The sequence below is a fragment of the Betta splendens genome, chromosome 16 (genome assembly GCF_900634795.4).
Source record: "Betta splendens chromosome 16, fBetSpl5.4, whole genome shotgun sequence".
NCBI lineage: Eukaryota > Metazoa > Chordata > Actinopteri > Anabantiformes > Osphronemidae > Betta > Betta splendens.
Genome location: NC_040896.2, coordinates 18517983 through 18660602, shown reverse-complemented (window position 1 = coordinate 18660602; position 142620 = coordinate 18517983). Strand labels below are relative to the sequence as shown.

The window sequence follows — 142620 nt, the reverse complement described above, 5'->3', positions numbered from 1 at the left end:
GCGTCCTGTGTTGCTTTTAAATGGAGATAGTGGGTCTGTGGTGTGTCACTTTGCCTGATCAAATGGAGAACACATTGAAAGAGGAACTGTGTGTGTGTGTGTGTGTGTGTGTGTGTGTGTGTGTGTGTGTGTGTGTGTGTGTGTGTGTGTGTGTGTGTGTGTGAGCAAACTGGCAGACAACATCTGGCTGTGCATCCTTTACAGCTCCTTTAACTCAGAAAAAGACAGTATTGTTTTAGGGCAATCAGTCAAACACACACACATGTCCTGCAGCCATGAGTGTTTGCAAACAGTTGTGCATTAAAACTTGACTTTAATAATGACCTAATTAGTGATAATTTGATTTCAATAATGAGTATGTGGCCATGAACACACACGCCATATGTTGGTTACTAAGCACAACCAAGCAGTCATTTCTACCACTAGACCCTGTATGTATAGCTCTAGGTTTACATAGCACCTATCGTCTTGACAACGGTGACCCATGTTTGGCTTATGACATCATCACTGGGTCTAATTAGATTGCAGGGGAAAATCCCCTTGCGCTCAGCCCAAGCAGCCAGACCACCACGCTTCACATCAGTTAGCCTTCTAGGAACCGCTGTGTGTTTGGGTGGACACACCCATTGGATGTGCACATCAGGACGCACACAGATGTTAGACATAGCGAAGCCCGTGGAGCACAGTGCGTTGATTGTGCTGAAATGCAGAAACTCAAGGCTTGTGCATCTGGGACCCAATATTTAGGCATCCATTTTTATCATGCGTTCATATCAAGACACACGCACACACATATGCAATTACGCGTCTCAGCAGCTGTGAGCAGACAGAGCCAAATAACAAAGATGTCCCAATTCTTGGAAGGAGGACGGTCGCTCCAACCTTCTCTGGGATGGACTGTACTGTGCATCATGTGACTCCTGTAAGGCAAGCTCTGTTTCCTCCTCATTGTTTTGAAAAACGCAAATTGTTCCCTAATGAGGAACATTTGAATAATAAAATCCATTGAGTTTGTGAAAACGTTCTGTCCAGCTTCACAGCTGTCACAGATTACAGAGCCGACAGACTTTTTTAAAGATGTCTAACTTCCCTAAAACACGGTGCAAACGTTACAAATTAACATTTACTTTGCAGTGATGAGAAGCAAAACATTCTGGAGCAGAGTGTCCATACCGAGCCAACTACAAGACTCATAAACAGGAACAAGGAGGAGAACTGGTAATGACTCTGTGACCAGCTTTGCGTGATTAATGACTTGCAGTATCTGTCAGTAAATTCTCCCAGTGTGTGTGTGTGTGTGTGTGTGTGTGTGTGTGTGTGTGTGTGTGTGTGTGTGTGTGTGTGTGTGTGTGTGCTGTTCAAAATGCCGAGTCGCCCTCATCGATGTCGTCCTATGGGAACCTGGGTTCTTCGTCCAATTGTCCAATTGGCACGTGAGCCAGAGCAAACAGGGTGTAACCTCCGAATGCATGAAGGCGTGAGACTCTGCCGACGTGTGGCTCCTCTGTAGCAGCGTGACTTTATCTGCAAATACATGTGCATGTGTGAAGGAGACAGAATGGGTGTGTGCCTCAATTTGTGTGTCGCCGTGAGTTCGTGGAGATACAGACAAAGTGGATGGATAGAGGAAGAAGGAAGACGAGTGCCAAGTAAAATGAGGGAAGGAGAAAAGGCAGTGGGACCGTGATGTGGCTTCATGGTTTCACGAAGGGAACGAAGAAGAGATGCAAATAAATGGAAATGGAAGCATAGACGCTGTAATTATAAACCCAATCGGCCTGGAATGATGATTTTGTCTTTCGGGTATTGGTTCATTACAAGTATGACAAAAATCACATCATAAAAATGAATCTGAGCAAAAGAATGAAACAAATAGCGGATCGCATTGAATACTGTGCATGCAATTAACCCTTAATCTTTCTGCTTTGCTTTGCCCCAAAACACTGAAACAAATGCAAGAAAATGTCCATAGAGAAGATGGTAAAGAAAAAATTCCTACGCTACGTAAGTGTCCCTAACATGTCCAGAAGAATAAAAGAAAAAAGTTAAAAAATTTTATCAAAAATTTAAAAAGCATTAAAGTGGATGAGACAAATATCCGTTAACACAACAACAAACAGAAGAGTCTGTCCATTAATATTCACAGAAAAGTGCTTGTTGTGTGGTGTCCCCCTTCTCCACGATGCCTCGTTCTCCTCCTGCAGGGCTCAAGCTGAGCCTAACGGCTCCCATGAGACCACTTCAAAGCCACTGAAACCTGTCTGCTGATGGAGCCTGGGCCGGAGTGACACACATACACAACATTCACACATTCAGGCATGTGTGCAGCTACACGCACAGAGTGCCGTCTGTCCCTGCTGCCAGCTGACATCACCTTTTTATGAAGTGCACCCTGTTTTACACTGGCTGGGGCCCTGTTTGGATTGGGCTGTGCTGTGACTTGGTGCAGGATGAAACTAATACTGCTGAAGGGAGGACTGGGGGGGGACCTGGAGCTGTGATTTACGCCTTGTAACCAGACCTGATGCTGTGGCCTGGGGTTGCTGGGGTCAGAGCTGAGGTCATTAGGCCTGGCAGAACATCTAGAACTGGAGAAGGTACTCACTGATGGAGGGAAGGATGGAGACTCAGGTTCAGGCTGTGAATCCTAGGGAGTGGGTTGGTTTCGGGCTAGGACCAGAGGTGGGAAGGGATTTTGATCTCTGAGTTTGAAATCGTTGGAGAAAAAAACAAATTAATAATTTATAGACGGCTCTAACATCAACACAGAGAGCACTTGTTGAAGGAGGAGAGAGCTATTTTACTGGCGTCCAATTCAGCCTCTTTTTTCTGAGCTGGAGTCAAACCAGCAACCACGCAGGCACCTTCCTAAGCAGACAGCGCTAGACCCGAGCTAGAGAACGCTGAAAACCCTTGACATCACCTTATATCACGTCATTAATCTCACTCATTTTGCAAAGCTAATCACGGCGCGGCCGCTGGCAGGCCGTCGTGTTGAGATAGACATTTTCCAGCAGACTCGCCCCACTTTTAAAGGATTAGGCCTGTGGAGCGCTGGTACGGCTGTACTGTAAGTCAGCCGCTCCTGACGCGGTCAGACGGTGAGTTGGAGAAAAGCTGATGAAAATTACAGATAGACATAAAGATGCAGGTTTTCCAAGTCACACGTCGCAAATGGAACGCGCAGATGCAGCTTCCCAGCAGGACCGTTTCTATTTTACCTATGAGACATCCTAAACCTGAAGCATCGTTCCAGTGCAACGATGGACTGGTTACTGGGGGCGTGTCACCTTCTCTGCGTGCTGTGAAACTGGAACAAAAACCCGCTGTGGGATGAATGCATCGCGTTTCCATGGATACCGTGTTGCTTCCTTCCATCACCGTCGCCGTCATCAATCATGAGCGATTTAGCGATTTAGCATGTGATGGTGCAACCGCTTGTCAATCATTTCAGTTTGAGCAAGCGATGACTAAAAGGCCTCGGGGGAGTTGACGCGTGGAACTTTGTGGCTCTGCATGTTGTTGATCAGCGCTCACAGTCACAAACACACGTCTCACGTGCAGTAGCCACTGGCTATTTACGAGGTGGTTCTGTCCACCACCAAATCCCGATGCTCTCAGGAGCGTCGGGAATGCTGGCGCAGGCGATGTCAGTCGTAAAGGGAGGAAGACCCGCACTGTCATCGCAAGGCACGAACAAACGAGGCCGACGTCTTCGATGTGTAAGTGAACGGCAGCGGAGAGCAGGTGCAGTCATCACACTCAGCATTCAGCAGCAATCACACTTTTTGGCAAATTGGTATCATTAGAGCCGGAGACGCTTAAAAACGAATGATGTGGATATAATGGGACTGGGGTAGAAATGGATGGATTCGCGGAACGCTTTATTTTCCCGAGCTTCTAGGAACGCTCTGAAGGGAGCGGGCGTTTGCCAACAGGAAGCGCTTACAGAGATCATGGTCATTTTTACTTGGTCGGCAGTGGAATGTGTTTATCGCACACTGACACGTTTTCGAAACAGATTAGCCCCGTTTTCTGTCAAAGGGGCTGTCAGCGAGGCCAGCGGGTTCCAGAAACTGTTAGTCAGCCGTGCCCCCTGAGTTTAGGCATAAAATCAAATGAAGGATGAAGAAAAGCAGCCATAATTCCCCCTCTGTGTCAGAATCATGTTTGGGAGCTGTGATGGACTCTAAATGTAGGTGTGTGATACATCGCCATGTCCAGAGGGTTGTTTTTATCGAAGAAAACCTTTCAGTGTGAGAATAGATGTGTGTCCTTTTTATTAACACTGTGACTTTTGCCCCACATTTGAGGAAACATCCTCTGCTGATCCGTTTTACTGTCGCCTTCCCGTCTCCTTTTTGTCATGATCTGTGTTTTTGTTTCTAGTTGTATCATGTTTCACGCCATGTCCTGTGTAACACTACTTCCTGTTTTATTTTGGTAGTCTCCTGGTTTCTGTTCCTGCTTTAGCTTTACTTCCGGTTTTTGTCTTGTCACAGCTGTCCCTGCTCCACCTGATCGTTATCCTCACCTGCACTGTATCAGTTAATTACTCATCTGTGTATTTAGTCACCTCCTGTTCCCGTAGTCACTTGCCAGATTGTTGAGTTGAGAATGTGTTGAGCGTCCCTAGTTTCCTGAGTTCCCTGAGTGTTCGTGTTCTCGTGTCTTATTCCTGTTCGCACCGTGTATCCTGCCCGACACTGGATTATCTACTGACCGTGAGTTTTTGCCTGTTCCCTGCCTGTACTTTTGCCGAGCCTTTTTGTGTATGACCTGGACCGTCTGACCGTGCCTTTAAGAATAAACCTTTTGTGGATTATAATATCGCCTCCGTGCTGTGCATGTGGGTTCGCCGTCTGCCTGCCCGAGTCCCCGACAGAACAATCTGGCCACACTTGGACCCAGCCAGCACTTAGCCTCCGGTCAGGTCAGTGACTGTTTTTCCCCTTGTTTTTTACGGCAAATATAACTCCCCCGCGGAAGTATGGTTTCGGTTTCATCCTCTCCGCCTCGTCGGATCGTCGTGCCTGCACCAACCTGCCCAGCTCCATGGTTATTTCCCTGGGAGGATTTCCTGCTCTCACGCGGTCCTCAGCCTCCAGTTCAGCCGCGCGCTGCTCAGTCTCCAGTTCAGCCGCGCGCTGCTCAGTCTCCAGTTCAGCCGCGCGCTGCTCAGCCTCCAAGTCAGCCGCGCGCTGCTCAGCCTCCAAGTCAGCCGCGCGCTGCTCAGTCTCCAGATCAGCCGCGCGCTGCTCAGTTTCCAGTTCAGCCGCGCGCTGCTCAGTCTCCAGATCAGCCGCGCGCTGCTCAGTCTCCAGTTCAGCCGCGCGCTGTTCAATCTCCAGCTCAATCGTGCTTTGCCCAGTCTCCAGCTCAATCGTGTTTTGCCCAGTCTCCTGCTCAATCGTGTTTTCCCCAGTCTCCAGCCCAAGCTCCAGACGCCGCGGTCCCGTTTCACCATGCGGGTCCCGGTACAGAGGTCCGGTCCACACTGCTCCCAGCGCCCCAAACGACGGACAGTCGCAGCTGCTCCGGACGGCGCCGGCGGCGGCGCGGTTCCAGGATTCCGGGTCCCGCGGTCTCGGTCATGGGGACCGAGCAGTCTCCTTCTCCGACAGAGGAGCCCCTTGATTCTCGGACTGACTGTGTCTCTCTGATAGCAGGCATCCCAGACAGCGTCGCCCGACGGGTCCACCTCCTCTGCTCTCCTCCGGTTGCGTTTCTCTTCGCCCACCTCATGAACACCGCCGATTCGGCAGCAGACCAGGGCGCGAGAGAACAACTGTTCACGGAAGCAGCCGCTCTCGTCCTGAGGGAGCCTGTCCTGCGTGAGGCCCTGCAACTCCCGGGCCTGCAGCCAGCGGCCGCTTCATGTCCCACCTCTCAGTCAGTTCAGCCTCGCCATGCTCATGCCCTGGTGCAGCCCTGTCGCCTCCAGGTCCCAGCCCAGTCGAACCTAGTCCAGACCCCAGATCAGCCGTGTGTTGCCCAGACCCCAGATCAGCCGTGTGTTGCCCAGACCCCAGATCAGCCGTGTGTTGCCCAGACCCCAGATCAGCCGTGTGTTGCCCAGACCCCAGTTCAGTCGTGTGTTGCCCAGACCCCAGTTCCGTCCTTGTCCCCGTCAGAGGGCACCGTCCGTCTGACGACTGTTAGCCCCACCCAATCAGGCCCGACGTCTCCCCCGTCGAGCTCGGCAGCTGTAAGCTGTCATGCCAGCTCCGGAGGGGACGCCGTTCCAGTCCCTGTCGGCCATGTTGCGGCCGTTCCAGTCCCTGTCGGCCATGTTGCGGCCGTTCCAGTCCCTGTCGGCCATGTTGCGGCCGTTCCAGTCCCTGTCGGCCATGTTGCGGCCGTTCCAGTCCCGGTCGGCCATGTTGCGGCCGTTCCAGCTCCTGTCGATCCGTTAAAGGTCGTTCCTGTCCCCGTCGGCTCCAGTAAGGACGCCGTTCCAGTCCCTGTCGGCCATGTTGCGGCCGTTCCAGTTCCTGTCGGCCATGTTGAGGTCGTTCCAGTTCTTGTCGGCCATGTTGAGGTCGTTCCAGTTCCTGTCGGCCATGTTGAGGTCGTTCCAGTTCCTGTCGGCCATGTTGAGGTCGTTCCAGTTCCTGTCGGCCATGTTGAGGTCGTTCCAGTTCCTGTCGGCCATGTTGAGGTCGTTCCAGTTCCTGTCGGCCATGTTGAGGTCGTTCCAGTTCCTGTCGGCCATGTTGAGGTCGTTCCAGTTCCTGTCGGCCATGTTGAGGTCGTTCCAGTTCCTGTCGGCCATGTTGAGGTCGTTCCAGTTCCTGTCGGCCATGTTGAGGTCGTTCCAGTTCCTGTCGGCCATGTTGAGGTCGTTCCAGTTCCTGTCGGCCATGTTGAGGTCGTTCCAGTTCCTGTCCCTGTCGGCCATGTTGAGGTCGTTCCAGTTCCTGTCCCTGTCGGCCATGTTGAGGTCGTTCCAGTTCCTGTCCCTGTCGGCCATGTTGAGGTCGTTCCAGTTCCTGTCCCTGTCGGCCATGTTGAGGTCGTTCCAGTTCCTGTCCCTGTCGACCAAGTTGAGGTCGTTCCAGTTCCTGTCCCTGTCGGCCAAGTTGAGGGCGTTCCCGTCGGCCAAGTAGAGGTCACCCCTGTCTCTGATCCCGTTCCCGTCGGCCCTGTAGCGGTCGTTCCAGTCCCCACTCCTGTCGGCCCTGTAGCGGTCGTTCCAGTCCCCGTCCCTGTCGGCCCTGTAGCGGTCGTTCCAGTCCCCGTTCCTGTCGGCCCTGTAGCGGTCGTTCCAGTCCCCGTTCCTGTCGGCCCTGTAGCGGTCGTTCCAGTCCCCGTTCCTGTCGGCCCTGTAGCGGTCGTTCCAGTCCCCGTCATCCTTGGAGCCGCAGTTCCTGCGCACCTCCAGGAGGAGGTCGCGCCAGTTGCAGTTCCTGCGCACCTCCAGGAGGAGGTCGCGCCAGTTGCAGTTCCTGCGCACCTCCAGGAGGAGGTCGCGCCAGTTGCAGTTCCTGCGCACCTCCAGGAGGAGGTCGCGCCAGCCGCAGTTCCTGCGCACCTCCAGGAGGAGGTCGCGCCAGCCGCAGTTCCTGCGCACCTCCAGGAGGAGGTCGCGCCAGCCGCAGTTCCTGCGCACCTCCAGGAGGAGGTCGCGCCAGCCGCAGTTCCTGCGCACCTCCAGGAGGAGGTCGCGCCAGCCGCAGTTCCTGCGCACCTCCAGGAGGAGGTCGCGCCAGCCGCAGTTCCTGCGCACCTCCAGGAGGAGGTCGCGCCAGCCGCAGTTCCTGCGCACCTCCAGGAGGAGGTCGCGCCAGCCGCAGTTCCTGCGCACCTCCAGGAGGAGGTCGCGCCAGCCGCAGTTCCTGCGCACCTCCAGGAGGAGGTCGCGCCAGCCGCAGTTCCTGCGCACCTCCAGGAGGAGGTCGCGCCAGCCGCAGTTCCTGCGCACCTCCAGGAGGAGGTCGCGCCAGCCGCAGTTCCTGCGCACCTCCAGGAGGAGGTCGCGCCAGCCGCAGTTCCTGCGCACCTCCAGGAGGAGGTCGCGCCAGCCGCAGTTCCTGCGCACCTCCAGGAGGAGGTCGCGCCAGTTGCAGTTCCTGCGCACCTCCAGGAGGAGGTCGCGCCAGTTGCAGTTCCTGCGCACCTCCAGGAGGAGGTCGCGCCAGTTGCAGTTTCTGCGCACCTCCAGGAGGAGGTCGCGCCAGTTGCAGTTTCTGCGCACCTCCAGGAGGAGGTCGCGCCAGCCGCAGTTTCTGCGCACCTCCAGGAGGGGGTCGCGCCCGTCGCAGTCCCGGCGGACCTCCAGGAGGAGGTCGCGCCCGTCGCAGTCCCGGCGGACCTCCAGGAGGAGGTCGCGCTCGTCGCAGTCCCTGCCGACCTCCAGGAGGGGGTCGCTCCCGTCGCAGTCCCTGCCGACCTCCAGGAGGGGGTCGCTCCCGTCGCAGTCCCTGTCGACCTCCAGGAGGGGGTCGCGCCCGTCGCAGTTCCTGCCGACCTCCAGGAGGGGGTCGCTCCCGTCGTAGTTCCTGCCGACCTCCAGGAGGGGGTCGCTCCCGTCGTAGTTCCTGCCGACCTCCAGGAGGGGGTCGCTCCCGTCGTAGTTCCTGTCGATCTCCAGGAGGGGGTCGCTCCCGTCCCGGCTCCGGCCGCACCAGCATCGGTTCCTGGCGGCCCGGCTCAGGCCGCACCTGCATCGGTTCCTGGCGGCCCGGCTCAGGCCGCACCTGCATCGGTTCCTGGCGGCCCGGCTCCGGCCGCACCTGCATCGGTTCCTGGCGGCCCGGCTCCGGCCGCACCTGCATCGGTTCCTGGCGGCCCGGCTCCGGCCGCACCTGCATCGGTTCCTGGCGGCCCGGCTCCGGCCGCACCTGAATCGGTTCCTGGCGGTCCGGCTCCGGCCGCACCTGCATCGGGTCCTGTCTCTCGTCGCGGTGGTCCAAGGAGGACGCCGCTGGGTCCTGTCTCTCGTCGCGGTGGTCCAAGGAGGACGCCGCTGGGTCCTGTCTCTCGTCGCGGTGGTCCAAGGAGGACGCCGCTGGGTCCTGTCTCTCGTCGCGGTGGTCCAAGGAGGACGCCGCTGGGTCCTGTCTCTCGTCGCGGTGGTCCAAGGAGGACGCCGCTGGTTCCTGTCTCTCGTCGCGGTGGTCCAAGGAGGACGCCGCTGGTTCCTGGCTCTCGTCGCGGTGGTCCAAGGAGGACGCCGCTGGTTCCTGCCTCGTCCTTGTCTCGGCCGCCGGACTGGTGGCCTCGCCCTCGGCGCCTCCTGCTGCCCGGATGGCGCTGCCTCCTGCGGCGACGTCCGCCTCGACTCCTCAGCCCATCGGATCAGCGTCCGCCTGGAGGACGTTGCCATTCGGGGTGGCCCCCGGGGACATCGGTCCAGCCCAAGGGCACTAAGAGTGCCACCCTGGCTCAGCGGCTGCTGGGCAGGGTCTCGCCACGCCATCACCCTCCGTGAGGGAATCCCTGAACTTCATGTTTTTCCTGGTCATGGACCTTTGTAGTGTATGTGGACTCTTGTTTTGGCCCTCCCCCGGTCCTCCCTCCACCCACCCTGCTCATGTACCTTGAGGGGTAGGGATTCGGTCCCTCCGCCTGGGACCACCCTCCGCCCGCCCTGGTTTGGGGGGGGGGGCTTCCGTGGGCGCCGTGGAAGGCGCCATAGGGGGGGGGGGTACTGTCATGATCTGTGTTTTTGTTTCTAGTTGTATCATGTTTCACGCCATGTCCTGTGTAACACTACTTCCTGTTTTATTTTGGTAGTCTCCTGGTTTCTGTTCCTGCTTTAGCTTTACTTCCGGTTTTTGTCTTGTCACAGCTGTCCCTGCTCCACCTGATCGTTATCCTCACCTGCACTGTATCAGTTAATTACTCATCTGTGTATTTAGTCACCTCCTGTTCCCGTAGTCACTTGCCAGATTGTTGAGTTGAGAATGTGTTGAGCGTCCCTAGTTTCCTGAGTTCCCTGAGTGTTCGTGTTCTCGTGTCTTATTCCTGTTCGCACCGTGTATCCTGCCCGACACTGGATTATCTACTGACCGTGAGTTTTTGCCTGTTCCCTGCCTGTACTTTTGCCGAGCCTTTTTGTGTATGACCTGGACCGTCTGACCGTGCCTTTAAGAATAAACCTTTTGTCCATCCATCCATCCATTTTCATCCGCTTATCCGGGGCCGGGTCGCGGGGGCAGCAGTCTAAGCAGAGAGTTCCAGACTTCCCTCTCCCCGGACACTTCCTCCAGCTCTTCCGGTGGGACCCCAAGACGTTCCCAGGCCAGCCGAGAGACGTAGTCTCTCCAGCGAGTCCTAGGTCTTCCTCGGGGCCTCCTACCGGTGGGACATGCCCGGGACACCTCCCCAGGGAGGCGTCCAGGAGGCATCCGAACTAGATGCCCGAGCCACCTCAGCTGGCTCCTCTCGATGTGGAGGAGCAGCGACTCTACTCCCGAGCTCCTCCCGGGTGACAGAGCTCCTCACCTTATCTCTAAGGGAGCGCCCAGCCACCCTGCGGAGGAAGCTCATTTCAGCCGCTTGTATCCGTGACCTTGCCCTTTCGGTCATGACCCAAAGCTCATGACCATAGGTGAGGGTAGGAACGTAGATTGACCGGTAAATTGAGAGCTTTGCCTTTCGGCTCAGCTCCCTCTTCACCACGACGGACCGATACACCGACCGCATTACTGCAGCCGCCGCACCGATCCGTCTGTCAAACTCACGCTCCCTCCTTCCCTCACTCGTGAACAAGACCCCAAGATACTTAAACTCCTCCACTTGAGGCAGGAACTCTTCTCCAACCTGGAGAGAGCAAACCACCTTTTTCCGGTCGAGAACCATGGCCTCAGATTTGGAGGAACTGATTCTCATCCCAGCCGCTTCACACTCAGCTGCAAACCGCACCAGCGCACGCTGGAGGTCCTGGCCTGATGAAGCCAACAGGACAACATCATCTGCAAAAAGCAGAGATGCAATCCTGTGGTCCCCAAACCAGACCCCCTCCGGCCCCTGGCTGCGCCTAGAAATTCTGTCCATAAAAATAATGAACAGAACCGGTGACAAAGGGCAGCCCTGCCGAAGTCCAACATGCACCGGGAACAGGTCTGACTTATTGCTGGCAATGCGAACCAAGCTCCTGCTCCGGTTGTACAGAGACCGAACAGCCCTTAGCAAAGGGCCCCGGACTCCATACTCCCGGAGCACCCCCCACAGGATGTCACGAGGGACGCGGTCGAATGCCTTCTCCAGATCCACAAAGCACATGTAGACTGGTTGGGCAAACTCCCACAAACCCTCAAGCACCCTGCTGAGGGTATAAAGCTGGTCCAGCGTTCCACGACCAGGCCGAAAACCACATTGTTCCTCCTGTATCCGAGGTTCGACTATCGGCCGAATTCTCCTCTCCAGTACCCTGGCATAGACTTTCCCAGGGAGGCTGAGAAGTGTGATCCCCCTATAGTTGGAACACACTCTCCTGTCCCCCTTTTTGTAAAGAGGGACAACCACCCCGGTTGTCCAGTCCAGAGGAACTGTCCCCCTCCTCCACGCGATGTTGCAGAGGCGTGTCACCCAAGACAGCCCCACAACATCCAGAGACTTGAGGTACTCAGGACGGATCTCATCCACCCCCGCTGCTCTGCCACCGAGGAGCTTACTAACTACCTCGGTGACCTCAGCCTGGGTGATGGGCGAGTCCGCCTCTGAGTCCCCTGCCTCTGCTTCCTCAGCAGAAGGCATGTCGGAGGGGTTGAGGAGATCCTCAAAGTACTCCTTCCACCGTCCGATAACATCCCCAGTTGAGGTCAACAGCTCCCCACCTCCACTGAAAACAGAGTTGGTAAAGAACTGCTTCCCCCTCCTGAGGCGCCGGACGGTTTGCCAGAATCTCTTTGAGGCCGAGCGATAGTCCTCCTCCATGGCCTCCCCGAACTCCTCCCAAGCCCGAGTTTTTGCCTCCGCAACGGCACGGGCTGCAGCACGCTTGGCCTGCCGGTACCCATCAGCTGCCTCAGGAGTCCTACAGGTCAACCATACCTGGTAGGACTCCTTCTTCAGCTTGATGGCGTCCCTTACCTCCGGCGTCCACCACCGGGTTCGGGGATTACCACCACGACAGGCACCGGAGACCCTGCGTCCACAGCTCCGAACGGCCCGCGTTGACAATGGAGACGGAGAACATGGTCCACTCGGACTCTATGTCTCCCACCTCCCTCGGAATCTGGTCGAAGCTCTCCCGGAGGTGTGAGTTAAAGGTCCGTCTGACAGAGGGTTCAGCCAGGCGTTCCCAACAGACCCTCACAATACGTTTGGGCCTGCCAAGTCGTTCCAGCCTCCTTCTCTGCCAGCGGATCCTACTCACCACCAGGTGGTGATCAGTTGACAGCTCAGCCCCTCTCTTCACCCGAGTGTCCAAAACATATGGCCGAAGGTCAGGTGAAACGACTACAAAGTCTATCATCGACCTCCGGCCTAGGGTGTCCTGGTGCCACGTGCACCGATGGACACCCTTATGTTCGAACATGGTGTTAGTTATGGCCAAACTGTGCCTAGCACAGAAGTCCAATAACATAACACCATTCGGGTTCAGATCAGGGAGGGCCGTTCCTCCCAATCACGCCTCTCCAGGTATCACTGTCGTTACCTACGTGGGCATTGAAATCTCCCAGAAGAACGATGGGGTCCCCAGTTGGAGCGCTTTCCAACACTCCCTCCAGGGACCCCAAGAAGGCCGGGTACTCCACACTGCCATTCGGCCCGTAAGCACAAATGACGGTGAGTGACCTATCCCCCACCCGAAGGCGCAGGGAAGCGACCCTCTCGTCCACCGGGGAAAACTCCAACACATGGCGACTAAGCTGGGGAGCTATGAGCAAGCCCACACCAGCCCGCCGCCTCTCACCGCAGGCAACTCCAGAGTAGAAAAGGGTCCAGCCCCTCTCAAGGAGTTGGGTTCCAGAGCCCAGGCTGTGTGTGGAGGTGAGCCCGACTATTTCTAGCCGGTACCGCTCGACCTCCTGCACAAGCTCAGGCTCCTTTCCCCCCAGTGACGTGACATTCCATGTCCCAATAACCAGATTGGTTATCCAGGGATTGGGGCGCCCAGGCTCCCGCCTTCGACTGCCGCCCAATCCACTCTGCACCGGCCCCCTACGGTTCCTCCCGCGGATGGTGGGTCCACTTGAGGACGGCCCCACGTCGCTCTTTCGGGCTGTGCCCGGCCGGGCCCCGTGGGAATAGGCCCGGCCACCAGGCGCTCGCATACGAGCCCCAACCCCGGGCCTGGCTCCAGGGTGGGGCCCCGGTTGCGCCATACCGGGCGACGTCTCTGGCCTTGGTGGTTTATCTTTCATAGGGGGGTTGTGAACCGCTCTTAGTCTGGCCCGTCGCCCAGGACCTGTTTGCCTTGGGAGACCCTACCAGGGGCATTTAAACCTTTTGTGGATTATAATATCGCCTCCGTGCTGTGCATGTGGGTTCGCCGTCTGCCTGCCCGAGTCCCCGACACTTTTACACTGGCTTCCAGTCTCTTTTCGGCCTCCTCATTTCCATTTCCTCCCCTCTGTACTTTCCCCTCCTTTTCTCCTCTAGCCTCTCTTTACTTTCACCCCCTGCCGTCTCTCCTCTTGGTCTGTTAGTAACTAATGTTCCTGGAGGGGGGCAGTTCAGTTTGGAGAAAGCTTTACCCCCTGCACTGACATCTGTTGCCTGCTACCAGTGAGTCACACACACATCCCAGCCTGTTTTACCCCCAACATCGTTCTCTTTAAGTGTGTTAACCCTCTCACGTTCTCACGTCTCTGTTTGTCTCTACTCCCCCCCCCTTCATGTCTTTATCTGTCCCTTCAGGACCTTTGGGTGCAGAGACCAGGGCCGAGCATGTCCCTGTAGCTCTGACTGATATGTGTGGTGCTTTAATGGGCACTGGGGATTGACTGTGAAGAACAGTTCATGTGTTTTATCTTAACTCATTTTAACTCACCACTAGTAAACGAACGCATGTGACTCATTATGTGCACTGGTTGTTTTATGTTGAAATGACCATTGACAAACTCAGCAAAACACACAAAGAGATGTGTTTTTTTTTTTTTGCTTTGTTGTCATGATCAGTTCAAACGCTTCCACATTTGCTGAGTTTTCAGTTTAAAGTTCTTGGTCCATCCAAATACTCCCTATAGAAACCCCGAGTGGCACAATACAAACTCTGTCTTACACAAGTCGTGTTTAAATTCAACTAATTTACAAAAACAAACACGTCAGGCCTTCGCAGTTATCAGCCTCATTATCCCGGTTTAATCAGGCGTCTGCAGTCGTTTGAGGTTAGAGACACGTCATGGTCTTGGTTCAGTGAAGAACCAAGTGCCTTCAGATGTACCCTGGGATAATGAGTTGCCACACAGGACACGATTAGTTTCCTTCTTGGATCCAATGTTTGTGCCCATAACACTTAAGGGAACAAACAGTAATATTTTACTTTGACGTGCTCGTACCACCCAGAGCCTGTAAACCTCCTCAAAACATACACAGAAAATACACTGTGTGTAGAAATACGCTAAGCTAAGTGACGCTCCTAATTGCCGGCATCTGATAACACACACACACACACACACACACACACACACACACACACACACACACACACACACACACACACACACACACACACACACACAGAGCACAGACTCACTGCGTAATCTTATCAGCTGACTGGACAGTTTCGTCTACATGGGTCTAATGTGTATTTTCACAGCGCTGCTCAGGCTCCAATCACACCTGCTCTTATCACAGACCTGCTGGATGTCAGACGCTATTTGGCCTTTTACAACCCAAACTCCAAAACTACACTATAACTTGATGTTAAAACAGTAAACAGTGGTGGCTGGTGTTTGGAAAAACGTCTCCAAACAGATTTTGCCGTGAACGTTATTTTCTTTATTGCAGCTGTCAGCGAGTACGATAAAAGCAGAAAGTTGCTTCCTGATGAAGAAACTTGAGACGGATTAAATCAGCCCAATCACTTTATGCTGGAGTGGGATATTACCACTGGCTGACTGGAGGGACAAACCACTCTATGCAGCACCAGCACTAGACTCCATATTTGGCCAAGGCTCCATCATACGTGTGTTGTGACTGGCGGCCACTCTGAGACGTAAAGACACAGACAAATTGAAGCGGTTTTCAATTTGTCAGCTTACGCAGACTCTGCCCAGAACGAGAAAGTAGATCTGTTATTACTCAAATAAAGCAGCAGTGGGAAACTTCAGAACCGCTCACGTTGTGCTTCTCCCTGCAGATCAGACGGAAGCTGCGATCCAGCTGGGAGCAGCAGGACGGCCGTTCTGCCAGATTGATATGATGGAATTATACAAGAAGTTAGCATGTTTGGATTCAGATTAGGATTTTTATTTATGGTCACTCTGCAGCTGATTATTGTGGTTGTGTTTGGACTTGGGGGCTGCTCATGACAGGAAATAGAATTGCTAAATCAAATTAGAAGCTGATTCATTTTTGACACAGTGACACTAAATATAATATATTAGGCAGCATTTACATTGGAGCAGACTTGGGTAAAGCATTTGTCTTCCTCTAATGCCTCGCTGCTGCTGCTGCACAAGATTTTTTGGTCATGCGCAGCACAGAATAGTGGCAAAATCACCATTCAAAGACATTTTTGAAAGAATCAGTTTGAAAAAAAGACAATTCCTAGTCCTTGTCCAGACCATCGGCTGCCCTGGTTTAAGTCAAGCCTTATCACTGTGGTAGGTACTAAGCTAATGAGCCGGTCAGGCTTACATCTGCACACACTAGACATCACACTGTGAGTCTAATCCTGGCTAATAGTGTCTAGTGAGACTAAAAGCCCCTCCAAACGCTCACACACATACCACATCTGCCCAGCTGTGCTTAGTTACAGTTACTAAGCTGAGAGTAAACAACTGCTGCTGAGGATAAGAGGTCTTGCAAACAGTGAATTGCCTTCCTTCCTTTCTCCTGGTTTGCAGCGTCAGGGTTTGTTTTCTTGCCCTCATAAGACATTTGTTGCTACACAAGAACAACAGCTTCCACAGACCTGAGGCCTGATGGAGTTTTTGATCCCATCACTACAAAGACAGGCTCTTGATGAAAGTTCCTGTTTTTATTGTCAGTGTTCGCACCACCTTTGTTTGCTGTGGCCTGACAGTTTATTTGTTTGAGTCAGTGAAGGTGATGCAGCAGCGTTAACACGTCTCAGCATGGAGAGGTCTTTTCTGGGATTGTCCTCTTTCAGATAAGCCTCCTCTGCGTGGCTTCTTGGGATGCAGGCCGTGTCTGTAAATAAACCCGGGGAAGCAAACTAAGTGGGTGATCATGTTGTTTCAGCCGTCTCAACAACACCCCCCCAGCAGCCAGAGCCTGTCTCCTGCCTGAGTGACAGTCTGCAAACACCATCAGTCACACGGCCAGTCCCTGTCTAAGGCATCCAATCAGCTGGCTGCATGACAACATGCCTGTTAACCAATCAGAGGGTCAGTTGCTGAGCCAGGCCGACACCTATAGAGCAGTCCACCAGTCAGTCAGTCAGTCATCACCTTTTGGCTCCCTCTGTCTGGAAGGACTTCCTGTTGCTGTCTTCTCCTCCCAAAACACCTGGACACAAACACACACACACACACACACACACACACACACACACACACACACACACACACACACACACACACACACACACACACACACACACAGGGCTGAGCCAAATGGCTGCTCCTCTCACTCTTTGTTCCTTTCCTTTTGAACAAGTAGCTCCGCTTCCCCCGACGTGGTCTCACATCCTCTCCACAGATGTTTCTCCTTCCCGTAATCAGACGCAGACGTTCTACCTGCACAGCTCTGCAGTTTCCCCGGCTCTCGTGTATCACGCGGTGTGAAACCGCGCGTCTCTGCGCTCTAGCACTTCCATCCAGCTTGACTCACTGTGAGCGAACACGTCTGCTGCAGGGATCGAACAGTGACCTCCAGCCACAACCTCGTCACCGCAGGGAAACTGGATCAGTTGTAGTTTAATGTAAAATAGTGTTAGGTTTCTGTTTAATCCTCTCCTAAGAGGCTGGATGTTGCAATATTTTACATTATTTTACATTACTGGACACAGAGCAGGTTTGTACTCTGGTCATGCGTAACATCAGCTTATTTATAAATAATATGCTGATAAATTAGGTGTTCTTATTTTTGCATTTACTGTATTTTTTATTTAAGAATTATAAATGCTGGAGTTTTAGGAAAACCATAAAAAAAAGGCCGACCACGACTAGACGGCAGCCCTGCTGTGGTGCATAGTAAGTCATGCATGCACACACCAAAGAAAATCCCATTTGCAACCACGTTTTCACACAGTTTCAGCAGGTGTAGCCTCAGTCCCACAAGACAAAGTCAAAGTCGTGAAAACAACCAGGAAGCAAATGGTTCTAGCTACTAAAAGCTCGTCGTTTTTCACTGCCTTGTCTAGACACAGGAACAGCTTTCCCAGAGTCTGAAATCTGTGAAAAGCATTGTGAGCGTCCTGATTTCAGGTTTGAATGTCCTCTTCTGGTTTCCCACCGTTTCCTCATCCATAAAACAAATATTTATAAATTGGGTTCATAAATCTATAACTGTGGTACAAGAAATTGTATTTCAATTATTTTCAGTTATGTTTGAGTTATCTTCAGTTATATCTTCACATTCATGCTAAATGAAAGAATGATTCATATAGTAAAGTATAAACAGCATCACATACACAGTAGCTATAGGTTTTTAGCATTACAGTAGCAGCATTGAGTCACTGTCTCAGTTCTTCTTTCCCAGCTAGTTCACTGTGTATTGGTTTCCTGGAGCCTAGACTATGTACATCATGGTAAACTGTAGCAACGGGAGCCAAACATATGGCACCAATAACGTAAAGAAACACAAGAGACATCAGGCAAAAGACAAGGAGGCCATTGAGATCTTCTCTTACAATCAGTCTGGCATATTTTCCACAAATAATAATAATATGAGTAATAAGACAGTGGTTTTCCATCCAAACATAATGCTCATGCTTAAATATTGGTTAAATGTATCATGAGGATGAGGAATCTACAGTTTATGGAAATTACATAGACAATTATGGAAATTGCAGAAGACAGCTCACATCATTGTGGATCAGCGTGTCATTGGTCAGCATCATGTTTGTTATAACAGTTTGGATTTCTAAAAAGGTGTTGAGAATTTTTGGCCATTGTACTTAGCTTCTTAACTGATTGTGGATGAGTCAAGAGAAAACATTTGCAAATACAGGACGAATGATTGCCAGATATGAAGACGGAGACGTCTGGAGAGCTGTGGCAGCATCCTGCACGAGTCTCCTCTGCAGGGAATAACTGGTGATTAGCTCCCATCCTCACTGCTTCCTCCGTAGCTCGTGTCGGTTCCTCACCACTCAGTATCTCAGTGATTTCTACTATAAAGGTTAGGACTGACTTATTCAAATCAGTAGCAGAGTTCTCTGACAGTTGAATTTGTGTTCGCTGAAAGACTGCAAAATGAAAAAGACTGAAAAAATCCCAAAATGCTGCTACCAGAATCTTAAGAACACATTTGGTCATACTACACCTAGTCTCAGATATTTGTTCTGGCTGACAGTATGTGAGGCTTTGGCTCAGGGCCTGTACCTGCAGTGATAGTGTAGACAGAGAGGAGTGGAAGCAGGGGGCAGCAAGGGGAGAATGAAAGGGATGTGTCACAGCTTCAGGAACAAAGACAGGTTTGCTGAAAGTCCTATAAGATGTCCACCATCTTAACAAACCCATTAATAGCAGCCTAGAGTCAGCTTTTCCACACGTGACAGCTTATTTTTGAACTTGCTGGCGACTGCCTTCACTTGTTCCATTACCATGCACACTTAAAGCTTCACTCGCTCACACAGGTGCTTTTGGTTATTGTGGCTGCTCAGGTTGACGATGGGTGGGGCTGCGTTGGGAATTTCATGACCTCACCAGGACTCATGATCTAACAGGAACGTTTGAGGCCTAAATTGCTGAACCTCCGCAGGTGCAGCATAACTACTCAGAGGGCGATGCGCATGTCAGTCATCTGAGCCTCGCTTTGCACTGAAGTGGAAACACCTGTGGACTGTAGGTGCATCGCATCAGCTGATTTAAAGTGATGAGAGGCACATGGGTGCACTGACATCGTGTTGTTCCCAGATACCAGTGAAGAAAATATACTGTAAGGATAACATATAGAGACTTCTGTTGGCAAATATGATCATAAAATAAAAACATTGGCTAAAATAATATTATCCCATCAACAGCTTACTGTACATTAGGAAGGAGATGGTGCACAGGTACATGAGGCTCACATGATACATTGATTTTTTACCTAATCTATTTATTATAAAGTACTAGAAAATAAAAAAATATATATATCCAAAGTTCATCCCTCCACAGACCAAAGAGGCTTCATCAATCTAACGATGGCCTAACATTGTTATTTTATTATTTTTTATTATGCAACCACTTCATGTGACACGGTTAATTATGTTGACTTGCTGTTTCATAACTACTGATGATATTATTGCGACTGCTCACGCATACAGTATACGCATATACAGTGTTAGATGACTGGCCTGCCAAGCTGTGGTCTCTAAGTGGAGGCTAGACATCTGCATCACCAGCACTATTATTATCCTGTTATGCGTCCATTACCCTCAGGCTTAGTCCATTTTTAGGACATAATGTGTGGTTTTGTGAAATCTGTTCAAATCCAATTAAATAAACTCAAAAATGCAGCGGTCAAACTAATAAACAAAAGCATTGCTATGTTCTCACTTCCAGACATTTTTATATCTGTTAAAGATTCGGGACAAAATACTGTGTCTATTGTTCAATTGGGGCAATTTTGTATATATATATATATGGATCCATTCTTACACTGCAACAGACCACAGGCCATTTACAGTCAAATAGATTTACATGTGGGGCCTTCCCACTGAAACCACGGTCTAGTTCTGCTGGCTGCTGATCGGCTCTTTCGGACACAGTCTTTCTCAATGGTTGTTTTACTATGGCGTCACCAAAGGAATGGGCGATACAGTAGACGCCGCTCGACTACACAGTAGGAACAAAGACATGAACGTTAGGAGCATGTGTGTAATACACAGGGGTGCTGCCTGGACGTCTGGATTCTTATGGTTTTGGTGATGCTGTTTCTGATTAACCACGTTGGAGGTTAGGATCTGTCGTCTGGCCTTTGCTGTCATTCTCCTCTACCACTGCTTTGGTGTTTGTGCAGCATTGTGTCTCCAGCCTTCGATTTGCCTCAGTAACCATGCGGGGGAACGCAGACTGTGGCCACGGCCATATTGCCACATTGCCCCCACCGTGGAAATGTCCAGATCAGGCCTCTCTTACTTTAAGTAACTACTGGGAGAGGCTCCAGTAGTTTAAATGCTGAGTGAGGGCTAATATACTGTATATAAACAATGAAAAATACTGCATAAGATACAGTAGATGAAGGTTGCAGTTGGTCCACTGAGAGCTTCTTGACACATGGTGGATCACAGGTAGATGTCCACAGCCACAGGTGAAGCCTTCACACCCACACTGGATGCAGATCTTCTTTCTGTTCCACCACAGAGACATGTCAGATACAAAAGAATATTCAAATCCGAGAGGAGAAACCATCACCAGGTTTGATAAAACCGACTGTCTGCTAAAGCAGGCTGGACTGACACAAATGAGTTGTGAAGCAAAGGTCAAACTTCCATTTATTCTTCCTGGGAGAACACAGCATGGACGGTGTGGTACTTGTTTGTTATGGTCCATGAACAACAATCACAACAGGATGGAAAGCAGCTGGCCGAGAACACACACGGCAACGGGGGTTTCTGTGTGTGTGTCTGTGAGCCTGTGGAAATAAACACAGGGCGAGAGTTTGGTTATGTAGGACGACGAAGGTGCGCAGCGCTAAGTGGGTGTTAATTGATTCATGTGGATCGTTGCCCATTCGCCAAAGTTTGTGTGTGCATGCGGCGGTGATGTCACTTCTTCCCTTCAAAGGTGGGAAACCGGCGTTCGTGTTGGTCCCCGTGCTTTACACACAAACACACATCTGAATGATTCATTTCCGACCGCGTCGATGATGAAAATTACACCATCATCAACAACAGAAGATATAAAAACAGCTGCCAGGGCTGAAAGTCCACATGTGCTGTTTTGACAGTTACCACAATGAAACATAGGTTGGCAACAAACGCGAAATGCAATCGCACACTGTGAGGATGGCTGCAGCGGACACACGCCATCACAGAGCTGTGTGCATCACGTGTTGTTGGCTGACGAGGGTCATGCTGGGATAACACTCAGGCCAAACCTGACTGTACAGTATGTGTAAATTCACTCTAATGCACCGTCAGATTCCTAGAAAGTCAGGTTACACTGTGTTGTTCTTATTTAAGCTTTTGAGACTTTTTTCCTGTGTGGGTCGAGGCCAAAAAACCCTTTGGTTGTTATGACAGAAGGTTTGTGTCTTAGTTTCAAGTGTAACAGATAACGTGTGTGATATTGATTTTGTTTGCTTTATAACACACCATATGGACCTTCTGGGAGTTGTGTTTTAAGGGATCGAACATGTGAACCTGCTCACAAACAGGTTTTCATGAAGCCGTAGTCGCTCCTCTTGCTTCAACCAAGAAAAACAAAACCGGAGAACCCACGTAAGAACAGGCAGAACATCCTGACTCCACCTAAAGCCACAGCCGGCCACTGGTTTCGGGCTCAGAACCTTCATCCATCTCCTTCAGTTCTTTGTTTGACTTGTGTTGGCGTCAGGTGACAGCTGAAAGTATGAATCTGAAACTACAAAACGCATCCACTCACAGGTCTTTTCCTGAGCTTTTTATTGCATGTCATCATTTTCACATAGAGTTTCACAATAGCAGAAGATGCTTTTGAACAAGTCCAAACACTGTAAATTTACAACAATTAAAGATGATGAGAATTTTGGTTTTTGTCACCATAAATGAGCTAAAGCTGCTCAGACTTTAAACACTGTTGCATAATACAACTCATGCATCTGTCAGTGTTTAGGCGTGTGTGTGTGTGTGTGTGTGTGTGTGTGTTGTCCAGTGTTTATTGTGTAATCTCCTCTATTGGTAGGATTCTATGCCATAATGTTTTATTAATATCATATGTTGTGGGCCATAAGGGCTGTAGTTTCACATTCAGCCACCTTTCCTTTTTACAGCTTTTAACACTTTTTACCAGCTGCAGGTAAAGCTGTGAAACTGTCAAAATGTAGCTTCAACTCCTTAAAAATGTATTCAGTCCCTAAGAATATATATACATATCATTTCTACAGTTTAGTCAAGCATTTATTATATGGTCACTAAATAAAAGACACATTGTGTGAGATACAGATATTGCATTAGCATGCGTTTTGGTGTTTCTGTCTGCAATTTAAAGAAATTGTTGAATTGCTGCCACAGAAATACACACCAATTGCACACTAGCTGGGATGCATCCACTGTACACATAATGGTTGGATGCAGACACTCGCACAACTGTGGAAGTTTGGTCTCCATGAATATACAGCCGGCGTTTAATGCTCCATCCACTCTCTCAGCACGAGAAACAGCCACAGCCAAGATCAATGCTGGCTCTGTGTGTGTGTGTGTGTGTGTGTGTGTGTGTGTGTGTGTGTGTGTGTGTGTGTGTGTGTGTGTGTGTGTGTGTGTGTGTGTGTGTGTGTGTGTGTGTGTGTGTGTGTGTTTTCACACACCTATTCTAGTATTTACAAATGCAACCGTGCACATGATGGTGTCTGTGTTGACACTTATTTAAAGATAACACAGACACTAAACATGACTAGAGCGTTTCCCCCTCCGTCCTCTCCTTCCTCTCTGCTGGCTGGATATTGGAGTAATTGCCCTCAGTATGAGATTTATGGAGTGGCTCACACTGACTGTGATGTTTCTAAAGATTGTGGGGGAGGGAAAGAGCCTCATGCTTCACAGCTTGGTTCCACTTAATGCTGCAATCGACACGTTTCTTTTGAAAAATCACTGACTAACCCATAATAACACTAATTTGGATGTTGAACCTGCACCAGTTGAATAAACAAGGACAATTATGAGGTGGGAGCGTGGGCTGTCAACAACACTATTCACTGATGGGATTGCAGCGCTGATCAACACCTCGTCTGCTGCAGGTGTGTGCTTTTATATTTTCATACAGTATGTTTCTTATCTTCTTTTCTCATTATTCCCAGGACTCTGAGTTGTGTTTGCTGCAGGGATTGAGGTTCCTGCACACAGGTCTTCTACCATGTGATCCAGCCTGACGTCTGCACAGTCTGCTTTAAGATCGCTGCACAGCGTTGGTATCACACACACACACACACACACACACACACACACACACACACACACACACACACACACACACACACACACACACACACACACACACACACACACACACACACGCACGCACACACACACACACACACACACACTGCATCCTCTCAGTGATAGACATGAACCGATGCTGTGTAATTCAAGATTGACCTTGAACGTGACCTGATGAGGCACAAAAGGCACAAGTGCTGTTGTTGTGACTGTTGTGTCAAGCTCCACTTTTATCCATATTGTTTCTATCTTTGTATTCACTGTGGTCCTTGAATACGAACAGTTTCGCTCACGCCCACTGGATCCATCCTTATGTTCTCTCCTGACCTACTTTTTGGTTTGTCTCAGTCTCATCAATCAGGGCCAAGACACGGCTCTGTATCGACTTTCACAGAGCTGCTCAAAAACATGTCCAACAATACAAATGAATGATGGGAATTAATCAAAAACAAATGTGACTGTGTGCTGACACAAACAAACGCAGTGACTTACTTACACTTACTGTTCAGTGCTTGCAGTACTGTACGTGCACAGGGCTCACATGCACCCAAGGTTTAGGCCAAGCACCTTCCTGTGCACTTCATCATCATGGAAATATTGTGGAAATCAAGACGATTCTGAGTGTCGCACACAAAACAGATTTTTATTACATAGCAACCGGTGTGGAAGATTATCATGTCTAGCCACTAACCAAAGGTCAGATTATGTGGATAAGTTAAAAAGATGTATTATGCGACTCATTATAAGGTCCAAGGCTTTTTTTATTCTGCAGGTCTGCCCAGCGGAAGTGTCCTTGAGTAAATCAAAGCCTGGATAACAGCCGACACTGAGAGCGTGGAGGTCCTGACCTGGGCTGCAGCCTGAGGAGCCCTGTCTCTCTGCAGCTTTACGGGTTTTCTCACAGCCGGCGGCGAGGAACACCCTGGTGAGCATCTCTGTGCCAGACCTCTCCATATGTTGGCCAGACAGCAGCGTGTGTGCTCAGGCCAGGTTGTGGTAGCAGTGGCGGCACACCCTGCGAGACAATCAGCTTCCCAATCAAGTTACTCATTTTATGTTGCTTCTGTGCTGAAATTCAATTCCAACGATTTTCATACAAATGAAGTTAGACAAACACAAAAGATTATCAAGTGTTATTATTGTTTCAAACCGTGATTTCATAGAACATTAACTGAGTCATTAATCCAAGGAGGCTCTGGCAGGTGGAGGTGCAGCGTAGAATAGCAGATGCAGGTTGGACGTGAGGCTTCTACAGAGCAGCATGTCAAGGCAGACAAGGAGGGTGCGTCTGCTTCTACCTGCCAGATGAATATCTGTGTACAGACCACGTCTGGAACCCGAGACAGATGCTTTAAATAGTGCTTTATAACCTGTCAGTAGCTATGTTGAAGGATAGATATGGTGATACACGGGTCATTTATCTCAGTGTCACAGTAAAACGAACAGGCGAAACCACAAATACCTGCACAGAACATGTAAAACCCACGAACGGATCAAAGTCTAACACAGTGTTTATAACTCTTAGACCAAACAGGGGAGAAGTTGGATTGTGATTTGCACATACAGTACATCCACATTGCTCTTACATACTGTAATTGCCATTTGCCAGGTTCAAATGGCAACCTGGCTGAGTGCTGGCGAAGCGTCTGTCTCAGAGGCATTCCTCGGTCTGGCTCTGGGGTGGGCTGCTCAAATAGGGCTTGGAGGCGAGCGAGGCTGATAAACAGACAGACAGAGTGACTGACGCAGAGCAGAGATGACCACCACACACACACCAACAAGAATGTCATTCAGCCTTCGACCACAGTCTGTGATGCTCCTGATACAATCGGCCCAGACTAATCACCACAGCAGAGGACTAAACACAGATACGACACTTTTACTAATATGGTAAAAAACTCCACTTTTAATTTATTGTTCCTTACATCAGAACAGTAACAGTAGAGAAAGACATTTCTGATTAATATCCCACCCACCAATTACAGAAAACCCAGTAATGGCTCTGTTCGCTGGCAACCAGCCCGAAACAACAGCCCAGACGGAGGATGTTTGTGTGTGATGTGAGCAAATCAGTGGCGCAGTTGGACGAGAGCTAAAGCTGCGGTTGCTTTAATTTGGCTTTTTAGAAACTACGATGACTGTGGCTCTGGGCAGGTTCTTTATAAAGCTCAACAGGTAACAGCAGGAGGAGAACGCTCCCATACTTTATTGATGGACACCTTTCAATGTTTCCTGTCCGTGTTTGCATTGGCTGGTGACCTGTCCACGATGGGCCCTGCCTCATAATGAATGAGTGCATATTAAGTAAACATTTAAATGCTGTAAAGTAATTTATCAGTTCTTAAGTTGTTCTTTTGTAGAAACAAGAACAAGCACCGTGAGACAACTCATCCTTGGACCTCTTCTGGGGCGTCTCCCTTACAGCCTGTCTAAGTCCAAGCCTCCACCTGGCCTTGAGACATGATTTAGTTGGCTTGCTCACTTTATGGGACACCGGAGACATTGTTTGACTTGTTTATTCAAACTAAAGTACTTCTTGTTAGAGATGCTTGAGGGTGTTTGACAGATTGCTTCATCTTACACAGAACCTCGAGGATGCACGAACAGACAGAGTTTTTATCGTGATGTTAATGTTTTAAACCTTACAAGTGCAACAGAAGTAGAAGTATTAGAAGTAGTCCTAATAAAAGCTTTTATAATATTATGAATGAATGCTGTAAAAAATCGGGACAGAAGAGAAGAAAAGAAGAGTATAAAAGAGTATTTAAGATATAGAAAAATGAAAATGACGTGGAAGAGTTTTTAGTAATGCTGATGTCAGCAGCTTTCAAAGGGAAAGAAACATTCAAATTGTCCTACAACTTTAACCTGAAACAGCACGATGACGTTTGAGGCAAATTACCTTCCTCCATGTCATGGTCAAATCGATTATCCCCAACATCTCAGTAACACAGACCATGTTCACAAAATCAAAGTCTAAATGTCCGTCAAACCTCCATGGTCGCACTATGATAAAGGAAGCAGAGAGAGTTCAAAGTCGGCGCATGAGGTCGAGATGAAAAGCGATCAAGAAGCAGCGAGAAGGAGACAAAATGAAGTTATGTGACCACAGGAGCAGGTTGGTGAGTGAACAGCAGGAGCGTAGACTCAACAGGGAAGAAGTATTTTGAGAAAGTAGCCTTGCAATGAATCCCTTGTTTACATCAGTGAAATTCAATCATTGACCCGCAACAGTAAAGACAAAATACTACTGGTAAAGGAGAGTGAATGTTTCTGAAGCTTGGTTGTTTTGAATTTATAAGGTAAGATATTGATAAGACATCCATACATTGCTATCCAACTATTGCTGCAGTTTTGATAAGTTAAAACTACCAATATGAAGAAATGCTGTTTTCTTCTTCTGCCACATTTGTTTAATGCTGGGCAGTTGTTAAAGAAGGGATCAAGCAGCTGAAGTACACTGATGATGTTACATTCATCTTACGATAAGATGGGGAAATTCCTTTGTTTGTAGCAATGACAAAAACAACAGACAGAGATAAAAGATAAAAAAAAAAAACAGTATTAAAATGTTTGAGAAATAATCAAGACGAAAACACATGGCACTCAAGTAAAACTGAAAAAAATACAGAAAGAGCATATTTACAGCATTTATATATGGTGCATTGCACATGTATGTGTATGGAGGTATTGCACATCATACTGTAAATACTACACAGTGTAGATTTTTCACATTACCCAGCACACAACTCCATACAGGACTACTGAGGCCACCACAGTGTCATAGAGAGTCCTTAGTAGCTGTCTGCACACAGTCTTCTCAGCAGGTGGAGGCGACTCTGGTCCTTCTTATACAGACCTTGGTGTGGATTGCCAGTCCAGTTTATTGTTGATGAACACCCAGCTATTTAAATGTGTCCACAGTCTCAATGTCTGAGCCCTGGATGTTCACCGGTGTGTGTGGTGGAGGGGACCTCCTGAAGTCCTCCTCCAATACACAGCCACCAATGGCACTGTCATTTGAGAACTTCTGTAGGTGACAGTGGTGGGGGTTGTACTGGAAGTCTGAAGTTATAGTGTGAATAGAAAAGGGGAGAGAATTCTTGTTGGGACCACTGTTACCTCTGACGCTCTAAATGCTCCAGTGGACCACAGGTGACCAAGACCAGCTTATTTTATATAGCGTTGCAAAGAAAAGTTTGCTTTGGAGACTCGACTCATTTTCTCTTTCTTCTCGTTGAACTCTCAGGTCATGCGCTCCCCATGCAGATCTGCCTCAACCTGCCTGAAGGGTAGCAATATTAGCACATATTGGTTCAATAAAATCTTCTAAATATGACCTAGTTTCTCTTGTTGTATCGCTGTGTCGATCTGAGCAGCTGCCTGCATTGTGTTAGCAAGATTGACGGGTTAGTGTGTTTGGGGGGGGGGGGCTAAGCTGCTCTCTGTGTTACCACACACTGTCAGGCCTGGCCTACATATACCAAAAAAGATAGGCAAAGAAGGATGGGGGGGGGGTGCAGGGTCAGGACGGGTCAGCATACAAAGGGAAGGGAATCGATGGAAGGAGTCGCGAAAGAAATTAGATGCAGCAGATCAGAAGAGGCCACCGAGCAGAAACGGGGCTGTGGTGAGGAAAAATATGGGGTGAAAGGGAAGAAAATGGAGGGAAGAGGAACTGAGAAGGGGGCAACACGAGGGCTGAGAGATGAAATGTATATGAAAGTACAGCTACAGATGTACAGTGATGAAAGAGGCATATGTGTAAGCAGGGAGATCTATTACATGTCACAGCCCTCCTCCCTGTTAGCTTGTGTGTTTACGGAGGACGTGTCCTCAACCCATGGATTGTGTTTGAGCAAAATGGTAAAAGTAGCATAAAGGTATTTATATTATATTGTAGTGACATGACAGCCTTAAAAAAGGTAAAGAAACATTAGGCTTTACTTTCGGAATAGGAGCAGCTCAGGAAGAACACATCATGCTGCTGATAGAGTCGTCACACACGTTTGCATTATAGGAATATGCAAAGAGACCTTCTGCATTAAGGGTCCTAGTTCAGAGACAAAACAACAAACATGCTAAACTAGCTGATAGAAAGAAGAAAGTGGAGCAGCGCAGTGTAAAGGCAAGAAGGAGCAGAATGACCCAGCAAAGAAAAACGGGTCCGGGGATGAGGGAGGAAATGGAGACAGGCCAGGCCAACAAGTTAACTCCTAAAGTTACCGGCACTGAGATATAAAGGGTCATCTTTAGAGTTTTAATGACGAATGAGACTTAACTAGACACTGCATGTCTAGTTTCTCCACAAACGCTTGTGACGTGGTGCCTAAACATCTGCCTCGTCTTTCTTCACACTCGTCCGACTGGTGAAAGGACATGTGCATTTGACCCGACTGATTCATTCATATGTGTTCATGACTGTTGCTCTGTTTAGCATGACGTCATTATCTTAAATCTGTAACTCTGCAATTGTAGGATGTATCACAGCTTTGTGGACTGGTGTGGACAGAACCACCTCATAATAATAATTACCCTCTGAGATCAGTAATGTTTTATGAATCTTGAATGAGTTGCTACTCTAGTGTTTTTAAACCTGAGTCATAATGATCTGAAACCATTGCTCTTACAGTATTTAGTTTGTAGGAAAGGTCGTCTTTATCCTTCCTTCAGGCCATGATTTAAGCCGGGCATCCGGCAGCCGGCTACAAACGTGACTGATGGAGTCTGAGAAAGTACAAATACTGTACACAAACTACAGCTTATGCCTCTGACCTTCCTCAAACACAGGGTTCAGAGAGCAGACGTTTGGAGATTCTATGCATCTTAATGTAAACATGACGCATGGGCAGACGAAGAAAACCTCATGCGCATGCAGATTTTCTTCATCCCTCTTGTTTCGGTGCAGCGGTTAAACCTGTCATCAAAACGACCAATCTGTGTTCATATGCACGGCAGCGGATCTGAGGAGGAAGCCTTCAGGAATCTAAACACATCATTAGACTCATGACCGTCCATACGCCTTGTTTGAGAGCCAGAAAGTGACACACTAAATATTTGTGTTAAATAACGGAGCGGCGTTTCGGACTGTGAAAGTCTGTGAAAACTGCTCGTGCCATCTGGTTCCCATTCTGGCTTACGTTTCCCATTTGCTTACGAATCCCACTGATAGAGTTTCACAGAGATGTGTATGATTCGCTGTTTGTGCAGCAGATTCCTGCTTTATATTGTGGGTTCAGTCTCATCATGACTTTCATAAAAACACAGCACAAATGCTTTTATGTGATGACAGCCACCCAGATATTATGGCAGAATTTCATGGCTGAGCTTTACGCTTTTGTCTTAATGGTCGAATGTGAGAACACAACCTGCACATGTGGCTTCTACTCATCATTGAAAAGGTTTTCCAACAGGCAGTTGCTCAACTCACAGCCAAAGTATTACTAATGATGCGATGAACAGATTCAAGCCTTCAGATCCTGGAAATCACAAAACAACAGTTAGACAATAATAATAGTAGATCAAGTGCTACTTCTGTGGGATCAGTGCTGAATATGGAGCTGGATCATTAAACGTAGCCGCATCATCACAATAAAGAATATTTCGCAATAGTTCACAGAAAGAGGCCACAAGCTTCTCTGAATCAGACGCTCTGAAGCCAAATCTCCATTCAGCTCTGTGTGAGAACTGGAGCTGAACTGAAAGAAAAGCCAAACATCAAAACAAGTGAACATATTTGCCATGTCTGTCTTCTTGGCCTTATGTGCTGTTTGGTGCGAGCTTCAATTCAAGTGATCATACTCAATGTAGGACAGTATGAAGTTTAAATCTGAAGGACAAAACCTTAAATAAAATACGCCTGGGCGGGATAATCAATAAAACATATTTTTTATTGTTTTTTTGTATTATTATTATTACTGTGTCAGAGACTCGGGCAGGCGGCGAACCCACATGCACAGCACAGAGGCAGGATTACGATCAGAAAGGTTTATTCTTAAGGCACGGTCAGACGGTCCAGGTCATACACGAAATGGCTCGACAAAAGTACAGGCAGGGAACAGGCAAAAACTCACGGTCAGTAGATACTCCAGGGTCAGGCAGGATACATGGTGCAAACAGGAATAAACACGAAAAACACGAACACGCAGGGAACTCAGGAGACTAGGGACGCTCAACTCACAAGAAACACGAACACTCAGGGAACTCGAATACGGCAATCTGGCAGGGAACTAAGGACACAGGTGGTGGTTAAATACACAGTGACTTGATGACTAACAGAGTGCAGGTGTGGGTAATGAGCAGGGACAGCTGTGACAAGACAAGAAACCGGAAGTAAAGCTAGAACACAAAACAGAGACCGGGAGACTACCAAAATAAAACAGGAAACGGAAACTGGAACCAAAATAAGACAAGCAGGACATGACGTGAAAACAGGGAACAACTAGAAACAAAGACACGGATCATGACAGTACCCCCCCCCCCCTATGGCGCCTTCCACGGCGCCTACGGAAGCCTCCCCCCCCAAACCAGGGCGGGCGGAGGGTGGTCCCAGGCGGAGGGACCGAATCCCTACCCCTCAAGGTACATGAGCAGGGTGGGTGGAGGGAGGACCGGAGGAGGGCCAAAACAAGAGTCCACACGAAAACCTCAAAGTCCATGAACAGGAAAATAAAAAAAAAGTCCAGGGATTCCGTCACGGAGGGTGACGGCGTGGCGAGATCCTGCTCAGCAGCCGCTGAGCCAGGATGGCACTCTTAGTGCCCTTGAGCTGGGACGATGTCCCCGGGGACCACCCCGCATGGCAGCGTCCACCAGGCGGACGCTGATCCAGGCGGTTGAGGAGTCGAGGCGGACGGCGCCGCAGGAGGCAGCGCCATCCCAGCAGCAGGATGCGCCGAGGGCGAGGCCACCAGTCCGGCAGCAAAGGCAGAGACGAGGCAGGAACCAGCGGCGTCCTCCTTGGACCACCGCGACGAGAGGCAGGAACCGAAGCAGATGCGGCCGGAGCCGGACCGCCAGGGACCGATGCAGATGCGACCGGAGCCGGACCGCCAGGAACCGATGCAGATGCGGCAGGAGCTACGGCGGGAGCGACCCCCTCCTGGAGGTCGGCAGGAGCTACGGCGGGAGCGACCCCCTCCTGGAGGTCGGCAGGAGCTACGGCGGGAGCGACCCCCTCCTGGAGGTCGGCAGGAACTACGACGGGAGCGACCCCCTCCTGGAGGTCGGCAGGAACTACGACGGGAGCGACCCCCTCCTGGAGGTCGGCAGGAACTACGACGGGAGCGACCCCCTCCTGGAGGTCGGCAGGAACTACGACGGGAGCGACCCCCTCCTGGAGGTCGGCAGGAACTACGACGGGAGCGACCCCCTCCTGGAGGTCGGCAGGAACTACGACGGGAGCGACCCCCTCCTGGAGGTCGGCAGGAACTACGGCGGGAGCGACCCCCTCCTGGGGGTCCGCCGGGACTGCGGCGGGCGCGACCCCCTCCTGGGGGTCCGCCGGGACTGCGGCGGGCGCGACCCCCTCCTAGGGGTCCGCCGGGACTGCGGCGGGCGCGACCCCCTCCTGGGGGTCCGCCGGGACTGCGGCGGGCGCGACCCCCTCCTGGAGGTCCGCCGGAACTGCGGCTGGCGCAACCTCCTCCTGGAGGTCCGCCGGAACTGCGGCTGGCGCAACCTCCTCCTGGAGGTCCGCCGGAACTGCGGCTGGCGCAACCTCCTCCTGGAGGTGCGCAGGAACTGCGGCTGGCGCAACCTCCTCCTGGAGGTGCGCAGGAACTGCGGCTGGCGCAACCTCCTCCTGGAGGTGCGCAGGAACTGCGGCTGGCGCAACCTCCTCCTGGAGGTGCGCAGGAACTGCGGCTGGCGCAACCTCCTCCTGGAGGTGCGCAGGAGCTGTAGCTGGCGCGACCTCCTCCTGGAGGTGCGCAGGAACTGCGACTAGCGCGACCTCCTCCTGGAGGTGCGCAGGAACTGCGGCTAGCGCGACCTCCTCCTGGAGGTGCGCAGGAACTGCGGCTAGCGCGACCTCCTCCTGGAGGTGCGCAGGAACTGCGGCTAGCGCGACCTCCTCCTGGAGGTGCGCAGGAACTGCGGCTAGCGCGACCTCCTCCTGGAGGTGCGCAGGAGCTGTAGCTGGCGCGACCTCCTCCTGGAGGTGCGCAGGAACTGCGACTAGCGCGACCTCCTCCTGGAGGTGCGCAGGAACTGCGGCTAGCGCGACCTCCTCCTGGAGGTGCGCAGGAACTGCGGCTAGCGCGACCTCCTCCTGGAGGTGCGCAGGAACTGCGGCTAGCGCGACCTCCTCCTGGAGGTGCGCAGGAACTGCGGCTAGCGCGACCTCCTCCTGGAGGTGCGCAGGAACTGCGACTGGCGCGACCTCCTCCTGGAGGTGCGCAGGAACTGCGACTGGCGCGACCTCCTCCTGGAGGTGCGCAGGAACTGCGACTGGCGCGACCTCCTCCTGGAGGTGCGCAGGAACTGCGGCTGGCGCGACCTCCTCCTGGGGACCGGCGGGCGCTGCGGCTCCACGGGTGACGGGGACTGGAACGACCGCTACAGGGCCGACAGGAACGGGGACTGGAACGACCGCTACAGGGTCGACAGGAACGGGGACTGGAACGACCGCTACAGGGCCGACAGGAACGGGGACTGGAACGACCGCTACAGGGCCGACAGGAACGGGGACTGGAACGACCGCTACAGGGCCGACAGGAACGGGGACTGGAACGACCGCTACAGGGTCGACAGGAACGGGGACTGGAACGACCGCTACAGGGTCGACAGGAACGGGGACTGGAACGACCGCTACAGGGTCGACAGGAACGGGGACTGGAACGACCGCTACAGGGTCGACAGGAACGGGGACTGGAACGACCGCTACAGGGTCGACAGGAACGGGGACTGGAACGACCGCTACAGGGTCGACAGGAACGGGGACTGGAACGACCGCTACAGGGTCGACAGGAACGGGGACTGGAACGACCGCTACAGGGTCGACAGGCACGGGGTCAGAGACAGGGGTGACCTCTACTTGGCCTACGGGAACGCCCTCTACTTGGCCTACGGGAACGCCCTCTACTCGGCCTACGGGAACGCCCTCTACTCGGCCTACGGGAACGCCCTCTACTCGGCCTACGGGAACGCCCTCTACTTGGCCTACGGGAACGCCCTCTACTTGGCCTACGGGAACGCCCTCTACTTGGCCTACAGGAACAGGAACTGGAACGACCTCAATTTGGTCGGCAGGGACAGGGACTGGAACGACCTCAACATGGCCGACAGGGACAGGAACTGGAACGACCTCGACATGGCCGACAGGAACTGGAACGACCTCGACATGGCCGACAGGAACTGGGACGACCTCAACATGGCCGACAGGAACTGGAACGACCTCAACATGGCCGACAGGAACTGGAACGACCTCAACATGGCCGACAGGAACTGGAACGGCGTCCTCCTCTGAGGAGCCGACAGGAACTGGAACTAGAACGGCCTCAATATGGCCGACGGGAACAGGGACGGCGTCCTCCTCTGAGGAGCCGACAGGAACTAGAACGGCCGCAACATGGCCGACAGGGACTGGAGCGGCGTCCCCTCCGGAGCTGGCATGACAGCTTACAGCTGCCGAGCTCGACGGGGGAGACGTCGGGCCTGATTGGGTGGGGTTAACAGTCGTCAGACGGACGGCGCCCTCTGACGGGGACAAGGACGGAACTGGGGTCAGGGCAACACACGACTGATCTGGGGTCTGGGCAACACACGGCTGATCTGGGGTCTGGGCAACACACGGCTGATCTGGGGTCTGGGCAACACACGGCTGATCTGGGGTCTGGGCAACACACGGCTGATCTGGGGTCTGGGCAACACACGGCTTGGCACCTGATCTGGGGTCTGGGCAACACACGGCTGATCTGGGGTCTGGACTAGGTTCGACTGGGCTGGGACCTGGAGACGACAGGGCTGCACCGGGGCATGAGTAACACACGGCTGACCTGACTGAGAGGTGGGGCATGAAGCGACCGCTGGCTGCAGGCCCGGGAGTTGCAGGGCCTCACGCAGGACAGGCTCCCTCCGGACGAGAGCGGCTGCTTCCTCGAACAGTTGTTCTCTCGCGCCCTGGTCTGTAGCCGAATTGGCGGTGTTCATGAGGTGGGCGAAGAGAAAGGCAACTGGAGGAGAGCAGAGGAGGTGGACCCGTCGGGCGACGCTGTCTGGGATGCCTGTTATCAGAGGGACACAGTCAGTCAGAGAATTAAGGGGCTCCTCTGTCGGGGAAGAAGGCTGCTCGGTCCCCATGACCGAGACCGCGGGACCCGGGATCCTGGACCCGCGCCGCCGCCGTCGCCGTCCGGAGCAGCTGCGACTGTCCGTCGTTTGAGGCGCTGGGCGCGGTGTGGACCGGACCTCTGTACCGGGATCCGCATGGTGAAACGGGGCCGCGGCGTCTGGAGCTTGGGCTGGAGACTGGGGAAAACACGATTGAGCAGGAGACTGGGCAAAGCACGATTGAGCTGGAGATTGAACAGCGCGCGGCTGAACTGGAGACTGAGCAGCGCGCGGCTGATCTGGAGACTGAGCAGCGCGCGGCTGAACTGGAAACTGAGCAGCGCGCGGCTGACTTGGAGGCTGAGCAGCGCGCGGCTGAACTGGAGACTGAGCAGCGCGCGGCTGAACTGGAGACTGAGCAGCGCGCGGCTGACTTGGAGGCTGAGCAGCGCGCGGCTGAACGGGAGACTGAGCAGCGCGCGGCTGAACTGGAGGCTGAGGACCGCGTGAGAGCAGGAAATCCTCCCAGGGAAATAACCATGGAGCTGGGCAGGTTGGTGCAGGCACGACGATCCGACGAGGCGGAGAGGATGAAACCGAAACCATACTTCCGCGGGGGAGTTATATTTGCCGTAAAAAACAAGGGGAAAAACAGTCACTGACCTGACCGGAGGCTAAGTGCTGGCTGGGTCCAAGTGTGGCCAGATTGTTCTGTCAGGGACTCGGGCAGGCGGCGAACCCACATGCACAGCACAGAGGCAGGATTACGATCAGAAAGGTTTATTCTTAAGGCACGGTCAGACGGTCCAGGTCATACACGAAATGGCTCGACAAAAGTACAGGCAGGGAACAGGCAAAAACTCACGGTCAGTAGATACTCCAGGGTCAGGCAGGATACATGGTGCAAACAGGAATAAACACGAAAAACACGAACACGCAGGGAACTCAGGAGACTAGGGACGCTCAACTCACAAGAAACACGAACACTCAGGGAACTCGAATACGGCAATCTGGCAGGGAACTAAGGACACAGGTGGTGGTTAAATACACAGTGACTTGATGACTAACAGAGTGCAGGTGTGGGTAATGAGCAGGGACAGCTGTGACAAGACAAGAAACCGGAAGTAAAGCTAGAACACAAAACAGAGACCGGGAGACTACCAAAATAAAACAGGAAACGGAAACTGGAACCAAAATAAGACAAGCAGGACATGACGTGAAAACAGGGAACAACTAGAAACAAAGACACGGATCATGACATACTGTTCATATTATTTACATCAGTATCTTATATGACATGAAAGTTGAGAGTATGTCACTATAATGAGAAATGCGTCCAAAAACAGTCTATCCTTTCTTATTAATAGAAAATATACAACATATGACAATCTCCATATTGGCTTCAACAAATTCCACTTCTATTCACTTGCATACACATTTTAGTGCACGTGACAAAGCCGTGGCATCCCTGCAGTATACAGATGTGACAGCTGTGCTGAGGTGCATGAGCCTGTAAAAGCGCGATTGCCAAAGCATTGAAATTTTCCAGAAGCACAGGAGGTTTCAGCACTAGGAACTACTGTGAGGCTTTCTAGAGCTAATTGCTGCGTGCCAACAGAAATAACACTGGAGCTCCTCCATTGAGCGCACGTCGTCGTACACAGCCAGTCAGAGACACCAGAGGGCCGGTTTGGTCCCCATTTACCAGGTACGGCACCAGATAACCGCCCCGGGAGGAAAGAGCGCGCGCACACACACACACACACACACACACACACACACACACACACACACACACACACACACACACACACACACACACACACACACACACACACTCACACTCGTTCAGACAGCTTGTCTTGTTCAATCCTAATTAGCATCTTAATTACACCAGTCCCTACTTCTAAACCTAACATTTATTAACTCATAGCCTAAATTACATGACCGATACAAGCGTTAAACTAAGACAATGTTTTTCTCACATGAATCTTAATCGTTTATGGATGGATTAAACAATCACAAATGACACCTGTGACCTATGAACACTGTGGACTTGGTGAAGATTATTATGGTCTCTAAAGTCTAATGTTGGCCTACATTTAAAACCATCTTTACTTCTGTGGACAGCGTGGGATCTCCCTTTCCTGACAGTTGGGGCTTTATTCCAGATGTTTTGGATCAGGACCCTTGTCCTTTAGGAGTCCTAACCTCTTCCTCGTCTCTCTCCTTCGTTCTGAGCATTGTTTCCAGAATGTCAGCTCCTCTTAGAGGATGAGGTGAAGGATGATATATTTATATATGTTACTGCATGTGCCTCACGTCTGTTGGGCAGCACCTGGAGTTTATGACATAACATTATATATAATATATTTATACATAACATTTATTTTTATAATGTTTGTCATTTTCTCTGTAATATAAAATACTATCTTTTGCTTAATTCTGTGCACTTAGCATCTAATGGATGTCTCTCTGTGAACTAAGATATGTGGCCAGACACCCGCCCACCCACCATTGCGTCCAGTGACTGGTGAACTAAGGTGACATTAGTCAGGTAAAATGGTGAGAACGTGTGCCTGAGCCCCCAACACACATCCTGCTCCACGCTAATGACTGCAGCCTGACTCTACAGGCCCCTCCTTCAACAGGCGCGCCTGCAATTTTCTGTGTGATTGCTTCCTCTGCTCTACAGATGAAAATGGTTTTCATACGACATAATGTCATTTCGCTCCTGCAGAGAAAGTGCCGGTAAGTGGGCACGGGTGTGTTTGTGTGTACGTTCACGCCGGATGCACGTTTAGGTGTGTGTCAAATGCCCCTCAAGGTTAACTGAGCGGGTTTTAATGCTCCAGTCGGTGCACTTAAAACTAAAAGTGTGTATTTGACACAGTAACCCTAAAAACCTATGGCTGGTGATTTATGAGCTGAAGGAAGATTCTCTGGGAAATTTCGTAAGTCAAATAAACGAACGATTCTGTTCACAGCGGCTGCAGCTCTGCAGACTTGCTCTGCTGTAGGACAGCGACCTGTTCCAATCAACCTCCCTCCACGGCGAATGACACGCAGTGATGGATTTCTGAAAACACTTGTGTTGTTTATTATGCAATAGTGTATAAAGTCAGTGAAGCTATTACGGCAATAGTTGGAGCAAAACTGTTTTGATTTTGCAGTTTTTAGACACTGCTGTGTTTTTGCACGGTTGACCAATTCTGAGGTTCTGGCTCCAACTGACAGGCTGCAACAGATGATTGTAGTGTTATAATGCTATTATGTAAAACCTTTGTGCTATGTTGAAGACGATGAGGCGAGGAAGAGAGATTATTTGTTCCTATAGCAATTTTAAGGAGATTTCCTGTCTCAGCCGCACAGTTGATTACATGATGACTCTAAAATTTAAGGAGGTCATTGGGGAACGAGGGCAAAGGACAGTGATGAAACTGATGTTGACAGTTTAAGGGGAGATGACGAGTGAATAACGACCAAGGTGGCGGCGGTTGTGACATTGGAGATGAACTCAAACACCAGCTTGCGATGAAGGAAGATCATATAATGAATGGGATCATTGAGCCACTGATCAAAGGAGTCGTCAGACTCGAAAGTGACGACTGAGCTGCGTCCTGACGTCGCGCTGCTCCACATGCGGGTGCCAGCTCTAGTCTTTGGCATCAAGCTGTGCGATGCAGATTGTCAACAGTGAGATCTCCTGCCCACCGCTGGGACGTCGGCCGTCCAGTGCACACACTGTACGCACACACAGTGCTGGCCAACGCTGGCTGTGCTACTCCCAATGTTTCTGGACTGTGAAATTGAGCCCAGATGCTCAATAAAGCAGTGGGAACAAGGAGATATAGTGTGTGTGTGTGTGTGTGTGTGTGTGTGTGTGTGTGTGTGTGTGTGTGTGTGTGTGTGTGTGTGTGTGTGTGTGTGTGTGTGTGTGTGTGTGTGTGTGTGTGTGTCAGCCACTCATTGATATCACTGAATTCAAGTTTACAGAAATTTTGTTGAATCCAAATTCAAAACACATTTTTAAGATTTCTGTGAGCTTTGTTGACAAATGTGTCAGAACTCGTAGATTCTGCCTGTGTCTGCTCTTGGGCCTAAAATTCTCCTTTTCCACTCACTCTCACATATTATTATTATACTAGATTATTTCCTATCTAGTAGTCCGCCCCTCGCTTCCCCTCTGATCCAAAGCCGAGAGGTCAACAACACACAGAGGAGGCGTCTCCATCGGAAAATGAGCTCACGAGATGTGAGCGTGTTCACAATGACACTCCGACATCCTGAGTTTTCGTTTCTTCTAATCAGCAGCTGGAAGTGAGGTGCGACCGTGTCCTATCTGTGTCTGTGAGTGTTATCCACTTGTCTGTAATGTAATTTTAGACGGAGCCAGGACAGTTTCCTTCACTAACTCGACACAAACGGGGGGCGGTTGAGGAGACGCGAAGCGTCGTTTTAAGTCCTGGCAGGTTTTAGTAGCAAATCTGGTTTTAATTCATTCAATCTCACAGTATATACTATGTGTAAACACAAGAGTAAGGTAAGATTGGGTCATTTGGAGTCTCACCGACGTTTTTCAACACCACAACTGAAGGTTCAAAAGACTGCATTTCTGTGAATGGACTTTTCTGGTGACTGATTTTCTGATTCCACTGCACATCAACTAAGGCCCTGACTCTAGTGCGTGTTTGCCGGCCGGTCCTAGCGCTTTATCTCCATCTTCTCACGTCCTGCCTTCCCAGAGTGTGGCCCCTTGTAATCACTTGTGTTCCACTAGAGGAGACAGAGAAGCCATCCAGTCTTATCTGGCTGCACCACCACTGCTCACACAGATATAGCGGAAATGTGTAATGGAACAGACACCAAGCATAACAGGCTACATGTAGACACTGAACTACTCTGATTTTAGTATGACATGAAATAACGATGAGTCATTTAGAATCTTTCAACCAGCTGACACCCAGCCAGGCGGCGTTGTACAGTATACTGTATACATGATGAAATCCAAGTGATGATGAATCCTCACATTCACACTCTGTTTCTACAATAGGTGCAAACATGTGAACATGACAAGCGTCAAAAGAAGAAATGAAAAGCTGACAAATTGTGGAATTACACGCAACGACATCCTTTGTCTAATCATCACCAATATATTTCATATTATATCACACTCTCTTTAAACCACCTATCGAAAGAATCGGTGCTAAATCCAATACGTCCACACACTCGCTCCAAGCTGATGTCTGTGTCCTGTTTGAGTCATATACAGTAGGTGAGACGTGATGTGCAGAGCGGGGTCACTGGACGAAAGGGGGGGGGGGTCGAACAGCCGGCGGGTCACCAGCTGTGCACTGCTCACTGCTCCCTTGTGCAGCATTCGTCCACTTTGAGGATCCTTGTCCACAGAAAAATCTGGAAAATCAACATACTATATATGTAATATATTTGTAATATTGAGGAAAAGAGTCACATACTTCTTCTCCAGGTTTTATTCCAGACATCAATAGAAAAACCACCAGTGCAACCAGCATGACCTCACCGCGGGGTGGGAGCCCGAACGCGGCTCCGCTGCCAACCAGGACTTGGGTCCCGTCCGAGGCACCGGCCAGCTTCAAATGAGTAATCATCGCTGCGGAGACAAGCTGACAAATAAGCTGATGCAGTGGGACCGACTGTTAATATATTGGGGTCAGAACCATTAGCTCGCCTCTGTGTGACGGTCCGGAGCGCAAAGCCGTGCGATGCCCTGGAACCAAAAACTGTCCACACAGCTGTTTTCATCCAAGATGTGACTTAATGTGGGCAAAGGAGCTGAAGCTCTCCAGCGAGGGCTCGACCCGCCGCTCACACCCAAAGCCTTCAGCTGCAACACGTGCTCCAGAACCAGAGCTCACCAAGTTGTGAAATCCCCCCTCTGTGCTTTGTAGAGCAGATGGGATGTTTATGTACATATAATGTGATAGCTCACATTTGCACTCGGTCCTGTAAAGACAAGGCTTTCTGTCTGCCGCGGTGCCAGAGCCCCTAAGACTGTGTGCAGGCAGACACACACAAGGCGTTAGGCAACAGCGCGAGCATGTACACATGTTTGGCTGCACTCCCTTCAGAGCGGTACTGGATGAGCTGGGCCGGATCCACTGGGGTGGCGCTGCTTCGAGGCACCGGTGGGTGAAACGAACAAACTGTGGGAGAGTCTGTGTCGTTTAAGCAAGGAAAACGCTCTAATAAATCACTACAGTACAAAGGTGGAGACGCTGGAGGGCCGTGTGTTCGCATCACGGTGTTTCTATTCATGTTGTTGCCGGGGCAACGGCACCGGGTGAAGGCTGGATCCACCCATGCGTTTGACGACGCTCGCCGCGTCAGCGTGAGTCAGAGCGGCCGGGATCACCCACACAAACGAGCGCCGGGAGCCTGTAGCGGCATCTGTGTGGGTCGACGGGGGAGCGGTTGCACAACGTGATCTTCAGGGAGGTCACCGAGGAGAGGGTCCTTGTGCTACGAGCGTCTGTTTTTTACTAGCCCTCTGTCGTTCCTGTTTCCTCCGCCCTTTGATCACGGAGTAATCTGATTACATGAATATGGCGGTATATGGACGGGGTTTAGTGGATTTATGTCTTCGGCTGGAGATGACGCTGATCACCGCAATGTTTGTTCACTTGCTTACTCTAAGTTTATCGCTTTCATCTGAGTTGATCTGGTATTATAGTGCACATATGCGGTGTGTTACTCTATTGTGCAGCCTGCTTGTGCAATCACACCATTGTTTTCTCAGCCTCTTGGTGGCTCACTACGCAGTGAGAGACACCGTAACGCTGGCTCTGCCCTCGTGCATCGTCACGAGATGTGATCATGGCTGGTACAGAATGAATTGTACTACAGCTACAATATAAAGTTTACTGCCAACATTTTATGGTCCTCCGTTTAGTCGTAGTCACTGTGGTCATTTTAATCTTCAATTAGAAACATGGAGGGGTTTGTCTGTTTCACTGCTTTGGTATCCGGTCCCCACACACTGAACCATCGTCACTCATACTTTGTGGGTGCGTTCCTTTAATAAGAGGTGTCAGTTGCACACGAGGAGTCTGATCATGTGAGCACAACAAAAGCCTTTGAACAGGGAATGAAAGTATGCACGAAGCAACACCCGTGCGTTCACAAACAGTTCACCAAGAGGATTTTGGCTTGTGGCTTCCTCACCACTCACAGGCCAACTTCATTTGGTAAACTTCACACAGCAGCGAAGCTCCATTGTGTTTATTTATTTGACGTTTCATTGACTCTTCTCTTCGACACGCCCACTGCAGTACCGTGCATCCCATGTTGTTCTTGGCTCTGATGCTGTTTGACGTATTATCAGGCCATCGTGGCTGGAAGCAGATGATACTGGCTAAGTTACCGGCTCGGACCGCGTCCACTTCATCGCCGTATCGTTCCATCTGCGACATCAAGTCACGCGTCCCGGGGCACCGAGCACATCTGGCTCTGCCCCGGCCACAGCTGGTAGCCTTCTTTTTCTCTGATGCAGCACAGGTTCAGTAGAACTAGATGCACCATGCAGAAGATTTTAGTCACACAAGAGGAATACATGATGGATGCGGTGTGGCGTTACGCCTACTGTGACCTCACTCAAAGATCGCACACAGCTAAATTATATGAAGAGATAATAAAGAAGCTAAATGGTTTCATTTTAGTGACACACACACAGTACAGTATATGAGTCACTGCAAAATGTAACATCCTGCCACTGCTGCCTTTCGTCAGGGATACAGTTCAATCAGAACCACTACCAGTTGTGGACAGTGTGGCTTCTTCAGCCTGTGGTTTGAATGCTCTACTTTCGACCAGATCAATCACATAGGAGGTAAAAATGTGTCCCCTGTACATTTTAGTCTTGTATATCTTTGTGTTTGGAGTAAGAACTTTCCTGCCAATTCTTCACAGCATCTCGCTGCGTCCTGTGTTTGATAAGGCAGCATCCCTAAACAAACCCGACCTAAATCCAGTGCATGCAAATCAATACATAAGAAACATGTGGCTCTCTAGCGTAAATGGTGGGACACGGTAGACGCAGACGGGACCATCTGAGAGAAGATCTGAATCCATTAGCTGGTAAAAAGCCTAAACATCCTGTCTGTTTGATAACCATGACAAACGCTGTGGCAATGGGTAATTCCTAACAGAAATGTACGTTAGGCTCCATGACACTGTTATTGTTTTGTTTTCCGTCCAGATTTCTAAATACTCCACGCCAAAGGGGCGGGAATCGTCATGGATGGCCACTGGGCAGCGTTTCCCTTCACCTTGAACACTTGAAAGCTTGCTGATAATGTAAGCGGATCTAGTTGCTTTGTTCCATTTCAGGACTTTCTGTCCTCTTCTTTTTGTCATGCTCCACTGCAAAATAACCAAAAGTCACTTTCATCTTGAGATATGTTCCTGATTTTAACTCCTGACCACCGTCTTCAAAGGAAGCGCCGCATACATGAAGCCCAGACAAGTTGTGGAACCTTTGGACTGGTACCATGAAGACACACGTAACACACGTAAAAGGAGGCAGCGCAGGTCTTAATTTGCATCTCCCCCATCCTCAACTCTGTCCTTTTCACTCCTTGGTTTCTCCTTCTCTGTGTTTTTCTGCCTCTGCACACATCTGCAGTTGTGTCTGCATATGAGACTCAAACTGTTGCTTCCCTTTGTTTATTAGCGAAAGCCTTCTGATTTATCGTGGGCGTCACCAACAAACACGTCCTCTCATCTGGACGTCAAGAAATGCACATGCCCGGCACTAAAGAGTGTCCAGACACACGCGCGCTCACACCACAACTGATCCAACACACATGTCCCCTTACTGCTGAGGCAATGATCAGTGAGGGTCCCACCCTTTGTCTCTGAAATCAAATCCTATGTAGTCACGCATGCAGTGTGGGGTCAGGAGACGAACAGCAGTAGCACATCATCAAGGGCCATGTGATACTGTAGGTGCAGCATCCTGTACAATGATACAGAATGCTGCACAGCTTGTCTGAAGAAAGGGTTTGGAGACCTCCACAATGAAACAGGGTTCATTATCTGGGGATCATGAATGTCATATTGTTTTCAACGCAAAGCACACTGGGATATTTTAGCGTGGACAGGCAGGTTTTGTTACTGTATTGTGTCGAACTGTTGATACCATAATAATAATATTCTATTCAATCAGTTTGGATTATTAGCTGCCATGTGGGTTTGAATATTAATATGGCAAAGTTTATTGCTTGGACTTCTATCTAACTATTTCAAGCCCCAAGTCTGTTTTGCTTTAGTTAAGTCAAAAGTCAGGAGATTTGCGATCCAAGACTGAGTCCACGCTTGGTGCTGTGTGTTGGGTAAGAGCTCCCTCCCAACAACGAAGACCGTGCAGAACCCAACACACGAGTTAACACAAGTGCACTAACCTTTGTCCTGCTTCTCTCCATCAGCTTCTGTCATTTTTCCATGTTTTCAGGTTGAGAAAAAAGCTCATTTCCAGAAATAAATTCTCAAAGGGACTGTGTTCCGCCCATGATTATCTTTCCTTTCTGTCCTTAAAACAGCCATAAATCACAGTCTATTAAAGTCTCATCTCTTCTACACTCTGAAGAATCATGAAAATGAGGCAGCATACGTAAGAATCAGCATGAGAACCAGCTTCAAGATTCCTTCATCCTGTCCAAATCGCCCACGTTAGCGCCACCAGAGCAGCCTTCCTCCCCATTTTTGCATCTTTGCCCTAATTTTTTATTTAAATTTTAATTTAAAATTGTTTTAACCATTTTCTCCTCACTTTGACTTTGAGATTGACCTTCTCCACTCATTGGCCGCTAATGACCAGTGAGGCCTATTTCTAACCGCAGACACGTTAATGGGATTCAAAATCATCAGGACTCATCACAAATGTGCATTGACATGTTTGAGAAATTGTTTTTGTTTCACACATTTTGAGCCAAACCCACAATTACTGATGCTCTGACCCCAAGAACCTTGAATAGATATCATTTTAAATAGATGACATTTCAAATTAATTTGATTTAAATGGAGACGACCTCTTTTCCTTGCCTTCCTTGTGTCCTCATTTTGCCCGTTGCCACAGTCACTGTACGTGTGTGTACAGACGCTGATGTGCAGCTCAGCCCTGCAGCAGCTTGTTGTAGGTGTTTCAAACACAGCTGACACTGGAGCCACTCTCCTCCTCAGCCTCTAAATCTTAGCACCTCCTTATCGTTTTTCTTTTCTCTCTTCATCTTCAGTATTTTCCTGATATTTTGGACGTAGCGCTGCCATAACAAATACATTGTTGCCATAGTGACCGTGTGTTTCTCACAGCCCCAGGAAAACACAACAGTGCGTTACGTGAAAGAAGCAGGACCTCCTAAGTGTTGCTTAAGACTGTATCAGCAGTGGGATTTCTTTTTTGTTTTCTTGGTTTATTTTAGTTCCATTCTGGCAAGAATTGGGTTTTCAAGGTAGTAGTTTTGTCATGTTAATCTTTTGTCAAGTGCCAAGATTTGTCCAGATTTTTTGTTCCATAAGCCTCTGTGTTTTTGTTCTGTTGCGTCATGCGTTCTCCTGTATGATTTCGCCCAGATGAGCTAAACTGCCCCTGCTCCTTGACATCTCCTGACCGACGCTGCTGACGTCTGGATAACGTAACACGTCAATGAGCGGTGAGGTGGTGTGTGTGTGTGTGTGTGTGTGTGTGTGTGTGTGTGTGTGTGTGTGTGTGTGTGTGTGTGTGTGTGTGTGTGTGTGTGTGTGTGTGTGTGTGTGTGAGGTGTGGCGGCGTTAAGAGGCTGGACGTGGCCTCGTAGACTCACTGGCCTGTTACTAGAAAGCAAGTGAAGCCCATAGGGCTTCGTTTCGCATTGTTTGGATTTTATACAAGGTATTTGTTTCAAGTCAGTAGTTTATTTGATCAGTTCACCTGAAATAACCATTATTTTCACCATCACCTGTTTCATGCGCTGTTTCAGCCTAATTTGGCCATTAGAGAAGCAGCTCCTCACATGCTGTCAGGTACGACTGTCTGCTGGTTTAGCTGTCTGCTCGTTCACATAACCCTGAGTCAAATTCCTCCAATGATTCCTGCATTACAGTTCGTAGCAGCGAATGGGTTTATGGGTGGTGAAGGTTCACTCTGAGTCCAAGATTTAGGAAGTGCTGGTACTTCTTCTTTGTGGTAGTGACAAGGAGGAATAAACACTCTGGAGAGGTTAGCGAGGTTCAAAAAAACACACACACACACACACACACACACACACACACACACACACACACACACACACACACACACACACACACACCACCCTTCGCCAAGTCACTGCTGATGATGTAAGTTAGACTAGTGTCTAGATGTCCTCTCCGGTCAAACCTATAAAACGTGATGCTCTTCTTGTCAGACTCGGTTGCAGCGGTGTTAAAAGCTTCGTTTCCCATGAGGTTTAAATAAAGATGTTACTGCAGCAGTTTAACCCTTTGAATTATTAACCCATGTCAACATCAGAGGGAACACAAGGAGCTGCGAAGGGCTCCTCAAAGGGCTGCGCTCTCATGTTAGCGGTGCTCGTTGAGCAGCAAACCCGACGTGATTAGAGCCAGTTCCTAAGTGGAAGCGCAACAGTAAACTGCCTGGCTTTGAGATGACAGGCTAATGTTTGCAGTGGACAGTGGAAAAGCGGCATGTGTAGTGTTAGGAGAAGGCTGACACGGGCTCTTGTCGGTAATGGCTACAGAATATGTCCTGTAAAGCGGGTGAGCTCATGGAAACCTTGATCTCTAACAAAGTTAGCGAGCAGGTCCCGGCTGCTTTCATGGCCGGCCTCTAATGGCTGAATCACAGGATGGCAACAAATTACCGAGGTGCTTTTAGGAGCAGCAGTAGCCAAATGATCAGCGCAGGAGACGTTTAAGTGGAGCGCAGCCGGGTCCAGTTCCCAGAAACACTGGAAAAGTTTGTGTTGTAGACGTGATCGAGCGAGAGGCCTCTTCTTTCTTCTCTTTCTCCTCGGGAGCATCTGTTAAAGGATTGCTTCGCTAATTAAATATAAACTAGCAGCATCTTAATGGAATAACTGGACTGAACTCAAATTTGATCTATGCCAAAGTGAAAACTATTTCAGTTGTATAATGTCTCCAGGTGTTTTTTTGTTTAGGGGGAATAAAGCCAGACTATCCCCAGGCCTTTAGACCAGCATGTCTTACAGTCACCTGACCCCCAGCCTCTCCTCGTCCTCCCTCTCACCTGTTGCCTGTTTACAGAAATCCTGTGTGCCTTCGCCTGTGTGCACTCTGTTTGCTCGACTGCCTCTGGACGGGTTCCTTCACCTGAACATTGGCTTTGTGTTCGCCGGATTCTGCCTGATCACCTGGTAACAATCTGTGCCCTAGATTTTGACTAACCTTAGCCGGCTCATTCCAGTCTGCCCAATTACCTGCATTAAGTGGTCAGTGAACTCACCTGTTTCAGCCCTGAACGCTCCCTCACCCACTTTCCAAACACATTAACTTGTCTTTTGGCATTTTAGCACTGTTCCACTGACAGCCCCTCTCCTACAATATGCCACCTGCTGTATGCAGCACTAGCGAGGTTTCTGGGTTGTTAGAATAATCTCTCAATGAACAGTTCAACAGCATATATTTGTAACAATTTGTGTTTTTCCTAAATATTAATATATGTATTTGACACTGATGCTGCAGGAACCACCTAAAGTACATGTGTAAGCCCTGCACATCCATTCTCATAGTCTTTGTCAGTATGAACTCTTCCTGTGAGGTCTAGTGGTTCTCAGTAGAACAATAACAACACATGAGGACCTCTCTTACTGTAGTCATCACAGTGTAATAAATTGTTTGGAGGGTTAATGGTGGGATTAGGACTGAGTAGGGGTCAGTATATGTTTGTTTCTATGGCTACAGTACTTCAGTCCCACCCCTGAGACAGCGTGCAAGCATTAACACTGAGGAGACGCATGCTGTACTGTCAACATTAAAGGCAGGGGCCAAGAGAAGGCTCCTCTGCTAGTTAACGCTTCACAGCGATCCACGTCTGTGGGAGGGAAGCACTAGACGCAGCTCTTGCTGCTGCTGCGGCTGCGGCTGCTCAAACACATGAAAACCATTTTAAACCTTCACTGCTTGACGTTACTCACTTTCACGGCCTGTTGCTTAAAGAATAAAAGCATGATTAGATGACACACCTTCTACCTAATTAGCTGGGAGGAAATCACACCACTTGAAATACATTGGGTCCAGACATCCAGTCTTTAGGACAGTTTCTACTAAAATGCTGCTATACATTTTCATATGAAGGAGCTGCTTGTTGCTCACATGGCTTTACTCAGTTATTATCTGTTCTTTGGGAGAGTCTGTAAAGTGCCGCTGTGGCTGCTTCACCTGGAGGGTGAACAGTAACAGGGCATGTTGTCTGTCTGGCTGCCTGAATGGATGATCGCATGGCTGGTTGCGTGTCAGACCGTCTGCCCACCTCTGACTTAGTATTTCATTGTGGGTTAAACTGTGTGTGCCACCCTGGATTTTTTATAGCAAGTCTGAAGAATCTGAAGAATGTATGTACGAAGAGCCAACATGTTGTTTTGATGACATAACAACATGGGTTGCAGCAAAGCTCCTCCAAGTTCAAAGACTATGATGAACCTTTTATGTCTCTCAGGTGATTGTATTAATGAAGATGTTTGCAGTTAAATCAGACTGACATGAACAAAATATTGGATTTCATAGAGATTGAGCATTTTAACTCAACAAAATGTTTTACTTACTTTCTTATTTTCCTTCGTAACCAAATGTTTTTTTCTTTGAATCACAACTGATTTACTGTATTTTCAGGGTAAAAGATCAGACTGATGCTCTTGTTAGTCAGCCAGGATGGAGAAATCAAAAGGATGAGTCACGAGAGGCTCATTAGAAATGTTTAGTCTGAAGTGAGGGGTGATGGTGTCAAGCAGTCGGCTCATATCAGAATCAAGTCATGTAAGGACACCATGGGACCTTAACCATGATTTCTGGTGGACATTTGCACAACGTAGCCTGGAAAAAAAGGGACATGAGAGGAAGAAATGAGAATGACAAAGGTATTGTAGTATGGTAGTTCATACTGTAATGAGCTTTTGAAGGTTGACAGCTTCACAGACACCTAGACATCAGACCTTTGACTGTCCACGTGTGGTGTAATCTAATAAAAGGTGAGTGTCTGGTGGTCAGGGGTTGGTCCATTTAGTCCCAGCTGCTCTGACCCTGGAGAGAGCACTTCCACGCGGATGCACCCATGTCTTGCATGTCAGAAGTGATCTAGCGTATCAGTCAGGAGCTTACATGGCTCTAACACTGTGCTGCTGCTTTCAGTGAAGAGTCCTGATTCATGTCCCACGCCTTTGTGTGTGTGTGTGTGTGTGTGTGTGTGTGTGTGTGTGTGTGTGTGTGTGTGTGTGTGTGTGTGTGTGTGTGTGTGTGTGTGTGTGTGTGTGCGTGTGTGTGCGTGTGTGTGTGTGTGTGCGTGCCCCTGGTATGATGCAATCTCCTCCTGATGCTCCAACACTGACAGCAGAGCGACGTGCTGCACAGGACTGTGTCCAGCACCGGCTTGTACTTCCAAGAGGTAACTGCTTTTATTTTTTTCTTTAATCATTTTTATGGGTCAAGAAAGGTTTTCCACGTAAGAGTAAATTCCAAGAAGTAAAACCACTAAAAAACAAGGTTTTGTTTCTTGCCCCAGTTTAAATAAACTTTAGAAAAACATAAGGTCGGTTTATGATGTTAAGTAAAATGGCAGAATGTCTCCGATAATAAACATTCTCATTAACAGAACATCTACTATACTGATACTAATACTTTACCATATCATTCTACCTACAGTATATTACTGTGTTGACCTGTGCACAGCATACATCTCACGTCATAAACGACATAACCCTTCGCTACACATCCATGTACACACGAATACATGCACAGAGCTTCCCTCTGGGCTCTCACAGCTGCACGAGCCAACGTCCACCGCACCACATAAACAGCCCTGAGCTTTGATCACTCAACACGTTGTTTACCTGCTGAGTCTCACACGGCTTCTGCTCCGCGCCGGTATCACAGGCAAAGTGAGCGAAACCATAGGTTGACCTCACGCTAAGACTTGGCCAGTATTCCCACTTTTGGTTTACATCCAAACTTCCTGTCTCCTCAGCAGCGAATGCAACTCTGGGGCCCGGGAGTGATGGGGTGTGCGTCGACAGCCATGACAAAATCTGACCTTTGAGCCCGTGTGGCTGCCAGAGAACACTCAGGTGTATGTATTTATGATGCATGGGTTAGAAAGAGAGGAAGAGCCCAAAAAACCTTTGACATGGAGAGCGGAGCTATGAGTTATGACACATGGATTAACCACAGTTACAGATAAAGAACAACAGAGAAAGAGAGGGACAGACCATATGCACAGATGACATAATGGGTCGGTTCGACTCTCAGGCGAGTGTTTGGTTTCTCTGCACACTGAAGTGATTTCAAGTCTTTGCAGGGAGTAAACCCTGTGGATATACAGTGTGCACACTGACCCTGGACAAGCTCATCCTGCTGTGAAGGCTGTTGTGTACTGCAGTGTGGCTCCGCATATGTTCCTCATATGTGTCGAGTGAGGACCATGATCTTCCAGTCCGCAGAAAAGTCTTTATGCAAATATACAGGTGCAACGTAGGTACAGTATGTTTTACGTGTCCTGCGAACAAACACGTAAGTGTTTAATAGAAGATTTGTTGAATATTATTGGACGTCAGCTCATGCTCAAGAGGGGGTGATTAGGAGGAGAGCTAACAGTTAGAGTGGTTTAAAAGTGTCTTTGTGATTTTGGTAATAAAAAATATCGGTAATAATACAGATTAGGGTTAGCGGGCAATTTTGACTAGACTCCAAGACTGTGTCCATAAACAGCTCTGCTCTGTGCCAGTGTAGGAAGTACTGTGCCCTCGAGACCCAACTTAAGGGTGTGGAGGCTGAAGTGTTGAACTGGTGCATGGCATGGTCTAACTTTTATACAAGAGACTGGAGCTTTTATCCCATTAAAGGCCTGCAATTAACCTTTTCTTGTAGTGTGTAACCAGACTCTTTTCCAGACGCAGAGCCACGTCCAGTTTCCTAACTTTAAGCCCAGTAGTGTTGTTTAATCCCTTAACATCTGCCAAGTGTTGTTCCCGCTGTGAGCAAACGACTGCACGTCGGCTCCTTAAATACAAGACTGTGTGTGTGAATCGCTGTGAACCTGGTAGTGCAGCAGTGCGAGGACAGTGGCATCAACAGTGACTAGAGCAGCGCAGGTGAAGCATCCGTCTCACAAACATACGCCAGGTAAATCAAGGCAAGCCAGGAAAACAGAGCCTCTGGAAAAGATTCAGCTGTTTAGGATTTTACTATTGATGTTTTTTTTAATCTGGGAGCGGTGTGAAAAGAACAGAGTCTGCACAGAGCAAATTATTAGTCTTGAACTCCTGGCACAAAGGCTTTTAATTTTAAATGAGTAACAACTGAACTGGGGTCATAGTCTGACTTTGCATGTGGCAAAATAAAGCTGTGGTTAATGAAGCTATGGCAGAAACATCTTTACATTGTTAAATGTGTGTTGCTTAATAATTAGCACCTGTTTCACATGTAGCAGTTTATAGGCTTCTTTGTATGTATTCTATTCACTTTACAGGCACCAATAGTTGCTTTGTTTAATGAATATGTGCTACAATATATACAATACTATTAGCAACACAGAAATGTTTATATATTGTTTATAATGTTTTTTTATGAATAAATTTATTTAAACAGAGTAAAAATTGATAAAACCTGACCATGTCAGTGACATCAGAATGTCAGGTCCTGTCATTGTCTACGAACAAGACAGTCAAATTACTTAGTCAGGTTGTCAATATAACTGTGTACTTTGGGGGGAGGTTCTGATGTAAACAATAGCTACAGTTTTGATGATAATTATTGTAAAATGTAAGTTACCTTTTTGTTTGATTGCAAGAGACTCGATAACATTTACACTTTTATTGTTTAAATTGTAATTTGTTGACAGACCATGTCATACCAATGTAGAAAAAAGCCCACTGCAAACAGTAACACAAAGGGAAAAAAAGATAGGACAATATTCTGTAAAACAGTACAAGCGGTGCTGTAGGAATTGGTGTGGTCTTCCTACACCCCCTGTCGTTCCTGTAAGTTGGGCCACAAATTCTCATCCACATCACGGTGAATATCATCTCTTGCGATGCAGCGTGGGAAGAATCTTGTGTCTTATCCAGCCTCTGCAGGCGTCTGCTGTGATGTCATCACACGCTGCATCTATGGCAGCCAGGACGGTCATTTGTGTATGTGGCTGGCGATCATAAACTTTCCATCTCCATGCTGAGAAAACCTCCTCAATAGGGTGAAGGAATGGAGAGTAGGGTGAGATGAACTCCATCCGCATCCTGTTGTGGGCTGCAAACCATTGCTTGATGATGTTGGAGTAATGAGAACTCACATTGTCCCAAACTATCACACACTTTGGCAGGTGATCTCCACTCCGACCCCTCTCTTCTTCAGGGATGAGATCTCTGTAGAGAGTTTCTAGAGTTTCTTATCACCAAGATGCTTTGTGTTGTATGGACCAATTATGGGAATATGTGTAAGCACACCGTTGACATAGAACATTGTGTTGTGCTCCAGCCATATATATACTTGCCCATTGATTGTTAATGACATGCACCTTTGTTAGAGAAAGTCAAGTCACCTTAAAGCAATTTACCAATTAAGGACATTATCATTTGAATGGATGTACCAAAAGCATTTGCAACTTGTTCAAAGTAGTGAGAAACTGCTTATATGATGTGCACACGTGACATCATGATGTGAAGATTGAACAAATAGTTTTGAGAATTTCATTCTGATCTGAGAATTGTAAAAAAACTAAAGAAACTGAGAAAAACTGTAAGTTAATTTCATATCCTTCCAGGACCTGGAACAACCCTAAAGAGTTCATGGCAATCTGTCAGTGGAGAACAGAGAAACTTCATGACATATCTACAGAATTTTAAAGTTCAAAAATGTGCCAGTATGTCCGGGAAAGCTGCCGTCATTGTTTCTGTGATGGAGGATTTTGTCAGGAACCAACTCACTGGTGATTCCTGACAATACAATGATGGTTCATTATCGTTGATCAGTTGCGTGAAAACATACCCACAGACCTGATTTCACTAAATGAGTGTTTGCATATGCATATGCATGTACATGTACGTGAGAATGTGGTGTGATCCTGAATGTCAGAGAATTTAAATTTATAATGTGCAAAAGGGAAAGGATGGATGGATGGACGGACGGACGGACGGACGGACGGACGGACGGACGGACGGACGGACGGACGGACAGACAGACAGACAGACAGACAGACAGACAGACAGACAGACAGACAGACAGATCACATCTGAAGATTTCTGTGATCATACCAATATGGTCACATAAATTGTACAGCACAGATCTGATCAGTGTCACAACTGGCTGTAAATCGCTTTATGGAGATTAGGAGAGAAGAAAAAGCATCAAACCAAAAACATCTTGATGGATTTTAACAATGCCGAGTGTGTATGATTTGAGAGCCCAGCAGTAGTGGAAAGCCCCAGAATATAATACACTCCGAAGGGTAACTAATGCGAAATAAATATGCTTCTTCTTTGCATGGCTGACCTTTGACCTCTTTGGCTGCTGTTTCTAAGATTTGGGTTTGTGTCTGCTTTGATTTAACAGAACTGCCTTTTTTTCCTTGTGTGTTGTTAGAGATTGCGTCTCTGCTCTCCTCCAGCGTACTGAGGTGGATGTTTCCCAAATGCAAGAAATGCCCACGAGTGTTTTCTGTAACACCCTGCAGGTGCTATAAGCACTTTCTCTGGGTCAGTGGCTTTGAACAACAAAGAAGTGACTCTGATACAATACAGGGATTATCGCCAGTTACCGAACAGATTGTGGCAAATGAAACAATGTCTCCTGCATCTCATTTCTTCTCCATCAAACCACTGCAGCATCATTCTAATACATTACGTCATTGTGTGAAGGAGTCAGATGTGTGTCAGCCTTCAGCACCATTATTTACTCAGTAGACACAATAGCCTGGCACAGATGTGTATTGTTCCATAGTTACAGATGAACGTTCTCTTGTGCGTGTTAATGCGCTAAAAACAACTTAATGATCTTTTTCCAAACTTACATCTCACTGAGCAGAGATGCTCATGTTGGTAGGAATCACAGTACGTCAGAATGGGGGGGTAAAACACTGACATCTGACCACACCTAGTTTAAAAATGGGCTCCAGGTGTTTCCTGCCAACTGTTAAAAGACAAACACCTGCTGTGACATCATGGCAGTCATGCAAACTGGACGTCTTTCTTACTTCAGGTGAGACGTAAAAAAACACTAGAGGTTGAATTTGAGGTTTCAAACCAACTTTCCAGAAAGTGAAAACACTTGAATGAGCATGACCGTTCAAAATGCTACAACTCAAACAATATGATTGGAATCGATCTATCTGAGAAACGCTTTCATAGCAGGTGCTGGCAAACAACACAGTGTTCATTGTGAGTTCACCTAATAGCCACACTTCTTGTGACTATTCTGTGAGTCTGAACTTCCTGACCTCGACCTCGATCTGCATCGTGGGAAGCAGAGCAATAATGAGTCCAGCCATGAAACTATTATAGTTACAAGCCAGACATCCTGACTGCCCACAGTGACTGGACAGGTTGTACAGATCAAATTCACAATAAGCCAGAACATTAAAACAAATAAAATCAATCAATCAAATGCCTTTAAAACAATGCATACGTTTGATGACTAAAATGCAGTTCAGAGTGACACGATGCTGTGAGAGAACGCGAGACTCTGCGAGAACAGCACGAGAAATTCAACAAGGCGGCGCGACACCGATAGTAAACAACAGCGCGACAAACTATCCGCCAATTTAAATAAATAACTACCTTATTTTACGGAAAATAATCAACCACCCTACCATTCTGGATAACACCAAAGAAAGTTTCGAGTACATCGACGAGTGCTTCGAGCGTCTGGTAATGGGGAAAAAGGAGACGGCTCCAAACAAGCGTTCCCGTCCGTCTGACTCACCTGAGTCACCCGGAGCTAGCTCGGCGGATAAAAACATCACGGACATCCTGGAGTCAATCGAGAAAAAAATATCAAGCTTCGACGCACGTCTGGCGCTAGTGGAACTCCTCCACAAAGAGTTTATGGCCCTCCGCGACTCCCTGGAATTTAGCCAGCAGCAGGTGATTTCTCTCGCCACCGAGAACGAGGCCCTGAAAGGAACGGTGCAGTCCCTGACGGAGGATGTGGCTCAGCTAGCGGCCGAAAATAAAAAAATAAAAGAAGGTATCATCGATCTGCAGGCCCGCAGCATGAGGGACAACCTGGTGTTCTCGGGGATTCCAGAACAGGCGGAGGAAAACACGGAAACCACAATTAAAAACTTCATTAAACAACAGATGAAGATTCCAGCGGAAGTTGTCGACAAGATGGCGTTCCACCGTTCGCATAGACTTGGAGGAAGACGACCGGATGGCCAGCGCCCCCGACCCATCGTTGCCAAGTTTCATGACTTTAAGGCGAAGGAACTGGTTAAGAGCCGGGGCAGACAGCTGAAGGGAACCGACTACAGCGTCAACGACCAGTTCCCCAAGGAGATCCTCGACCGCCGCCGCCGACTGTTCCCCATCCGTAAGAGGTTCATGGCAGAAGGCCTGCAGGGCCGTCATCAGCGTCGACAAACTGTACGTCAACGGAGAGCTCTACCGGGACCGGGAAGCAACTCCGTGGCTGTACTAGCAGGTGGTATGTAAAAACAATGGTTTAATATAAAAGGTTTGTTAAAAAAACAATAGATGCAATGCAACTATGTGTTATAACTTTACATCCAGTATTCAAACTCGTTCTCTCGCAGATGTTTCATATAAATGTTTACTGTCATTCTAATGTCACTCACTCACTCACTTTGCAAAGCGCTCACCATACGTAATCACTCACTTTCCTTTCACTTTAATTTTCCTTCCCTTTACTCTTTTTCCTTCACCTACTTTCACTCCACACTGTCTACATCCTTTTCTCTATTCTTCTCCCACGTAGTCAGCCAGCTATGTAGCCCTCCAGCAGCCACACACAAACATCTACTGCACAGGGGAAACACGTGCACATACATAGGTAACACACAACTCCGAATACACAGGTACTTAAGGTTAGCCACACACCTAAAGTCTGTCACACTACATACACACAAGACTAGTGATCCACAGCAGTCAGGTAAGATATGACACCACTGAAGATTGTCACTTGGAATGTACGTGGAATCAATAAGAAGGAGAAACGATTTAAAATGTTTAACCATTTGAAAACCCTACAAGCAGACATTGTTTTACTACAGGAAACTCATATTCCCAAAATTATAAATTACACTCTGGCATCAGCAGAGTTCCCACATGCTTACTTAGCCGGTTACAATTCTAAACAAAGAGGGGTCGCCATCCTGATAAATAAAAAGATTAACTTTACGCATAACGATACCATTGTAGATCCAGAAGGGAGATATATAATCATTAATATCTTGATAGGAAACATTGAATATTGCATAGCTAATGTGTATGGCCCTAATGCTGACGACCCCTCTTTCTTTCACAGCTTCTTCACATCACTGTCTGCTCACTCTGGTTCCAAACTTATAGTAGGAGGGGACTTTAATTTAGTATTTAACCCAGAGTTGGACAGGCTAAGCAAAGCTGTGAGCAACAGGAACTGGCAATCAGTACAGACCTTAAAACAGTACATGGATGACTTTGGTCTCTGTGACACATGGCGTTCTCTTCATCCTACATCCAGGGAATATACCTTTTTCTCACCAGTTCACCACTCTCACTCCCGTATAGATTATATTTTAGTAAATAACTCAGTCTTACAAGATGTCTCTGACACCAATATTCACTCTATCACAATCAGTGATCATGCACCAATGTCCATTTCGTTGATTAAGACAGCCACACCATCAACCAGGAATTGGAGGTTTAATACATCATTACTCAATGATCAAGACTTCATCAGTTATGTCAGGAGAGAATGGAAAACCTTTATAGAAATCAACGATACACCGGAAATCTCACCTTGTGTTCTTTGGGAGACTGGGAAGGCAGTTATGCGCGGTAGAATTATTTCATATTCATCACACAAGAAAAAAAAGGACATGTTACTTGAATTAGAATTAGAGCAAAAAATAAAATCTCTAGAGATTAAATATGCAGCCTCTCCAACCAATGATGTTCCTAGAAGACCTAAAGAATCTAAAGCTGAAATTAAATAATATAATTGATTGCAAAACTCAGTTTCAGATAGACCAATTACGCTGGGAGAACTTTGACCATGCTAATAAATGTGGTAAATTTCTAGCTAACCAATTAAAAAATAATAAAGAGAAACAAATCATCCATTCAATAACTAATAAGGAAGGCAACATTACTCGTGATCCCCATGAAATAAATGATACCTTTAAAAACTTTTACCAAGAGTTATATACGTCCCAAATAGATCCACCCACCTCAGCCATAGAGGCGTTTCTGAATAAACTAGAACTGCCAAAGCTAAATGAAGAACAATCTACAACTCTAGACTCATTGTTATCTTTGGCAGAACTACATGAAGCTCTGCAGGAGATGCCCAATAAAAAAGCTCCAGGACCAGATGGATTCCCAACTGAATTTTATAAAGAGTTCTGGTCCATGCTGGCACCCAGCTTTTACAAAATGTTAGCTGAAATTAAACAACAACATTCATTACCCACAATATGAATTCTGCCTTCATAAGCCTGCTCCAAAAACCAGGGAAAGACCCTACACTCCCATCGAGTTATAGACCAATTTCACTAATAAATGTAGATCTAAAAATAGTGTGTAAAGCACTTGCTAGAAGATTAGAAAAAATCACTCCATATATAATTCACTCTGATCAAACAGGCTTCATTAAAGGTAGACAGTCAACAAACAATATGAACAGACTAATTAATTTAATTGATTATGTCACCATCCATAACTAGAGACAGCCATCGTCTCCTTAGATGCAGAAAAAAGCTTTCGATAGAGTAAACTGGAAGTTTCTTTTAGCCACTCTGCACAAATTCGGCATTGGGGAAACATTCATAGACTGGATCCAAATATTATACAACTCAGCAAACGCTGCAGTCAGAACAAACAACCAGATCTCACCAAGGTTTAATCTGCATAGAGGGACAAGACAGGGCTGCCCACTGTCCCATCACTATTTGCAATATTTATTGAACCTCTAGCCGCAGCAATAAGACAGCATGAAGGAATTACTGGAATATCGACCAAATCAGTAAATCATAAAATAAGTTTATATGCTGACGATGTGTTACTGTTTCTCCTTGAGCCACAGACGTCTCTTCCTACAACTATCAGCCTCATAGATGAATTCGCAGGACTTTCAGAGTACTCTATTAACTGGACCAAATCTATAGTGCTACCACTTAACCTTAAGGTGACTAACATCTCCTCTACCACACTCCATTCAGGAAACATTAAATACTTGGGCATTGAATTGTCGTCTAGGCTATCAGAGCTTATTGATCTAAACTACAATCCATTATTAAAACAAATAGAAGCCAACCTCAAAAGATGGCAGTCCTTACCCATTTCACTTATGGGAAGAATTGCCACCATAAAAATGATGATCCTGCCAAAAATTAATTACATATTTTCAATGATTCCAACTCAGCCAGCCCAGGCGTGGTTTAAGACATTAGACTCCTACATCTCACAGTTTTTGTGGAAAACCAAGCCACCACGAATTAGTTTAAAAACTCTTCAAAAATCCAGACGGCTGCGGCGGCCTAGAACCTACCTAACTTCCACCACTATTTTCTTGCCAATTAGACTGAACCATGTCCACAAATGGATAAACCCATGCCAGCAGACTCCTCCTGGATAGACATTGAACAACATTTGTGGAAATATTAAAGTTGCAGATCTGCCCTTATCAGCACCAAAATCAAACATCATAGTTGTTACCAGAACATTAGCATAAAAGCATCTCTGCAAGCCTGGTGGGAGTTTCTTAAAATTAATGGGTCTTCGCTTACTCTTTGCCAAAACACACCTCTCTGGAACAATCCAGACATCATACAAAACAAAAGGCAATACACTTTCCAACTTGCATATCAAAGGGATAACACATCTGAAACCATGTTTTCACAAGAGACAAGTTTACCTCTTTTGAGAACTAGTGTCCTCACTATGAAATCACTAGTGCCAATTTCTTAGAATACCAACACTAAAGTCAATACTTAAATGCAAAAAGTAAGAATACTAGCCATCCACATGCAACCACCACCAGTAATAGAGCGATTTATGATTATATCAGGGAAAAGGACAGTATCCAAAATCTATATCTTAATTTCCAATGTAGACCAGACAGTGAGCCTTCCGATCTCTAAATGGGAAGCTGATCTCAATATCACCACTAATTACACGTTCTGGAATAACATATGTTCTAATTTATTCAGAATGACAAAAATACAAATTTACAACTAATACAATACAAAATTCTTCATAGAACTCACTATACAGGACAAAGGATGTTCCAAATGGGTCTCACAAACTCAAATATTTGCCCTCACTGTACAGATAACACAGCAGATAGATTCCTACAATGCATTCTTGGTCATGCTCACCTGTGCAGCAATTTTGGCAAGAGTATGTGAACACCTGTCAACCAAGTTTAAGCTGTCCAATCCCAGCAGCCCCTGCACTTTGTCTTCTAGGAGATCTAAGTGGGCTTGATCTAGAGACAAACTCATCACACACACTTCTTTCTGCCCTCTGTGTCGCAAAGAAATCATCCTCATGAACTGGAAAACTAAAAAAAAATTAAGCATTACTCAATACCTGAACAGCTTGTTAGATTATACCACCTTAGACACATTGTCTGCTTCATCAAATCAATGACCAAAACTATACTCTGATTGATTCCATTTCCAGGTAAGGATGCGTGGGGCTCGGGTGCTGCGTCATGTCTGGCACAGTGGTGGTGGGGGGGTGACTAGTGGTTGGTGGTGCCTGCCTGCCTAAGGAACCGGGACAAACGGGTTGGTGGAACTCAGGGCTGGCCGCATGGGTCCCCTGCGGTGGGGGTGTGGTGGCTGCTGGGACCGGGCGGCCCTGTGCCGGGGTTGAGACCATTTTGAGGGTTGGCGTGTGCCTGTCTCCGGGGAGCCGGAGGCGGGCCTCCCTGCCGGTGTGCGGGGGCGGACCTGGGGGTGGAGACCTGGGTAACTGCGTCCGGGGGACTCCCTCTGGGGGTGCCTGCCTGTGCCCGGAGGGGTGTCTCTCCCCTGGGGCGCTGCCCCTGCTCGGGTGGGGCGCTGCCTGCCCTAGCGGTCCGACGCCCTCTGGTAACTGCTCGGGCCCGTTGCAGGGGGGGTTGGCGGACTACTCAGGCTAGAACCTTCATTGGGCCCTGGGCGGAGGCTGGCCCTCAATGCACAACCGCAGAGTATGTGTGTGGGTTTGAGTGTCACACTACACGGGGCGAAGCATGGGCATACTTGAGCGAGAGAATGGGTAAGGTGTGAAAGAAGGGTGAGGATGGCTCTGGCTGTGCTGCGTGTGGCGCCTGGGCAGTAGTACTGCGGTCCCTGGGTCCGGCTGTCCCTTCCTGGCTGGGGTTGTGGGGGGTGGTGGGATAGGTAGCAGAGCCAGTCGGGAACCTGGCTCTGCGGACCCTGGTGCTCTGCTTCCCAACTAACATTTCTCCGCATTCATCCACTTAGGTCTGCAAGGGGCGTCCTGCTGATGGAGGGACCAGGGCTACTGGGAAGTGGTTCCGTCCCTTCCAAGTGGGATGCTCTGCAGTTTTAATTGCATTAGTCATACACACTTGTCCAGGAATCTGGGGGCTCCTTCCGGGGGGGCCAGTAGACTTCCCATTGATGGCTCTGTCTGCTGGACCCCCGGAGAATTGGGTATCTCCCAAAGTTCCTCATACTTAGCTACATACACATACATTTAGGGCCGGGGGTGGGCTCTTTCACTGGGGCCTGGGGCTCAGGCCAGTTGTGGCCTCGGCCACTGGCCCTGATGGAGAGATCACCACCCAGTTTTAACTGCAAAAAGACATTTAGGGCGAGGGGGGGGCACTGTCCGCGGGGACACACCGTCAGCCAGCGGTTGTGCTCCTGGAGGTGTCACCCACCTTCAGTGCACTTTAGTTCCACACACTCACGTCCAAGCTGGGTTGCAGGGTTCTGGGGGTACCTATTTCTACTGCCCTCTGCCTCCCCCGGGTTGGGGGGGTTGGTCGGGGCTCGGGAGGAGCTTGCGGTCCCTGCCTGGGGCCACATGGACGGCAGGCCGGAGACCTACCCTCCCCACGATTGTGATCAAGCGAATGGTGTGGGTGGGAGAATGTATCTGAGAGTGCATTGGTTCACGTATGATTGACTAGTTTGTTGTGAGAGAGTCTATGGGGTGTTGTGTGTTGATGTGATGATGTGTGTTGACATGTGGATGGGTGTATGCGTCTGTTTTGTGTGAGTTGGTATGCGTGTGGTGCGGTGTGAAGTGTGTGGGGTGCCGGTTTTTTCGCCCAGGGTACGATGATCGTCTGCCTGGGTGGACCTCTTTTCTGCTGACCCCACCAATTGCTGCTGGCCTTGTGCTGCAGGCCGCTTAGCGCCAGGGGTGAGGTCGGGCCGATGGGGTAGGCCCCGCTCCGCCCGTGTGGGGGTGGTGGGCTGGGGGCGGCCCCACTCTGGGCGCGGGGGCATCTCCTGGCGGGCTCCCTACGGACGTGGGTCCTCGGGCTCTACTCTTTCAGGCCGACCCTCCCGCCGGGGGGAGTGTTTGCCCCTGGTTCTCATGGGGCGGACAGCGTTGACCCCCGGTGGCCCCTCTGGCCTCGGGTGTGCTGTCTCTGTGGCTGCTGCAGCTCTGCCTGGGGGGCTCTGTGTGGGCGGCTTGGGTCGCAACACCTGCCCTCCTGGAACTGAAGGTGTGTGGGCTCCCTGGCTGCTAGGATTCCTTCCTCTGCTTGCTGGATGGGCGTAGTGGCGGAGCCCCTCACATCACCCTGGCTTCCACAATGGCATTGTTCATGCACCAACGTCTGCCTCACCCTTTGGGTGAATAATGATAAGCTACAGCCTTACTAACCTTGTAGTGGGACACTTTCCAAATCCAACTGTAAGTATTATTGATACTTATCACTACCGATATGAATAATGTGTGAATATGGAATTTGTGGTGTTGTATGTCATGACTTTTATTAAGTAGTATGGGATATGTATAATAATGCACATATGTATGTATATTGTATGTATATGTTTGTATTAGTATGTGCACATACCTTAGCACTATTATTGGTATTAGTATTAATCTCCAAGGTAAACCACAGTACAAAAATTGTTTAGTTATGAATGTGTTAGCCTAAGGTACATCCATGCTTCTTATTTATTTATTTTTTTGCTCCAATTGTTTACTTAACAGATTTGCTTGGTTTCAGCAGCTGGTTGCACCCCTTATCCCCCCTCCCCCCCACCCTCCCGCATACACACCCTAAAGCAGAAACCTAACCTGTCCACCAACACAGCAACATCACACATTTTGGATTAGCTAAATAAACCATTAAATAACCATAAATCAGGAAGAGTATATATATTCTATATATACTCTTCTTGTTAAAGCAAAGCTGTCCATCACAATATGGCATTCAGCGTAATATATGCTGCTTGCTTAACTGCTGGACAGAACAAAAAAAAAAAAAAAAAAAAAAAAAAAAAAATGCAGTTCAGCAGTGAATAAATATTACTGACCAACTTGATGTGCCTCCATTCTCTGACACCACTCGACAAAGGTGCTGCAGATAATCCTGTTTGAAAACTGTGCGTGAAGAACTCCAGTTTACAAATGAAATTTACAAAAGAGTAGAATAGTTAGTGTGCGACCTGTGATGTGGTTGCGTGGAAGACATGGGAACCTGGACAATGGTGTGGTTTCCTGTTTTAACCGGTGGAAATCGGTTTTGTCACTCTGGACTGAAGCTGGTTTAGGAGCTCCCGGGGTGTTTGTGTTGCTCAACATCTGTTCAAAGTAACAACACTGACCACGAAAGTCTGGTTCAGTGTTAGCATATGGGAGGATTCAATAGCTTACTGTGAGATAAAAGCATAGAAACGCTTTGTTTTAGATACGCGGCTTTATACCTGATTAGTAAGAATGAAAAATTAAAGACGGCAGGAACTGGATTTCAGAGGAAACAGAGCAGCCATATGTCCATACTGTTCTGTGGCTTCCTAAGGAAGAAACGTGTTCACTCTAGAATGACATTATACAGATGTAACCACTTTCTGTCTTTCTTCTATTATCTGAACTGAACTCCTCCAACCTCACACAGGAATTCTTTAGCTAATCAAATTGTGGCTGGAAGCACCTCAGGGACCTGGGCAGCAGGCTGCAGTGGTCTCTGTATCAGCGGTACAGGAACCTAGACGAAGCACAGCAGATGCTCCTTTGAAAGGCTGGTTAAAGATGCTGCAGCACCCTGCGGTGAACTCAGCCGTGATGGACAGGAGATGGACAGGATGGACAGGAGGGACGAGCTGCAGTGAGGACCACAACACAGGCACCGCGTGAAAGAAGTGTGTGTGTGTGTGTGTGTGTGTGTGTGTGTGTGTGTGTGTGTGTGTGTGTGTGTGTGTGTGTGTCACAGGTGGGCCAGATGAACACCATTCTCGCGAGGTTACTTTGCAACCACAGACTCCCTCGCGTTCCTGTAGTTGCAGTAAAAGCTGTCAGGCGTCAAAGAACTTTCCCGTAAGCTGACTGCTCCGGTGACAGTGACTGATGCGGATGCTGCTGAGGATTCCAGGCAGTGGGAGACATCAGAGCCACAGCTGAGTGTCTGGGGCTTTTAAATTCCACTAATGACTTAGCCCTTCTCCCAAAGCCAACTACACTGAGTCACCGCAAGTCGAGCTCCAACTGTTACTGTGAAGTTAGTCTTGAGCGGATTTGCATTCATGTGTTCAGCAAGGTGTTTTAGCCAAGGGCAAAATCTGTGGGACGTAGTTGATTAGACGTGTATCTAACACATTACGTACCAGCTGTTGCCCATCAGTTTGCAACCAGCAGCACGCAAACAGCAAAATGCAAGAACATCCCGTTCGGTTCAGGTGCAGTAGCTGTTGAGGGGGTTGTGGCCCAAAAGTGAGTAGAAGAACGATGTTCTCAGTAAAGAACAAAAGGCACATGATCATGATTTTCATTAATGAAGTTATGAAGTGTCAAAACATTAGTGTGGCCTCCAGCTACATGTCCCTGTAGTTGAAGCAGTCTGTAGCGCTGCTCTGCACAAAACCTGCCTTACATTAATGTTGGTCTGTGTGTTTGTCGTGTGTCTTTGTACGAGTCTAAGGACGTGTGAAGCTTTTAGACATGTGATATAAATAAGGAGGCACCATTAACCTCATCAGAAACAAGGCTCCTTGGGGTTAATTTACAGTTTAAGGAAAGGAGCCAAGGAAAATCCACAAAGAAGCCATTTACTTAAGTTCGCTAATGGTTTCCATCATTAAGGGTCGCGACCCCAAAATGGTGGTGCTATTTGTGACAGGAGTCACAAGTCACTTTGGGCAGAAAAACTGAATCTTGTTCACTGGCAGACAAACGCCAACAGAGAAAGTTGATGTCGGCTTCATTAACTTGGCAAATCACAGAAGCTAAAGCATGTGAGCATGTGAGGTTGTGTTTGAACCAACATCTACCAGAGGCTGCAGGACAGTTTCATACAGTTGGGTCTGAATTTGAAATGAGAGGGAAGTTAAGAATTGTAGCTTTAATTGGATGGTTTGATCAAAATGTGGCAATAAATTAAGGAATTCTAGCCAGTTTCACACATTCACAAATGTGAGTAACCTCTTATCACTACTCTAGTCACATCATTAAAAGCAGATGAATCCGTCACCTGGTGTCATCCGAATCGAGGAGGACGAGACCGAAGGCGGAAACACTCACCAACAAGCTGTTCAGAAAGGACTGTACAACATTTATAGATAATAAACATATGCTCCAGGGGAAGAAGGTTCAGTGTGGATGCATGAGCTTCGATTTCTGTGAGACACACAATGCCTAAAGAATTGGCTTTTTGTGTTGCAGTGCATCTCAGAGATACAGCAACTTTCTCCTTCTGTGTTTATTTGGCAGCCATCACCATAGCGATAAAGGGAATCGGTCCAAATCCAGGCTTGATGTTGCAACATTTAATCTTCTGATTGAATTACCAGGGAGGAGCAGAGGGAAGGAGACACAGGAGGAGTAATGTTCCTCTTATTCCTTAAACACTTATTGTCACTATTTAACTGTGTGGAGGTCCCAGGTGTCACCTAGGACACATTGTCATCGTTTAGTCATTTTATTAGTCTGTTTTATTGCTACATCAACCACGTTGCCACAGCCAAACTGAAAACCTTGTGAGAATTCTCCTCTGAGGACGCGCAGCTGCAATTTATATGGAGATGTCTTTATTTTTGTTTGGCAAAAAAAGCATTTAAAGCTGTGTGCCACGAAGACCCATGATGCTAATGGTAATTATTAATCTAAACACCTTCGCAAAACAAAATTATTTGGTGAGTTTTCGGATTGTTCTGCTGCCCTCAAGTGGCCGAAAGCAAAACAATTAGGTCCAGTTGTTTATGGTACACTATGTCACAGAAACAATATATTAAAATATTTATTCCATCTTAAGACAAGATCCTGAAAAGTTAAATACATATCAATGCAAACACCAGTAAGACAACTTTTTCACAAAAATGTTATGATGGAAAATAAACACCTGCTGTCCTTAAGGTACATGATCATCGTATACAAATGCAGGGAGTAAATATAGCTACTTCAGATAACAAAGAAAAATTACTTTTACCGTTTTGGCTCAGTAACAGGCCTCTGATGCCTTTAATTGTGTTATTGTAGCCGTTAAATTCCCCTTTGTGTATGCGGGCATTTCCCCACCTCCTCTTAACTTCCTGGTCTCTCCTTAATCAGCCCCACGCCCCCGAACTCACTCCGAGTGGGTTGTATACACAGTGCGGTCGCAGGTCCTGCAGCCCGTTAAACTGCATAGAAACAGTGTGAATCCCTGCATTGTTAGTAGTGGAGACCAGACCTCTGAAGGCCTTTTGCTGCGTTATTGCACAGATTCATCACCATTAGGCAAACGTGACAGAGCACGACAGCACGGTTAGGACTGCACTGGAGGAATCGTTGTATCTGAGCAAGTCTGAGGTGAAATTTAATTAAATAATCATTTCCACTAAAAATAGACCAAGGAGATGTGTGTTTTCGTGGATATGCAGATGACACTCACTTCACTGGGCATTGTGTTAAAGGCTGTAGCTAATAATGACAGACTGTGTCCATCCATCCTCTCACCTGTGACAGCTGGGACTCACTCCAACACCCTGCGACCCTCAAGACGGCCGCCAATGAAAAGCACTGGCTGCAGATCACGTGACATGAAAAAAACCAACAAATAAGACTTGTTTTATTTCTTGAAGCTCTGCTCCGTCTGTTGGCGGAGGACTGTGTGACGGCAGGAGGGACGCGGCATCCAAGAGCGATTAGGATTTTTACATTAAAGGTGTTGATACAGTAGGTGCTGCTTCCAGTTTTAATGCTTGGCTGGAATAACACACCCTGACGTGGGAGAAGCAGCCACTGTACCCGTCTCACTCAGCTTAAAGCATAGGTACAATTAATGACTGGCTGCCAGGCCCTTGCACTATAATATAATGTGCACCTGGAACAAAACAGGAAGGAAATAAATCAGAAAGAACCTGAGTCGTAACACTAAGAGGTGCTTAGGAGCCAAATGTGACACGAATACCTTGTGTGTAACGCTCTCTGCCTTGTCTTTCACCCCCACCCAGACTTACATTACTTCAGTGCAGCACCACACACACACACACACACACACACACACACACACACACACACACACACATATGAACACAACCGAGCCATTCTGCCAAGTACTGTTTATATGTTACAAATGCACCCATTTAACTTTTTATTAAAGTCATTCCACGCTGACATTATCTCCATTGTTTGTCTTTGCAGGACGTTCATAGAACCACTGTTGCGTGTAAACCCTGTAACAGTGCTTGTATTGTTATCATACGAATAGAGTTGGTTAGTTCATACTTGACTGTGCAAACAAGCATGAGCTGCCTGGAGTATATGTAAATATGCACGTTTGCATGGATAGAAATGGAATCTATTGATGTGTTAGAGGGAATGACCAGTGACTCACTTCCTACTATCTCGGCTGTGAGTGGGGCGAGAGGCGGCTCCATCTCTGGGCATCACATAGAGACAGAAAAACCACTCTAAGCGGCCTAACGGTGTCTGTGAGAGGACACAGGAGCGCCCACACAAACTACACGTTCCCTTGCCCTCTTCCAGTGTTTCTCCATCATATCAAGACACATTATGGTCACTTACCCCAGGTCGCCTGGTAGGTGTGAGGCAGACATGGATATTCCATTAATAACACTGACATATTGGTGGAAAGCTTTGATATCTGCGCCAAAGGCCTTGATTGACATATGTGCCTGACATTAAACACGTCGGCCTCCTGCTATTCGCTCCAGCTCCTGGATTCCCTCCACGTTGCTCTTGCACAGCGTCTGTTTATATACTAAACAGTTCTCCAGGCAGACAGCGCTACACGCCGCCGGGATTAAGAAGTGACACTAATAAGACCCTCAGTGGATGCTGGCACCCGGGGTTCGGTTTATGATGGCTGACAAGCTGCCACGGCTTCCACAATGCTGCTCTGTACGTTCAACACGCAGGCAGCCCGGCTACTGGCTAATTAGCTACCTGCTGAATGGTTGATTAGAGCAGGTGGATGTTATTCAGTGGGAGGGATATTGAAAAACAACATTACAAGCTGTCATGTTACTATCAAGAACTAACAGCAACATATTATCTTTGTGCTTTTTGTAGAGCGTCTTTATTTACAGTAATGCTGGGTCATAACCTAAAATAAATTGGTGAAATGGTGAAAATGAGACCTGAAACTGACCTGTGGCTCCTGGCTTCTTTAAAATTTGATGATTCATGTATTTTGGTATTACACACTATATATAGCCTGCACGCGGCAGCTCTCATCCACTTGAACTGACAGACAGAAAGATAAGGCTGCTATGAAAACAGCCCGCTGACCCACAGACCGTGGCCCGCTGTGATTTGTCCTTCGTGCCAGATGGCCTATGCGCACAGCACTGGGCTAAAATCACTTTGCGGTGCGAAACATGATATTTGAGTTCGGCAGTAGCTACAGGAGAGTGTGGCTGCTGTGTTATTTAGTGGGATTTAGTGGGGCAACGCCAGGACCCCCAGTTGATCTTAGTGTGTGTGTGTGTGTGTGTGTGTGTGTGTGTGTGTGTGTGTGTGTGTGTGTGTGTGTGTGTGTGTGATACAGTAGCTCACACATGGACGGAAGACATGAAGATGCATGAAGAGCTGTGTAATGTGTGTACAATGATGAAGGTCCATTGATTGTTGGGGGCTTTAGATTTCTGTGCCTAGATTCATGTCCATGTTGTGGCATTTTTCTGCTTGTCAAATAAATTACTTTTCAAATGTCATGATGATCTTGTATTCGTTTAAAATGACACAGACACACACACAATCCCTCCTGCCTGTGACCACCCACCCACTGCTCTGATCTCTCTGCAGGAAGTTACTAATCGCTTGGTCAGACTTGATCATCATGTAAACACAGATGCCGCGTCCCCTCGTTTGAAAGCCCTGGCTTCTGCCTTTAGCAAAATGTATCATTGTGCTTAGTTAGGAATTCCCTCATCATTAGTGGCTTATTCACACCAGGAAGCTTTATAACATCATGCACGAAGTCTTGAAGGTATTCCAATAAAGGATTGTTTTTCAGCGACACGAGCTTCTCCTTCATCAGTGCGCAGTCACTTCCAAAAGTCCGTAGCACCATGACATCTGTGTTACATTGTGCATCAGTCTCACCACTATGCTGCAGACGGTGCCTGTGCTCGTTAACTTACACCCAAACATCTCTCATCACCTCCCATGGGAATATTTTGGACTGCTAACGCAGTCAGCACAATTCAAGGAGACTTATACATGGATCCCAACATGAAGCGAGACAGGACAAAGGCTCAAATCACCATCATTTACATTATTTACTATTATTTATTATTCATTTTCACAAGTGACTGATGTTGCCTATGAAGTTTATGGCTAAAAACACCATCAAACTACTGGAATCAACACACATTTAATACAATTGTGCCATTGTTCTTTAATAAAAATGCTAAATCAGACCATAGAGAAACTTTATTTTGCTGCTTGTTTTGCAGAAGGATTTCATTATTCCAACACCCGGTGCTGTGCATTTAAACCATGAAGACAGTGCCAAGTGATACATTATATGTAGTTTTACAAAAGAATTGAAGTAAAAAAAACGTCTTTGTCACTAATGATCTCCCTGTTGAGGCAAAATGGCCTCACTGAACTCTGGAAGGTTTCGGCCAAGTCATAAACGCAAGCACGGTGTAAAGTGATGAGTCCAGTACAGCTTCACATCTACTGAACCTGAACCTGACGTAAATGACAAAGGCAGCAGCTTCACATGAACGACGGGCGTTTCTCCCACCTTTTGCTTCGTGTGGACGTGTAATCAGACCCCGTTGCTGCAGCCGATGGCCTCGGACCGTGCAGCTCGCGTGAGGCCCTGACCGACGCTCTGACTGTAAACGCACGTCCGTGTGTCCGTTTGCTGGCGCGCTGCGTCCGCTGGCGCTCAGCCAAAAGGGATTGCAACATCAACATGTCACGCTACACGTACTCATGTGCGCGCGTATTTGCGCACAAAAACAAATATGGGGTCACGTACATGTGCTTTGCTTTCCTTCCCCGGCACCACTCCATCACAACTAATGCACATGCACAGTATGTTCCCGCTAGAAGTCATTCCCTCCAGAAACACTCAGTATCTAACTTGGCCCCGCTTCGAAATGATTTTACATCTTATTATTGATTTATACGTTGGGGTCTTTCATGACCTCATAGTCAGAAGGTGAGCAGCTGGAAAACAATACTCAGCGTTGCTTCGAGAATAGCAAACACATTGTAGACGCTGAGCGGCCGGTGCTACGAGGCCAGTGAATCATGATGACCACTGCTGTTATCGCCTTTAATATGCATATTTCGCAACTGGCGTTAGCGCTTCGAGCCGCCTGAGGGATTTTGAGCATATGTTGAAGCTTAATCCGATTGTTGCACTTCTTCCAGCGGAGGAGTTGGAACGCGCGGCACCGAGGGAGGACATCGGAGCTCTGGCAACGCTTCTCGCCTTCGACGAACAGCGACGGTGTCGGTTGCGCTCTGTGTGGTCGATATCCGGTGTTGTAATGAAAACACGCACGAGGCTTGAAGCTAATGTGTTTAGATTTATTAGATGTTTCTTTGTCAGAGCTTCATCCATCAAGTCAGACTTAACGCTGACACTAAATGCACTTCATCCATCTTGGACACGGAGACGCTTTCAGTTTGATAAATGTCAGATCTTTGATTTAACTCTTGTATTTTTTGTATAATTTTGACATTTTGCATTTCGCCACAGTGGAACGCTTCCAGAAGATGTGCTGTTTGATTTGGTGGCTGCACTCCACTCGCTACCTAATGTCAAACCATGCGCTTCGTCCGCTCTTCTGGGTCTGAGCGGAAGGAAGTGTGTCGGCGCTCGCATTGCTGCCGGTTCTTCCTCCTCACACAGAGACGCTAAAGCTAGCAGGCTAATTAGTGTTTTGCCTTTGGTTTTTCTCTAATGACCCCATGGTGCTGCGCGTCCTGATTGGCCCTGGAACGGCGGGTCGGCGCCTAATGAGATCAACACAATTACTGCCATTCCTGCCATGCATCGCTCTCTCCACGCGCCGAGATTAAGCAGAAGACACACACACACACACAGAAATGCACACAGTCAAACAAACAGAATTGTACACAAATACTGTTCTAATCTCTGGTGTGAATCTAATTGTCATGCTGTTGGTTAATGACAAGGTCGTGTTTGAAAAAGCTTTAATTTTGGAAGTTAAATAAGAGACTTGAAGGAACTAAAAATAAAAACCTATGTGCTTTGTTTACAGGCAGAACTAGAAAACCTATTTCACCTCAGATGTTTTGAAAAGCGCCACACAGATTATGGTTTAATATGTAAATCACGTTTCCTCAGACTTCCTGTAACAGCTAAACATTACAGCTGATTTCCCCTCTTTAGTGGCAGCCTAGAAAAGATACACAATGTGCTGCTGTTTTAGAAAAGCACATTCATTTATCAAAAGCAGCCCGTCAGGTTATTTGATAGTTCAGGAAACTCCTTTGTGAAATCCAATGTCCTTGGTCCCGGTCTTGTTTACTGTCACTACGTTTTTCATACTCCTCTGTAAAACAATACAAAATGTGCTTATTTATGCCATTAATACTGTTTGTTGCCAACATGTTTCATAATGTGCATGTCAGAAAAGTGACCTTACACATAAGCTTTTAATTACAAGCTGAATGTTGAGCTGAGCATTAAGTCGCTAAAGAGACTGATATTGTCGCCTGGAGGCACATCTGAATTTAGATGTAAAGCAATTGTGAGCGCGAGCACATGTGGGTTTGTCAGATAACCGACAAAACAAAAAATGCTAATACGACTGCATGTCACTTTATAGGGTGATAATATGCCACTGTTGTGTTAGCTTCGCCCCCAAGTGGTCAAAAGAATGGGTGAGGATCTGCTTGAGTTTAGTGTAAGTGAAGCCAGGACGGCGATCTGTCACGTCACTGTGATATATAGGTCAGTATATCACGGGATGGGAGACGGAGGAAGGACGGACCGCTTCGAATTACGCCGACAGACACAAAAGCAGCAACGAGCAAAAGTGTGGGAGAGCGAACGAGTGTCCAGACTCAAGCGAGCTTCATCTGCCGTCCATTTGTCTCCAATTGTCTCCAGCCCCCTCCGGCTCCAGCTCCCCCCCCCCCCCCCTCTGACGGGGTTACCTCCAGTAGCCTCGCTGCTCTGCGGCCGCCTGCGTGCGTAAGCGGGACGAGGCGGTGCGGTACGTGCCTGGCTGCACACGTACCTATCGTGCATTGTGGGGAACATGTGTGCATGCGTGTACCCGGCCCCCCGCTGCTTTCCTCCACAGTGGGCCACCACCAAGGCAGCGCTTCCCCCCCCCCCCCCACACACACACACACACACACACCCTGTACGGCATCAGGATACACACTCAGACTGAACAAAACCCCCACAGTCTGACCCTCAGTCCACCGAGGGTTTGGAAATGGTTATATCCCCATGGCTGCATGGGTATAATGAGGACTGAGGGGATTTCAGCATGCTACAGTAGATCAAAAGATGCTTTAATCCACATTCTCTGAGAAAATAAAAATAAGTGAGTTTACCATGTTGTCAGATTTTAGACGGCATTGAGTCTCTTAATAACATGAGTCATGATTTTCCAAACTCTAGACTATATAGTTTTTCATCGCTTTTCTTCGTTAGTCATATGTTTATGTTCATTACGGCAAACTGGGAAATCATATCTCAGTTAAACGATCAAAAGGTTTCCTACAACGCGCAAGTGTGTTTGTTTTTCACAACGTGCGTTCATCGTGATGCATCAGTTAATCAGTTAGTTGTTTTAACTGCCTTTCACATCCAGATGATGTCACCATCCACACACACACACACACACACACACACACACACACACACACACACACACACACACACACACACACACACACGCTTTGTCAATTCATGTTCTCCTAGTCACTGGTGTTTGAACCTCTGATTGGTTGTGGTTCCCCAAGGGTGAACTCGTATTGAATCATTTGGACTTCACATCCTGTTAGACCACCCATTGACGAAGGACTGAGCATGACCTCTGACCTCTGATGCACATCGCGCCTTTTCCACAGCCTTTCACAGAAACAGACAAGGTTGCTGAAACAAACTGGAATGTAAATGAAAAAGTTAAAAGCCTCATCAACCGAGGACCATGAATACTTGTACAAGCCACTGCATCAGTGCAGTAGTTATAATATTAGTGCATAGGTAAGTCTGAGTAAAAGACAGGCGTGACTGCCTGTCCTCCCCAGAGGTTGTGACGTACAATCATTTATATGATTTAGGAAACTAATACCTTTTGTTGCTCCATTCGTTTTCTTGTCCTAGTGACATCTTTGGTTCTGACAACAAATCCATTTGAGGTCCATGTGTTTGTTAAGGTGACATCGGGGCATCCAGAGGCTGACCACTGCCGCTCTGTTACCGAAACCGGACGTGAGTCATTCTTCATTGTGACATGGTGATGTTGATTGTACATTTGCATTTCGACACTGTGCCATAGTAGACTGGCCCGTGGACACGGTTACCTCAGTTGCTGCAGATGCTGGTAGGTAGCAGCGCTGTGGTTCACCTTCTCAGAGCAGCTCCAGATGTGCAGATGTTATTTGAGGTCAGCGCGGGGACAGCGGCTGACCAAGCGACAGCTCCAACGGAGGTGGGGAAAGGGAAGACTCCTCTGACCGTTGCACCCACACAGGCCTACGCACCCACCACTAGAAAGGAGGAGGCTTACTGTGGGCACATTTACAGGAACACCGTACTCAGCAGCAGCCGACAGCCTCTGATCGCCAGGAAGATTTATGAGGGATTAGGTTTCAGTTTGGGCTTGTGAATATCCTAGTAAGTGCTAATACTCTGATCTTATCGGCCCTTGACACAAATGTGCGATTGTGCAACTGTGTTATCTAGGAAAGTATTAGGACTTGACAAGGCAGGTCAAGGCTGGTGTTAGGGTGAATGGATCAGTATGCCCAGAACTACACAGACAGCAGGAAATAACAATGAGATATTATACTATAGCACCCATCCCATCAACCAATGGGAACGTGGGTGAAATTCATCCATGTGTCTCACAAATGGGTCTCAGCTGGCAAGACGCTGTACATCTGTCGCATTATTGTGTGAGGTTTGCCAGGTTTTTCTAACCTCTGTTGCTGTTTCTGTGGAGCGGAGCTATTACTTTACTCTGGCTTTACCTTGAGGAGGCAACACTGTGTGTTCACAGATGCTGTGCGTTCAGCAGCAGTGTGTGTGTCTTCACAAAGGGGCCTGAAGGGACTGTGTGCCCAGTCCGTTTTATCCATGTCAGCATCTTTGTGTGTTTCACAGATCCACCATCTCTTAGCTTTGCTCTGTATAGATAGTATAGAACCGTATTAAGACATTTCTGTGGGACTGGTGGACCTAAAAGAGCCGTGCTGGGTCTGAGCAGAGTGCCGGTGTCCTCAATGACCAGCCAAATGAATTTGTTATGAAACAGCAAACAGCGTGATGTCAGGTAGCTCTGCAGGGCATCAAACAATTTTCCCCTCCAGTGACTACACCCATTGACTGGTCTCACTGTCCAGTATCGAAGCCGCGTCTCCGACGATGGGTCAGTCATTCAGTTAAAGTCTGAGTGAATCAAGCTGGAATAAATCCTGCTCCTCAGGTGAGTCCGATTCAAGTTGACCGGCTCAGGGTGCGGTCGCAGCAGTGCCTCCATTCACTCCTTCGCTGTAAACGGACACCATTAGTCAGTGGAGTCCTTAAGCCACTTTAGCCCAATTAACTTTCCTTTACACGCAACACACCCAGCTGGAAGGCTCATGTTTGGGTTTGTGCAGACAGAAGAAGAAAAGGAGAGGGAGACTGTAAGCAGAACAAGATGTGAGGAGAGACGCTTTCTTTTCATGTTTGTACATTTGCATCTTTTCATCTTGCATTTAGTACAGACTGTATTATTGTGTGATGTTGGTATAATAATTAAAGACTTTTGTGGCGTGGAGGTCGCCACAGTATAGTGTGGTGTAGATGAGAAAGACCCAGGGAGTGAAAGGAGGGATATGGGAATGATAAAAGAAGAGAGACGCCGAAAGGTCACATGAGGTGAGAGGGAAGAGTTAAAATGACTGAGGGAGGAGTGGGAAAGGAAGAGGAAAGGAAGCCAGTCGGTGAAGCAGAACCCTGGTGCTGGTTTTGTTCTGTATCCCACGGTAATTTGTAACATTTTAAGCCTTACTGGGTTGTTTTTTTTCTTATATGCCTAAGCTGACGAAATGTACACTGGCTTTGTCCCCCCCCCCGTACCAGAAACACTGAAATAGGATGTGAAAGTTGAAACTTTAAAATGATGCTGAGACATCTGTGATCAGGGACCAGAACAATAACACAGACAAACAGATAAATCACCAAAAAATGCTGTGGCTTCCAAATGACAGAGGAGAGAGGAAGACGGAGAAACCGTTCCGTATATATTTCCATGAGAAATATATACAGAACCAGGCAACACAACAAGGTGGAGAAATGCTGTGAAGATGCAGCATTGTGTAGGAAATTATAGCCTTGCTCCCAAACACTACAATGCAGCCCTGATCCAAACTATTTACTAAAGTCTTTCCTTCATTTTGATGCTGGCTGTTAAATTCCAGGCAGACAAGCCAGCGGAGGCTCTTTGAAACACTATACACACAGAAATGAGAGGGGAAACCCGGCACACTGCAACAGCTTACACCACGTCGGCCTCTTATTCTTTGATTACAGACCAAGGAGCCTGAATGCATCATATCTATGTAAACCAGACAGATGCACGCTGAAACCGAAGAAGGCGCACGTGCAAATGTCATGTGTGAGAGGAGGAAGCGTCGCCTCGGTGACAGAGCGACGCAGGCGTCATGGCTGCTTCACGTCCAGCATTCCTGCTGCGCTCGGTGAGCCACAAAGGCAGCATTGTTGCTGTGCACAGGTTGCTTTCAAGGACTGGAGCCGAACTAAGGTAAACGTCACATTGCTGCACTTTTGTGGGGGGATTCTAATCAGACGCCTGAACCGCCTTTTCAAATCAAAGGAGCAATGCTTCTACTTAGAACTACCTCCACCATCCTCCATCTGACTGCTTATGTGTGAGAAGGGGTCAGCGGTGCTCAGCTGAGGAAACAAGTTTATCATCCAACAGCCAGACTTTAGTTTAGGGGAAAGTAATTTCACACAGTTGATTCAGGAGGCAGGTATGAGCTCCCATGGGTCACACTCCCGTCAGGTCGCTGCATCATCCTGAGACGTGCCACAACTGCCACACATTCACACATTTAACCTAAATAGAATAATAACAACAGTAATTGTTAAGTTACGGCTTGGTTTTAACAGAAGCTTCTACGTGAATATCAAACAGGTTTTATGGAGCTTCTGTTGTCACTGTTGTTCTTGTCCTGCGTGTCTATTTTTACCAGACTCTAAGGTGCCAACATGACTGATGATGACTCAGAAATGGGATGTTAAAAAAAACAAGCTTGTTTGATCTCTCCTATATACAGATGCACAGACTCGGTTGCTCTGCCGGTGTCCTTGAGCATGGAACATTTCCGCTTCAGTCTGTTGCTGGGTTTGAAACGATGAATAGAAAGAAAAAACAGACGTCGGCTTCTCAGACAGATGACGCAGCACAGGAGAGCCGGCTCCTCAGGACAGGACTCAGCATCCATCTACTGTACGTGTGTGTTTTTGATTATTACAGTGGCCGCTCCATCAGACTCTAGGAATCTGTATCACTGTAACACACAGAGGTGACACTGACATCACACGAGCATCATCAGAGGCATCTCTTAACTAAAGACGCAGATTTCAAAGACTAAAAGGAAGCGGTTTCAAACAAGTTCTTCCCATTTATGTCACTGTGGTTAATATTTTGATGCCAAGGTTTTGTCAAGTGACAAACCTTAAACCACCAGATACGTGTTTCACAGAAATGGAAATGGATGGTTTGTAGGATAGATGGCCTTCTTCCTCTTTTTTATGTGCCTTGGGAAAACGCAACACTGCCAAGCTTTGTGCATTGTGCCTCTGCCTTGCTCAATTAAAAAGAATGTTGTTTTTGTCTTGCACAACAAAAGAATTATGTTTAAACTGAAGAAAGCCGAGATGAACAGGAAAGGGAGGTAAGAACAGCGGTGCGGTTTCTCTGCTACAGTATGATTTGTGGACTTTCAGGCTGTCAGACGGTGGACTTGTCTTCAGCAGGTTAATGAAAGTAGACTGGAGGCGTAAAAAGCGCATTTGTGATCGCGTACTTTCCCACATTATGGGAAATAAATTTAGAGGCCAAGAAAACCATGGCTCCTTTGAAGACTAATGAACCAAAGAGCTGGAATCAAGCTTTTCACCAAAGCCAACAAGACAATAATCAGCACTGTTTAAGAAGCAGAGCTCCACTTTAAAACAGTTTAATCCAACACCACATGGCCCTCGGGGATTTTATGTATTTGCCAGATCCACCAGCGCTGTTAACTTAATTGAACCTCTTCTCTTTTCTTACTTACATGAGCTAATTTGCCAGAACACAGGAGCACAGATGCAACACCAGGGTCTCTCTAGCTGGACGATTCATGATGCTGATGTCCTGTCCTCTCATTGTTTCTGACTCCGACTTCGTGCTTCTCGCTTGCCCTATGATAGCTGCATCGCCAGCACAACCTGCACAAACAACACACATTGCAGCACATTGACAAAAGTGACTCTGCTAAAACAAAAATTAAATCGACACGTTTATAAATATTCATCATTTGTCAATATTAAAAATTTCTTTCTACCCATTAATTAATGTTACTTTGTTTCTAAATCAACACACATGCGGTTTTACATTAGTTAGTCTATTCAGACTGAGGTAGGACCAAAGCAGTTGTCAGTTTTAATTTTCCGCCATTAACAAACAGCCTGTTAACATAAACTCTGTGCTCATTGTTTCCAACCAAACCATTTGATGACGGCTCCACCAAAGGTGCCTGAAAAAGCATTCAACAGCTCAGACCCACACTGAGGCTGTAAGGATCCGCAATTCATCCAAGTGAGTTTGGATAAATTGCAGCATTCACATTTCGCCCTTTGGCAGACATGCAAGCATGCAAGCGAGCAAGCAAAAAGCAATCACAGCACCATCTAGTGACCTTTTGTGTCAAGCACATTCATGAGAAAAGGCCTTTCATGATCTCGGTGCTGAAAATACTGCCTCTGTGCTCAAACGTACATTTTTAGAAAGGGTTTACTTTGAGTAGAATGACAAAAGGAAATCTGTGAGTACAATAACACAAGGTCGTGTAACAGCATAAAATATTTATTGCGACAAAAATAGTTTGAAGCTGACTGTGTGGCTGGTTGGTCTGAGCTTCTGCTGTGGACGAGCTAGTTTTCAGTGACAAAAGGTCAAGTTGAGCTGCTCTGTTATGTGTGACATCACCTCTAATGAAGTTCGGAAGGAGCCCAGAGTGGCAATAAAACCCCCCCTTCTCTCATTCTAAGTGTAATTATGGGCTCCATTTCAAATGGAAACAAACCCTGACGTCATCTATTTTATCTGGCCACGTCTCTGTGCTGCTGTCGGTCTCGGAGAAACCAGCGAGCAAATTGTTCTCACCGGCACCGGCGGTCGGTTTGTTATGATGTGAATCAGCCTGCGGAACAATACCAGGACTTACGACACCCCGTCAGCTCCATCTGCACCGGCCGACCTTCAGAGTCCGCATTCAGCGACTGGCTGCTCGCGCGGCCCCAAGTGATGATCAAAGCATTTATTGATCAAAACATTTATGAGCGTTGAGGTATACGTTGAGTCGCTGCAAGAAAGCACTAAGCAGCAGGGACGTCTCCAGGGATCTGACAGCGTCACAGTACAGCATTCTACAGTAGAGGCCCAGGCAGACACTGCCGCTGTGTTTCCCTCCTTAAGCTGCTGAAATGTAAAAGTTGCCCAACCCTGTGTCTAGATACAGTCGCTAAATATTTACTTTTCAAAGAAGAGGTTTAGCTAAGAGGCGGTTGGCAATTAGCAGCGTCGAAACTAATCACATGATGGATGTTTTGCTCTCAGCTGAGACCTAAATATTAATCATTCCTGGCTCGTGAGAGGTTTCTGTGTTGTGACTGGGAGAGAATAATACGAGTGAATTATTAAGGCATTCTGGAGGAGAAATAACGGCTCTTGATCTCGAATGCGTTCTGGCATTTCGGCTTATTACAGTCATAAAATTGTTGGTGACATCTAATTTATGAGCTTTACTTTTATATTTGTTTTTACCCAGCCGAGGGAATTTAGTCTACACGCAAGCAGCGGCATTAAGAGTATTCAAGGAGACTATCAGCAGCCCAGCTGACATTCAAGCCTTTTCTTCTGACCCGAGCTATTTTTACATCCACCTAATGGTTACAAATGATATCTACAAATATGCTGCGCCTGAATAAACAACGATTTCATCACTACTCGTATAATCATGTTCTCAGCTTTGCTGTTATAGGCAGCCCATCACAATCCAAGACGCTAACGCCTGGCCCCCAAAGCTTATTATTTAAAGTCATTTGTGGTTAAAACTGGCAACCAGTACTAAACCAGTAACGTCAGCATTTTTAAGCGAATCCGACCCCCCAGCTCTAAACCTCAGTAAAGGAGCCTATTCAGCACAAAGGTGCAACATTTTATGATCAATTTACTCTGAATTAGTTTATTTCATTAATTTGAAGAACTGATATTTATACTGGCACCAGTGGCTGGTTTGAATAATGTACATCAGCCCTTACACAGAGAAACACAAATGCCACACAGACACAGGATCCAGTGTCTGTTCAGCGCTGTTGTGTTGAAGGAACCTTTGTTTGAATGTTGCTCATTGTCATGGTAATTACACTGTATTACACTGACTTGGCGTTTGTCATATTCACATAGCTGCATCTTAACTGCGATGTCGCTACTGCAGCCCTGATTTCAGCTGTTTAGCTTCAAACGGGCCTCTCCAGAGCATGTGACAGCAAACGGGCCCCAGAAATGCACTGGATCAAATTGTTTTCTTTTATTACAGATTCCTTCATTTACAGACGCTGATGATGATACATGGACTGCGTTGAGGCCTGATGCCGATTTGCCGCGCGTTTATGCTGCCGCTGCAGGGTCATCCCTGTGTATCCAAGTGCAATCAAGCGAATTCTCGCCTCGTCCTTCGCAGCTGTACGGCACTTTTTAGACCCCGCGAGTAATTAGTTAGACGAAGGCTGGGAGACGTGCATGGGCCAAGGTCATTATCAATTATCACGAGGATCCAGTGGAGGTCACTGTTGTGTATGAGCTCACGGGGACGCGTGTGTGTGTGTGCGCGCGCGCGCGCCTGTGCGTGTGTCACTTCAGGGCACTTTCACTCCGCAGAATAAACGGCGCTGACCTCGGACTAACCTTCGCGGCAGCTTGCGGAGGGGGTTTGGTGAGCGCGAGGGCTGTGACGTGTGCAGGCGGCGAAGCACCACAGCTTCCACCGGTGAAAGCACTGCAGCAGCTCCTCACCTCACGCGTTCACGCGCCCAGACAGCGGGGAGAGTGAGCCGGGAGGGTGGGGGGTGGAGGTGGTGGTGGTGGTGGGCGGGGGGTACGGACGCTCCCCCCACCCCCTAGCCCTCCCCCCTCGGAATACTGAAATATTCAATGAGCTCCCGGCGGAGATTCAGGCAGGCACCAGCGCGGGGGGACCGCTCGACGACACCGGGACGCGGGTCATTCATTTCCACGGCAGCGGACATGCTTCCCGCAGCCACGAGCACGTCTCCTCAGGTCTGGACACACAGTTGTTTCACTTTCGCCCGCCGGCGCGTGAACTTTTCACGGCCAACGCACTATGGATCCGCTACGGACGGACACCGGCGCTCCGGTACGGCATGCAAATACGTACTCTGACGTCGGTGATCATGTGGCTTTTGGCGTAGATCCTCCTTGTGATCGCCAATTCTTCTCTTTCCTGTCGCCTGTTGTCTGCTCGGTTATTGGGCCGCCGCGAGAGTGTTTCAAACAGAACCGGCGTGCTCGCGCGTTCAACGGGGGGGCCTCGGGGATTGTACCGCGCTACGCGAGCATCGCGCCAAAACGGTGGGCAGGTAAGAAATGGAGAAACTCTTCCTCTGGTTTTCAAACGAGCCACGGCGGCTCTCGCTCCCGGTCTGCCGTCAACTTAACGCAGCGCGTAGTTGTTTATTTGTGCCTCCCCGACACCCCCGCGCCTCCGCTATGAATATTTTAACTTGTCTGGTCGCGTGAACTTTGCCTGCCCCTTGTCGTCTACACCTGCGTGCGCGAGACAATGTGTCCGCCAAGTTGCTAATTGGACGTTTTCGCCCCCGCGTTTTGTTGTTTAAGTTTCACTTTAATGCGTAGCGGCGGCGACGAAAAGGCAGAGAGGGGAGACATCGTGTCTACTTTTCCTCCTCCCCGTGTCGACATAACCAGCAAAACATGGCCGTCCTTTGCCGACATGTTGTTACGTCGATGGCGAGAGGGGCACATTTGGGGAGAGAGTGTTTTTTTTCTTCCCGCGCCCCTCTGTCACATCTCGGGGTTTGCCGGCGGAAACGGCCGCCAAACTCGCCGCCGGCGCCACCGCAGCCGCTCGCCGTCCGCGGGGCTGAGGTTCGGGAGCAACTTTTGGAGTCCGACGTTGTTTATGACTTTGATTTTTGCGACTCTGTGATGTAGGCGCGACGTTACCCCTGGTGATGCCTCCTCCCCTCCGAGACCGCGGCTCCGCGCTGCGCCGCATGCGGACGCCAGCGCTCCGTCACTGCAGCAGGCCCCGAACTGGAGTGAAAAGTCAGGCGTGGTTCGTTTAATTCGGGATATCAACTTTGCTTAGTGTCCCGGTCTGTAGGCAGCCGGTGCCGCACTTCTCTGGAGTCCGCGCCGTGTCCTCGCTGCCCCCGGTAAAATGCTCGGTGTGGACTGTTTTTCGTCGCATCTCGGCTTTATGTTTGTCCTAAGATGACATTTCAGTGTTGAATCATAGACGGTGAACCCGAAACGTGGCACATAATTCTGATCACAGACACCGAAGTGCCACCGTTCAAACTCCGTGGTGATGCCCTGAAAACGAGCTCTGGTGTCCATCAGCAGCTTTTCAGTGTTCTAGTTTTTTCCATCATTATGTAATATGATAATAAATCACATGTACTGCATTGAATGGCTTTTGCTGTTTATAATGCTTATGAAGTTTAAATGAACTTATATTATAAGTACTATGTTATATTGGTTGGAGCGCATCCTCCATCAGGCCAGAGGTCAATCGGTGCCAGACTTGTTTACTTGGAGTGATTTTGTACTTTTGTATGTGCTAATAGAGCCAAACGGTGATCAGGAATCAGCTGCAATATTGGCTACAAGTTGAACAAAGCTAAATTATGTTGGTGATGCTGTATATTTTCCAAAGATAAAATTTCGTGCCAGTGATTGTAATACACCTGAAATTGAGCGACGTTGTCAGGAGAAATGTTGCATCATCAGCTGTGTTGAGAGTGAAGCAAATCGTGTGGTGTTGGTTGATTTAACAGACATATTGTGAAATATTTCAGTTCAAAAAGGCACAATTTCATCCCTCAGTAAAACCCTACAGGTGGACCTTCAGATTAAAAAGCATGTTAAGGATAGGAGCTGTCTCCGAGCTTTTCTGTGTTCACATACTGTGTGCGTGTGATGAAATACCTTCATTAGACAACGTTATGTTAGCATTGAAATGACCTTTTCTATTGTGTTCCCTCACTAAAAGATGTAAGTGGTTTTGATCACAGTGCAGTTAACCTGCCTGTCAAACCTGTTACCAGCTATTCCTCTGGGTATAGACTTGGCTCTGCTCGCGAAGCCACGCACTCCTGCTCTTTCTATGTGAAGAGAATTTTTGGCTCATGTTCTTCACATGGTTCTCGCCTGTGATCTGCCAGTTCATACACAATATTTTATAATTCGTAATGACAACCGATTCATTTTTATTGGTGGCTGAGCGATCAAAGGCTTCCTCGTGATAAAAGTGCACCGTTAAGTTTCAGATCACACGCAGGCGGTTGCTGACTGTGCCATGTCTAGCGCAACATTTATGCAGAATAATGGAGGATAACCCGCTAAGAATGTTGCAATGCATATATGTAATTATTTATTTATGAATGCATGCAATTAATGGCCTAATAAAATGAGATTCAGCCAAATCTTAATAGCCTTTGCTTATCCACTTGGAAGTGTAGTATAGAAGAATAGTAGATAAACCCCACAAATTGATTTTCTGTCTAGAAAACATTTTGACAGGTGCAAGATTAAGTCTGTTATACTTAAAATATTACCCAGTATTGTTGTTCCTTCTGTTGTCTTCACAGAATTAATGCGAAGTGAAAATCATTAGCTTTATTTCCAGTAAGGTGTTCGTCAGTTTTCATTTTTGAAGAAGTGGCCTATAAATCTAAACGTACGCTTGTTGAATCTCCTATCTTTCCAGTCTTGCCCAACCATGCGCCGTTTCTCAATGTACTGTGGCCTCTTATAATGTCACAGCCAAAACATCCAGCTGTGAAGTGATCTGCTCTGTTTGTTCCCAGAGGCTTTCATTCGCTTACTGTAGTCAGACGGTGGAAAACGGGCAAGAATCAGTCCCTGACATTCATTTAAATTGAAAATCACAGCGCATCAACAGGAGGATTAAAGGAAAAAACAAAGTACATGAAGATGTTTCTATTCAGATAAATGTCTATACACAGTCTGTACAATAGAGCCTCAGTATCAAAGCCAAAGGTGTCATTTAGAATCAAAATACATTTATTATAATATCATAAAATCTAATTTTATACGACACCCGAATCTGTTTTTGTTACACTTTCATGGCAAAATATATTGAATAGTCAAATTTAATTTATAAATGGATGTATGAAAACTGATTGTTGACAGTTATCATCGCAGCAGATGTTTCATGTGTCAATCAGAGATTGTCTTGTGTAGTTTGTGTCTGCTAACTGGAGCTCGTGCTAAGCACAACATTGACAGTGAAAACATTCTAATTGGAATAATTAAATCAATTGTGTTTACATGTGCAGGTGTGTATAGCTATAGTGTTTGAAGTCACAGCTTCATAACAGGATGTTAAACAGTATTGTCAGTACCGTACATCCAGTAATTGCGTAGTTCAAACATTTTGATTGATATTAAAAGGGTATTTTAACATTATATTTATTTAGATAAATATACTAGTATTTAAATAAATACTACTGTATTTATTGTATTCTATGCTTCACATTGATCTTTCCTGCAGCACCAAGAAAGATGTTGATTAATTCAAAAGGAAAAAAAAAATGTTAGGCATGTTTTATGTCTAACATGACATGCTGTCACTCAGCTGTGAATGTCTTCACACCCTCATTGAAGTAATTTGGAAGCATTACTGTGTAATGACGTATAACCTGAACTATTCTGATTATTATACTGTCTGCTAGAGTCCAATAGACATATGGCTCCAAATTGTTTATTACCAACAAATTCATTTCACTGTGAACAGCAGAAATTGTGCAGACTTGCCTGTAGCAACTTAAGTAAAAATTGATACACCCCATAGCATAAAAATAATGAGTGTTTCTTATGCTATTGACCTTGTACTTGTTTTATAGGACAGTATAGGGAGACTATAGTGATGGGATGTTGTATTTAAGTTGTCGAAAATAGCTTTGTATGAGTAATGGACAGATGGTTGGCTGTGTAGAAATATATTATGCTGAGGCTTTTTTATTCTTTTTGGCTTGTGAGACAAAAGCACCAGTGTAGTGGGTGTATCTTTTTGTTAGCTTGTTGTTAAGTGACACTTAATATGTGACTGGTATACTTAGAGCTGTGCTGTTCAACCTACGGCAGGTTTCAACACATTTGGGTTTTGCCATTTCCGAGGTGAGCATCACACCTCCACATCCAACCGAGCGCCCTGTAATGGCTGTCCATTCTCTTGGTGAAACACTGGAGTGAGTCACCACGGTTGGCGAAGGGAGGCTGTTGTCATCACAGCCTGTCGTGCTCAGCTTGGCTCTGTGATGACATCACCAACGTTTACGTCATGCTTTGTTCCAGTGTTTCAGGTCCAGGTCCACCTCTCTGTTGTGCCTTCGCCTGCTTCTCAGACGTGTTGTTAGGTGACTAAGGCAACCACATGGATGAGCTCATCACCTGTAGGTGGGGTTGAGAGGGAGAGCGTGATGGAGGGAAGGAGACAATTAGAGAGGCCGTGCAGAGGAGTTGCATAGGGACAAGCAAATAGGCAGCATAAAATCAGCAGCGTATAAAGCAGGACGTGATGTCTGAAGCAGAAGGGCTGATACAGAGAAAGAGACGGTTGGTCTGTACTGCACTGAAGGACAGCAGAAGAAATTCCCAATTTTTATTTGAAACTTTAGGATGTAGTTGGATGATTGGAAATCTTCTGTGGTTCTAGGAGGAAGTGGCGACATTTCCAGGTAAACCACACAAAACGGGTCACAGATTTTTGCGTGTAACAGGATTATCTGTTTGCGAAGGCATTGCCTGTCTCCAGTGCCGTAGTGGATATGGTGTCATAGTTTGGTGCCCTTTTGAAATGAAATCGCGGATAAATAGAAAGGCTGGGTTTGGTATTTAACCTGTTGGAAAACCAACCAAAGTTTTGACAAAGAAAGGAAAGAGGACACTGGAGTCAGTGAGTCTAAGCAGTGTGAATGAGAAACAAGAGAGCTTCACAGTGTGAAAGTGCAAGATAAGTGTGTGGGAGTAGAGGCGGGCAACCCGGACCTTACTATTACATATTATACCGTCTGCAGTCAGTCATTTTAGAAGACGTGTATTCATTACCCCATAATAAATATAAGACTTCACTTCTTCTATTCAGGCACTGACTTTAATTTTTTATGAATATTTCAATTAGTCATTCCAGCAACGTGCTTCTGCATCTCTAAGCATGTAGCACCAGACACGGGGCTCCTTTCCTGCAGTCACTGCGGTATTTTACAACTTGAACAACTTCTGCAGTTGACAGATTAAATTCTTCAAAGTTGGCCTTAATTTTATGCGTACAGTCGACGCGCGTACGTCATGTAGGTCGGTCCGGCTAACTCGCCAGTCCTCTGCTGTGTCCCACGCGTTTGAAATTTGCGGACGAATGGAAAGGGTAAAATAAAGTGAGGAGGCTTAGTGAAAGGCCTTCTGCACTGCACCACGTCAGCCACTGGCAGAGCTGGAACATGCCCCTCCCGCCCGCCCGACACCAATGGGGACGGGCTGGAGAGGATTCACAAGCCACACCCACTGCAGGGAAGGCAAAGATTGACAGGTGGGAAATCTGTCTGCACAGGAGCACTCAACGCTCGCTGAGACTCAAGCAAACACGAAATAAAGGAGCGCCAGAATCTCAAGGCTTTCTCATTTCCACTGAACAAGGCAGTTAAGACAAAGATTCTCCCGTCTCAAACATTCATACACACACATGTAGAGATATGCTGCAGGAATAGAAGTATATCTCCTGAACATTATTCCTTACATCCCATAGACATATATCGTGCTGTCGTTTGCAGTGACTACAGTCTGGTAGCTGTTTGCAGTTCGCAGAGCCGCCTCCCACCTCCACCGTCACTGCTGACCTAGATTGCAGGCTGCTGGTTGATGACCCTTGCCCGCTCCATTTGTGTCCCACGGTGCAAGTACTGAGACTAATAACTCTCATCTTAACATCTCTAGTCAAAAGGAGCTACATGTGCAGTTTTATTAGGGTATTGAAGTCTTGAAAGTTGACATTGTGGAGCCCATGGATTGCATAAGATGGAAAGAACACCGTTATCAGCGTCACTGGCTGCCTGTGCACAAGGCCGCGGGGAAAGTAAAAACAGGAGCACGGAGTTTGGAAAAAGGAAACTAATCAAGAGCTGCTGATATCTTGGAAGCTGTATAAAGTGCTAAATGGCATAGACAGACTATATATGTTGATTTTAATGGCCAGCAGGCAACAAAAACACATAGCTATATGTTTGTTGTAGGTTCCTCTGCACTGACTTGCCAACAAAAGCAGAACTCAATTATGCCTCTGATCGGAATGTTAAAGAAAACCATGGGTGACTGTCACACACAAGGTTTGCTCCCTCCGACTGTCACTGGGATGTGCTAAAGCTAAAGATTTGTTTTCGTGCGGTGCTGAGTGGGCGCCGTTAACCTTGCTGTCGCGCAGGAAAAGTAAAGTTGAGTCGGGTTTTAAGCATCGCTGCTGTCGTGACACTGATTGACCTCTGCAGGGTTTCTGCTCCTGGATGCGTGCACACACGCTGTCTGTTGGCTGTAAGTGTTACCATGGCAACCCAACCATCAGCTGTGGAGTGGGTGACACTTGGATATTTTTATAGTTTGCCCTTTGTGTGCGTGCCTGTGTGTGTTCAGTGAGGAGACAGGTCTGGCGATGTGAGACTTGTGGGTGGGGGGGGGGGTTTATAGGAAGGCTGGCTTACAGTCAGTCCATAATATTGTGTACAATGGTTTCATCAATATCTGTGAAAGTTTGGCAACCTGCCCTAAAAGCCATCGGTGACACTGGCATAAACGGGTCATTCCACTAAAACGCCAGCTGCAATGTGTTACATGAACTTTGAAGCATGTGCCAGTTAGCAACACATTCAGCAGAAATTGTCCAGAAATACCAGTGTTTACAGGCCATTTAGAAACACTGTTTAATTAGTGTGTCCACAAAGAGCTGATGAGTTTCTTCTGAAGTGTTAAAAGTTGCACTCGGCACAAACCGGGCAGATATATCTTTAGGCAGAACCAGAACAATCAGCCCAATGTTTCCTGTCTTGATGCTAAGCTAAGCTAGCCACCTGTCAGTTTCCTAATGCAGCAAATGGCAAATAATTATGTCTTCTTACATGCTTGTCTTTCTATTTTAAGTGCATTAAATAATACATTTACCCTTTTACCCCTTTTATAATTACCTGCAGAAATAGGGTTTAGTGACAAAACTACCATTTTCACCATTCATTAACATTTAGTCATCATCCCAGTCCAGGAAAAGTAGCACTGCTCTGTTGCTATGCAGACCACACCAGGCACTCAGACACAGTGCAGTACTTAGCTTTGCTCCAGAGCAGCCATGTGATGAGATTTAAATTAATTCTGCGACGGTCCGAAATTCTGCCTCTTCCACCCCTGCTGGGACCGTGTATTAATGGTGACGACGTCTCTCCTCACCCACACAATTCAGACACACATTGTCCTCCTCACTGCAGCGGCGGACTTGTGGAACAAGCAGTCAGGAGGGAAAAATACACACGGAACAGACAGAGATGGAGAGAATGGCAACAAAGCCGTGTGTACACTCCCTCTGCGCTGTATGCGTTGAACAGCTTTAAAGTTTAATTTAACCTCAAAGTTGGGCTCGGTTCTGCTTGGTTTGTGCTTCTGTCTTATTAGTCCTGTTCTAACTGGTTGGTTCGTACTTCATGCTAGGCTCCTGGTGTGTGACCCACGGAGGTTGCCGTTCGTATGCCTTGTTTTTATGATGGCTGCAAAACTGTGGCGCGCGCTCACCGAAGCTGCGTTTCTACTGTACATACAGTTCTGCAATTATCTGCACCAGAATCTGCCTGTCGCTGGGTTTAATCTTCATCCTGGCTGTTGTGGCACAGGACAAATAGTAGGAAGCTTTGCAAGAGACTCAAGTAAATCTCATCAGTCTGGCTGCATTATATAATTTTGTGTAGGGGACGACTATCACATAATAATAGAGCGGTAACCTTTTCCTTAACATTACAGCTACTGCAGTTACCATAGAGACCCAAAAGAAGAGCTCTTTTCCAATAATTACATAATTACAAACATCAATCATAACAAGTGTAGCTAGGGACATATGCATTGACAAGTTGCCCTGTGGGTAAGATTGACGCATTAGTGCAGAAGAGCACTTTCCCAAAGTTCCCGTTTTTGAGATCCGATTCTGAGCCATTTTTTTTCTGTACTACTTTGATTACATTAATGATACAGAGAAATGGGATCCGAGTGGAGTGTGCCGCTGTGACTCATCTGCTCACTGTCGTTGCCTCCTCACTGCTGTTTGGATGGTTATCCGTCCTATTGCACCACCGTTTCTGCTGTATCAGATCATATGTCTGTCTTCATACATTAGACAGGCTCAGTGGTGCTGAGGATTTCTATTGATTTCCCCTGTGTTCACTCCAGTTTGTATGCCAGTGTGTAGCCTAAACTGATTTCTGCCAGGGCTGATAAATGTATTTGCTGCCTGGCAGCATTAAAGGTAACTCCTTCAGAGAGATGGCTCCAGTAATATAATGCACCAATCAGACAGCAGGCAAGTACAGACAGACGGGAAGGCAAGGGGCTGCCAGGCTGAGTATTCATACAAGTTTAATGAGCATCCAGACAGTGGGGAGTTTGTGGCTCCAGCACTGAGCTCACACTGCACACAGAGGCTAACAGGCTGACTAGGTTAGACACACTAACGAACAGGTGGGAGACTAGCTGCTTGACCAGGGTCGAGCCTGCAATAATTAACGTTTACTGTGTTGAGAATAAGGTGAAAGTGATCAAGTGGCAAATTCAGACAGCAGCGTGAAACATTACTTTGAACTCTGTCTGTGCGACATTTGCAGCCAATCAAAGAGCACAGAGAAAAGACTTTTTCTCTCAAGGACACCTTTTGTCACTGCAACTGAAGACTATTGGTAGGGTAATAAATTATAGTAATAATAAAATCTGACTGACCGTTGGTTGAATATATACTATGCCTTGATTATTAATCACACTGCGCCAATTATCTTTTCCATGATGCCATTCAGTGCTCCTAGGTATCCTGCCAAGGCAGCGCGAGAAAGCCCCTCCCAGCTCTGCTGCAAATGATAGACTAGTGAGGCTGCGGGTGCCAGTGTAATTTCAGTGTTCAGCAGTCTTTACACAGACTTCTCTCTTTGTTTGAGACAGTCAGTGCACACAAGTTTAACCAGACTGCTACAACTCAAGCTGCAGAGCTGATTGTATTTATTTAGTGTACAATAATGTTTTTTTTTTCTGACTTCATCTCTTCTCAAAATTTAAATTGTCTTCAACGTTTCTTTTTCTACAGACGACTCAATAAGCAATTAGTAAAATGCAAAGCCATTTCTTTCATTTGATGCCTTCTTCTGACAATCCAGCAGCAGCCTTTACAAGCAATATACACTTTGTGTATATTACATAGTTGTAATTGTCCATAGTTTGTCTTTATGCTTGTTCATTGTTTGGGCTTTGTCAGCACTGAGGCGGTTGCAGAGGTTCAGCAGGTCACAGAAAGTGGCTCTTCAGCTGCAGCTGACAGCTGCATCTCCATTTCCTATTTGGCAGATCTTTACTGCATTTATGGATTCATGGACAAGACCCATAAAGCCAGATAGTGATCGTTGCACTATGACACCATATTTACTCTGTAGTTGTGCTACATGTGCTCTCAAGACTTTGTATTTATCTGTATAGCACTCAAAACGGGGTTAATAGTTTAATCAGAAAGCATGTAAGCTTTTCTGCTACCTGTCGAGTCTTTCTTCCCCCCATGCTCTTCATGACTGGCTTTGATTGCAATGGTAAGTGAGCCTGGTCCGTGACCTTTCCCATCGGCTTTCAGTGACTGAAGCGGAAACGGTGCAAACCTGCACACCACTTGGCAATGTGCAGGAGGGGGATTTTCCATGTTAAAAGCACTCCGCTTGACGGTTTCTCCTTCAGCCTTATCACTGTGGATTGTATTTTTTGTCGGTTATTGAACACATCAGATACAGTCCCGCATGCAGTTTGCTCATCCCTGTATGTACAGTCTCTGTCAGTGACACGGATGTAGCAGCTACTTGACTATGGCTCTACGTCCACGGTTGCTATAGCGACACCATGGTAATGAGTCTGCATTCTAATGATGCCTCAGTGGGTTGTTTGAGGAGTTGAGATATCTCGGGACAATGAGTTGAATAGCGAACGATGGCCTTAAAGCCTGAAGGGTATGGAGTGATTAATGTGTGACGGTTGGAGTGGTCCAGATGAACTATGTGACACTTTAATAATTTGATGACTGCAGGCCTTACTGACTGACTTGACCGAATAAATATAGATTTACATTTTATTATAAATGTTTGCAGTGTCCGTATTATGCTTAACTTTCAAATCCGTTTATTCATATTTATTTGTACAGAAAACCATCAAATCCCACTAGGGAACATTTGGAGAGGGGGAAAAACTCCCTGAACCTCCAGGAAAATCAGGTTCAGGGCAGGTGGTCATTTCCCTCAACTGGTTGGGGGTGAGGGGATAGTGATCAGAGTATTATTAAGTATAAAAAATATATACATGTTATCTTAATGCAGGAGCATTTTCTTTCTATTTTACATTTTTCCGTGGATAAATTGTGAGAAGGTGAAACAGCACCTTCCTACAGCACGACCTAGCTGAAATTTCCGCTGCATACTAGAGCAGGTTCTGAAGACGGGCATCCATTTAGATCGTTTGAAAAGATAACAGCTGTTTCAACCTTAGAACAGGTAAAGTTAATGTTCTGTAACGGCCAAAAAAACATTTCTGCCAGGTATCACTGTCTCTGTACACTCAGTCGAACCAGCGCCAGACGACAGTAGAAAAAAATCTCATGCTTACCTCAAGCTTTGGAGTCCCTGACTACGTGTGAACGGGCACCTGGCTTAAAATAATATGACAACTTTAGGTGTGATCGTGCCGGTAATTAAGATCTTCACACCAATGTCTTGTACCAATATTTGTTCTGAAGTACCGTGTTTGTATAGTGTTGTATATGGGAGATTTTAATTTGAAAGAGGACTTTCCCTCTTCCTCTGTGCTGACTTGGGTTTTACGGCACCTCATTATGTCCTCCATAAAAGTGCACCACTGCTGCATCGACTCATTTGATTTTTACTCATGTGAATATGAGTATGAAGCTTTAGTGTTAGGCCTCCAGAATATCAATAGACCTTTCCAGTCAGATAAGCTTCTCTCATTCGCCTCTCATTATAATATTGTCCTGGGAAAATTTTTCTTGGAGGTGTCATTTCCACACAAGCCATATGAAGAACCTTTATATGCACCTCGCGCTGCTTTTGTTTCTGGCCCCTTTCTATTCACACACAGATTTATTATTAGTCACATTCTCAGTACAACTTGTATTACTGACGGCAGCAGACCTGTCAGTTGCAAATACTTGCATACTGTCTACATTGTCAAATCATTTATCAAACTGTAATGTTGAAACTTTACCTTACTTGGCATAAATAGACCACAGTAGACCTTGTGTGAAGATGAACTGAAAAAAAAAGATCCATGTCAATTTTAAGTGGAATAACAGCTGCCAGCTCAAGTCTCAGCCAAGTAAAACTGACGAGGAATAATTGTAGCAGGTGTTTGCTGAAAGTGGCCGAAGTCCATATGGTTTCAAAAGACTGTTACTCATCATGTTAATTTTTTTTTAGTACATGTTAGAAAAATAACATACATGCTAATTCAAATATTGTTTTAATTTCCAGCAACTTATTCACTCTAAATAGTGCGGCTAAGTTGTTTTTCCAGTCCAGAAACTTTAACCCAAACAAATGTGGGAGAAACAATTGAACTCCAGCAGTTGACCTAGAGTAGTATGTAGTGCATGTTTTGTCTGACCAGCAATGGAAAAAAACAATTTTCTCTACAGTGCCAAAATCACAAAACAAAGAAAATAGTTGCTTAATCGTGAGGTTATGGACTCACCACACTGGTGAAAGTGCCACTGGATTACTTCACTCACTGTTTCTGCTGTTCATCACCATGAAGCAACACTTTTCAGTTCAAGTTCATTATTGGGTCTTTGCACTTTTTTTTAAAGCTTGCCTTTAGCACACGCATGTCCTGCCCTCCGCTGTAGGTCGGCCTTTTTTTGACCCTTTTTATTTTGAGCCATTTTAACAGCTTGCTGGATGTCGACTCTACCTCTTTTGAGTGGTGACATGCTGCTAAGCTGAAAGATTTCAGCGTGTTGCTGTACTCAAAATGGTCAAACTGTCCTGCTGTAACACCTATTCAAGACACTTGGAGACATAATGTTTTTTTTTGTTCACATTGATGTGAGATGTGTAATTGTGCAGGCCTATGTTACTCTATAATTTATATACTCTTATTGATTGTTATTTTCCATTTGTCCAGGTAATGTCCTGTCATGCAGCTGCAAGAGGTCTGTCAGGACTGGAGCTGACACAGTCAGCGAGCCCAGCCTACCCAACATCACAAGAGCCTCATCTCTACAAGATCTTTACCTTTTTCTGCTCCTCTCTATACAACCAATAACTGGGCCGCAAGTCAGCATTGGTCAGACTCATAGGCGTCCCATCATACAAACGGTGTGCTAAACCTCATACTAAAAAGGCGTGTGTGTGTGTGCTCGAACACCAGCTAGTCCTCGTAGCTGTCGTTTAGCACGCCTGGCTCAGATTCTGAGTCCTGGGCCTCTCAGCCATAACCTCCTTCACTTCATCCCTGGCCAACAACAAGAGGGCAGAAGTCCATCAGGTCCAATCGAGGATCCACAATCATCATGTCCAGTCGTCGAAAGGCATCCACGCCTTGTATGATCCGACCTGAGCAGACCATGGTGGAGCTGGATGATGAGGCAGAAGAGTCACAAGACATGGAGGTAAACGTAACATGTGCCTGCATTTTCTTTAATGCATTTCCAGCCGACTTTTTTCATCTAAATTCTGCTTTTTCTTGCCGCCAGACGACAACAACTGGGAACCATACTGAGGAGGGATCTATGGGGACACACCCCTCCTCAGAAGCAGAGCCATCCATGGACTTGGATCAATTAGACAGGGCCTCAAACCCTCCCACTGCTCCAGACAAAGCAATGACAGAGCCGCCAGACCTTTCCAAGCCTGCCCGTAGGCAGCAGGGAGGCTACGAGTGCAAATACTGTCCCTTCTCCACACAGAACCTCAACACTTTCAAAGAACACGTAGACGCCAACCACCCTAATGTCATTCTTAATCCCCTATACCTGTGTGCTGTCTGCAACTTCAACACAAAGAAGTTTGATACCCTGACGGAACACAACGAGAGATGTCACCCGGGGGAGACCAACTTCAAATTTAAACGCATCAAAATGAACAACCAGACAATCTTAGAACAGACAATAGAGGGTTGTAGTAACAATGCAGTTATTTACAACGCTTCTAACGCCATCTCTGGCAGGGGAGACGAACTATGTAACCTGCCACTCGGCAAACCCACCACAGTCAAGATTGCAAAACCAAAAATGTTGTCATCAGAAAATAAACGGACAGATTCTCAGTTGGTTAAACTGACGCCTGATCTGACCAAGAAGCCAATCACAGCTGTCAACGTAAATGGGACAGTGATCATTCCTGATTCCAGTCTGCTCAAAGCAGACGGCCTTTCTCACATCATGCCTTCTCTGCAGCGGCCTGTAAACTATACCCAGGTAGGAAACGCAATGGAGGAAGCATACGGTTATTGTGATTTAGTATTTCCCACTGATCTAATTATTTCTGTTTAAATGATTTCATGGTGTCATTTGTCAGTATCGCATGCTAAGTACATTATTTAAGACAGTTACCAAAATAGTACAATTGTAATTTTACTGTGTTAGTCTTATTTCTGTGAGGACAAGAAAAGCCCAATGCATTTTATATTGTTGTTATTTCAGGTGCCGAAGATTGCAGTGCCCCTCAACACAACCAAATACAACCCCTCCCTAGACGACAACTTGACACTCATCTCTTCCTTTAACAAGTTCCCCTATCCGACACAGGCTGAGCTGTCCTGGCTCACTGCAGCTTCAAAGCATCCGGAGGAGCAAATCAAAGTCTGGTTCACTACACAGAGGCTCAAACAGGGCATTAGCTGGTCACCTGAGGAGGTAGGAATGATAGTAATGATCATATCATAACCAAGATTATATTTTATTTGTACTAAAGTATGTTTCTAAATCAATTTATTATTTTTTTGATTTAGTTTTATTTGAAACACATCCTAAATCTGGTCCTTGATTTCTGTTTTATTTAAAAAAGGCCCTACTGTCTAAAACCATTATTCACTGTATTGATCTAGTAAGTGTAGATATTACTGTTATTTTATACAGACAAGGGGGTTAAATTGTTGATGAGAGTATAACAAGTACTTTTCTGTTTCACCAGGTGGAAGAAGCCAGAAAGAAAATGTTTAATGGTACAATCACTTCTGTGCCTCAAACCTTTACTGTGGTTTCTCCTCAAATCAAATCCCAATCATCCACCAACCACTCTGCAGCCTCTAAGCCTTCACAAACAACCCCCTCCGTGCTCCAGCCCCTCCCTTGTCAGCTTTTGGGACAGACCAGCCTGGTTCTTACTCCTGTTGTGAATGGCTCTACTGTCACCTGTGCACCACTGGCACTCACAGTTGCCAACCAGGTAGAAAACCAGGTCCTCCGGGAGTAACACAAACAGCATGCTTGCAGTTTATGCATTAGATTTTTTTCCATGAATACTACAGGTGGCGCAGTCTCTCAAGCGACCGCTCGCATCTCCTGTAATCACTACGGAAAGTAAAAGACCCTCCATTATCCAGACCATCTCAGCACCGATGGCCAAGGTGGCCTCACCTAAAGTACTGAGTTTCACAGTTGACCCTAATAAAACAGCAGAGCAGCTGTCGGTCCTGAGGTCCAGCTACACACACTGTCCTTTCCCTGAGGAGGATGAGGTAAGAAGCCATAGTAAATCTGTGTAATTGTGCTGTCATTGTCAACCTTCAGTCAGGTCCATTAATTTCAAGACTTTATGGCCTTGTTTTGTTTGAAGGCAGTTTAACTCTTAATCTGTTCACTTGTAATGAGCTAATATGGCATTATTATACACTGGACAAAAGAACAGCTGAGCAGCCACTTATCTAATAGTCAACAGTACACAATATGTTTCATAATATGTAACAGTAGATTAAAGCTGAAGTTTTAAGCACATCCCTATTTCATAGAGAGCTAAAATTGAAACTGGTGATTTTGTCTAAATATTTGACCCAACCATGACATTTTAGATATATAGATTTATGGGTTATATTTTGTGTCAGGGCTACCATTGATGAATGCCCATACTTACGGTGTGTGTTAAATCATGTTATATGACAGATTTACAGGCTGATAGAGACCACAGGGCTGTCGAGAGGAGAGATAAAGAAATGGTTCAGTGAACAGAGGCTTCTTAATCTTAAAGGTATGTTATGTTACGTGATAAATGCAACATTTGTAATTTTTCAAAAATTTGCCTTTTGTCAGATGAAAAATTGGGGCCACTGGAAATTGGCATCTCAAAAGGTAACGTTGGTTTTCTTCTTTTTTTTTTATTTTCTCTCTCTCGGGTTGAAGGGGTCCCTCCACCTCCAGTGCTGGTGAAAGCCGAGGTCTCACCAGCGCCTAAAGACGGACCTGTACGGAAAGCAGTTCCCAGCCAGTTTCCTCTGCTGGAAAGGGTGAAGGGGAAGTCATCAGAGCAGCTGAAGGCGCTCGAGGAGAGTTTCCAGAGAAGCAGTTCTCCAACTGAGGCAGCACTAGGTGTGGTGCCTACAAAACTTAAAACAAATAAACAAAGTCACATGCTGGTGAAAATAGAGTAGTAATTTCCCAAATTCAGCTGATTCCAAGTGTTATTCTGAGTTCAGACCTTTCAAATGGGCATAGGCAGCACAGTGGTGTAGTGATTAACACTGCCTCGGTTTTATATCTCCAGGTACTTCTACTTGCTCCTGCAGTCCAAGGACCAGTCAGTCAGGTTAATTGGAGATAGGTGTGAGGGCCAGTGGTTGTCTGTCTGTTTGTGGCCTTGTCCAGCATGAACCAGTGACAGCTGGGATAGGAAAGCAATAAGATGATGGATATGAACATATTTTGTATTTTTATTGGTCTTTACAAAAACAGCTAATGAGGCAAACGTCCTTTTAGGTTGTTTTTTATGTAAGTTCTGAACAACTTTCATAGAAAACAGAACAAATTTATAAAGAAGCGAGGACATTCTGAAGCTACTGAAGTAGGATAAATTGGCTTAGACTCAACTGGTCAGAGTAACAGCTGGTAGTATTCTTGCCAAGTCCGGTATCCTCCCTTTGTAACTTGGGTATTAAAACAATTTTCAGTTGCTTTTTTCAGAGCATATGACTTAATTTTTTTTACCCTAAAGGAGCTGCAGGCCCTTCTCTGGTAGGAATCCATATGACAGAAATGGTTTTAATGAGCCAATTTCCCCAGGTTTCCAAAAAGGCCCGTTTCAGGCAGCACAGCTCATCTGATCTCCTGAACTCTGTTCTACTGCAGACCAGCTGGCCCAGGAGACCAGGCTGTCTAAGACCGAGGTGGACTGCTGGTTTTCAGAGCGCAGGGCACTAAGGGACAACATGGAGAAGGCTTTACTCACCATAGCCTCAAAGAACACAGAGGACAAAGTAGACCGTCCCAAAGTCTTGCTGAATGGAGGGTCCCATCGAGAGCAGGACGGGAAACTATCACACTCCTCTCTTCACCTCCCTGCCCTCTCCTCGTCCTCCCCCCCTGTTCTTGCTGCTTCGTCCCCTCACCCACCGACCCTGTCCTCATCAGCATCTCCTCCCATCCTCACGTCGTCATCATCCTCTTCTCCCCATCCTCCCATACTGTCAGCTTCCACCAGCCCAGCTCCGATCACAAGCCGCTCCCTCAGCCTGCTCAGAGAGGTAAGAAGTGCCGAACATCACATCACAAGTTAGAACTTTAATGTAGGTGTAATGACACATCAGTGAGGCTAAAGGTAAACGCTCTATCTGTGATGATACTGAACTCAAGAAGCAGCACTGTGAATCACAGCACATAATAACATTGGCTTATACGAGAATATTTTCAGTGAGGTTAGAAACTACTGTAGGTGACTACCTGTCAGAGAGATCCTGGAGTGGTGTTGTTTTCAGAAATAACAGGATTTCACAGGATTACAAAGCTTTTGACTAGAACATACAGTCCCATTCAAAAGTATTGCATAATGTATTAGCAAGGCTACGTCATTGTGCTTTCTGCATTTAGGATATAAATGTAAATATTAGACCAAAGGGCAGAATTTTCAGCTTTTTATACTATACCTTCTGTATCGGAGCCCCATTTTAGCTAATCAGAACTATTTAAAAATAATAAAACTCTAAACATTTATTTGCGTATGTGTGCTCTTTTGAAAGACCTAAATAAAACCAGCTGTGGAAGGAGCCTGTATATCCATGAGCATCCAGCTGCAGTACTTTTAAGCTGTGCGACATGTTATGCAGGCATTTACTGATGACCTATATATTTTAGGCTACAGAAAATGATGGCTTAAAAGCGAGAGCATCAACCGTATATGTCTATATCAAACATAGCCTGTGTAATTATAGTATTGTACTGTGGAATTTAAAAATAATAGAATTAGACCAAAGTTTTGAGCCTACATAAGAGAGCTGTGGGGATTCTGCTGCTGGTGTTATGCAACAGAGGAGTTTACTTTGGACTGTAGTGGAGAAGTAAAAGGCACTATGAAATGCGAATATAAGTACTAGTACACTTAATGTACTTGTGCATGGTCTTAACAGGTAATACAGGTGTTTCCTGTCTAACAATGAAATTAATCAGGTCTTAAAATGACACATCTGTCTTGACAGATGTTCTGTCGGACCCAGTGGCCATCTCCTGATGAGTATAGCCAGCTGGAAACCCAAACAAGCCTGGGACGCACTGACATTGTTCGCTGGTTCAAGGACCACCGCTCAGCACTGAAGAACGGTGAATCTCTGGACTGGATGGAAGGTGTCCAAAGCCAAGGCCGGGACCAGAACGGGTCTGAGAAAAAGCAGGGTGTTTCATTAGAAGTCACTGCTGTGACAGGTAAACATTTAAAAATCTAATCTTTCTTCTTTTTAACATCTAGTCTCACTAGTCTCATAGCGTCTCATTTTATCAAATTAGTGATTTTTTTACATTTTCTGCTTTTGTGCATGTTTTATCTTTCAGCTGCTGCAGTGGAGGAGGCTGGTGAGAACACAGCAGCTACAGAGCAATCCAAGCTGTCTGATCAAGTCAAAGTCCAGCGGTTGAATGACCGATTAGCCCACAGTGTGGCAGATCTTGGTAGAACCAGACCGGACCAGAACAGTTTTAACACTGCAGATAATGGGAGGTGCGTGGAAAAACGGAAACTGCTTTTTTAAGCAGATATGCTGCTTTGCATTAACTACTTTTATTAGTATCATTGGCAAGAGTTTCATGCTTGGTCTATATTATTGTTTAAAAGAAGCAAGAAGAACTTTCTGTGAGTGTGTCCAGTTCTTAGTATTTAATCTTTTGTGTCTGCAGGTGGGTAAAGGTGAACGTTTCGGTTGGGGATGAGCATGAAGGTGCAGTGGAAAGACGGAGGCTTTCAACAGACTCTGATGTTATGACTTCAAAGGTCACTGGGTGACGGTAGGTTAACTTGGTGAACTATCCTGTGATACTAGGGAGTGTGAGGTTTAAATTAATTACAATAACAACTGATGTCAGGAGAGTAAAACAATTAAATCTTAAGATTTTCTGATTATTGTGGTGACTGTACAGCAAGTGCTTCTATAATTTTACTGCACATTTGTAGAACAATCTGTTGCTTTTTTTCTGCTGCAATAAAAAAGAGACAGATTTTAAGCTGCTTTATTGAGTTTCACAACAAAAACAATGAGCCAAAGGACTCCATAAACCTACAAAGAGGGTTAAGTATAGTTATAGAAAACAAGATGTTGCACAGCTGCTTGTTCGCTCAGTGCAAGCTCAGAAAGGGTCCAGCCCCCTATTACACTAACCAGATATTGGCAACAGACAGTGTAGCTGAAGATGGGGTTTTACAGCTTCACAATGTGCCTTGGCTTAAGTGAAAAGAAAAAAAATAGTGAGCTGTTGCTTTAAGAAGCCACAGCTGCAGCCTCCCGCTACCCAGGAAGTTATTAGTGGGTAATTACCTCTGATTGGTCCTTCAAAAACATGGCATGCTGGGATGGCAGGATGATGTTTGGCCTGCACCCTTATTAGCATTGCACATGTCAAAGTGTCTTTTTTGCCCACTCTAACACACATGTAATTTGTTTCAATATAGAAATGTGAAGAAGTTGTATATATTGAGAACACAGGTCAAGTGTAATGTTTGGTTTTGTTCTAGCTGGACTAAGCCATACGCTGCTGAGTCATTGACCACCAGGCGACGACTTAATGCGACCAACGGTGAAGGAACTGTCCACCTGCCCTCACAAAGCGCCAGGGACTCTGGAGTTTCACTGTTGAAGCACTGATGCAAGGTGCAGATGCTGACATTAAGAGGAGTGCCAAAGCTGGACTTGATGCATTGTTCTTACTACTACTAACTACTACCACCCTTTTTTAAGAAGCACCCTTGTAAATATTTTTCTGTATTACAAAAAATGTTTGTACAGTTTTATTGGGAGGGCAAGTTTTGTTACATTTTTTTTTAATAAGTCTGTTGGTGCGCCCAAACCTGGAATGTTTTTGTTGTTGTCTATGTTTAAAGATCAAAGTGTATGATAGTTTGTTATTCGCGGAGAACCTGTACTTTTTTTTTGGGGGGGGGGGAATCGAACTTGCACACTGCTCTTATGAGTCTTTGATGGCACTTCAATATATCTTCGCTGTAGTGAAAGATATTCTCAGACTAGTCCGCTTCATCTCAAACAGTAACTTCTCCTTTTCTCCTTCAGCGTCACTGCAACTTGCCCACATTGAATTACGCTGAAGGTGCAAATGACTCAAACGGTGCTTGAGGGGCAGTTAGGAGTGACTGCGCCCTGGGACAGTACTGCTAAGAGGCCACAGAATGAACTGCTACATGGGCAGACCAAGACTAAAAGCATTAGGGTGAATGAATAAATGCACTGTACTTCCTAACTTGTAGTAACTTTTCTAGTCAGCTGGTTATGGCATCAGCATCTGAGGCTTATTCAACATACAATACAGAATGTTCTTTCTTTTCTGACACGCAAATGATTAAGTGAAGAGAGTGGAGTGTCTATATGATCGCACCATGCTGCCTTTTCAGCTCTCTTTATCTCTGGACATTTCCTCACTGGGTAGAGTACCGACTGGTGATGGTGATTTCAGCTTGTCACATAAAACTTGAAATATTTTGACTGATCCTGACAAGGACGTTTTGGTGCAAGAGTTTCATGCATGGATAAAATATTCAGAGCTTCTTTATTTAACCCATTCTGGATTTCCGTTGCTCAGCCATGGTCTGTAAACACAGCTCTTTGTCTTCTCCCTGTTTTCTGGCTTTCGCTAGGCCCTTATATTCAAAGCAGAGTTTAGTTGAGTGGATTTCTGTACAGTCAGTTCAAAAGTCATAAGACAAAAGAATCACATGCTTTCGTGAAAACCAGCAAAAGCATTCGCAGTCTTTGCCAGATCTCATGTACTGCTCGCATGTGCTTCAGCTCCTTTTCAAAAACACTTCAAAGGGATTTCTGGGTCGGATGAAACTCCTTACAATGTTTGTGAAAAATGAAGATCAAAAAAGAAGACAAGTGCAGCTGTCATGTTTAATTTGACCATGATCCTCATTTGAACAGTAGGTGTATGGCTGTTTATTGGCTGAATGTCAAATGCCGCTGCTGCTCTAGTTTCACGTTCAGACAAGTATCTGGGATACTGTACATTTGGTTGACTAGTACAAAATACTGCTTGCAATTTTATTTTCTACTCTGCTGTAACTCAATAAACACACAAACTGCCTGTAAACGTGCCCAGTGTTCCAGTTTAAACTTGTGTGCATCAAAATGAGGAAAGATGAATGTGAATGGTGAGAATTTCAGGTGAATAACAAAGGCACTCTACAGTTGCATCAGAACATTGTGATTTTGTACAGGATAAGAGAGGTGCATTTGTCTTTGTATAGTCTGTTTCTATTCGCAGACTAAGATGCACCTCCAGAACAGTCAGTGGAATCATATGAAATCCTGCCATCCACTGGTTATATCATTTTTCCACATCGCATATGAAGCACAATGTTTTTACTCAGATCTCTACTGGCACTAAAAAAAGCCTGAGGTCCAAGCAAACCTTTAACTGAATCACATCAAGGTACCTCAGAAGGTCCACAATAGTTTTTCCTTCAGCTTTCACTGAGCAGGATTGAATAGCAGCCTCATGGGAGATATCAGTTTAAGCCTAAATGACAACTTCCAGGGCCCGTCTCGGATTCCAAGCCTCTCCAGCTTCTCTTTGGGTTGGAATTATGTTTCTGCAGGCTTCATCTTTTCTACTTGCATGTACTGTAGTGCATTGTCATTTTCAAAGCCACCTCCAACAGCAGTTGCATCCACTTTACTGCCAAACAAGTTGAACACAACTGCAATTATGGTAACGTGCCCACTGGCTCCTCTGCTCCCTTTTATTTAGGTTTGCAAAAAGGTTTAATTGTACTATTGTACCAGCATTCAGCTTTATGTGCACATCATTAAATCAGAGTGTTGGAGCACGTTCATATTAGGATTTATGGTATCATTATTGCATGAAAGTCCATGAACTGCAAATAAGAAATATAAAGAATTGGTCGTTACATTAGCTTAATTTGCAGGAATTCACAATCAAATGTCTACGTTTAGATTTTTCTTATAAGGTAAAGTTGTTAAGGCACTAACCAAGAATAATTCACAATTTCAAATTTTTATAGAACAAAACCATCCAAAAATATTTTGAAATCAGCCATAAATTATATATTGTACATACATTATTCACTCCTCTCAGCAGTCGGGACAAAGATTGAAATGCATTAAGTAAAAGATGAATGCAGCCAAACATGCAGGCATCCTTTAAGAAAACCTGATTCAGATCGTGTTAGAGCTGAGACTGGGCTGATGGGTACCTTTGACTATGGCAATGATCCAAAGCACACAAAGAGAAAGGTAGCATGGCCTCACTCAACATCTGTGGAGACATCTGGAAAGGACAGTCCACAGATGCTACATATTCAATGTAGAAAGAGTGGGATAAAGTACTGAATTCAAGGTAGGAATATTTAAGAAAGACAGAACTTTAAATTAGATTTTATGTATAAAATGTGAGGATGTTTTCATTGACATTATGTAGTATTGTCTATAAATTCACAGGTATCCAAAATATTTTTAGACAATGAAATGCTATAGTAAGAATACATGGACATAGATAATCACACACCCAGACTAATTTGTCCTTTTAATAAACTATACAAAATGAGCAAAAATATAATCTACAAAATCCTTTTAATAAACTGCTATATTTACAAAAAATGAGCAAAATCCAATCTTCTCTTCATTTTAGTTAAGATCAGATCTTACAATAGCAGAAAAACATCAGATCTGTGCCACAAAGGCTTAAAAAATGTACACCCATGTAAATTAAGACCTGGAAACCTATGTTCTTTAAAGATAAGGCTGAAAGCTCACTCCCAGTGTGTCAGTAATTACAATGTAATCTGATATGGCATGACACAGAGAGATGGGATGGAGACTAAAAGGAAAGGAACACACAAATCAAAATCAACAGGGTGCTGGTGTGCAGCTGCCTCGACAGTCAGGGTTAGGAGAAAGGGCGGAGGAGAGGAGAGAATGGAAAAAAAACAAAGCCAATGTGGGAGGAAGGGCTCAAGATTTATAACTGAAATAAAAAAATAGCTGATTTATTCATATTTAGTCAGTCTGCTTCATATGTAGTAGTAGTAGTAGTAGAGTTGACTTTATTGGGTGAAGTGAGCCTGTACCCAGAGTCTGAGTCCAGCTGCGTGATGTTTTGGTTAAAATCCATGCTTCAAATTCCTTCCTGTTTTATATCCCCGAATACTAAACATCACTATACTTTTATATGAACAGAGCTCATGTTTTTTTCCCTTCAGATAGGAGAAGCTGCAGCAAGAACTTTAACTTCATGCATCAACTGCATGGCCATTTGTTATTGGGTGCTAAGGAGGTGGTCGTAGCCACTCATTCATCGCCCAGACGAAACCCCTGGCCCCAGTTATGGCGTCCTCCTCCACCACCTCCTGCCTGCTCCTGAGCCGGTCTCCTGCTGGGAGGAGCTCCAAAGCCCGACACCCCCCCCCTCCTGTTAGGGAAGAACCGATACCTGAAGAAAGGAGAGGATGGGTTTAATACAATCCTGAATGACTTTAGCTGAACAGGAGCTGCTGTGGCCACCTGTGGCACAGTAGAATCAAACACTGGCCTATTTTGGCTTGTTGTGGAGCTACTATACATCACACCTTGAAATCCAAAAACTTACAAGAACTCTGGTGTGGTGAGGAAAGCGCGTCCTCCCAGGTCCATGGGATATTTGAACATGAGGAAAAAGTAGAGGTGCCCCACTAGGTTCCCTGTCAGTTCATTCACAAAGCTGCAAAAGTGAAGATAACTAGGTAAATACAAATATTTAAAGAGTGTGTTCAAATTCACTTTTTGAAACGGTAACTTACGAGCCTCCAATGATGAAGTTGAAGGCCAAGATAACCCAAGGTAGATAATGTGCCTGGGACAGAGCAACAGACAATACTGAAGAACTGATTCATTTATAATGACTAACTTCACATTCAGTTAAATTAGTTAAAATTATGACCACATGAAGGCACGCCATGCTATAAATACATTTATGAGACAGACCATTCGAATTAATTACTGTAAAACATTGTCCTTGCGCGATCATTTATCTGTTTTGATGTAATGTGTAATGAATCTTGATGTACCTTGAATCGTGTTCCAAACCAGAAGGACACGACCGTTTCTTTGTTAAACTGAGCCCAGACGTACAATACTGACATTATCAACGGGATCATCAGCAGCTGAAAACATAAACAATCACAAGTTCAGAAATTTGCAAGACACTTTATTTTTAGACCATCACCATAAAGTGTAACATGCTTTGCATAGAGTGGAGGTTTCCCACCTGCATGTTCATCAGGAGCCCAGTTATCTATAGCTTTAGAGTCAAGGATGGCAGTGTCATGGCTTAAAACAATCACAGCATGAGCCTTAAGATTACAGCAGCTGGCAACTGGAAGGTTTCCAGTTTAAATCCTTACACCATCTGACTCTCACCCACCACCACAGATTTAAACCTCAGCTTACCTCCCTCACTTGTTTCCCTTTAAATTTCCATATTGTGCATTAGGTGACAAAAACTAAACCCTTGAATTTTGTCTCAGAGTGTCTGTGAAAAGTCAGTTAAGCTCTTAACAAAGACACGGCACTGAGATGTGGCCTAGGCTGTACTGCTGGTGCTGCATGTGACCTAGATTAGGTTTCTCTCCTCTGCAGGGGTAGACTGACACTGGGGCACTGGCACAGAGCCACCCCAACATGCCATAGTGCTGCTGCAAAAAGAGAGACAGCTGGGTTACAAAAACCAGAAATGCAAAGCAAAACAAGAGAGTCTTAATTTACGTTGGAGTAGCAAAGAGCAAACAGGATTATGATTTACAGTTTTTTTTTTTTTTTTAAGGTACAGTTCAACAGGTTTAATACAAGCAAAAGGATACAACAATGCAGATCCAGTTGAAAAGTAGCATGAAGACATAGTCTGCGGGTCTGCCATCAAACGCCCCTGCAAGACAATACAGCAAAAAAGAACAGCGTGACTGAAAGAGCTCTGAGCACCAGATGTGTGTAAACAGCTGAGGTCAGCAGACTCACCTGTCTCTAGTCGTGTGGAGTAGTGGTAGAGGAAATAAAGATTGACCAGGTAGAGAAAGCCCGTATTAGGGGTTATAGGAAAATACAGGGTGGATGTAATTGGTCTCCAGAGCTGAAACAAACAGAAGAAACAATCACCAATACATCAACATAGCTGTGCTTGTGTTCTGGACTGAAAAAGCTTGAGGATTGCAGATAATAACTTATACACTAAAACATTAGTAATCGATTCTTGGTATTCCACTACAGAGTCTGTAAACCCAGCATTATGTGATGGTGGATATAGTGGGTATGGTGGGTATTTTTTTATTCAAATTAAAAGCATTGAAACAGTATTTAAATTCAGTGTTTTGTTTTTTAACTTTGTACTGGCTCAAATGAACAATACAACAACAACAACAAAATGAATCCCAGTAATCATGTAATAATTTGTTTACGATACCCAAGAATAAAATTGTAAAAATTGTGTGCCATTAATTAACAACACATATTGTATTGTTATTTATTTACGGATATGGGAAAGGCATTTGTACTCAAAGTAATTTTAGCAAACCAACGTTCTACGTCCTCAATCATGTATTTCAGGAGACACAATGACGTCACTGCATTACGCCACTGTTTACGTGATTTGGTTAGCGGACAGTGGAGCCCCTGTACAGCCGTGCATGACATGATCTAAGTACCTAATCATTTACAGTGCGCTATTTTAACTACTTTAACTTATTACTGCAGTGTTGGTATTTATACATTGTTTTGTTATTGTTGCTAAATTAGGGAGAAATTTGACAGCACCCGGAAGCGCTACTAACCACGTCTCGGCCTCCCATTGGCTGTTGCACAGCTGAGGCCTGTCCGTTAGCACTGCTAGCCACCTGCTAACTAACCCTTCTACATTCAAAAGGAAAGCCACCTAGTTTATTCGCTAGGTTACCCAAAATACGAGTGAATGACACCAAGACAAACTTACATGAAATCTGCTAAAGATAAGTTCCGGAGCCAACACAAGGTGTCTGATATTAATCAGTCCTAGTTTCCCAATTAAGGGAACAGCAATCGAGGCAGCAAACCAGCTTCGGGTGATGAAAGGGATGCTTCTGAACCAGTCCCCAATGTCTGACATCTTTCCATAGGATTACCGACCACTTATACCCCTAAAACAAGAACTTATCTCTGAATACGAATCACTACCCCTCAAAACAGCGACCCTTCACTGTATTTTTAGCTCTACTGCTTCACTGCTAAGTTTACATGACGTGGCTAATCTCAGGGAGCTAGCTTTGCATAATACAGCTACTGAAATCAGAGTAGACACACATGGACGTCCGGTTCAGCTTTTCAAAGTAAGACTACGTGGCTTATTACTGCCTTTACTGATATAGAGCCCACTATATATTACAGGTAAAAATAAAATCAGCACACAGTTAACAAAAGGGACAAATGGTTACATAAAAGATAATACAAGTAAACACATACAATTGCAAGATTAACTTTGAAGTTATTCTTATGAAAAACAATGACACAATAATATCAGGGTATTCGTTGTCTAACTTCCCGATAAATGCACAGATAATGAAGGCTTATGCCTATAAATATAATGTACCTCTTTTAATTTGAAACAAGACTAGAACAGGATGATACTTTATTACGAAACTCCAGTATCTTTTAGTTTACTTTTGCAATTATTGTACTTCCGGTGAAGTTTGCGACAGGTCACACTTAACCATCCGGGGGCAGCCAGCTTATAAATTCAGAGCCAGAGTTTACTCTTCCATCACAATACAATATCACATGAAAAGGATTAGGTTTAGTATCTCCTGGTTTCATGTATTTTAATAACACAAAAAGTAATTAACATTAACTCATTAAAGACTAATTTAAGAAACGTTTGTTAAGAAAACTAAAAACGACTACTCTACTACAACAAACAGTGACATTATAAAAAGAAAACCTGGCTTTTTTTTACTGGTGATTTATTTTGCACTGTGCAGCACTGTTTACAAATGCAAAATAAATATGTTAGTGCTCTCTGGTGGACACACTGTGTAATGATAATTATATGACTGAAATTATTTTATTTTTTTAACTCTCCCTTTTTTTGCTTTCCTTTTGTGACCTGCAAATGAAACACTATGAATAAAGTTTAAAAATAAAATACATGGATGCCATCACTGAGCTTTTGAACTACAAGTCCCATAATGCACTTGGTGTCAACTCCTTACGTCGGCTTTGGGCGACAAAATAACCGTCTTCAAAACACAAAAACAGTATCCCGGGATGGCAGGTCAATGGTTAACGTTTGCGTAGCGCCTGTTATACGTTAAATTGACTGCTAAAACTCTGAGGAAAATAAATGTTTTTGAGTTTTTTTAGTTGATCGTTTACATAAAATTGGGCGCATGGAATGATCTGCGTTTAAAATTCGCGCTGTTTGCGTCGCCTGGGAAAGGATTAGCCCGTTAGCTAAGTAACACTAGCCATGACAGGATAAACCCTGGTAGTAACGATAGAAAAGTAAGCGAGACGTCTTCATATTTCTTCAACATGGAGGTGACTGATATCGGAAACAAGGAAGAGGGAAAAATCTGGCATCGAAAACCAACGCCAGGCAAAGGGTGAGTTTGACATGTCGGAAGGATTGTTGAGTGACCACTTATATTCACCTGGTCCTGCAGGCAAAGACAGATTTACCTCTAATGGTTTATAATAGGTATCATGACCAATTATTCTGATCTTAAAACTACATCATAAACTGGCCATTTGATTACTATGGAGTTGTTGCGTCTTCAAGCACACTTGTTGCACCACTTGTATGGATAAGCTGTTACAATAGAAGCTTTATTCCTACAGTCTCATTTTACATTTTGTTGTTGTAGCCTGATTTAGATTCAGTTTATTTCATTGGTTGGTGAACAGTCTTAAAGTGTTTTTGTTCATAGTAGAAAATCCAGCAGTTAAAGAGTAGGCACAAATCACTATGAGGTGGTTTAGTAGCAGTTTATAGTTTCAATCTCAGTTTCTTATGCATGTCTGTTTTGGCTGTATAGTGTATTCAATATATTGTTTGTAATCTATATGGTTATATACATATATATTATATGTGTATATATACATATAATATATAGTAATATATACAGTCAGGACCATAAATATTTGGACAGAGACACATTTCTTCTAATTTTGTTTCTGTACATTACCACAGTGAATTTCTAATGAAACAACTCAGATGCCATTGAAGTGCAGACTTTCAGCTTTAATTCCATGGGTTGAACAAAAAGATTGCATAAAACTGTGAAAAACTAAAGCATTTATTAAACACAATGCCTTTATTTCATGGGCTCGCAATCTTTTTGTTCAACCCATGGAATTAAAGCTGAGAGTCTGCACTTCAATGGCATCTGAGTTGTTTCATTTAAAATTCACTGTGGTAATGTACAGAAACAAAATTTGAAAAAATGTGTCTCTGTCCAAATATTTATGGTCCTGACTGTATATATGATTTTTCCTCTTCCTCAGAGTGTTGGTGACCGTGGTTCACACTGCTCAGCAGGCCAAGACGGTGCGCTTTCTCCATGTGAGCCTTGACACTACAGGAGACTCTTTCTTGGCTGGAGATTACCATGGCAACATCTATGTCTTTGACATCATCAGAAACAGGTGATCACAACACACATAAATAATTACAATACTGATCCAAGTCTTTTAGTCATTCAAAACCAAACCCTAAATCCTGGGCTAAAAGCATATATAACATTTTGTAAGATTTGAACTGTGGAATTATGACCTGTTCTTTGTTTCCCGTGGGGAAGATTTCGTCTGGTTCAGAAGACAGGACAGGCCTGCACTTCACTGGCTTTTAGTCTCCGCAGGACGACAGAGTTCCTTGTTGCCCTCGCTGACTACACCATCAAGTGCTTTGACAAAGGTAGAATAATTAAAATAGTTAATTGTTGTGTAGGTTTTAAAGACTTTTGGTCTCTATGGTCTTCTTGTTTGGTTCTCAACATGTTACTGACATTATATTTTGTGATATCTCATTAAGACTTCCATCATTGTAGCAACAGAGAAGTGAGCCAGTATATAGAGCAGTTTATCCCATTATACGCGTTCCTACCATCACAATTATACTATAGATATAGATAAAGTTGTAATCTACTGTTTTATGTATAGATACAAAGCAGCTGGTCAGTTGGATGCGAGGTCACGAGGGAGCGGTTTCGTCCATCTCTATTCACTGCTCAGGTCGCTACGCCATCACCACATCCTCAGACACAGCTCAACTCTGGGACCTGGACACCTTCCAGAGGAAGAGGAAGCTGAACGTTAGACAGTCTGTAGGCATACAAAAGGTAAACAGTTACATAAAGGTAAAATAGGATATGTTTTTGCTCTTTTTTTTGTCATGACCACGCTACACCTTTGTTTACGTTGCAGGTGTTTTTTCTGCCTCTCAGTAACACCATCCTCAGCTGTTTCAGCGATGACTCCATCTTTGCTTGGGAGAGCGACACACTCCTGTGCAAGTACCAGCTTCCTGTCCCTAACTGTGGACCTAAAATCTCCTACAGGGCCTTTGCTGTCACATGGTCAGTCATCAGCTCAGTGATTATTAAGCTCTTAAATGTAAATTTCTTCATGAAACACTTTGCTGGACTTTGTATAAATAACAGATTTTTGTTGATAGTGATGGAAAGAGCCTTGTAGCTGGGGGACGCTCCAACCTGCTGCATCTGTGGTGTCTGGATAGCCAACAGTTGGTCAGGGTGATTCAAATGCCCACACAGGTCCGAACTGTCAGACAGCTGGAATTCCTACGAGACAGCTTTGATGGAGGAGCCAACCAGGTACAAACAGGATCAGGAGAGTCTAGAGCTTTCAAATGTAATATTCATGTATCTATAGTTTTTTTTTTTTCTGGACTTTACTACTGTTACTTTATTACTGTTTATCACTGTTACTACATATTTTTTGTCACGTTAACTTGACTCTTTAACCATTTTACAATGTTTTATGTAGATGCTAGGTGTATTGAGCCAGGACGGCATATTGCGCTTTATCAATATCCATACCTGCAAGCTGCATTTCCACATTGGTTCCCATGACAACGCTATCAGCACAGCGGCCATCAGTCCTAATGGAAGACATGTTGTTGCCATCATGGATAATGGCAGCATCAATATCTACAGTGTACAGAATCTCACACAAGAATTAAACAAGGTTACAATGGTTACTTCATTTGACAATAAGTTTTATTGATTCATTGTTGTCTATATGTTTTAAATATCCGTACTTGTCTTTGTCTCTGGGTCTCCCTCAGCCTCCTTCGTGCCAGGTGGCAATAGTGACAGCAGCTGATCAGGACTTATCAAATGTAAAGGTCAAGGTCAGATCAAACATGGTTCAGAGACCAGCAAAGAGTTCAAACAGTCGGCCACCAGTAAAGATACTCAGAGCCCCTCCTGGATCAACAGCTGAGGATAAGGAGGTAGAAACAACACACACCAATGTATATTAACTGATTTATATATGCCTGTTTGTGTTTTGTTTTTGCTCTTTGAACCACGAGTAGACACAAATTGTGTCTTTTCTTTTGACTTGATGCATAGTGTGTGTAATTTATAAATGCACGAGGTGTTAGGTTTTGTGTCTGTGTTTAAACAGAATGAACTACCAGCTGGACTAAATAAGAAGAGACTGGTCTCTCTGCTCAAGGCATTTGGAGAGTATCCAGCTAAGTACAGGTAACATCACTTGACATGCACCTGATAATCTGGAAAAAAACATACAAATTATTAAGAGCAATTTTGTATTTGTATGTTATGATGCAGGATGTTTGTGTGGCGATCGTTGTTGTATCTCCCAGAGAACCATGCGGCATACAGCAGCCTGACTGATAAAGGCCTTCATTCAGCCTTTATTACTCTGCACGATAAATACCCCATTAAAAGTCACAAGCTGCAGAGGGGACTGCAGAGGTAACTACACACACACACACACACACACACACACACACACACACACACACATCCAACACATAATTAGTCTGACCGTTTATGCATAGTTCGTTCAGAGTTTAGACCTTGTTTTCCATCCGCAGGGTTCTGTCAGCTTTGGCTCACTGGGCAGCCATCTTTGGAGAGGTGGAGTACCTTCCCCTCATGGCCTTCCCTTTTGTTAAGCTCTTCCAGAACAACCCAATGCTGTGTTTTGAGGTGGTGGCTACTGTCATAGGTACAAAATTACGTTGTTCAACTTTTTAAACTATTTACTTATAGTTTTTCCTTTTGGTCTGTTAATGGCTTCTTGACTTGCATGCTGTTTTTCAGTGAACTGGTGCCAGCATTGGTTTGAGTACTTTCCCAACCCTCCTCTGAACATCCTGAACATGGTGGAGAATGTTTTGGCTCATCATGACAAGGAGCTTCTGCAGCACCTGGTGGATTGTGGCATTACGTCACAGGTAACAGATCTGCACATTAAAACAAATGCATTCACAACTGATTAAGTTTACACATGTTTTGTTGAACCCTTTGTATCCCAGCTTTATGTCTGGCCCCTGTTGGAGACGTTGTTCTCTGAGGTTTTGACTCGCGATGAGTGGCTCAGACTATTTGACAACATTTTCTCCAACCATCCCTCGTTCCTGATTATGACCTCTGTGGCCTACATCACCTGCTGCCGCGAGCCTCTGCTGCTCTGTTCCCAGAAACAAGACTTTGAGGTACTTCCTCTCACAATCATCCCACAGTCAGAGTCAGTAACTAACAGCTGACTCACATTCCTCCAATCTCTCTTGTTTTCTTTTTCCTCAGTACTTTTTTCACCATCGTAACAACCTGGATGTGGGAGCCATGATAAAGGAGGCTTACCGACTGATGAGTAACACGCCAGCAGACGTCCATCCCAGGACTATGCTGTCTGACTTTACACCACTGACCAATGGCCAGTACCCTGTGTTCAATCAATACCCAGAATTCATAGTGGAATACCAGAGCAGAGAGCGAGAGAAGATACGACTGCAGGAGATGGAATATCTCCGTGAGAGGTCAGATTTCAGATAAGTCCAGGAATGTGTATATGCGTCCAACTAAAATTCAATTTAAAATAAGAAGTGATCGAAAAACACTAGAGCTAAGTTTGTGTGTTGTCTAAACAGACAGGAGGTGTCAGCTCTTCATGCAGATTTTGTGCGTCGCCGAGCTGAGGAGGAGGCCTATTATGCTCAGCAGGTTTTATCAAAGTTTATATTAAGCATAGATTAATTTGTAGTGTATATTGGTCAGTTCCTCATACAGGTTTTTGACATTAGTTGAACTAAATTCTTTGGCATGTTTAAACAGGAGTTGCTACAAAAGGCAGAGGAGCAGCGCAGAAACATCTTGGCACAAGAAGAGGAAAAGCTAACACAGCAGAGGGCAAAGTAAAATCTAGAAATTAATGAATAGTGGTTAATTTGTGAGAAAATGAAAGTGGTTGCAGACACTACGTGCATCCTCTGCAGGTTGACAGCCATGAAGAGAGAGCTGAAGGTGAAAGAGTTGCAGCTGCTGGATGCAACTAGAAGACGCTTCCTTAGCCACCAGCAGGACCTGAGAGCGTCACAGATACGACGACTAGACCAGGACATAAGTAGAAAGGTAGCAAGACTGTTCACTGATCAGACACGAGACGCCTGTTTGAAGTTAGTCATGGTTTCATTTTTATTATTAGCAATTAGGGATTAGTGCAGGAATACTGGATGGTAATGACATTTCACAGTAAAAGACCATTTTAAAGCTTAACAGTGAAAGCCTTCACATTAAGTGGTTACAATCCACGTCATTTATCTAACCAATACAGTGGGAGTTAGTTACACATCCCACCCACTTGCAGTACGTTTAATAACCTATAGTTTTATCGTAGATGGAACTCCGGGAGCAAGAAACAGTTGCAACAGTCCAGGATCTTGAGGTCAGACAGATGGAGCTGGAGGCTCAACGCAGGCGACTTGAACAGGTATTTATTTTTGTTTGATTTCAGAAAAATGTCTTCTATCGGACTTGACAGCTACAAACTTCAATACTACCTCCCCCAACAACCTTTGGTAGGGAGTGTTATCTGTTAAGCACTTTATGTATGAAAAGTGCTGTATAAATAATGATTCATTGTATTTATCTATCTATAAATCAATCAATCATTTCTAAATATAGATGTTTATTGAAGAAGTAAATCTGTCTGTAACTGAAATAAATATGAAGCAAATCTCATTCCTGTGTTGTTAAGTTGGTGTAATGCTGGTGTAGTAATGACTTCACTGTGTATTAATTGATGATAAGTTTTTATTTTTCCATTACCCTTAGCATCTGTTGAAGGAGCAGGCACAGTTGGGACAAGCGTTTGATGAGGAGGTGGAGGTGAGGATGAGAGAGGCAGAAAAAAAGGAGGAGAGCCATACAGCTCAGCACAGCACAGAGACAAATATTCAGGTTAGTAAAACCTGACATGAAGCCATATCTAAATATTTCTGGTATTCCATGAGCAAAAAGCCCCACAGTTTGCCAAGCAGGTGTGTGTGTGATCTTACCCAGGCCCTGGAGGAGGCCCTGACGGAGGCGTGCCAGCTGGGCTCGGAGTCAGACTGGCAAAGAGAGGTGGCACAGCTCCTGCAACAGGCCAACACCGAGCAGGAGAGGAAGAGCGAGAGACTGGCAGCGCTTCACAGGGAAGCCCTGGCAGGAAAAGACAGACTGGCTGACACCCTGAGAGACGTGGCAGGAAGAAAGGTGAGAACAACAGGAGTAGGTTTGTCGGCACGTCTGTTTACATCATGTGCTGCCTTTTGTATGTATGTTGTAATGAACATGATTTCATTTTAAGGGCTTTTGGGTTTTATTTAAATCAATACACAGATGAGTTACTAAAAAGAATATTTTAGCACATACACACATATAAGAAAATAAATATTTCCACACGCACCCCTTCCTTGGAGCCATTTTTTTTCCTGCAAGCTCGGCTCCTGTACCAGAGGCCTTGAGGGTCCTGCAGTATCTTAGCTGTTCCTAGGACTGCACCCCTCTAGACAGATCACCTCAGATGTTGTTCCTGGGTTCCTATCTCCATGGGTGCCACTTGTGCCCTCACCCTCCACATCTTCTCTATTTCTTCTTTCAGCCCTTAGTGCTTCTCCATCTTATCGTGCTTCTTCCTGATGTTGCTATCACCTGGGATGCTACATCTATCACTACAGCCTTGTTCTCTTGTTCGTCTAGTACTACTATGTCGGGTTGGTTGGCCATTAGCAGCTTGTCAGTCTGTATCTGAAAGTCCCACAGGATCTTAGCTCTGTCACTCCTCACAACCTTTGGAGGTGCGTTCCATTTGGACTTTGAGACTTCCAGCCTGTACTCAGCACAGATGTTCCTGTATACTATGCCGGCCACTTGGTTATGATGTTCCATGTATGCCCTGCCTGCTAGCATCTTGCATCCCGCTGTTATGTGCTGGATTGTTTCAGGGGCATCTTTACACAGTCTACACCTGGCGTCCTGCCTCGTATGGTAGATCCCAGCCTCTATTGATCCAGTACTCAGAGCCTGCTCCTGTGCTGCTAGGATTAGTGCCTCTGTGCTGTCTTTCAGTCCAGCTTTGTCCAGCTACTGTTAGGATTTGTCGATATCTGCCGGTGGTACATACCATGCAGGTTCCTCCACTACTTTCCCCCTTTTCCCTCCTCCTCTGGTTCCTGCTGCCTGAGGTATTCACTAAGCACGTCATCTGTTGGGACCATCTTCCTGATGTATTCATGGAGCTTAGTTGTTTCATCCTGGATGAAGATTTCTGTACACATGGTACAGTGACATGATCAACGCCTACTGGCTAAAGAAGCTCACTGCAATCCATGAGCGCCTGGCAGCACAAATGAACCAGCTGCTAAGGGATGGGACTCACCCTGAATGGCTAACCGAAGGGCGAACGATTCTGATAATGAAGGATCCCTCAAAGGGTACAGTCCCATCCAACTACCGGCCTGTCTCTCCACAACATGGAAGCTCATGTCAGGCATCATCGCAGCTAAGATAAGTGGGCACATGAGTCAATACATGAGCGAAGCACAGAAGGGCATTGGCAAGGATACCAGAGGAGCCAAATTCCAACTCCTGGTAGACAGAACAGTCGCCCAAGACTGCAGAATGCGACACACCAACCTGTGCACAGCCTGGATCGACTACAAGAAAGCCTATGACTCAATGCCACACACATGGATCACTGAATGCTTGGAGCTGTACAACATCAACAGAACTCTAAGGGCCTTCATTGCAAACTCGATGAGGTTGTGGAGAACCACCCTTGAAGCCAATGGGAAGCCACTTGCCCAAGTATCCATCAAATGTGGCATATACCAAGGAGATGCACTGTCCCCACTGCTGTTCTGCATAGGTCTGAACCCCCTCAGCCAAATAATAAACAAGACTGGCTATGGATACCGACTCCGGAACGGGGCCACCATAAGTCACCTCCTCTACATGGATGACATCAAGCTGTACGCCAAGAGTGAGCGAGACATCGACTCGCTGATCCACACCACCAGGATCTACAGCTCGGACATCGGGATGTCATTCGGACTCGAGAAATGTGGGAGGATTGGTGACAAAGAGAGGCAAGGTAATCCACACAGAAGGGGGTCTCACTCCCAGAAGGAACAATAGCAGACATTGAGGGACAATTACAAGTACCTTGGAATACCACAGGCAAACGGCAACCTTGAACAGGCAACAAGGAATGCGGCAACAGCCAAATACCTCCAACGAGTAAGGCAAGTCCTAAGAAGCCAGCTCAATGGCAAGAACAAATCCCGGGCAATAAACAGCTACGCTCTGCCAGTGATCAGATACCCTGCGGGAATAATAAGGTGGCCAAAGGAAGAGATACAGACCACAGATGTTAAGACACGAAAGCTCCTCACCATGCATGGAGGGTTCCACCCCAAATCCAGCACCCTGAGACTCGGCCTCCTTCCTGCTAGCCGCAAGGAAGGAGGCCAAGGACTAGTGAGCGTGAGAGCCACTATCCGGGATGAAACATCCAAGATCCATAAGTACATCAAGGATAAGGCCCCGACAGATGACGTGCTGAGTGAATGTCTCAGGCAGTGGAGAACAGAGGATGAGATGCTGGAAGAGGGACCATCATGGGAGGACAAGCCCTTGCACGGGATGTACCACCGGAACATAACTGAAGTGGCTGATCTCAACAAATCCTACCAATGGCTTGAAAGGGCTGGGCTGAAGGACAGCACAGAGGCACTCATCCTGGCTGCACAGGAGCAGGCCCTGAGCACCAGAGCCATAGAGGCCCAGATCTACCACACCAGACAAGACCCAAGGTGTAGACTGTGCAAAGAGGCCCCAGAGACGGTCCAGCACATAACTGCAGGGTGTAAGATGCTGGCAGGCAAAGCATACATGGAACGCCATAACCAAGTGGCTGGCATAGTATACAGGAACATCTGCGCGGAGTATGGACTGGAAACCCCAAGGTCAAAGTGGGAAACACCTCCCAAGGTGGTAGGGAACGAGCGAGCCAAGATCCTGTGGGACTTCCAGATCCAGACTGACAGAATGGTAATGGCGAACCAACCAGACATTGTGGTGGTGGATAAAGAGCAGAGGAAAGCCGTAGTGGTGGATGTGGCAATACCAAGCGATGGCAACATCAGGAAAAAGGAACATGAGAAACTAGAGAAATACCAAGGGCTCAGAGAAGAACTGGAGAAGGCTTGGAGGGTGAAGGCCACAGTGGTGCCTGTGGTGATCGGAGCACTAGGGGCTGTGATCCCCAAACTGGAGGAGTGGCTACGACAGATCCCTGGAAAAACATCCGAAATCTCAGTCCAGAAAAGTGCAGTCCTAGGAACAGCAAAGATACTGCGCAGAACCCTCAAGCTCCCTGGCCTCTGGTAGAGGACCCGAGCTTGGAAAGTGGATGAGACCACCCGCGTGGGGTGAGAATAGAGTGTGTATATATATCTGTGTGTGTGTGTGTGTGTATATATATGTGTGTATATATATGTATGTATGTATATATGTGTGTGTGTGTGTGTGTGTGTGTGTGTGTGTATATGTATATCTATATTATATATATATATATATATATATATATATATATATCTATATAATATATATATATATATATATATATATATATATATATATATATATATATATGTATGTAATATGTGCGTGTGATATGTGATTATGTGTGATAAATAATAATTTGCAGTGGGAGGAAGTGATGACTGCCAGAGAAGAGCTACAGAAGCTGCAAAAGCCCTTGTCTTTAGCAGACATAGGTATAAACACACACATACACGCACAGTTTCCCTTATGGCTTTGAGCTGTTATGCAGACTCAGATGTTATTCTAATGTTTTTTGTGGCAGGTGTCCAGAGACCGATGAAGGTGACATCGCCAGAACATTCCAAAGGAATTTCTTACAGATCTAGTGTCAACTCTGCAGTTGTACTTGAAGCCAGGGGTGCTGATCCACTGGCCAAACCCACCACTATCACCACACCAAGGCAAGCAGGGACCAACATGGTGTGTCTGAACAGCAGCTCACCTTCTGAGAGCACCTCCACCAACTGTAAGCTCCTGTGTTCTTGTTTCTTTAAGGATATACTCTATATGTCAAAACAATTTTACATTAAATGGCCATTTTGTCAAAATATTCCTGCTTGTCCTCTTTTCTCTACATTTCTTCAGTCTCCCTGGATCGAGGACGGGCCCAGCTGGACAGCAGCGAGAGAGAAATGCTGCAGGAAATCAGAAAGCTGAGAGAAAAGCTAGCAGCCAGAGCCAGAGAGGGCAGCTCCGCCTCCCCACAGTCTGTGAACACACTGTCCTCTGTCTCCCAGTGACCACATAGTGCTCCCAGTATCAGAAGAACATATTCTGGCCTGTACAACGTGCTGGAGCAACAGTGACTCAGACAGAGGAGAAAGCCCAGCGCCGTCCAAGCCGAGTCCTTCAGGCTGAATATGCTGTAATGCTTTAATGTATGTTACATTTTAAATTGCATGTATTTATGCTTTCCATTCAGAGGTTTATGGATGATGACTCACAGTAGGCATTTTATTTAACCAGTGAGTAGAATTAAATTTTTTTAATTTTTATGTTTCTCATTTAAAAACCTGTTTTGGATAAAATGTTTTAAAAATCTACTTTCATTGTTGTGTTGTTTGTAAAACGATGAATGTGTTTTGTATTTTTTAATCTTCTTAATCTTAAAACCACACTTCTCACATTTTACAGTGGTAATGTGAAGACTTGTGATTGACTGGATGTTTGAGTTCATTTTGATTTGCCATCATCTGTTTCTGCGTGTGTGGACAAGTTGTTTTTGGTAGACGGTTTGAGGCAGATGACGGATGAGGATCAGGTTGACTTCTGCAGTAATTACTTTAAACCAGATGATAATCTGTGTGTTTGTGACCATCACTGCTCTGCCTGGTCGTGCCTTCAGCTATTTCTTTGCTTTTATTCCTTTTAGTATCCAGGTGTTGTTTGACATTAGCTGAAATGACAGCCATCATCATTCCTGTCAGTCATTGGTTTCTTGCCCACCCTTCCTTTATTCGTGCTCACAATCCACCCTTTCTGAGGCCCTAGAGAGAAAAACTCCTCTTGTCTTCTCATTACTTCTGTCTTTTCCTAGCAGTAGTGTTTTTTAGCTGTCAGAGAAATGTTAGTAACCGTATAATTCAGGGTTTGAGAGTCGTGCTCAGCTGCAGTGGATCACAGGGACCTGAGCTCATCTTTCTGCCATGGATGTCAGCAGTGTGTCTGTGCTGTGGTACAAGCGGTCCAAACCTCTGGGGAAGGTGAGACGACGGGTTCAGGACCTACGCGTTCCAGCCTCCTCCATCGACTGCTCAGCCATCACACCGACGTTGGAACTGAGCCACAACGAGAGTGCGCGGCTGGCAGTCGACTGCCTGCTGAGCCAGGGGATGGAGGGCTACGAGGAGATGTTACATGCAGAGGGAGAAGTGGACTTTCTGTCCGAGCTGGAAAAGAGTTACATCCTGGCCAATGGAACAGATGGCAAAACAGGTTATGTTTTAATATTTTTGGCTAAAACGAGTCTGATTCTAGATCAAAATAAATAATTCCTAAATTAATTACATTTGATGTTAGTTACTCATTACAGCTTTTTGTGTATTACACAGATGATCCTGGTGCATGTGATGAGAGAGATTTGAAAAGCATGTCTGCTGCTTCCTTGTCTACACTGCCCTCAGACACTGAGCCCACTGTGGCAGGTAATCAAAAACATGTTGATACAAGAACTAGGAGGCAATCGTTAGGTTTTTAATGAAATTTAGCGTGCTACAAATGAGCATTTATTTTTTTCTGCATTACTGTCCAGACTTCCAAGTGACAGGTCCTGTCCTTGCTCAGCCCAGCGTTGAGATTTATTTCCAATATGACAGCAAATCAGCTGGTCTGAAAGACGTGCTTAGAGAATTCATCAGAAAGGCTAACATGGTATGTATGAAGGTGTGAGTGACAGGACAGGAGTAATCTGTGCATGCTTCTACATGTTAGAGCTCATAATGCTTAAAGGTGAGATATGCTGTGAGTGATAACCATCAGTGCATGTTTGTGGTTTGGTTCATGTGTGTGTGTGTAGGCCCTGGCCATAGTGATAGATACCTTCAGTGACGTAGAGCTGCTGTGTGACCTTCTGGAGGCGAGTAGGAAGAGGAACGTGTCGGTTTACCTGCTGCTGGACCATCACAACCTCAATCTGTTCATTAGCATGTGGCAGGACCTCAAACTCAACAGCAGCGACTTCCCAGTGAGTTTCACTCTATATCCCTCAACCTTGAACTAAACCTTAAAAAAACTGCTGCAGGAACATTTCATGAAATTCTGATTAATGCTGATGCTGTGATGCACTTAGTTACAAGCTTTTCAGTATGTGTGTATTCTTTTACTGTATGTGAAGAAACTGTCGGTACGCAGTGCTCATGGACAGACCTACTGCGCCAGGTCGGGCAGGAAGCTGACTGGTGAAATTGCAGAGAATTTAATTATGGCTGACTGGACTGAGGTTCTAACTGGCTCATTCAGGTAAAAGACAAGCTAAGAAATGCATTGTGTTTCTGAGAGAACCCACAAAACAACATTTGTTTGTGTGTGTTTGTGTGTAGTTTCTCGTGGCTGTCCTGGCAGGTCAATCGCAGTCTTGGTGTTCTTGTGAAGGGCAGTGCAGTCACTCCGTTCCATCAGGAATTCCGCCGACTCTACTTCAGCTCCACACCGGTTCCTGGCTTTGTCACCTTCATAACTCTGCCTCTTCATATTTCACATGCAATCCACCACAATAACTGTGGTATCAGTGAAAAAAAATCAAGCCACACTAAACCATTGTGCAAGCTGGATGGGCCTGAAGACGTTCAGTGCAGTCAGATCAAAACTAAAATACAGATTTTGTCTAATCCAGAAAACCCAGGAGTGGAGCACAGCAAAGGCAATGACCAACTTCAGCACAAAGTCGCAGTAGATGAACAACAACATACTAAACCTCCACAACTATATACTCCAGGAGTCAGCATCGCCACCCTGTGTAATAAGCAAACCTATGTAGATCCTCTGGAGGCAAATCAAAAGCAGGGTAATAGTCCTACCAACTGTCTGGGTCAGACTCAAGTCTCAAATATTCAGTCTCAGTTTGTGAGTCTAAACATGAGCACCATCGCTGATAAAAAGGTTCACGAGTTAAACCCCACACGGCCACCACAGAGGACTGTACGTTATCAAACAACCCTGAAGAAGCACTTGAGTCATCTTCCATCTGAGAGTCCCACAGTTCCTGCTACATCACAGCCTTTCAGCCATTCAGGTCAACACTCATGTGGGTTTAATCCTAAAGTGTCCTCCCTGGGACCCAGGCAGCACTGCCAGCCCCCCCTCCAGCCAAGTAGAACCACACACGGACATGGTCTCAAGTTGACACCAAGAGCTGAGGGAACTTTTCTCCATGCAAACGCTAAAATGTTTTCCCCAGGTTCAACAGCAAAGCTGCATCTGCAGCATCACTCCATCCAGCAGGTGAGGCCACCACTCCTGAACTGGAAGCCACAGAGTCCCACTGTGAGAACCAGACCAGTGGCACGCACCAGCTCCTTTGACTCCACCTACGGAACAGGACAGACGACAGCTGGACTGCTGGGCTGGAGGTCATCTAGAAACATGACAACACTGGGAAGAAGCAAGAGCCTGACCGAGAGATCCACCACAACACTTTATCCAAACACGACCACAATCTGACAGACTGTGAGGAAAGTGACCCTCAGACACGTTTATTAGCTTTACATTAATACAACAGGAAAGAGTAGAAAAAAAGTAGAAGTATGAATTAAGAAAGGTAGAAGGAATTTGTAGCAATTCAGCTGTGTTAAAAAAACATATTTACACAAGAGTGTGTAGTTTATTACTATTTACACTTGCTCAGGTTGAGTTATGTGCTGGAATCTTTGTGCTTTCTTCAAAATTTTAAAAAAAGGGACAAAATGTACATAAAACATCAAAGTAGAAACAATGTATTGGATGCACAGGGACTTATCTATGTAGAACACAGGCTAATTTCTGTCTAAAGTTGCTCAGCATTAAACATTAATATTTGACATATGGACACTTTATGCAACCAGTATAAGCCAGTAAACATACTGCTGGGAACTGGGGATACTTCTTATGTTATTTATTGAGTTTTGTTGGGGGTTTGTGATGTTCTGAAGACAGTCTCGGGTCTGTGTGGTATCACCTCTGTAAACAGCATCAGGACTTCAGCTCCTCATTTCTCTGATATCCATCAGTGTGTAACACTCCAATCATTAGGACCTTGTTCCACCAGCGCTCTCTGAAGCTCTGTACACACACACTGGTCAGACTTTCCCCGTCCTGGTAGTCCTCCCTCATTTTCTCTGGGATTAGGTCTTCTGACATCACCTGGAAGATTCAAGACAAAGTCTCTAACTGAGGCTCCCTCCACACAGCATGTACACACAAAACCAAGAGTGTGTCCTCACCTCAGTGAGAGCCTGCAGAGTTGCTTCTTTGGGACTGAGTCGCTGTAACGCCTCATCTGTTGAATGTAGGGCATTTTCACTGCGCTGTAGCACAAAGGACGACTGCTGCTGCTGAAGGATCCTCAACAGGAGTCTGAGAGAGATGGAAGTAACAAGACACTATGAGGTCTGCACTTGGTGAAGAGCCTGCTGATCGTCTGATGACAGTCACACACTGCACCTCGTCCTGATGAAACATATGCAAGCTTTCAGCCAGTCTGTCTTGTCCTCAGCCTCTCCATCATTCTGCTCCCCGGCTGATTTGGACCTCTCTGAGGAACAAGATCCTAGAAAGGTTAAGTTCACACAGTGAAGGCAAATCAAGATCACATTAATAATTTACTTTCAGGAAATAAAGCAGAAATTCCAGCCCACCTGTGATTTTGTTGTTCTCCAGCTGCTGTAGACACATCTGGCCTAGGTTTAACCAGTGCCAGGGGTTAAAAGGCAAAAGGCTACACAGCTGCTCCAGAGATGACATCTTTGACGCTGTGGCTCCAAAATGATCATAGATGCTGACCTTTTAGTAAAAGCTGTTAGTGAAGCCATTCTGTTATTCTTTCTATAATAATGAAGAAAACAGTAAAATGTGGCCAAAGCTCACCTTCAGTAGCAGCAGGCTGGTCAAGTGACAGGTGTTGGAGGCTTCTTTGCTCTGGACAGAGAAAATGTATAACCCACTACACAAATCATTTTGTAAGCATGAGATTTTAGACTCATTTGTTGTTTTATTCAAAAGCATTACCAGCAAGTCAGCCAACTCCAGCGCCCTGTCTCTCTGTCCCAGCTTGGTACAGCACCGGCTCATTCCCTCCAGCACATCTCGTCTGATGGTCAAATTGTTGTCAGCGATCCACTCCAGGCAGCTGCTGTACGCTTCCAAGGCTTTCTACATGGATGATGAGAACAGAAATGCTACTTATTTAAAAGTGAACGAAGCACATGATTTATTTTGATAATCATCTATGTACCTGATAGTTCCCCTGTCTCACAGCCAAGTCACCTCTAAACTTGTAAACCTTCTGCTTCTCCAACGCATCGTTTGTATCAAGAGCAGTGCTGTTACAAAACCACTGCAGAGACAAACCACATGTGATAAGGGCTTAAAGTACTACCTGGTAAATTCAATTACATGAAAACTGATAAAGCATTATTCAAATTACTGATGAACTGAAGCTCAAATAAGGTGAAGGTCAAAAAGTAAAACAGAAAAACAAACAAATTTTTCCTGAAATACATTCACGTCTTTTTAATTTGTTACAATGTTAAAATAATATAAAACCAGTGGTTGAATAATAATTAGAGTAAATATTTCTGATGATGCCCAAAGCCCATTTGAGGGTGAAGGAGCCTTGTTAAAACTGTTAAATAATGTTGCACTTAGTAGCTAGCTTTGGGTCTGTTTTCAGTCAGAAAAAAAACTGACATGATAGTCAGAAAACTATCATGTCAATAATATCTATTGTGCTAGTTTTACTCACTTTAATGGCAATTGTTGAGCAGGTTATATTGATTTGTAATGGAGACTCTCACCTCTGGTTCGCACACTTTGGCGTTGTATGAAGACAGAGACTCACACACTCGGTGTCTCGCCTCGAGAAACACAGAGTCATCAAAAGTGCTGCCGAATATTTCCATCCTGACGTCCGAGACAGGTTTAACGTTTCGTGACCATTACGCGCATAAATGGGAAAACAGCAAACTGCAGCCAAACACTGTTTAGTTCTCGCGTAGCCCCTCAGTGTAAAGTGGTCGTTTAACACAATGTCCAGTAGCGATGGTTCCGGATAGAAACGTTCCGATGTAGATAATACGCCTTGTTGACTGAACAGAATAAAGAGAATAAATAACTCCGTAGAAGTATTATGACAATCACTTATTTTCCACCTAAGCATTTAGAAGAAACAGTATTCAGCAAATGTAAATAGGATTAAAATACACATTAAATATACAAATAAATGTACAAAAATGTAAATGTAAATGTAAATCAGCAAATAGAAAATCTGTAAGATAAAAATTGGATAACTCTTCTTAAAAAAGACAGAAAAACATATAAAATTAATAAATGGTCATACATACATTTATAGTTCGGAAAAGCTTTGTGGATCTGTGGGTTGGAGTGAATATCTCCTGTTTCAGCCCATCATGTTTATCTAAAAAATCAACATATTTCAACAATCACACCATCAGTACTGGTGCAAATAAAACAACACACTGATTTCTCTTATGTGATACACATAAAATTAAATGTTTCACTGTCAGGTTTGCTGTATCAGTAATGGTTGTCTTTTCATGGCAACACTCATGTCACACTTATCTTCTCTTATTTGCTCTGGATCCCAGTTTTTGTACTGTAGAGGATGATCACCCACCCAGAACCAGAACCCTAAGGTGCAGGTGTAGTAAAGCCCCAGCCACACAAAGGGACTGGTGGAGTTCTGTAGCTCCAACTCAGCCCAGACCTGGGTCTCATTGTCATGGATATAAGCCATGTTGTGGTCTCTGCAGTAGATCAGTGAATCTAACCATGTCCTGTTGTATCTGACCTTGTATCAGCATCAAACTCGCAACCGAAAGAAAAAATGTCCAAGTGAAACAAACTACACTACTCTGTGTGAAAATGAACTAAACGCAAATCCAAGAACATCATATTCGTGTTATTTGGTTACCAAATCTGCTCCAGGCTGAGTTTTATCACAAACTTTGTTATTAACAACATTCAAATGTCTGTTTGATGTAAATATTTGCTTTGGTACAAGAGGTATTGTATTTCCACTTTATTCCTCCTGATCTCTATCATGAATATTGGTATTAATTTTACTCTGTATTTAATGCAGTAAAGTCATTCGACATATTATAAACTCTGCAAACATTTCATCTTACATTTGTGACAAAGGAAATACTATGAGGAAAAAGGAGTCAACCTCACTCACCTTGTAGCTTGTTTTTATTAGTTCATCAGCACTGATCAACACCAGAATTAGGAAAACTAACTAAGTTCAACTTACTGTAGGTCCGACATTCTGTCTCGCCAACAAATCTCATGATCATAATTCATCCAGTCTAACTCACAAACTACTATCAATAAACTACAAAATACTAATAACTGAGAGCACCAACAGCAGTAGGGTAATAAGTCTTTTATTTTTAAAGTATGAATTTTTTTAAACCACTATTTTGTTATGTCATATAAGTTTAAAATTTCATGGTCTGTGCCAAATTATTGTGTTGTACAAAAGAAGAAAGTTGATCCTGATGATGCAGGAGCTACAAATATTTCCTCATAGCTTTGTAAATCAGGCCTCCAGATGTGATCTACTGTCTTTCCATAAAATGTATGGCACCTACAGGTGTTTGTGAATAGAATGTGAGTTTTAGGAAGAACGAACAAAACAAGTTCTGTTTTAAATTCATCGAATGTTATTTCAAATATGTTTTCTTGTTTAGTCCCATGTAGTAGCTCAGATATGGTGAAAAGTTTGTAGTGGATATAGCACACACTAGTTATGAAGCTTCTTTCCTGTACGTTAATACTTGCCCATTTATTGAAGGAGAATATACAGTCAGATCATTGAATTCTTCCTACAGTATCTGTGTCTAAAAAACATTTGTAATGGACTATAAAAACTGAAAGACCACTGTCGTCATTCAGTAAAACTGCTGTGGAAATACACGTATGACTTGTTCTGCAAGAGAACAAAGAGCTGTTGAGTCTACACTTAAAGCAAAGCACACTTCTACCAAGCAGCCTGGGCCACCGTCAGCAGAAAGAAAAGCAGAAGTCAGAAATCATTTGCATTCATACGTACAGTATTTTTTACCAAAAAGCTGCAGATTTATAGTAAAAACATTCAAGCGACTACTTCTATAAATACAGAAACTGAGTGAGGACTACAGCAGAAGTATAGCGAATGATACAAACAGGAGACACATGAGCACAACAGGACAGCAGGTAAACTACTGTGACCACAATGTCAGCTTAGCTCTACTGCAAAAGGTTAACTGGGTACATGATGGCTGTGGACAATCACAACTAGGATTTTCTGATGTTTAACTTGACTTTGGTTTCCCACTAAACCCTCTCTGCCACCGTTAAAGAACTGTAATTTTATATTTTTGTACTGAAAGGTCACTTAGACAACACTGGCTGAACTCCAAAGAACATTCACAGAAACTCTACTCTATTGTACATATCATATAGGTCTGTACTGTTATCAAGCAATCGACTGATGTTCCAACAGAGCTGTAATGATTCTGTTTTCTTAGATAGAAACATATAAAAACAATTGGAACTAAACTTTCCCTACAAAGAGCAGATTTTATTTATAAATATAAAATATCATATGTACAAAATGAGCAGTTGTCCATCTTGGTTATTGCATGCATGACTAAACAATAGGTTTGTTAACATGTTGAACGTCTTCTTTGCTGTGGCCAGGCACTTGTCACACTGACAGGGTCTATGATTTAAGGTGAAGTAGCGTCACCAGCTTATAACAGCAACACCAGTGGGACAGAAAGAGGTTCTGACGCTTCCTGTGGAGCAAATGTGCCGGCATGAGGTGGGACAAGTGCTTGGTGGCAGAAGACAATGCAATTCAACACATCAATGGTTTAATTCAATCAATTTAAGGACTTAGAAATGAAGTTTCCACTGTCAGCTTCAGAGGGTTTAGGCAGCTCTTAGTATCAGCACAAAGCAGAGATCCATCATGCAACACACTTAAACAGAACCTCCGTCCAACAGTTTCTCATTTTCAAAGTCCCATATTTATCTCCTCATAATCATCTTCTGAGTCAAGAGTTGGTGAAATTCTGTTCAAACGAGGATACGAGCCATGTAGGCACATAGGTTTATTTGCAAAGCTTCATCGATCTCTCCTCTAACAGCAAAGAATGGTGATAAGGACAACGTTTAAAAAGTGTTATTTGGTTGACGTTCCACTACAGAGCGAAGGTGAAGCTTTTTCAGGCATTGCAACCATTATCTCCACTGTCATGGACTCAGGGTTTAGCAGAAGGTTAATCAACCCTGCTTTATGGAACAGACTGAAGTCTGTGCACAGCCAGGTTTGGAACCTGCAGAAAATCCTGGGAGGTGAATTCCTGCCCAGGTCAGACGTCGGCTGGTGGTCCGATGAGGCGAGGTGACGGGATCCTGAACCAGAGCCAGGACACAGATCAGGCGAGTATGAAAAGAGTAAATCCTAAGGTATCTTAAATTCCGTGACGAGGTCACGAGGTAAAAGAGGACGGGGTCCTCGTAAAATAGATTTATGATAGTTTGTCTGAATGAAGCAGCGGCAGAGTGGAAACCTAACGGTGTTAACGTAAACTCTGTGATCAGCTGAAGTAAATCAGACTATATAAATAAGTGTTACTGTTTGTCGGTCTCTAAGTAAATTTTAACTTCTTAGAGGAAGTCTCAAAGACCTTTTGTGTTGTGTGTCTGATTGAAATCAAAATTGAGAGTTTGGTTTGCTCAGACAGCTGTGTCCGCAGGAAACTAGTTCCTGTAGAAGCTTGGCACAGTCGATGATCTCTGTGAACACTGTGACTGATCGTTGATCTCAATCCTCGTAGTGAAGCAAATTAAAAAACCCTAAGGGTGAAAACCTTGAAGGTGATTCCAAATACATGTCTATAAGACATTCTCAGTCGACTATAATAATATATATATATAACTTACCACAGTGGAAAAAGAAATTTGGATTTGATAGAAATTTAAAAAAGTAGAATTGTGTAAAAGATTTGATGGATAAAATAACTGTGATAACTGAAACTGTTTAAAGAAAGAGATGGGGAATATAATAAAGGGACCAGTTAAAAATTCATGCTATATGCACGACAAGATTTTGAATTAAAAATTAACACTAAAGGGGTGTAAAACTATGGAATAAATTAAGTAAAAGCATAAAAAATATTAATGAAATGATAGAAAAATAATAGAAACGATATAATAGATATAATTTAATAATTGTTTTATATTAATATAAAAAATAACCTATAATAGAACAATAATAATATAATTGATGTGCTTAAATATAATTATAAAGGCATGCGTCAATTAAAATATAGGAAAGAACAAGCTCATTGATTAATTAGATGGAACGTTGTGGAAGTGGTGCACGAATATTAACATTCTGTTATAATTCCTTATTGATAAAATACCTTATGTGATGTATGAAACTAACAGTCTATGTTCAGATATTGAATACAAATCAATGAAATGAAGCAAAAGCAACAATGTTTGTTGTAGACAGTGAAGAATGCTATTGGCAAGATAACAGTGGACAGAGAGGACGTGACAGAAAAAGGTTTAGAGGACATGGTGGACGACCATTTAGGGTGAGAAAAGTGAGAGTGACGTTGATGAGGAAGAACCTCAAGTAAAAGTGTACTTATGTGAAAGACTGCATAATTACCCACGAGTTACCCTAACCATATTTGGCAAAAAGGAAAACCTGCACATGAGGTTGTTAACAGAGTGTATGATTGGAATCCAAAACAAAGTGTGAATACAGCTCAATGACGGTGTGGAAGAGCCCACCTTAGAGGAAATCAACAATCAGTGACAGCATGCTTTAAGTTTGGCAGAGCGACACAGCCCATACTGCACGGCTGAGGCCACAGACCAGCTGACTGTCCACAGAATGATTCTGCTGGAGCAAAGTGATGGGCGAGAGGTCGATGGGGTTCAAGTACCAGTGTAGATGACACTGAGGAGGGAGGTGAATGCACTGACACACACACACACACACACACACACACACACACACACACACACACACACACACACACACACACACACACACACACTGATGATGTCACAGCTAACAGCAATGAAGAATGCTTGCAACACATTATTAGTAATGCCTTTTGTAGCATCCCAGTTCCCCCAGGTTCACAATTTTGGTTTGCGCTTACTTACAAAGGTCAGCAATGCACATACACCAGGCTACAATAAGGTTATTGTAAAAGAGTTTTCAAAAGTAGAGAACCTAGACCAGATTTACAGGACAACCCAATACCTGGTTCTGTATTTGGCTTTGTTGATGGACCAAGCACAAAGTCGGAAACTAGAAAATTACAGAGTGGCTGTGCGGTTCTGACTGATAGTGAGACCTTGAAAGCAGAACCACTTCCCCCCACACTACAGAGCACAAGCAGCAGGAAATAATTGCACTGACTGAGACATGCAAACTCAGGTCAGATAGTTATCATCTATACTGATAGCAGATACGCACAATGAACTATTCATATATTTACCAGTCAATGGGAAAATACAGGCATGATGACATCAACGGGAAAGACCAGCAAAAATAGCCATTTGATGCACTGCACTCTCAAAAGAGAAAAAAAAAATGGAATCAAAGGACAAACTGTTAAGTTATTATTATGTTTGACGAGGGGAACCTGTTCTACCAACATCCCTCTATAAATGAGCAGCAATATTGAGCCGTGGGCTTTGCCATGTCTCAACGGGGGGATGGTCTGGATAAAAAACAAATACTATACTGCTTATGGATTTACAATTTATTCTAAAAAATGTTGTTCCCGATGCATCACATGCTGTAATATAACCCTCAATGTAACCCCCTCTCAATGTAAAAAGTAGTGTTTGACAGTTATTAACCTTTTTTTCCAAATGGATAGATTCACTAGCTGTAGCAAAAACTCTAGTAAAAGATATAATACGATTTGACACAACTGATTGTGTCTGCTTTATTTAAGATTTACAAAGGGAACTAACAATTTCCCTAACAGCCCGGGTCCATCTTTGTGTGGACTTTGCAGTTCTCCCCATGTTCGCGTGGGTTCCCTCTGGGTTCTCTGGTCCAAAGACATGCGGTTAGGTTGACTGGCTACTCTGTGTGGTTGTTTGTCTCTGTTTGGCCCTGCATTAGGCTGGCGACCTGTTTAGGGTGTACCCTGCCCTCTGGCCCCCCACGACCCCGCCCGGAATGGGTTTTTCCGGTGCAATTACTAAAATGTTTAGTTCAGGTGCTTCATGTTTTTTTTAAAGTGCAGGCTGGAGTTAAATTATTGTCTAAATACTGTTGAACAGTGTTCCTTTAAGTACAGGTCAACATAAAAGGCAAGGTGTCAGTGATTTGGTGGCCATTGCAGTCTTGTTAGGGAGAGATCAGCAGTGGGACATGCCACAGCCAAATGCTTTTGTTTTTAATATTCTGTCAGAGGATCCTGACCTCTGCCTCACAGCGGCTCTTATCACGATTGGTGACTGAACATTCAGCTTTGGCACAAGAGCCTCGTTCTGTCTAAATGCACAGAGCTCAGTTTAAAAAGTCTAATAACACAGGGTAGAATCTATCAAAAGATGAAAAACCCTTTAAAAACACAATTAGTGATGCATATCACGGTGGCATTTTATGTAAAGGTGTAGCTTCTTAAATTCCACATTTTTGACTTAGTAAATCACTTCTAGATAGAAACGTTTCAATGTAAATATTTTTTTTATTGAACAGAATAAAGAGAATTAGTTACTCCACATGTAGTATTACGAAAATCACTAATTTTAACCTAAGCATTCAGAAGAAATAGCAGACAGCAAATGCAATTAGGATTAAAATACATGTTAAATGTTACAAATCAGTATTAAATGTGAGCAAATGTGTACAAAATGCAGATGTCACACAAACATGACCCAAAGCCGTAAATAAAATATAAAAATTAGATAATTCTTCTTTAAAAAAGACTGTTAAAAGGTACACCGAGAAAACTATAATATCAATAAATGCTTATACAGACAGTTGGTAAAAGCTTTCTTGTATCTGTGGGAGAGTGAAAATCTCTTGCTTCAACACATCAGGTTCATATAAAAATCATTGTATTTAAATTGACACGAGTGCAAATAATACATGACACTGATTTCTCTTATATGATACACATGAAATTAAACTCTTTACTGTCAGGTTTGCTGTACCAGTAATGGTTGTCTTTTTTTATGGCAACACTCATGTCACACGTATCTTCTCTTATTTGCTTTGGATCCCAGTTTTCGTACTGTAGAGGACGATCATCTACCCAAACCCATGACCCCAGCGTGTAGGTGTAACGAAGGCCCAGCCACACAAAGGGACTGGTGGAGTTCTGTAGCTCCAACTCAGCCCAGACCTGGGTCTCATTGTCATGGATATAAGCCAGGTCCATGTTGTGGTCTCTGCAGTAGATCAGTGAATCTAACCATGTCCTGTTCTCTGGAATCAGCATCAAACCTGCAAATGAAAGAAGAAATGTCCAAGCTGAAACATTTTCATATATTATATGGTGAAATTCATATATATATATATACTCCATTGTTCCTGTCAAGCAAAGAAAAAAATATATTTTAATGACAACATATCAATATGAAACTTTGTAGTCTTGACTTCGAATTGGAACAATATTATTATATACTGAAGTTCTGGTATAAATTAAATATGTACCTTTCCTTATTCCATAGATCTGCACCTCACACAGAACAAGAAAGTCTTTCTGTAAATATATGGTAACATAGCGTCCCCATATTGATCCACCGTCACACTGAAAAGTGTTGTTTTGGTTCAATGTGAAGTTTGTGATGGTTTTACACCTAAAAAAAGAGAACTGTGGGTAAAATACAGTAAAGCCTGATGATTCAAATGAACATGACGGTAAATTACACGTTGCCAGTGGTGTTGCTCTTCTCAGATGAGTTCCCAATGACGATCTGAGCTCCCTCCATGTGAATATTACTTTGTTTAATGTTGTAGATCATGATGTTATATATTTCATACAGGCCCAGCAGGTCAGCGCTCCACCAGTTGTTTTTGTTCACTGCTGTATCAGCACATTCTGTCCAGAGCCCATCAACGGCTCTTTCAGAAGAGAAAATAAAAGAACCAACTGTATAGCTTGAAGACTGAGACGTTTTCCTGACTTTTATCAGGTTCTGTGTGTTTGACACAACTGTAGAGAACAAGGAAAGTCATTCAAAGTACTGGTCCAGCCACAGAAGCAAAGGACATCATGAGATATCGACTGGAGTGATGTCACAGCTACTGGCAGCTTTGACATCACTGCTACGAACAGAACACTTCAATACTTCACAATAACATTTAATTCATTTGTTTACAGCCAATTAACAACTAAGCATTTTATTAAATTGCTGTACAGTCACATTTTGTATAATAGTAATAATAATAATAAGAAGACATACTTACTGGTCAGAGACATGACAGACAACAACAGACTCCACATCATCCTGACTGTTTCTCCTTCTGTTTAGGTCAAATGTTAAATTTACATCGCATATGTAGCTGTGAAGAATTCCACAGGCATGTATGAGGCGGAACAAACACACTCAAATGCTTATCACAATATGAAGCCTTCTCAGGGCCACTACTTTGGGGCCACTACTTTGTTTGTCCTAAAATAAACAAATGCTGACTGTTTCTCCTTCTGTTTAGGTCAAATGTTAAATTCACATTACATACATAGATATGAAAAATTCCACAGGCGTCTATGATGAAGAATGAATGCACCGAGCTCACTCACCTTGTCACTTGCTCCAATGCTTATCTCAATATGACACCCTCTCAAAGCCACTACTATGTTTTCTGTGAAATGAAAATCCAAGAACATCATATTTGTGTTATTTGGTTACCAAATCTGCCACATGCTGAGTTTTATCACAAATTTTGTTATGAATAACATGCAAATGTCTCTGTATGATGTAAATATTTGCTTTAGTAAAAGAGAAATTTTATTTCCATTTTATTCCTCCTGATCCCTACCCGTATTAACTATACAACAACAATCTGTATTTAGTGACATAAATTCACAACATATTATAATCTCCACAAACATATCATCTTACATTTGTGACAAAGGAATAACTGAGAAAAAAATGACTCAAGCTCACTCACCTTGTAGCCTGTTTTCATTAGTTTACGAGCACTGATTGACACTAAAACTAGAAAAACTAACAGTTCAAATTAGGTCTAACATTTTATCTCACTGAGTCTCATGATCATAATTCATCCAGTCTCACTCACAAACTATCATTAAACTACAAAATACTAAAAACGGAGAGCACTAAAAGTAATAGTAATAAGTGTGTTTAATTTTGTTTTGTTTTTTATCAGTACTGTATGTTATTATAATCACAAGTTTTGCATTTCATGGCTTGTACTAAATTATTGTTTTGCAAAAGAAGAATAATCCGCAATGCAACTATTTGATTTCATCCCATTTGACTTTCTCAATAAGTGTTCATGATGCCTAAGTGCAAAATTCATCAATATATTTCTAAAATAATTTTCAAGGTGGCAATAGATATATCACATTTATTTAATGCAATAAAAAAGTGCATAATAATGATAAATGTTTAGTAGGTCTAAAACATGCCTAATGGAACCTAAAGGCTTGATTGAGAAACATAAAAGATTTTATAAGTGAATTTGTCATACCCGAATGAACTAAAAACACCATACTTTCTCCCTGAAAGGTCAGAGTAAACTCAGAAAATTGTTTAAACCCATCAGACTGCAAAGTCATGCAGCAGTTGTCATTTACAGTAGCTGTTATCATTTTAAAATCACTCTGTGGGATGTTTTGGGCAAAAAGCGAGTCTTCATTGCAAGCAGATAAGCATGAATTTAGATCAATTGAGCAAAGATTTTGGATCAATCACGTCTGAAGCCTCTCCTGTAGTTTTAACCAGTGTCTGTGGCAGAGCACTTCTCAGATGTAGCTCACTCTGCGGTTTCTCTTTCCATATTTTCCTTTGCTGAAAACTGTCATAAGCAAGTGTCAGTGTCAGACACACGCGCTTGTATGGCAATTTCACGGCCTCTGAAGCTTCAGAAACAGTCCTTTCATGCTGGTGTAGGGCTTGTAGTAGCTGGTGAGTCTGTCCAGAACGTGATGGCTGCAGACGTTGTGGGAGTCGGTGAGGCCTCCTTGCTGTGGTCTGTGTCCTCCTGCTGCTGTGGTATCAGAGACTCTAAAACCCAGAAGCCAGTTGTGTTTTGTATTATTTACCGTCCTCCTACTCCATATTCAGAGTTCTCAACTGAATTCTCTAAATTCTTATCTGACTTAGTTCTTAGCACAAACAAAGTCATTTTAGTGGGAGACGTTACTATTCATGTAGATGTTGACAGCAACTGTCTCAGCATTGCTTTTACAGTAACTCCTTAATAGACACCATTGGTTTTACTGAGCAGGTAAATGAACCCACTCATCGTTTTAATAATACCCTCGATCTTGTCCTTACATATGGTTCCTGTGACGGGGTTGCAATTGATAATTTAATAGTTCTTCCCCCAAACCCTCTGTTATCTGACCATTTGTCATTAACTTTTGAATTTAGCATAATTGACCTTGCAACAGCTGGAAAGAAATCTTACTAAAGCAGATGTTTATCTGACAACGCTGTTGCCAGATTTAAGCAGATGATTCCGTCATCTTTTGCTTCATCGTCTTGTAGATTCACAGAGGAGAACTGTCACGATCGCACAGATGAGGACCCACATGCACAGCACAGAGACCTCAGACAGGTAGTAGAGTTAAACGGTTTTAATTCAGTATTCGATATCTCAGACGGTCCGGGTCGTACACGGGGAATCGCAGGCTTCGGTACAGGTGGGGCAGGCAGGTTCAGGTCCAAGAACAGGCAGAGTTTCGGTAACGGGAGAACACAGATTACAGTACCGTTTAGGAGCAGGCTGTCTCGTAGTCGGGCGGTCAGGTTCGGTATTCTAGAGTTTTCCTGGCAACAGTACAGATCAGGAACAGGCGAGAGTCAGACGTCAGGAAACAAAACAGAATCCAGAAACGCGCGGGTGCTGGAAAATGATGTCTAGCATACATACGATCTGGCAAGGTGTTCTGGGACTGGTGGTGCTTAAGTATACGGTGAGTGATTATTGATACGGAGCAGGTGTGACTAATGAGGACCGGAAGTAAAGCTGGAACCGAAAACAGAAACCGGGAGACTACCAAAATAAAGACAGGAAGTGGAAACTGGAACCCAAAACATGATGATATGACTGAACAACAAAGTGCCTTCAAAATAAAACTGAAAACAGAGCCAGAACCTGACAAGAACAGTCACCTTAATCCTTATCAACAGGTTGACTGTCTTGTAGATGATGCTGCAGCTTCTCTACGTACAATGTTATTGTTATATTGATACAAATAATCATAACATTCTATTACAGAGACTAGAACATAGCATCAGAATTAAAGGAACAGCACTGGGATGGTTTAAATCCTATTTGTTGAAGAGATTCCAGTTTATTAGGTTGCATTTCTATAAATTTGTATTGTTATGCAGATGATTCTCAGCTATTTATGTCTTTTGAATCAAATGAAACAGATCAACTAGTCAAAATTCAAAGTTGTTTAAAAGGCATCAAATCCTGGATGCCCCAAAACTTCCTTCAACTAAACTTAGATAAAACCGAAATTCTTCTTGTTGGGCTTAAAAATCTGAGAGCAACACTATTGAGTCAGATAGCAAACCTGGATGGCATAACATTAGCTTCAGATTCTACTGTGAGGAACCTTTTTTCCAGAATTTCCAGAACTGCCTACTTTCACCTTAGAAATATAGCTAAAATCAGAAGCGTCCTCTCTCAGAGCGATGCAGAGAAACTGATCCATGGATTTTGTTACCTCTAGGCAGCTCCTTAAAAAGCCTACAGCTAATTCAAAATGTTGTAGCCAGAGTTCTGACAAGACTTGGAAAGAGAGATCACATTCCTCCTACATTAGCTTCTTTGCACTGGCTGCCTGTAAAATGTACGATAGAATTTAAAATTCTTCTACTCACCTACAAAGCACTTAATGATAAAGCTCCTTCTTATCTTAAAGACCTCATAGTTCCTTATGCTGCCAGCAGAACACTTCGTTCTCAGAGCGCTGGGCTTCGAGTGGTTCCTAGAGTCTTTAAATGTAGAATGAGAGGCAGAGCCTTTAGCTACCAAGCTTCTCTCTTGTGAAACCAGCACAATGTTCATGTTCGAGATGCTGACACACTCTCCACCTTTAAGATCAGGCTTAAAACCTTCCTTTTTGATAAAGCTTATACTGTAGTTAGAGATGGTTCAGGTCACTGGCAATGATTGTTAGTCACAGGAACCATCTCTGTTACGAACTCGCCCCGTCGGTTCCAAATCGGCGGGGTTTGACAGGGAACCTACCAACTCCACCCGTCGGTTCCGAACCGACGGGGCTTTGACAGAACCCTGGGGCAGGAGAGGGAATGCGGTGGAGAGAGGCGGTGACAGCACCCGCTCCAACACGGCCGACGTGCTTCCAGCACACAGCTCTGTGTAATCCCTCACACAGACACCTGGCCGCAACCGGCAGACCAGGTCGCAGGGAACACAGGAGAGGGAAAACCCCAAATGCACGACCCAAACACAGTGTCTTACCAGTTAACATAAAGTGGTTTATTTAAACACAACAAAAACTCACTGCACCGCAGGACTCAGTTCAACACAAAGGAAGAACTAAAAATCACTGCATTGCAGGAAAACGATAAACAACCTAAACTCTATCTAAACCAAACGCTCCGTACACTGCGGGCAAAAATCCTAAACATGAACACAAGACATAACGCAGGACAACTAACACCTGAACAACAGCACTGTCAAACAGGCTAAACCAAACACGCTCCGTAACACGGTTTCACTAAACATAAAACATAAGACACTCACAAACCTTGCGTGGTGACAGGACATAAAAAGAAACCCAGGAACATCACTCCATGAACTCTCCTCTCTTGAAACGCAACTTGGTGTAACATCCAGCTACAACCTCAAGTACACACCAGCAATGTGTGAAACAAAAGACATCCCTTATATACCAACCAAAACAGGTGGGTCAACTAATTACACAGGAAATTAAAAACTCAGACCCACACCAAAAAGTCCCAAGAGCGCCTCTAGCGGCATGGAGGCTGAATGTCACAATCTCTTAGTTAAGCTGCAATAGACATAGACTGCTGGGGGACTTAATTTGTACACTGAAGTCCTCTGTTTTCTTCTCTCTTCTATTCAATAACCTCCCATCACTGTTCCATGTTTAACTAACCTTGTCTCTTTCTCTCCAGTAGTTGTGCTTCTCCCCCGCTCTCTCTCTGTTTAATTTATTTATATAATCCAATGAGTTGTGTTTATTGTTCGGTGTGTTATGGAACACTGCATTCAGCATAAAATGATCAAATCTATGAACACTCTGTTCTTAGTATGTTACACTTTTCACTGAGTTGTTACATTTTAACTCCTTAGCAACAATAGAGATATTAGGGGAGACACAGGGAGAGGGATTTTCAGAACTACACTCTCGCAGGGCAACTGCACTGTTTCTGTGTACTTATCTTCTTGCAAGAATAAACCAACAGAAAGACAACTTTGATTGACTCTTATTAATTCATCAGTTCCCAACATTTGCCTCTACAATCTGGTGTCAGAAGTGGGATCCATTGGTGGTCATCGGAGGGGTTTGCTGACGGTGGAAAGATGTCGCCCTGAGTGTAGCTCAGCCTCATCCTCTACAAAAATAAACTGAGACAGGGGGCCAAAAGCTTCTCCTCTGATTTCTATCTGACAGATCCTGCGAACTTAAAAACTTTACTACAGGGGAAACTGGTGAGTCGTTAACATTTTTCCTTCTCATATGTCTGTTGGAAAGTATTAATCAGTTGACACTATTGGGAGGAGCTGCGGTCCCTGCCTGGGGCGACATGGATGGCAGGCCAGACACCTACCCTCCCCACGAATGAGATTAAGCGAATGGTGTGGGTGTGAGAATGTATCACAGAGTGCATGGGTTTACGTATGATTGACTAGTGCTTTGTGAGAGAGTTTGTGGTAGTGTGTGTTGATGTTTGTGTGGGTGTGTATCTGTGTCTGTGTCTGTGTCTGTGTGAGTGTGTATAAGTGTGGTGCGCTTGGAGTGTGGGGGGGTCCCGTTTTCCGCCCGGGGTACGTTGATCGTCTGCCTGGTTGGTCTCTTTTCTGCTGACCCCCACCAATTGCTGGCCTTGTGTTGATGGCCCGGTGTAGTGCCAGGGGATGAGGACGGGCCGATGGGGTCGGCCCCGCTCCGCTCGTGTAGGGGTGGTGGACTGGGGATGGGCCCCCCTCTGGGCGCGGGGGCATCTCCTGGTGAACTCTCTATGGACCGTGGATCCTCGGGCTCCACTCTTTCAGGCCGACCCTCCCGCCGGGGGGAGTGTTTGCCCCTGGTTCTCATGGGGCGGACAGCGTTGACCCCCGGTGGCCCACTCTGGCCTCGGGTGCTGTCTCTGTGGCTGCTGCAGCTCTGCCTGGGGGGCTCTGTGTGGGCGGCTTGGGTCGCAACACCTGCCCTCCTGGACCTGAAGGTGTGTGGGCTCTCTGGCTGCTGGGATTCCTTCCTCTGCTTGTTGGATGGGCGTAGTGGCCGAGCCCCTCACATCACCCTGGCTTCCACAAGTGGCATTGTTCATGCACCAACATCTGCCTCACCCTTTGGGTGAACAATGTTAAGCTACAGCCTTACTAACCTTGTAGTGGGACACTCAAAACCTGAGCTGATAAACAGGCTTTCCAAATCCAATTGTAAGTATTACTGACACTTATCACTACCAATATCAATAATGTGTGAATATGGAAATTGTGGTGTTGTATTTCATGGCTATTATTAAGTAGTATGAGATTATGTATAACAATGCATATGTGTATGTATATGATGTGCATATGTTTATAGGAGCATCTGCACATTGTCATGATCTGTGTTTTTGTTCTTGTCATGATCTGTGTTTTTGTTCTAGCTGATTCCTTGTCTTATTTTGGTTCCAGGTTCCGTTTCCTGTTTTATTTTGGTAGTCCCCCGGTCTCTGTTTTGTGTTCTAGCTTCACTCCCGAGTCATGTCACGTCACAGCTGTTCTTGTTTCACCCGGTCGTTATCCTCACCTGCGCTGCATCAGTAATCACTCACCCGTGTATTTAGTCACCTCCTGTTCCCGTAGTCACTTGCCAGATTGTCGTGTTTCTTGTGAATCCCTGAGCTGAGCGTCCCTAGTTTCCTGAGTCCCCGTGTTTCGTGTTTCTCGTATTTTGTTCCTGCTTGCACCGTGTATCCTGCCCGACCCTGGATTATCTACCGACCGTGAGTTTTTGCCTGTTCCCTGCCTGTACTTTTACCGAGCCTTTTTGTGCATGACCTGGACCGTCTGACCGTGCCTTTGAGAAATAAACCTCTTGTTGATTATACTCTCGCCTCCGTGCTGTGCATGTGGGTCCGCCGCCTGCCCGAGTCCCTGACAGAACAATCTGGCCACTCTTGGACCCAGCCAGCACTTAGCCTCCGGTCAGGTCAGTGACTGTTTTTCCCTTGTTTTTTTTTTTTTCGGCAAATATAACTCTCCCGCGGAAGTATGGTTTCGGTTTCCCCCTCTCCGCCTCGTCGGATCGTTGTGCCTGCACCAACCTGCCCAGCTCCATGGTTATTTCCCTGGGAGGATTTCCTGCTCTCACGCGGTCCTCAGTCTCCAGTTCAGCCGCGCGCTGCTCGGTCGCCAGTTCAGCCGCGCGCTGCTCAGTCTCCAAGTCAGCCGCGCGCTGCTCAGTCTCCAGTTCAGCCGCGCGCTGCTCAGTCTCCAAGTCAGCCGCGCGCTGCTCGGTCTCCAGTTCAGCCGCGCGCTGCTCGGTCTCCAGTTCAGCCGCGCGCTGCTCAGTCTCCAGTTCAGCCGCGCGCTGCTCAGTCTCCAGTTCAGCCGCGCGCTGCTCAGTCCCCAGTTCAGCCGCGCGCGGTTCAATCTCCAGTTCAGTCGTGTTTTCCCCAGTCTCCAGCCCAAGCTCCAGACGCCGCGGTCCCGGTTCACCATGCGGGTCCCGGTACAGAGGTCCGGTCCACACCGCTCCCAGCGCCCCAAACGACGGACAGTCGCAGCTGCTCCGGACGGCGCCGGCGGCGGCGCGGTTCCAGGATTCCGGGTCCCGCGGTCTCGGTCATGGGGACCGAGCAGTCTCCTTCTCCGACAGAGGAGCCCCTTGATTCTCTAACTGACTGTGTCTCTCTGATAGCGGGCATCCCAGACAGCGTCGCCCGACGGGTCCACCTCCTCTGCTCTCCTCCGGTGGCGTTTCTCTTCGCCCACCTCATGAACACCGCCGATTCGGCAGCAGACCAGGGCGCGAGAGAACAACGGTTCCAGGAAGCAGCCGCTCTCGTCCTGAGGGAGCCTGTCCTGCGTGAGGCCCTGCAACTCCCGGGCCTGCAGCCAGCGGCCGCTTCATGTCCCACCTCTCAGTCAGGTCAGCCTCGCCATGCTCATGCCCTGGTGCAGCCCTGTCGCCTCCAGGCCCCAGCCCAGTCGAACCTAGTCCAGACCCCAGATCAGCCGTGTGTCGCCCAGACCCCAGATCAGCCGTGTGTCGCCCAGACCCCAGATCAGCCGTGTGTCGCCCAGACCCCAGATCAGCCGTGTGTCGCCCAGACCCCAGATCAGCCGTGTGTCGCCCAGACCCCAGGTCAGCCGTGTGTCGCCCAGACCCCAGATCAGCCGTGTGTCACCCAGACCCCGGATCAGCCGTGTGTCACCCAGACCCCAGATCAGCCGTGTGTCGCCCAGACCCCAGATCAGCCGTGTGTCGCCCAGACCCCAGATCAGCCGTGTGTCGCCCAGACCCCAGATCAGCCGTGTGTCGCCCAGACCCCAGATCAGCCGTGTGTCGCCCAGACCCCAGATCAGCCGTGTGTCGCCCAGACCCCAGATCAGCCGTGTGTCGCCCAGACCCCAGATCAGTCGTGTGTTGCCCAGACCCCAGTTCCGTCCTTGTCCCCGTCAGAGGGCACCGCCCGTCTGACGATTGTTAACCCCACCCAATCAGGCCCGACGTCTTCCCCGTCGAGCTCGGCAGCTGTAAGCTGTCATGCCAGCTCCGGAGTTGACGCCGTTCCAGTCCCTGTCGGCCATGTTGCGGCCGTTCCAGCTCCTGTCGGCCATGTTGCGGCCGTTCTAGTTCCTGTCGGCTCCTCAGAGGAGGACGCCGTTCTAGTTCCTGTCGGCTCCTCAGAGGAGGACGCCGTTCCTGTTCCCGTCGGCCATATTGAGGCCGTTCTAGTTCCAGTTCCTGTCGGCTCCTCAGAGGAGGACGCCGTTCTAGTTCCTGTCGGCCACGTAGAGGTCGTTCCAGTTCCTGTCGGCCATGTTGAGGTCGTTCCAGTTCCTGTCGGCCCTGTAGAGGCCGTTCCAGTTCCTGTCGGCCATGTTGAGGTCGTTCCAGTTCCTGTCCCTGTCGACCAAATTGAGGTCGTTCCAGTTCCTGTTCCTGTCGGCCAAGTTGAGGGCGTTCCCGTAGGCCAAGTTGAGGGCGTTCCCGTAGGCCAAGTTGAGGGCGTTCCCGTAGGCCAAGTTGAGGGCGTTCCCGTAGGCCAAGTTGAGGGCGTTCCCGTAGGCCAAGTTGAGGGCGTTCCCGTAGGCCAAGTAGAGGGCGTTCCCGTAGGCCAAGTAGAGGGCGTTCCCGTAGGCCAAGTAGAGGTCACCCCTGTCTCTGACCCCGTTCCTGCCGACCCTGTAGCGGTCGTTCCAGTCCCCGTTCCTGCCGGCCCTGTAGCGGTCGTTCCAGTCCCCGTTCCTGTCGATCCTGTAGCGGCCGTTCCGGTCCCCGTTCCTGTCGACCCTGTAGCGGTCGTTCCAGTCCCCGTTCCTGTCGACCCTGTAGCGGTCGTTCCAGTCCCCGTTCCTGTCGGCCCTGTAGCGGTCGTTCCAGTCCCCGTTCCTGTCGGCCCTGTAGCGGTCGTTCCAGTCCCCATCACCCGTGGAGCCGTAGCGCCCGCCGGCCCCCAGGAGGAGGTCGCGCTAGTCGCAGTTCCTGCGCGCCTCCAGGAGGAGGTCGCGCCAGCCGCAGCTCCTGCGCGCCTCCAGGAGGAGGTCGCGCCAGCCGCAGTTCCTGCGCGCCTCCAGGAGGAGGCCGCGCCAGCCGCAGTTCCTGCGCGCCTCCAGGAGGAGGCCGCGCCAGCCGCAGTTCCTGCGCGCCTCCAGGAGGAGGCCGCGCCAGCCGCAGTTCCTGCGCGCCTCCAGGAGGAGGTCGCGCCAGTCGCAGTTCCTGCGCACCTCCAGGAGGAGGTCGCGCCAG

The 142620-nt window shown here is 45.8% G+C and overlaps 6 protein-coding genes and 2 long non-coding RNA genes across 15 annotated transcripts; 4 read left to right on the top strand and 4 right to left on the bottom strand.

The window, feature by feature from the left end:
• The first annotated feature begins 44986 nt into the window (after positions 1–44986).
• On the top strand, positions 44987–54436 carry LOC114842716 (uncharacterized). Its single transcript, XR_003783483.3, has 3 exons — positions 44987–45123; positions 45245–45324; positions 53456–54436. It is a non-coding gene; the product is annotated as an uncharacterized LOC114842716 (long non-coding RNA).
• Positions 54437–72026: 17590 nt separating this feature from the next.
• LOC114842715 (uncharacterized) lies at positions 72027–80712 on the bottom strand. 2 transcript variants are annotated; one of them, XR_008692831.1, is made up of 5 exons: positions 80575–80712; positions 77191–77344; positions 73204–76422; positions 72972–73093; positions 72027–72782 (listed from the first exon to the last, which is right to left on the bottom strand). It is a non-coding gene; the product is annotated as an uncharacterized LOC114842715 (long non-coding RNA). The 2 variants fall into 2 exon arrangements; XR_003783481.3 differs by having other exon boundaries at positions 72027–73093.
• On the top strand, positions 80299–101476 carry zhx2a (zinc fingers and homeoboxes 2a). 3 transcript variants are annotated; one of them, XM_029128508.2, is made up of 13 exons: positions 80299–80456; positions 92862–93348; positions 93433–94155; positions 94381–94593; positions 94871–95125; positions 95208–95417; positions 95839–95923; positions 96076–96261; positions 97018–97412; positions 98361–98583; positions 98710–98875; positions 99052–99159; positions 99884–101476. In XM_029128508.2, exons 2-12 carry the CDS (start codon positions 93250–93252, stop codon positions 99155–99157), a joined length of 2661 nt encoding a protein of 886 aa, XP_028984341.1. In that variant the 5' UTR covers positions 80299–80456; positions 92862–93249; the 3' UTR covers positions 99158–99159; positions 99884–101476. The 3 variants fall into 3 exon arrangements, with proteins under 3 accessions (XP_028984341.1, XP_028984343.1, XP_028984342.1); XM_029128510.3 differs by having other exon boundaries at positions 80310–80553; XM_029128509.3 differs by lacking the exon at positions 80299–80456 and adding an exon at positions 80632–80776.
• A 1493-nt stretch (positions 101477–102969) lies between these two features.
• On the bottom strand, positions 102970–106701 carry derl1 (derlin 1). The gene is made up of 8 exons (XM_029128512.3): positions 106360–106701; positions 105393–105504; positions 105239–105303; positions 104647–104673; positions 104447–104542; positions 104180–104232; positions 103990–104100; positions 102970–103833 (listed from the first exon to the last, which is right to left on the bottom strand). The coding sequence occupies exons 1-8, from the start codon at positions 106510–106512 to the stop codon at positions 103692–103694; spliced, it is 759 nt and encodes a 252-aa protein (XP_028984345.1). The 5' UTR covers positions 106513–106701; the 3' UTR covers positions 102970–103691.
• A 913-nt stretch (positions 106702–107614) lies between these two features.
• tbc1d31 (TBC1 domain family, member 31) lies at positions 107615–118587 on the top strand. The gene is made up of 23 exons (XM_029129727.2): positions 107615–108004; positions 108906–109046; positions 109199–109314; positions 109560–109738; positions 109824–109975; positions 110074–110233; positions 110406–110606; positions 110707–110874; positions 111051–111130; positions 111218–111364; positions 111487–111620; positions 111716–111849; positions 111931–112110; positions 112202–112434; positions 112546–112618; positions 112730–112809; positions 112891–113026; positions 113292–113384; positions 113729–113854; positions 113957–114151; positions 117648–117717; positions 117807–118010; positions 118130–118587. Exons 1-23 carry the CDS (start codon positions 107934–107936, stop codon positions 118282–118284), a joined length of 3228 nt encoding a protein of 1075 aa, XP_028985560.1. The 5' UTR covers positions 107615–107933; the 3' UTR covers positions 118285–118587.
• A 138-nt stretch (positions 118588–118725) lies between these two features.
• On the top strand, positions 118726–121710 carry LOC114843302 (protein FAM83G-like). The gene is made up of 6 exons (XM_029129728.3): positions 118726–119479; positions 119596–119688; positions 119796–119914; positions 120060–120227; positions 120378–120502; positions 120583–121710. The coding sequence occupies exons 1-6, from the start codon at positions 119191–119193 to the stop codon at positions 121700–121702; spliced, it is 1914 nt and encodes a 637-aa protein (XP_028985561.1). The 5' UTR covers positions 118726–119190; the 3' UTR covers positions 121703–121710.
• zgc:101716 (uncharacterized protein LOC492784 homolog) lies at positions 121700–124272 on the bottom strand. Of its 2 annotated transcripts, none has more exons than XM_029129729.3 (8): positions 124033–124272; positions 123471–123572; positions 123245–123388; positions 123104–123154; positions 122875–123019; positions 122681–122786; positions 122461–122593; positions 121700–122380 (listed from the first exon to the last, which is right to left on the bottom strand). In XM_029129729.3, exons 1-8 carry the CDS (start codon positions 124135–124137, stop codon positions 122210–122212), a joined length of 957 nt encoding a protein of 318 aa, XP_028985562.1. In that variant the 5' UTR covers positions 124138–124272; the 3' UTR covers positions 121700–122209. The 2 variants fall into 2 exon arrangements, with proteins under 2 accessions (XP_028985562.1, XP_028985563.1); XM_029129730.3 differs by having other exon boundaries at positions 122681–122771.
• Positions 124273–130967: 6695 nt separating this feature from the next.
• On the bottom strand, positions 130968–135318 carry LOC114843706 (fucolectin-1-like). Of its 4 annotated transcripts, XM_055503438.1 has the most exons (6): positions 135199–135318; positions 133039–133100; positions 132705–132761; positions 132165–132450; positions 131949–132094; positions 130968–131738 (listed from the first exon to the last, which is right to left on the bottom strand). In XM_055503438.1, the coding sequence occupies exons 3-6, from the start codon at positions 132742–132744 to the stop codon at positions 131398–131400; spliced, it is 813 nt and encodes a 270-aa protein (XP_055359413.1). In that variant the 5' UTR covers positions 132745–132761; positions 133039–133100; positions 135199–135318; the 3' UTR covers positions 130968–131397. The 4 variants fall into 4 exon arrangements, 3 of the variants coding, with proteins under 3 accessions (XP_055359413.1, XP_040923884.1, XP_028986352.1); XR_005896836.2 differs by having other exon boundaries at positions 132165–132359; positions 133039–135310; XM_041067950.2 differs by lacking the exons at positions 133039–133100; positions 135199–135318 and having other exon boundaries at positions 132705–132889.
• Between the last annotated feature and the right edge of the window lie 7302 nt (positions 135319–142620).

Excerpts from the sequence above, each read along its gene's own strand:
- tbc1d31 (XM_029129727.2), top strand. The coding sequence starts at position 107,934 with ATGGAGGTGACTGATATCGGAAACAAGGAAGAGGGAAAAATCTGGCAT. Across the intron at positions 109,047-109,198 it reads TTTGACATCATCAGAAACAG|ATTTCGTCTGGTTCAGAAGA; the intron begins GTGATCACAACA and ends CCCGTGGGGAAG. Across the intron at positions 109,315-109,559 it reads CATCAAGTGCTTTGACAAAG|ATACAAAGCAGCTGGTCAGT; the intron begins GTAGAATAATTA and ends TTTTATGTATAG.
- zgc:101716 (XM_029129729.3), bottom strand. The coding sequence starts at position 124,137 with ATGGAAATATTCGGCAGCACTTTTGATGACTCTGTGTTTCTCGAGGCG. Across the intron at positions 123,020-123,103 it reads CCAGCCTGCTGCTACTGAAG|GTCAGCATCTATGATCATTT; the intron begins GTGAGCTTTGGC and ends TTTTACTAAAAG. Across the intron at positions 122,787-122,874 it reads GGAGAACAACAAAATCACAG|GATCTTGTTCCTCAGAGAGG; the intron begins GTGGGCTGGAAT and ends TAACCTTTCTAG.
- derl1 (XM_029128512.3), bottom strand. The coding sequence starts at position 106,512 with ATGTCAGACATTGGGGACTGGTTCAGAAGCATCCCTTTCATCACCCGA. Across the intron at positions 104,101-104,179 it reads AACTTCATCATTGGAGGCTC|CTTTGTGAATGAACTGACAG; the intron begins GTAAGTTACCGT and ends TCACTTTTGCAG. Across the intron at positions 103,834-103,989 it reads CTCACCACACCAGAGTTCTT|GTATCGGTTCTTCCCTAACA; the intron begins GTAAGTTTTTGG and ends TCCTTTCTTCAG.
- LOC114843302 (XM_029129728.3), top strand. The coding sequence starts at position 119,191 with ATGGATGTCAGCAGTGTGTCTGTGCTGTGGTACAAGCGGTCCAAACCT. Across the intron at positions 119,480-119,595 it reads TGGAACAGATGGCAAAACAG|ATGATCCTGGTGCATGTGAT; the intron begins GTTATGTTTTAA and ends TGTATTACACAG. Across the intron at positions 119,689-119,795 it reads CACTGAGCCCACTGTGGCAG|ACTTCCAAGTGACAGGTCCT; the intron begins GTAATCAAAAAC and ends ATTACTGTCCAG.
- LOC114843706 (XM_055503438.1), bottom strand. The coding sequence starts at position 132,744 with ATGATGTGGAGTCTGTTGTTGTCTGTCATGTCTCTGACCA. Across the intron at positions 132,095-132,164 it reads AGCAACACCACTGGCAACGT|GTGTAAAACCATCACAAACT; the intron begins GTAATTTACCGT and ends CTCTTTTTTTAG. Across the intron at positions 131,739-131,948 it reads GATCTATGGAATAAGGAAAG|GTTTGATGCTGATTCCAGAG; the intron begins GTACATATTTAA and ends TTTCATTTGCAG.
- zhx2a (XM_029128508.2), top strand. The coding sequence starts at position 93,250 with ATGTCCAGTCGTCGAAAGGCATCCACGCCTTGTATGATCCGACCTGAG. Across the intron at positions 95,924-96,075 it reads GAGGCTTCTTAATCTTAAAG|GGGTCCCTCCACCTCCAGTG; the intron begins GTATGTTATGTT and ends CTCGGGTTGAAG. Across the intron at positions 98,876-99,051 it reads AACACTGCAGATAATGGGAG|GTGGGTAAAGGTGAACGTTT; the intron begins GTGCGTGGAAAA and ends TTGTGTCTGCAG.